Source organism: Sus scrofa, chromosome 7 (genome assembly GCF_000003025.6).
Source record: "Sus scrofa isolate TJ Tabasco breed Duroc chromosome 7, Sscrofa11.1, whole genome shotgun sequence".
NCBI classification, from domain to species: domain Eukaryota; kingdom Metazoa; phylum Chordata; class Mammalia; order Artiodactyla; family Suidae; genus Sus; species Sus scrofa.
This window is the reverse complement of record NC_010449.5, coordinates 63,658,603-63,802,781: the sequence shown is the minus strand read 5'-3', so window position 1 is coordinate 63,802,781 and position 144,179 is coordinate 63,658,603. Positions and strand designations below refer to the sequence as shown.

The following is a 144,179-nucleotide window of genomic DNA, read 5'->3' as shown; positions in this document are numbered from 1 at the left end:
TGTGAAGAAATTTTTTAGTTAGATTGTCTCTCTAATAGGTATGACTTGAAGTGCTGAAAGAAATTCCAGGTGGATGAATGAAGAACATCTTGGGCACTGTCTTTTGTTTCTAGTAGGGAAAACAGCTTCAAATATCTAGCCTTGCCTTTGACCTCAGGGCTTACTATTTCTGCAGAGCCTCTGCTGCCATCCCCCGCCCGGGTCCTTCTACCTCAGAGGTTCCCTGTAACGTGTCTCTCCTGAAGGCAAACAATATGCATAACTGTCTTGTTTTTGAGGACTTCATTTGCAGTGGATCCTTAGGGACAGATACAGTCTTATAAATCCCTTGGATATTCTAGGGATATTCTCAGTATTTTTTCCTAACACAGGGATAACCAGATTGGTTACAATGAGATTTTCACTATTGATGGTGATCTTGAAGGTTTTAAAGAGACTCCATAATCAATACTGGTAAACGTATGGTGAGATAGGCACTTTCACATCTGGCTTATATGGTGATATGACTTTTCCGGAAACCAGTTTGGCAATATATATTATTAAGAGGCTAAAAATTTCTATTCTTTGGCTTAATAATTTCACTTCCAGGAAGCTACCCTAAGGAAATCAGCAGTAATTTAGACAAAGATCTTTTTCAAAGACATTCCTCACAACCTTATTGGCAACAGTTGTGGTGGACATGGTAGGTTAAGGTTCCCTGTCCTCCCAACCTTGTTTTATCAGATAAAACCTTGTTTTATCTCTGCTCTAGAGAGTCTGGAAAGCTAAAACCAATGCAGCCCAATGTCCCTTACATAGAGGATCCATATGCAAATCAGGAAGATGAATTCACATGATATTTAGAGAGTGAGGTAGAGTTCATTTTCCTGTTGACCTGGGGTTTTGTTGCTGTTTGGCCTTTTTTTTTTTTTCTTTTTTCTGTTGGCAAACATGGTAGTGGTAACACTGGGTTTTCCTGAAGAAGCATTCCAGCGTCCATCACTTATTTGAGGAGTATCAAGAGAGTCTGTGGTGGTAGTGGCAGTGGTCCTGCTTCCTGGATCCCAGCCAGAGCAGTGTGATGTCAGCAATCCCAGCTGGGTCTCCTGATTTCCCCCGGCATCAGTTCTTCCACAGTGTTCTAGAAATCATTCCTGGGATCCAGCCTAGAGTCTTCTCTTTCAGACCTACAATTTTATAAGCTCATAGTTCCCTGTATCAAATGCCCTTTTGCCTTACAGAGGCTTCTGTATCCCAACTCTTGATTAGGATTGGGATTGTCTAAAATCTTCAGTAATAATGAAAGGTTAAATATCTTACAGTGAATGCCTTTGATAAAACATCTTTCAGATATTAAGAATAATGTTTTGAAAGGAAATGTAGCAATATGAATCTTTATCCCATTGGGGAAAAGAGACAAATGAAATTTAAAATGGCAAAAAAAAAAACCTGCTGATGAAACATGATCTCAAAGTCTGGGAGGAAATTGACTCCAAAATGTTAACATTGGTTACCTCTGGATAGTAGGAATATGAATGTTTTTTATTTTATTTGTTATACTTTCTTCTATTTTCCAAGTTTAAAAATAAACTTTATTACTTATGTTATAAGTAGGAAAGTAAAATGATAAATGCTAGGGACTTTTAAGACAAACTATTTGCTAACTCAGAATGATTAAAATTTTTAACATGTTGACTACAATTGTTGGTCATGCTTATTCAGAAGACATTGATTAAAATTTTTTGTACACTAGTTTTATAGAAACTACCATTTCTTTTCTATACTCATTTATTCCTTACATTTCGCAAAATGTGCTTATTAAGACCATGCTGCTATACGTTTTGTTGTTATAGGAAAATAATATCTGGTTGATGTACAAAAGGACTTCACATCAATGTATTCAAAAGCTTTCTCCTTTGCTTTACATCTTGTATAAAGAATAAAAAATAGAAGTAGTTGAAGTTCCCATTGTGGCTCAGTAGAAATGAACCCAACTAGTATCCATGAAGATGAAGGTTTGATCCCTGGCCTCGCTCAGTGGATTGAGAATCTGGCGTTGCTGTGAGCTGTGGTGTAGGTCACAGATACGGCTCAGATCTGGTGTTACTATGGCTATGGTGTAGGCTGGCAGCTGTAGCTCTGATTCACCCCCTAGCTGGGGAACTCGCATATGCCACACACCTGTGTCCCTAAAAAAAAAAAAAATAGAGGTACTAGGTAAACAGATAATAGAAAGTACTAGTGTTCAATTTAATAAAGATAGAATTGGTTGACAAGTTGATGCTCCCATTTATATCAAAGCTGTAACTTTGATATACAGATTAATTCCATTTGGGAGGGAAATAATTATGCTTTTATTCCTAATCTCAGCTTTAGAATTAATGTCGTAATCATGATATGTTGGACTAGATATTAAAGATCTGATTAGTCTGTCATCAGAGAATCATAGATTTTAATCTTAAAATTTTATCTTGCACATTACTCTGATCTATTTAAACTGTTTCTAGCAGATGAAAACTTACTCTGTTGAATACCAACAATGAAGAATGTTCTACCTTCTTGGGTAATTTATTTCTATTCCAGTTTTGAAAATTACTTCTTTAAGCTTGACTTTTATGCCACTGTTTTAGCTTATTTCTTTTTGATCTTGCTTTAATATGATGGGTAATAATGATTTAAGTGTACTTTTTTTTTCCCAGCTGCAACCCATGGCATGCAGAAGTTCCCAGGCCAGGAGTCAAACCTCATCACAGCACTGCTAGAGCCTTAACCCATTAGGCTACCAGGGAGCTCCTAAATGTTTTTAAAGATTTAAAATTTACTTTAAAATTACTCTTTGATCTTCCATACTCCAGACTAGGAAATCTCCCTTTCTCTCAGTCTTTTTGTTACTGACCTTCTTGGACCAGTGGACCCCAGCTGGGTCTTCCCCTTGTGCCATGCTGCTCATGCGAATTGAACAAGACCAGGTTTAGCAAAACAGAGGAGAAACTTTATTCATTGACCAAGGAATGGAGAAACGAGAGCTCCTGTTCTAAAGATACCTTCTCTCCAAAGGGAGGAAAGTGAGTTACTCTCAATGGTTAAGAGGCAGGTGACCATCAGAAATTGGGGCAAAAGACAGAGATTTCCAGGAACAGCTAGGGCATGCATAGTCCCTCAGCTCACTTGTACATGACACCAGTTGTATCCAATAAGGTGCAAGTTCCCCCTTTGGATGGACTTCTGGACCACTTCAGGGTTTCCTTTGCCAGGCGCTATTCTTGCAGTTAGGCTAGAACCAGTTCAGGGCAGTTGACTGTTGCATTTCCTTTGAGGTGTAACTGACAAACATCAAGTGTTTTGAAACAAGAATAAAAGGTTAAAGCAGAGATCTTTCAGCAACCTGGACTATGTATGGGTGACATTTTCACCTTTTTTCCCTATTTCTTTCATGTTCCATGGGGCATGCCTCTGTTGCATCCAGTCCTCAAGAGAAAAATACATGCAGGTATGAAGGACCAGGTTTCTTCCATCTGTTGGTGTTGTGTGAAGAGAGACAAAATACCTTTGAAAGCTCCATGGATCAGGAGAGGAGGAATAGGTACTGGGAGCCCTTTCTTTGTGTTCTTCCTTGGAGACCAAGTAGGACACATTAAGGGAGAAAGTAAGATTTCCAAGTAGACCAGAAAAGAACTATCTTGGAGAGGAGAGGAAAAGAAACTGAGTCTGCTCTGTAGATCCATGGTTATCATGCGTTCAGAAATGGTGCCTTTTCAGCATGCCCTTTACCACGCTTCTCTGTTCTCCAGAGTGGAGGCTTGACTCCAAGGATTTAAAATGATGGCATATTGTGAGATAGTTTTGATGAGAGTGGGGACCTCTATGTAGTCATCTTTCTTCCTGGCACTGATTCCTCACAGATTCTTCAACGTTGGTCTCTACTAAATGTGTGAACACTTTGCTAGAAGGTGCCAAGATAACCAAATGCAAAGGAGAGAGTGCACATTGCTTGGGATAATCAAGGGAGGTTTTGCTGAAAAGGAGGGTTGAGTTGGGCTCCAGGGTATGATTTGACTGTTGAATCCTGGGGAAGATGGATGGTGACTTGCCTGAGTGAATTAGTTATATTTTCCACACTGGCAAGGATCAGCTCACAATCAGCTAAAAAAGACAGAGGCAGATGCTAGGTCAGGTCTCCCTAATTATGTGTGTGAAGACCCCACCAGAGTTTGTCAGTGAAGGGTCTCAGTCATATCTTTAATAAGTTAATTAAATTGTCAACTTTTTAGTTTTTCTAGTATAATTTTTGGGAAATCTCATTTTGTTAATATTTATTATTATTTGAGAAAAACAAAATATATATATAATTTTAAATTTATATAATTTAAATATATATAATTATTTGAGAAAAGCTCTTTTTAAAAAAGTTTTAGATACTTTTAAAAATTCAAGTATAGTTGATTTATAATATGTTAGTTTCAGGTGTACAGCAAAGTGGTTCAGTTATATATATGTATTTTCAGATTATTTTTGATTATAGTTTATTATAAGACATCAAATAGTGTTCCCTGTGCTATACAGTAAATCCTTGCTGCTTGTCTGCTTTATATATAGTAGTGTGTATCTGTTAATCCTATATAGAAAAACGCTTTTTAACTGTGGAATCACAATGCTATAATTTTGTTTTATCTTTAAAATCCAACTTTTCTCCCTATACTCGTCTCAGAAAACAAGATAGTCTGTTGACTGTGTATAATGGAAATCCCATTAAATATTTTACAGTCATTAATTAAGGATGAGCAACCTGAGATGGTATGAAGGTGAAATCTCTCCCTTAAAGGAGAATAATAAGGCAAATGGAACAAATAGAGCTGAAGCTGGTGTTGAGAGTCAGCACAGGCTGCCACTGTTTATAGAGGAAAGTGTGAAATTGATGTCAGATAAAGACTGATCTATCAGTTTGGAAGAGGTGAAAAACCATAAGCTTAATTCAGAGCTCTAGGGTGGTCTGGATTATAAATACCACCTGCCAGAATTATTTGGTAACTAAAAACTCAGACTGGTTTTTCTTATGTAATCATTCACCCTCTTATTTCTGACAAGAGGTGGAGAAGCATGCCCTTCTGGAATTTCACTATTAATTCCAGAACAGATTTGTCAGAAGAGTCCAGAAATTGAGCTAGAAGGGAAATGGCATCTCTCCAAAGTGTTTTCTGAAATTCATGAACCTTAAGTTATCTGGACTGTGGTTTCTGTTTTTCAATGGAAGGTGTTTTCAATCTATTTGGCAACACTGGTGATTTGCAGTGACAGCTAAAAATACAGCTGAAGAAAGTAAATAGGAAAAGTACTTAATGTTTGTGGTAAATGGAATCTAAATCATCCTTTCAGCAAAATCAGCACAATTTCATGTTTTTGAAGGAACAGACACAATGCACTCTAAGCTCAGACAAATGAGTTTACCTAGGGAAAATCACAAGCAAGCAGTCAGAACCTGATATTGGTTATTTTTTGTAGACTGAGCAAACTGTTCTCTCAAAACAAGTTAAACTTGCCCTTAACAGGAACTTAGTTAGGGCACTTGGGGTCTATTCCTCACCTCCAGGGTCAACATCAGGTGTCCCTCCAAACATCACTTGGTGCCACTGTCAGAGTCAGTATTGGGGGCTGGATAGACTTTTGTTTCTGAACAGTCTCATGAGTCCTTATTTGAATGAGAGAAATCTATCAGGAGAATCTGGTTCACATTTAGAAGGGATATAATAGAAAAAAATAAAAATAAAATCATTTTAATGAAAGAAATTTGGTAAGGACAGAATGATAGCACACCCCTGTTGGAGTTCTGTCCTCTTCATTCCTGTTCAAGGATACTGTCAGCAGAATCCCACCTTGCTTCTGAAGTTGCAGGTGTGTATCTTCCATGTAGTACCAGGTATCCCTGTTCTCTTTCTTTTATTATTAGGGAGAAAGGATGAGAACCCACCAGAGAGTACCTGTTAATACAGCAGATCTCAATGTCAGCTTATTTCACTGGTGCAAATGCTTTCTTTTAAAGTAGCCTATTGGAGTTCCTGCTGAGGTACAATGGGTTAAGGACCTGAATGCAATGGGTTGGGTTCCTGCAGAGATGGGAGTTCAATCCCTGGCCCAGGACAGTGGGTTAAAGGATCCAGCATTGCTGCAGCTGTGGCGTAGATCGCAGCTGCAACTCAGATTCATTCCCTGGCCTGGGGACATCCATATGGCATGGGTGTGGCTGTACCTATCTACTTTTTTACTCAGCATTACCAGATGTCCACAAACTTCTCGTATAGAACTGAAGTTGCATTTAGGACATCAGCCACCTTCAAGACCAGTACCTTGTATATAAATGATGCTCAAAAACACTTATGGACTGATTGAATGAATGAATGAATCCTATTTGCAAGACACATGAGAAGTGGCCCTGAGGAGCAGAGAAACCTTCTGGGTTTCTATAGTTCATGTAATTCTGTTACTTTCTGGTGAGGACTGACAACCTCACATTTCTTAAACTAGCTTTACTACTTTGTGGGCAGCACACAATGAATTTGAAGAAGAATTTCATTTTGGGCAGTAAACACCAACTATTGATATAGCCCAGTGCAGAGCTCCCCCAAAACAGATTAACTAATGTTTTTAACCAGTCTACCATCTAAATGTTGGCCAGCCAGAGCACCATTTTTAGGTTTGGGTGCACTACCTATATTCTTTGGCAAGGAGGACTACCTTACATTTTGTCATCTTATCGTTGTTCATTATGGTTTGTAAGGCAGTAAATTTAAATTATAAATGATCAAAATAAGTGGAGTATGTAAACATGAATAACATTAGTGTGGTTCTCTAACTCCTGGTAAAATCTTAAATGCAGTGTCCAGGGCTCCGTAGTGCCCTGCTCCAGACCCGAAATGCTTATTCAGCCTGGGGTTAGGGCCCAGAAATCTGAATGAAAAATGCAAGTGCCAATGCAGAGAGTCCATGGATCTTACTTTAAGAATCATGGGGAGTTCCCGTCGTGGCGCAGTGGTTAACGAATCCAACTAGGAACCATGAGGTTGCAGGTTCGGTCCCTGCCCTTGCTCAGTGGGTTAATGATCCGGCGTTGCCGTGAGCTGTGGTGTAGGTTGCAGACGCGACTCGGATCCCGCGTTGCTGTGGCTCTGGTGTAGGCCGGTGGCTACAGCTCCGATTCGACCCCTAGCCTGGGAACCTCCATATGCCGCGGGAGCGGCCCAAGAAATAGCAAAAAGACAAAAAAAAAAAAAAAAAAGGAATCATGGACTTGGAGAATAGACTTGTGGTTGCCAAGGGGGAGGGGGAGGGAGTGGGATGGATGGGGTGCCTGGGGTTAATAGATGCAGACTATTGCCTTTGGAATGGATTAGCAATGAGATCCTGCTGTATAGCACTGGGAACTATGTCTGGTCACTTATGATGGAGCACGATAATGTGAGAAAAAAGAATGTATACGGAGTTCCCGTCGTGGCTCAGTGGTTAACGAATCTGACTAGGAACCATGAGGTTGCGGGTGGGTTCGATCCCTGGCCTTGCTCAGTGGTTTAAGGGTCTGGCGTTGCCGAGAGCTCTGGTGTAGGTCGCAGATGTGGCTCAGATCCTGCGTTGCTGTGGCTCTGGTATAGGCCGGTGGCTACAGCTCCGATTAGACCCTTAGCCTGGTAACCTCCATATGCCACAGGAAGTGGCCCTAGAAAAGGCAAAAAGACCAAAAAGAAAAAAAAAAAAAAAGAATATATACATGTATGTGTAACTGGGTCACTGTGCTGTACACAGGAAATTGACAGAACACTGTAAACCAGCTATAATGGAAAAAATAAAAATCATTATATAAAAAAATCGAGTTAAGTTGAAAATAGAAATTGAGTGATATATATGGATTTCTTAGTACAAATTATTTTCACTGTCATAAAATCCCATTAAAATTTTAAAATGAAAAAAGAAGCATTGAAGTCATGGACTTGGAGAATAGACTTGTGGTTGCCAAGAGGGAGGGGGAGGAGGCACTGGGAATTTGGGGTTAATAGATGCAAACTATAGCCTTTGGAATGGGTAAGCAATGAGATCCTGCTGTATAGCACTGGGAACTATGTCTGGTCCCTTGTGATGGAGCATGATAATGTGATAAAAAAGACTGTATACATGTATGTGTGACTGGGTCATCTTGCTGTGTAGCAGAAAATTGGCAGAACAGTGTAAATCAGCTCTAAGGGAAAAAATAAAAATCATTATTAAAAAAAGAAGCATTGGTGTGCATGAATCTTGTAAAGCATGTGCAAAAGGAAATTTTAAATTGCTAGTAACTTTGTGCAGGGGTAGCTGATAGTTAATTCCCCAGGTTCTGTGCCCTAGACTCATGATCTAGGGGCACAGATCATGCTAGATCTTGCTAGATGAGGAAACCGAGGCATTGAGAGGTGAGTAGATAGCAGAGCCAGGTCTCAGTACAAGGTGGTCTGACCCCAGTCCACTTTCTTGTCCTGCCTCTCTCATTACCACTCGGCTTTCAGTAGTCACACAGAAAGTGATACCTTGATGCTTCTGGGAATTCTACCTAGCACTGTCATCTCTGTTATTATTCAGGCTTAAATACAGTCATTGATGGAGGAGTATCCATCATGGCTGAGCAGAAATGGATCTGACTAGGATCCCTGAGAACACAGGTGTGATCTCTGGTCTCGCTTAGTGAGTTAAGGATCCAGCATTGCTGTGGCTGGGACATAGGCCAGCGGCTACAGCTCTTATTCGACCCCTAGCCTGGGAACCTCCATGTGCTGCAGGTGCGGCCCTAAAAGACAAAATAAATAAATACAGTCATAGATGGAAAGTCCTCAAAGAATGTGAAATGAAATTGGAATGTGAGATCCCTGGGCAGGGGGGAGCGGGGAGAGGCGCCAACTTAGCACATGCTCCCAGGTGTAGGCTGACCCCACCAGGCGGAAACATGGGTCTGATTCTGTCTGATACTTTTACATTTTTTGATTTATATGTTGATTCAAGCTTTAGCCAATTCAGGAGGAAAAAAAATCACTTGGACCTGGGCGCTGTTGTTCAAATTGTTTGGAATTAGATGGCTTTGAACATTAGTGCTGCTGAAGCAAATATAGATAAAACTTTGGTTGATTGACAGAATTCTGATGAAATTAATCAGACGTTTGAGCATTATGAAAAGTCCTTTTCCTTTAACAGTTCATCATTGCCTTTTAAATAATTAAACTAGTATGAAAGTAACAACTGAGACTTCACGAGAGGCTGTGATAGGTAACATAAATACATATGCTATAATGATACAGACAAAGAATGAGCGTTATTTATACACTAAAAAGTATTTTACCCATTTATTTGTAATTCACTGTTTACTATGTAAATTTTTAAAAAATTAAAGTATGTGGATTACTTAAGGGAATTTTCAGACTTCTCCCCTAATTTCTTGATGTGTGTGTGTTTTTTTTTTTTCCTCTTTCTTTCTCTGCTCTCTCTTTTCTTTCTCTGTAACTGCTGGCACTTTAATATAGAAAATAGGCTCATTCGTCTTATCTTCTAATGAGCTTTGATTGTACAGTGTAAGGAAACTTATAGTCTGGAGAGGGGTGTTAATATTGGATTCTAAGAGCCCCAGCATTCATACTTTTGACTCTATCATCTTTTATCATGTAACAAAAGACATAAAAACCAACAGAGCGCACTATCTATAGAAAATACCTATAACTGTTTTGTTAACCCAAGAGCTGACCCCTTTACGTGTAATTTCAGGTTTAAAATAAGATCAAAGGCCACAGTGTTGGTTATGTCTGCACTGTGACCTCTCCCGCCAAGTGAGCTCCCTCAGGAAAGCACCAGTTCTTTTCATTGCCATCTCCTCATGCCCGCAAGCTGCTGGCACAGGGTATTTGAGCATGAATTGTTTGTACTATGAGGAACTTGGGAGGTTGGGGCAGTAATGTCTCAGCCAGTGGAAATGGCACTTTGGTGCCTGTGATGTAGCATCTTTTTAGAGTCAGAGTGCTTTTTTGAAAGGATACTGAATGTCGGGAAGTAGGAGTTCTTTTGTTGCGTCTGGGATCTTTAAGAAGATCTCCTCAGCACTTTAGGCTCTGATTTCCTCACAGATAGAGTAAGCTACTTGGGCTGAATGGTTTTCTTTAGTCTCTTCTGACTTTAAAATGTATGTTTTGAAATGGAAGAAAATGTATCTACCATGATTTCTTTTTTTAAAATTTTTTTATTTTTAAATAATTTAAAATTTACAGAAAAGTTGCAAGAACATTACCAAATGACTCCTGTTTACCCTTCACTCAGATTCACCAATTGTTAACATTTTGTCTCATTTGCTTCACCATTCATACATATAAATGTATATATAATTTCACACACACATAAAATTTTTTTGAAACATTTGCGTTAGTTCAGAATTTCTTTCAGAAATACATTTCTTGGAGTTCCCTGGTGGCTCAGCAGGTTAAAGATCTGATGTTATCACAGCTGTGGCTTGGGTCACTGCTGGTGTTGGTTTGATCCTAGGCCTTGAAACTTCCACATGCTGTGAGCCAGGCCAAAAACAAACAAACAAACAAAAAACTTCCTAAGTATAATGATGTTTTCTTACATCATATAATGATATATTTATCAAATTCAAGAGAGTTAACATTTGTTCAATACTATGATCTAATAAGTGGCCCATATTTAAATTTTTCCAGTTGTCCAATAATATTTTCTATGTCAATTTTTTCCCTAGCTCCATGACTTAGTCCAGGATCACATTTAGTTGTCATGTCTTTTTAGTCTCTTTGAATCTGGAACAGTCCTTTCTTTGTCTTCTATGTCTCTGACATTTGTTAAAATGACAGCAAATTTTTTGGGGGGGAAGTCTCTTAATTTATTTTTTTCTGATGTTCCCATGATTACGTTGAGATTATCTCTTTAGCAGGAATCCTACATTCAATAATATTGTGTTCTTCTCAGTGCATCAGGAGGTACGTGATACTATGAAGTTCAAAACATTTTTAAGATGTGCATTTCATGGAGGGGGTTCGTTTTTCCACTCTCGTCGGTTTGGGGATCCATCTCCAAGGCTATAAACAAATAGAAATATTTACTAAATTACCCAGATACTGGAATTCTCTGGATTAAATAAGCTGGTTGCCTACAGAGATTTTATCAAAATAATTGTATTTGCATGGTAGAGAGCCTTAAAATAACTATTTTGATTCTCAACTAACGAAATCTCAGTAAGTTTGACAAGTATTTGGAGAGGGTTTTGAAGAAGATTCAGATGTCTTCATGTAGGAGCTCATATGATGGATTTTTTTTTTTTTTTTCTGAAAGAACGAAACCCTCAAGATCACTTCACTAATACAATGGCAGGCAAGACTGTGAAGGCTGACCAGAAAGTGAAGTCAAACAGGAGCAGAACGAGAACTTAGTTCTCCTGACCTTTACTCTGATACTTTTCACTACATTGTTGTTCTCACTAATCACTATTTATTTATTTATTTATTTATTTTGGTCTTTTTGCTATTTCTTTGGGCCGCTCCCGCGGCATATGGAGGTTCCCAGGCTAGGGGTCGAATCGGAGCTGTAGCCACCTGCCTACGCCAGAGCCACAGCAACGCAGGATCCGAGCCGCGTCTGCAACCTACACCACAGCTCACGGCAACGCCGGATCGTTAACCCACTGAGCAGGGGCAGGGACCGAACCCGCAACCTCATGGTTCCTAGTCAGATTTGTTAACCACTGCGCCACGACGGGAACTCCACTAATCACTATTTAGAAGCAAATCTGGTTTTAAAAAGAGCAAGCAAGCAGGAAGTTAGTCAATGACCATATAACATATTTCATAGTGAACTTAGAATAGCACCATGGACCAGTTCCATTCATGATGCCCCTAAGGAAAATTAAAATAACCATCTTGGATTCCTTGGGTTACCTTGGAGCACTGTAGTGTTACTGCCAAGCAGTAGATGGCACTGTTAATATACATTGATTTCATTATAAAATCTGGAAAAGGGAAGTAGTATTCCAGAGATTTACTATGTGGTTGTTCCAACTAAAGTTAGTGATACTTCATTTTATTTGGTAAAGTCCCAACAACTCCACAGTCTCTACAATGTTTATTTTATCCTCCGCTGACATGCTCTAGCTGTGGAGGTTCTGATGGGGCTTTTTGGTTTGTTTGTTTTGGGAGTTTTAGGGTTTCTTTGGCACCACAAATAATGCAATTTGTAAACTTTGCTCCAAGAGTTTGGTAGTCCATTTGACATTGGAAAGGCATTTATTATTTACCTTAAACTTGATACTGGTAACTTAGGAATATGTATGATCTCTCTAATAACCTTTATTTATTTCTTAGCTAAAGAAATATACTTTGGAGCATTTCATACCTTTGACCTGTTTATATGATATTTCCATTAAAATTAATTTATTAAATTTTTCTGGTATTCTCTTTGGTCTGAATATTTGATTTTTAGTTTAAGATAAATAAATAGTTGGTAGTTTTCATCTAGATAAAAATATCATGAAGATATAAATGTTTTATATTTCATGATACCATTTTTCAGGTTTTTTTTAAATGAGTGGGTAAGATAATTTATAAATCACACATAAGAAACCTCAAAAAAATCTGGAAATAGCATCATCTCCATAATCCTTGATGAATTCAGGCCTTGATTATTTGCATTGAATGCAAACTTTACTGGCTCATCATAACACCTTTTAAACACCTCACTTAAATTATGCAGATAGAAATTATATTCTGCCCCTTTATTTTAAAAAGGCTTAAAGAAATAATTAAAACTATGTTTAACCAAATGCTTCAGATGAGAAAAATCATAAATAATGAAATGGAATTCATCTTTGCCTCTTTACAAAAATAAAATGTTTTGGTTTTCCATCTCAGGGCAAGAGGAGTTTACACCTTGTAGAGCCATGACATCACATGAAATGTTGACATCTGTTATCAACCTAATTAACTATTTGCTGTTCAAATTGTGGTGAAAGTACATTGAGACCTCTTTTGTACTCTTATCACTTGTTTAATACCAAATTGCCTGGCATCTGTGTATCAAGGCTTTGATCTAATACTCTATCAGTTGTTGGCTCAGGCACAAGAGACTACAAAGTACACAAAGCTGTCGCTGCAGACTCCAGGGAAAAAAGGGGCTGTGGATATACAGCTCTGATTAGCTAAGTCAGTCAATATTTGCATGATGCAATGATAATGCCTTCTTTATGTTAGATTGTTATTTCACTGAAGCAAGTAGGAAACTTCCTTTTTAAGAACTTAGGGTTTTTTTTTTTTTAGAAATTCTCCACTCCCTCCTTCAGGTACATATATGGCATATTTTCTTTCATCTCTCTACATTTTCCTTCCTGCCTTCAACATTTGACCATATGCAAATGCAACATGAGACATGTTCTTGAGAAGTCCACGTTATTTTTCAAGATTTATGTGTAAAGGAATTTTGATGAAGTTGGGATTTTGCCTGCAATATATCAAAATCTTAGAATCAGATTTTTTATACCTTAAATACAGAAGCTGCTTATTGTATTCCTATTTTCTATTCTCTAATCTTCAGTAAGTTGACTTGTAAACTCAAAACATTGATGTCTTAATTCTACTTTCTAGTATAGACCTCAAACTCATACATCTTTAAACATTACACAGTGGATATGAAAAATCACATAATATTAATATTTGGATGAAGGCAAGAGACTCCTAGGTTGAGCTCCCAGCAAAGCTGAAAATTACCCTATCATTTCCTTTGTTTTACAGTATTTTAGTATTCTTGGCCTTTGCAGTGAGGATTTGATCTAAGTTTCTGTTTATACTCAGCAAATTTTTCCAATCACATTCTATTATTTGAGATGTTCTTTCTCTTTGCGTCTCTTTTCCCACTGATTTTTCTTTTTAACATATGAAAGGGAGTCAATGGTGATAAAACAACTAAACTGGAATTCCCTTTAAAGTTGTTCAATTAACAGTTATGAAGTAACCTGATGGGCCAAGCACTGTGCTATTTGCTGGAAGAGACAAAAACAAGACACTGTCTCTGCTCTTAAAGAATGTGCAGTCCAGAACATGAGTTGACCCATAACCTTGAGTAAGTAGCATGAAGGCATATAGGGATAATGGTAAATTTCTGTATAATGTATATGTAATGTACTATGGGCATTGAGGAAGAAGCAGTCAATTCTTCCTGGGCTGAATGGTCTGATGGGCTTGGCGGCAAAGAAAGCACAAGAAAGGCTTTATGAAGAAGAGCGTCCATGAATCACTTTGCTCTAACCTGAAAAATAACACAACATTGTAAATCAACTAAACTCCAATATAAAATTTTAAAAAATTTAAACTAACAAAACAAAACAACAAAAAAGAAGAGCACCCAGGCAAGGCAATTTGAGCAGAGGTAGAGAAGTAGAACAATAGGACATTAGAGACAACTTAAATATTAACATTTTATCATGAGTTGGAGTTGGGATGTAAGAAGGAAAGAAAATTGATATACAAGAGGCTGCATAAGTCACTAGGAGCCAGATTATAGAAGGCCTTGCAAATGAATTGTGTTTTATCTTAAGATGTTATTAGAACATCTATATAGCAGGGCCACAAATTGAACTTATACTTTGGAAAGACGTTATAGCAGCAAGATGGAGGATAGATCAGGAGGGTGAAGCTACAAGCAGAAAGAATAACTAGACTAAGCTAATTGTTCTGAACATTCCTGGGGCCTGAGAGCCCCATTTGGAATCATATATACCTACACTTACATACATTTTATATATAACATCAGTGGCTCACAGATCTCTTAAATCCATCCATAGTTTCATGTGAGTCCATGAATTCCATGTTAAGAACTTGAGTTCCCGTTGTGGCGCAACAGAACAAATCTGAGTAGAATCCATGAGGATGTGGGTTTGATCCCTGGCCTCGTTCAGTGGGTTGGGGATCCAGCATTGCTGTGAGCTGTGGTGTAGGTTGCAGACGTGGCTCAGAACCTGCTGTGGCTGTGGCTGTGGCATAGGCTGGCAGCTATAGCTCCAATTCAACCCCTAGCCTGGGAACTTCCATATGCTGTGGGTGTGGCCCTAAAAAGCAAAAGGAAAAAAAAAAGAACTTCTTAAATAGATAATAAAGGAATACGCTAACGTAGTAGCAATGAAGATCAAGAGAAACAGGTAGATAGGAGAGGTTTAACTACACATTTATAGCACTTTTTTGACAGACTGAATTTGAGAGTAAAGGATAGCGAAGTATCTCAGAAGCTGCACAGGATTCTAGCTATGGTGACTGAATGGATAGTAGAGAAGGAGATATGAGAAAGCAGATATAATAAGACTCCAGAGTTTAGTAATAGAGGTTAGACTAAAGATTGATTATTTTAGAATCTCAAATCTGTAAATAGAAATTCAACCATAGGTTGAACTCAGCCAAGGAGATCAGTAAGGAAGAGAAGGCCAGGCAACAGTCCTTGGGGAACACTGACTTTGAAGGATCAATCAAAGAAAGAAGGGTGACAAAGGAGATTGAGAGGTAGAGGGAAAAGCAGGAATGAAGAGTCTTAGAAGCCAACGGAAGAAATAGTATGAAGGAAAGAATGGGCCACAGCATGAACTATTTCAAAGACAAATATGACAAGTATTTAAAAGACATTATTGTAGATGCGAATTAGTTGCTTATGATTCCTGCCAGAAGAGTTCCAATGGAATTGGAGGTAAGTGAAAGTAATAATTCACACGACTGAAAGTCAGAGTGAAGGGGAGATGAAAAAGTGGCTGTAGACTAGTCCTCCAAGTCACTGACTGTGATGGTAAGATGAGTGACAGAGACTTTATAATATTGCTGGGTCAAAACATGTCTATTTTCAGTATGGAGAGACATAGCTGATTGCCTCCCTGCCAAAAGGTTTTATCATTCACCGCTACAGTTGTAAATGAGAGCAAAGCAATTTTCTATCCCTTCCCAACTGTATCTTAACGTGCTTTCTTTTGCTCATCTGGTGGCAAAAACTAACTTTTAATTTGCAATTTCCTATTTATTAATGAGGCTAAACATCTTCTAATATATAGAAACTGTTTGTATTTCTGCATTCTTATTTTGCTTGTTCATAATCTTTGTCCATTCTCCTATAGAGTTGTCACTTCATTAATTTGTAAAAATTCTTTAAAATTATTGATATTGATCCTTTTTCTGCTGTATTTGTTGAAAACACTTTCTTCCTGGCTGTGGTTTGTGTTTTAACTTTGCTTATGGTGCTTTTATGACAATCACATATGTCAGTCTTTACCTTTATAGAATTTAGAAATAATTCTCATCTGCTTTTTTTCCAGTATTTTAAGGATTCTGTTTATTACAAATGGATCTTTTTTTCCATCTGCAATTTATTTATATTTGTGATATCACATAGTGCACAAACGTTATTCTTGTAATGTGGATACTTTACTTTCCAGTATCAGTAGTAAATATTTTTTTCTTTTCCTGCTGGTTTGAAATGCCACCTTTATTATGTACTAGATTACGTATATACAAGAATCTGCAGATTTTCTGTTTGCTTCATTAGTATATTTGCCTAGTCCTGCACTAGGTTTTTTACTTTTAAATAATAAAACTTCATAGTATTCTAGATATCTGATAGACTAATATTCTCCATTTTTCCTCTTTTTTCAAAAAATTTGAAGGTCTGTCTTTGCTCACTTTCCTCCTCACATGAATTTTAGAATCAGGTGGTCAAGTTCCACTAAAGATCCTATTAGAATTTGAACTGATATTACATTAGCTCATAGATTAAAATCTTTAGCGTAGGAAATCTTCCCAATCAGAAATTGGTCCCTCCATTTTCTTGAAGCCTTTTAAAAAATAATTTTCTTCATATGAGTCTTGGAAATTTCTTGTACTTATTTCATATGTTAACAGTTTTTGCTTTTGCTGTGTATGAAATTCTTTTTTCCAGCCTTTTAAAAAATAATTTTCTTCATATGATTCTTGGAAATTTTTTGCACTTATTTCTAATGTTACAGTTTTGCTTTTCCTGTGTATAAAATTCTTTTTCCGTTGCACCGATTGTTATGAATGTACCAGTTAGGAATGTGTTTGGCCACAAACCACAGAAAACCCAACCGTTGCTTAAAGAAACAGGAGTTTATTTTACTCACATAACACAAGAGCTTAAGGTAAACAGTTAAGGAGTCTTGGTGTAGCAGCTTGAGAAGGGCAGGGGATGTGTCTTTTGCATCTTGTGCCCTGGTCTTCAAAAGATGCCCACGGCAGCACTAGCCCCCTGTCAGCATTTTGACAAGAAGGAGAAGAGAGGGGAGAGGAGTGCCTAAACCCCTCTAGAGACCAAGCCTGCTTCTCACTAGCTGCAACCTTTGTCACTCCATCATCTCCCGGTGGCAAGGAAGGAGCAGTGGTGGAGGGGGATAAGAATGAGAGTCAGGTCAGCCAGATGAGTCTGTTTCCTCCCCTGGTTTGTAGTACAACTGTTGGTTTGTGTGTGTTGATCTCATATCAGCTGCCATACTAAACATTCTTATTAATTTTAGGAACATTTTGATTGACTCCCTTGCATGGTCCAGAGAAATGACAGTCTGTCTCTTTGGTTCAGGAGCTGTACCTCATTTTATTTATTTTATTATATATTTTATTTTTTATTTTCTGTGGCATATGGAAGTTTCCAGGCTAGGGGGTGAATTGGAGCTGCAGCTGCAAGTCTACATTACAGCCATAGCAATGACAGATTGGAGCTGAGTCTGTGACCTACATTGCAGCTCATGGCAATGACAGATACTTAACCCGCCGATCAAGGCCAGGGATTGAAACTGCATCCTCATGGATACTAGCTGGGTTCCTTACCACTGAGCCATAACAGGAACTCCAAAGATGTGGACACTTTTTTTCTTTTTTTGGCCACCCCAAGGCATATGGAGTTCCCAGGCCAGGGATCAGATCTGAGCTATAGTCACCACCTAAGCCACAACTTCAGCAACACTGGATCCTTAAGCCACAGTACCAGGTCTGGGATCCAACCTACTTTCCAGCACTCCCAAGACATTATAGATCCCATTGCACCACAGCAGGAACTCCTCATTTTAAAAGGTATTTTTTGGGAGTTCCCATTGTGGTGCAACAGAAATGAATCCAACTAGGAAGCATGAGGTTGCGGGTTCGATCCCTGACCTTGCTCAGTGGGTTAAGGATCTGGCATTGCCATAAGCTGTGGTGTAGGTCGCAGACAAGGCTCGAATCTAGCGTTGTTGTGGCTGTGGCATAGGCTGGCGGCTACAGTTCCGATTAGACCCCAACCCGGGAACCTCCATGTGCCACGGGTGTGGCCCTAAAAAGACATAAAAATAAAATAAAAAGTATTTTTCTTTGTGGTCTAATTGCACTGGGTGGCATCCTGTTTTTGTCTTATGGATGCAGTCGCCTTTTAGATCTTTTCGAAGATGTTCATCGGAATAATTTGTTTTGTTTTCTTTCCGTCCCTTAATAATCTTGAATCCTCGAGGAAGTTCTTCATTGTTGTTTTGTTGTTAAAGGCTGTTAGTTTTCCCTCAGTATTTAGTAAACCTCAGTTGTTTATTTAACATGAATAGTCATGGAAAGACTAGGTTCATTAATAGAGGCGGCTAATACAGGTCTCCTCTTGATGCAGTATTTACCTGTTTCCTCTGCCCGAGGGGGCTGACCGGGACTGGTTGGCTTCCTTGAGATGCACAGGCAGGTAGCACATTTGCTTCCTGGGCAGAGGTCTTTCCCTATCACATCTTCCCTTTCTTCGTCTGTTCTAAAGGTCTGAAGTTACTCATACTCTACCTTCCTCCCTTTTAAAAGCTTTGTACGCACACAGGAAGCCCACGGGCAGGATATTTCTTAAGAGAGGTGTTCTGAGAGTTTAGCCAGGAGTTAAAAGCAGCTCCTGCCAGTAGCTCTGCATAAACCAAGAGAAAAGGGACACCTGCCAGCCTCTGCTGTTCCAAGGGGAGTTCTTTAGGGAACCCTCAAGTCCTCTCCAGAGCCTCCTCTTAAGACTGAGACTTCTCTGAATTTGTACTTCTCTCCTACTCCTGGTCTGGGCTGTTTCTTTCCCTCACATCCTGTTCTCAGTCAACACCACTCATTCCCTTTCTATCTTCTAGGATTCTTTAGACTTTCTTGTCAGCAGACAAAATTTCCTTTTATTTTTTAGTATGCAAATGAATTTATTTTGCTTAAACTGTCTGTCTTTTTAGAAACTTCAGGGGTGGTGGGGGGTGTAGATGCATGTGTTTGGGCTGCCATCTTGATTCACAGTTCCCCCCAGGGTGATCCTAACAAAATCATTTACATGTGGCCACTTCACAAGGCAAACAAAACACAGCTGGGTGGTGATTAATTGTTAAGTAACCATTCTGTACTCTGTAAATCTTTCAATAATAAAAACACTGTCAGTTTGATGTATAATGATGCATTTTTAAGCCTCATTTTGAAGAAATGAATGTTGATACTTTAAAGTACTGATTGACTGTTTCTCAAAGTGTTCCCTTCCCACCACCCTGCTAAATTGATGTTTGTCTGCATTTTGTGTACTTGTCTCACTCACCTTGGAGACAATTTCTTTAAAAAAATTTTTTGTAGCTAGATCTTTTCTGACAATACAAAATTTCCTGAATGGGATGCTTAGATAATATTGATGCCTAGGAATTATCAAAAGAAGTTCAAATTCTGTAGTTTGTTGTTATTCCTTCTTTTCTTTTGCCTGAGGGTCGAAGAATCTTTTCTGTTTTCTTCCGAAATGAAATGTTCCATTAAAGGGAGCTACTGTATTACCATAACAATATATTTTGTGTTCAGCTCACTTCCAGGGGTGACTTGCCTATCCAGCAGGAAAGCCCTGAAAGTTCATCTGATGACTAGACTGATAAAGTTCAGTGCAAAAGGAGGACTAACTTCCTTGCTAACCATGGAGTGTAGGATCAAGTCATTGTCACTATAAACCCATGACACTCTCTATAGTTATATGTGAAAATAAAAAGGAATAAAACATGCTTGTTTCAGTGGTGGGCTCTGTTTTCCCATCCTCAAAAACTTTATAGTATTAAAATGTTCCAAAAATTGTGCCACGTGAAACAAGCATCCAAAAACAAGACACCATGCCCTGAAATAGTAAAGTTAAATGGCATCTATAATTCAAAGCTTTTCTAATACAGTATTGCCCAAGATTCCACAAATGAGAACACCTTCTTAATTCTCTCTACTTATTTTATCTACTTATTTTATTTGGAAGGGACAGTAGTATTACACCCGTTGGTATAGATGAGCCTGAGTGAATAATCATGCTAGAAATTATTGAATAGCTCAGTACAGTAGACTTAAAAATAATAGCAAGTATCCCTTATCTGTTAGTTCTAGAACTTATTAGTTTACTATTACCAACTTGGAAATATATTTCTAGCACTTCGTTCAGAGAAAGGGATGTTATTAAATACATGACTGTAACTTAGTCTGCGTTGGCCTAGTTTGTAAGCCGGAGTTTGGAGGGAGAATACATTGAATTTTTTTGCTAAATGGGGTTTTAGGATTACTTTAGAGGAAATGATAATTCCACATATGGCTTTCATTCTGGTTAGTTTTCGATTATGGATTCTACGCTTGTTAGTAAGTGTTCCGCCTTCTTAGAACTGGGCATCTCAATGGCCAAGAGAGAATGTAAGAGTCTTTGGACAAACAGTCTTGTTGGACCAGAAATGTTGTCAGTATTTCCTCAAAAAAGCGATCTGAATGTTTGTCTTTATTCTAATTTAAATCACACGGTGATTTACTAAGGCTTTAAAAATGCAATTTAATCCTGTTCAGTTGTCAAAGAGGGGTGAACATACAATGAAATGAATTAACTAGGCCAATCATAATCAAACACTGAAGAAAACCAAGCAGACTCCATATGCCAAGGGTTTTGCAAACAGATCTCATCCTGCCTGGGAAGACTTGACTGTGTGACTGTGTGTGTGTGTGTGTGTGTGAGTTAACTGGGGGAGGTAAGACATCCTTAAGGAAGGAGCATTACTCCTTTCAGGAGATCTGTTCATGTGACTTTCAACAAAGCATCACTAAAGCCGTCAGTGTATTACCTGAGAAGCTAAATTCTTCTGGGATCTGAGGACAGAATTTGAAGCCACAATGAAGGCAGCCTCTTCTCATCTTACTTGACTAAAGGTGACACTCTTATTCTCTCTGAGGATAATTTGTTCATTTGCAAAAATAGCATTGTATCTGGAACAATCACTGAATATTCCCTAAACTCAAGCTGAGAAGTATTGCTGTGAAGGGGGGCAGCAGGATAGCATTAAGAAGAGAGGATCCAGGCTAAGACATTGTAGCCCTCCCTATAGGCTGGCTTTTCTACTGATTACTTATGTGACCCTGGGCTTACGGGAAGTTATGAGTGACCCAACTGCAGTGAGTTCTGGGTTCCCTCATCTGTAAAATGGAGATAATGACCTCATGATGTTGACCTTCAGATTAAGCGGTATAAATAAAATGCTTAGCACACTGCATGACACACTGTAAGTGCTCAATAAGCATTAACAATGATTAGTACTATTATTATTAAAGCAATGAAAAATAGGAAAACTTTGCTTTATGCAGTAAATACTTAATGAGCATTTACTATGTGTGAACCCTTGCTAGAGACTGGAGACCAGGACTCTGCAGCTCTTTTGGTTACAGAAGTTAATTTCTGCTTCCTGATTTTTGAAGGCAAAACTTTACAGTACAGCATTGCCACATTAAAAAATTTAAGACTCATGTATTTTAGTTACGTTAAATGAATGACTGCAGCAACAACAAATTCAAGTATACTTCAGCTGACTTCTGTCTCAAATGCAATATGGGTAGGAGAGTTGTATTCAGGATTGTAGATGAAAGAAAGGAGCCCGTATTACACACCTCTGGGATTCGTTTGCAAGGATTATGATTTTTATTTTTATTCCCCTCACTGTTTGAAATCTGATACCTGCTAAGATGTTCACATATGGAGCTACCACCTAAGATGTGGGTTTGTGTCTGTTTGAGCATGGAATCCCCTTGACAGTTATGTTTGCTTATGCATCTCTAACAGCTGGAGGAAGAATCACCTCAGGCTATGGTGTGTGATCTGTGTCCCACCCTATGCACCCGGCCCCCGCCCCCCGCAACCACAGTGAGTGCACTTTGAGGTCCACCTTCCTGGAGAAGGAGCTTTGGAGCATGGTGACTGGGGGCTGGGGACTTGTCTGGGCTTCTCATTAATCTCTGAAGATGGGAGGGTAATCCCTTTACAAATATGGGAATGGGGGCTGCTCCGAGGCTGGCAAGTAATAAGCAATGAGGATTTTTTTTTTTTGTCCTGGATTCCTCCATCCCTCCTCTCTGCAGTCCTCAGCCATAACTCAGCCCTTGTCTTCCTCTCTGAAGGATTTAAATGGAATGATCTTAATTCTCGCTTTGTTTGCACTCTATCTTTTAAGGAGCTGCCATGAAGACCAAGACAAACAGTAGATTAACAGTGGTACCTTTTATAAAGCTGATTAGTTCCTAAAATATGCCGAAAGGAAACAAAACCAAAAAGGAGAAAAAAAAAGAGAGTGGAATGGGGGCTGAGACAGAAGCCTTTGTCGCTGAAATAGCTCTGTTCTTTTCAGGGGTTGCAGATACTGACCTTCCAGTGAAATATTTCCTTTGTGTGTGAAGGCTTTGCTGGGATAGCATTTATAGTATTAAGCAGGTGCCTGTAAGTGTTGCTAAACAAATATTACTTCACTGCCTAATTTTGGTTTAAGGGAAGAGTTGTACTGGGGATGAATTCAGAAAACATTTGATTACGGCTCATCTGCCGCTCCTTGTGGCAGGGCCTATCAAGTGGCTGACAGTGTCAAAATCAGAATTCCAAAGATGCTGTTCCATGTCGAGTCATTAAGAGGAGCACAGCCCCCTAAAATCTCCTTCAGCTCCTCTGGATTTGAAGGAATTTACAGAGAAACTTCCCAGGCACCTCAGCTATATCCAAAGGAAAGCCAAAGCATTAGAGTGTGACAGAGCTGAAAGTGTGTCTCTGGAAAGAAAAAAAAAAAAAAACATACAAAGCTACACAGAAAGTATTTTGGGGCTAAGCTTCTGTTTCCTTCAAGGGATGGGAGAATGTTACTGAAATTGTTCAATCTAATTCAAAGGTAAGGAAAAATGTGAAAGGCTAGGGTGCATTAATAAGATGATCCATCTGCTTATAATAATAGGATAATTCACATCTTCATTGTCAGAGCAGAAAGCCTCCGATAAGGTCAATCATTAAACTCAATACGTTTCATTCTTTGGTGCCGTCTCACTTAGATTCTCAGTGCCACTTGTCTGCCCCTCTTTTCCACTATGCACCTATATTGCAAATTTAGTCCCATTAGGTAGGTGCTTGCACCATTATGAAGCCTGATTCCATCATTTTCAAAGTGCCAAGTCATTTAAATACGGTACAGTCTTTGGTCATATTTAATCCAAACATTTACACACATCCAGCTCCTTCTTATCTTTTTAAATAGAATGCGGGGCTTATTTTTAAATTACATCCTCATTCATGCTCTATGAAAGCATCAAGAGAAACCGTCCTTGGGATTTAAATTCTGGTCCACAGGTGCTGCTTCCAATTCCTGGCATGGCCATTAAATCCTGGCCCCAGCATAATTCTCGGCATGACTCTCTTGTGACAAGGCAGAAAAGATCCAATAGAAACAGCCGGGTTTTTGTTTTGTTTGGTTTTTCCCCCAGAAATTAGACTACAACCAAAGTGTACTATAGCTTTTGCTTTCTTTTCTATTTATACCTAATTTAAAGAGCATTTTAAAATCAGGACCCCCAGAAAAGAGATCTCAGTGGGAAGTTAGGATGCTTGAAATGAAGCGAGTGCATACCAAAAACTGAGGTGTGTATGATTTCTTTTACCACATGGAGTCAATGAGAGGAAACTCTCTCTTGGGAGGTTTCTGTTGTTACAATGAGTCGTTCCATAACTTGGGTGCTGCGACTAATACCAGCATGTCCAACAGGCCTGAATCATTCAGAAGTACCTTAAACCTCCAATGTTATCTTTCCCACAAATTTCCTCTCTTCTTGGTTTCTAGTATCTGCTCTTCAACAAACACAAACTTCCTGTGGGTGCAGTTGCTCTTGCTTTTTTCCCATCTCTTGTTCTGCAGATATTGGGTCAGGAAGACGTCTCCTTTGCCAATCTGGGAAAGCAGTTGGACCAAACTACGTTTTTGCTTCAACAAACAACTTGGTCTCAACCTACTTTACCTTGTTGTGTACCTAAAAAAACAAAACAAAACTCTAAGAATGCCCTGGAGGGTGCAGAGGCTGTCCGCGTGAGATCCCCAAATGATCAAAACATCATGATTGTCCTGGGTGCTCATCTTGGATAGGCTGCCATTCACTCTCACTCACCTAGAGAGCTTGTGGACAGCCGGAGGGGTTTGTGTGCTGTGTGTGCATTTTAACAAATTTTCAAGAGTTGCTATGGGGAGAGAATAGAAAGAGAGCCCTTCAAAAAGAAAATTATTTTCACAGCATCATCTCCAGAAAAAACAAAACAAAACAAAAAAAAACACCCCCTGCAATGGACATCTTTGAAGGTTGGCTGCAGTCTGAACTAATTGGGGACAAGAAGCGGGAGAGCTTTGAGATGTGCTCACCTTTTGTAATGGGTCTCAGAGAAGTGATCAGTAGCCAAACGCTTCCTGCAATGAGTGGTTTGGGCACTTTTCAAGCAAAGGAAAGGCTCCTCCAGCTTCTTCTTGTTCGTGTCACTGAGAGAGGTCACCACCTTCCTTCTTTTACTTGCCACTTCTGATTATTGGGTAGGTTCTGCACCAAAAGTCGTCTTTTGTTGTGAGGACATTAATCTTCTCCCCAGTGTTGAGATGCTCGGTAATAGGAAGGAGGGGTGGAAGCGGGAAAACTGATCTCTCGAAAGCCTCAAGATCACAGCCGAAGAGCATTATTTATAGACCTGTACTGAAAAATATCAACTTCAATCTGTGTGAATGCGCTGCATTAAACCAATAGCAGACAGCAAGCTTGTGAATATTTGGCACGGTGATGAAATCGGCCGCAGCCCTTGTGCCGTGGGAGGGAGCGAAGCACGGTCTGGGAAGGGCTGGTACTCCTTGGAGTGTGTCTGTTGTGATTGCTAGCTGGTTTCCACAGATCCTTGCTGAATATTATGCCATTAAACAGTATGAAAGAAAATCAAAATATATGTTTACAGGGTACTAAATAGTAAGTGCCCTTTCAAATGCTCTTTAATGGCTAGGCTTTAAAGTCCTCGTGGAGCACCCTCAGAAAGCAAGAGCAGCATGTTTTGCAGATTTCTGTGGCTGTAAAGCACCCTGAGATGCTGAATGAAAGTACACTGAGATTTATGAACACCCCACACTCTGTACCCTTAAAGGCATATTCACAAAGGGAAAACAGCCCTCTGCTACATCTATTCTCTTTTTGTTTTTTAGTTGAAGTGTATATAGTTGATTTACAATGCTGTGTTCATTTCAGGTGTACAGCAAAGTGACTCAGATATATATGTGTGTGTATTTTGTTTCAGATTCTTTTATCTTTAGGCTATCATGAATATTGAGCATAGTTCCCTGTGCTGCATAGTAGGTCTTGGTTGATTATCTGTTTTATATACAATTATGTGTTTGCCACATCCATTCTTGAATTTTAGTTTTAATTGAAAAACTGGTGATGTCTCAGCTGTGTTTTCCCAGTACTTGAATGACAGTCAGTGTCTGGTTCAACACCATAATGGATATACTCCCTGGGGTAGTCAAGGAAGAAATACGTGTTTCAATAGTGAGGCAGAGTGAGCAGTTTCCAAATACAAAATTGCATTTCGTGGTGTAAAAAAGACAGATGTAATTAAGAGCATTTATAGACTAAGTACAGTTCTTGTAGTATATTGTTGATGTGTTTACCTTAAACATACTAGGACTCCATGTATGAACAGACACACGGGCCAGGGTAACAGTAAAGGAAGTCCAGAAATAAACCAAAAGCATAATATACTTTAACACTGGTAAAAAGGAGCATCTCAAATTAGTGTCTGTGTGTGTTGGAGGGGGAAGAGAAGATTTATTATTTGTTATTCCACAACTGGATAACTGGATAACCATCTAAAAAAAACTAAAGTTGGATCTGTTCCTCATACCATGCTCAAGGATAAAGTTTAAATATTAATATTAAATGTAGAAAAAGGAAGAAGAGAAAAAAAGAAAAGAATCCAAATAAGTACTACAAAAATGCATGGAAGGATTTCTTTATAGCCTTGGAGGGAGTTCCCTTTGTGGCTCAGTGGTAACAAACTTGACTAGTATCCAAGAGGATGTGGGTTCGATCACTGGCCTTAATCAGTAGGTTGAGGATCTGGTGTTGCTGTAGCTGTGGCATAGGCCTAAAGTTACAGCTCCAATTTGACCCCTAGCCTGGGAACCCTTATATGTCCTGGGTGCAGCCCTAAAAAGACAGAAAAAAAAAAAAAGCCTTCAAATGGGGAAAGGCAAGAAATAGCAGAAGCCATAAAAGTTTTGTATAATTACATAAAAACTAGAACCTCTGTGTGGGGAAAAATTCCATACGCAAAGTCAAAAGGCAAATAACAAGTTAGGGAAAACATTTGCAACTCATAGAACAATACTGAATTAATTTCACAAATACATAAAGAGCTTCTAGAAATCAATAAGAAAAATATCAATACCCTAAAATAAATATGGGCAAAGTATCTCAAAAGAGGATTAACAGCAAAATAAATACAGTTGTCTTTGAAATGTATGAAGATATTTGACCTCACTAATGTAGAAATTTAAATTAAAACTGTAGAGAGGCACTATTTTTTTACCTATCAAATTGCCAGAATTTCAAGAGTTTAATATTACCCTTTGTTGAGAAGGTATGAGAAAACAGGTACTTTTGTACACTGTTGATGGGAGTGTAAATTGGAAAAACTCCTACAATATTCATCAAAGTTGCAAATACGCATATACTTTTTAACCGAGAAACATGACTTCTGAAAATGTATCTTTCACATATATTTGCATAAGTCAAATGAAAAGTATACAAGGTTATTCATTATAAAAGCAAAATATTGAGAAGAACCAAAATGTCCATCAATAGAGACTGGTCAAATGAGTGACAGAATACCCATGCAATGGAATACTATTCTATGTAAAAAGAAGAAAAAGAAGGAAGCAGATCTCTCTGAAGTTCTGATATGAAAAGACAGCCAGGTATCATGTTAAATGAAAAGTGCAGAACAGTGTGAATAGCTTGCTACCATTTATGTAAGCAAGAGGTACAATAAGAATCTCTGTCAGTATTTCCTACTATTGGCATAGAAAATTCTGGAAAACTATAAAAGAATCTAACAACAGTGGTCGTGGAGGATTAAGAGAGAATGAGATAGAGTTCGGGGTTGGGAGAGAAATGTGTCAGAGTCCGCTTTTATTCTTTTTAAGTTTTTAAATTATGTTTTGCCAAATATTATCTACTTAAAACTTTGTATCATTAAAAATTGAATCATTAACAAAAATTAAATTAGATCATTTCCAATAAATAAGACAAATGAAAAAGTTCGCAGTGGAAAAAATTGTGCCAGTACTAATGAAAGTAATTGCTGATAAAGGAAGGCGTATATGTACAATGCAATGATGAAAGAAGATCAAGAGCAGGTTTTTATAGGAACTATTATTAATTTTGTCCTTGTCTATGATACAACCCTTCATTCTGCATGTATCTATGTGATATCTCTCCATTTGCTGGTTTAAAAAATCTGGAAAATTAAAAATTAAATTGAGGAATGATTATATTTATTTTAGCTGGCTTCCAAAGCATTTTTTTTTACCCTTTGAATAAAAAGGTCTCCTTTGTAGTCAGCTCTAGTCTTTAAAAAAATCATTTCCATATTCCCACAATAAAAATTGACCCTAACACTATCTTAGGACCGAAAGAAAATTTGCCCAACTCTTCGTTCTGCTTCAGTCCTAACTTCCAACATTGCTATCTTTGGGTTAAACAGAATGTAAGGTTAAAGTAGCAGCGCCTTGATAATCAAAGAGTTGATGCTACAATTGTATAGTTAAAAACTATATTTACTCTAAATTGCAAAATGGTAGGTATTGTATGTGATGTTTAAGTTGCAGCAATTGTTCTAGTAATAAATGTAATATTCAGCAGCATTTTTCATAGATTACTCAGTTCATCATTAGTGCCATTTTGCCTCTTTATAATAATGTGCACTTTCCTTTAGAAAGAGCTTGGTTATTTCTTTGGTTGGGCCTATTTGCTCCTTTTTTATGCGAGATTTTTCAATACTATGAAATGATGCAGAGCAAAAAAGGTCCATCCACTTCACTTGTGTTGCCTCCTGCGTTACCTAAACCACAACAGAACAATGACAGACAACAGAGCCTTTCTCCTCGCTAACAATTCAGTCACCATGACAACCAGCAGAAGAACGTTGGGCCAGAAAAAAGCATTGAGCTTGAGGGACTAGACTAATCAAAAAATGGAATAACATGGCAACAATTACCCTGATGAGTGAGAGGGAAGCTACAGATGCATTCAGACACCTATGGCACCGCAGACTCAACGCATTCAGCATTTTGTGTTTAGTGTCTTGTGTTTTTGAGAGCAGGTAAATAGACAAGATCGAATTGTGTAACAGAATGTCAGTGCTCTAGTTAAATAGAAAATTCCTTTCCTTTGGCTGTGCTACTTCAAGCACATTGAAGAGGGTTTAGGGGAGATAAGGTTTTGAAGTGAAATGTGTAATAGATACAATATGAGTGCCACAAGGCAACGTTATTTAGCTTTAAAAAAGTAAACTTGGGTAGGTCCCCCCCCACCCCTTTTTTCAAATATATAGGCGTAAATAAGGGGAGAGTGCTGCTGGGGTGGTGGCCGACGCCGTCTGAAACCCAGCCTCATGTCGGGAACACACATGAGTCACCTCCCTTAACATGTTTCTGGGTTCTTCCTGTTGACAAAATCCAGCAGCATGGTTTTAGCAGTATCAGTTCTAATGTCTGGAGGAAGTTAAACTGAAAGGGGCAGGATGATTCTGTGAGCTAGATGAGAGGAGGAGAGGTCCACATCTCACCCATCTCCTGCCTTCGCACCTGCATCAGTTTACCTCCTATAGAGTTCCCTCCATCCCCGAGGAGCTTGGGATAATGTATACGTTTATTTCTTTTAAGTGGCATTTACATTGGCATCACTCCTTTTTTTGTTTGTTTATTTTTGTTATGGCTGCACCCACAGCATATGCAAGTTCCCGGGCCAGGGATTGAATCCAAGCCGCAGTTGCAACCTACATCATAGCAGCAGCAGCAGCACCCAATCCTTAACCCACTGCACCAGGTCAGGGACTGTACCTGTGCCTCCACAGCGATCTGAACTGCTGCAGTTGGATTCTTAACCCACTGTGCCACAGTGGGAACTCCAGCATCACTTCTTGATGGCAGATGTAATCGTTGGGTTATAAATCAGTTTTGTATTCGCTGACCTCTGCCTCAGTTTCTCTGGTTCAGGTTTCTCACAATGTATGTACTTCTTTCTGTGTTGGACTGAACTAATTGGGTGGATATTTTTAGTGAATCACAGTATCTGGTCTTGATTTATCAAAAGCAAGTTTTCCTTCTCTTCCCCTAGGCAGAAAGATTCCAATTAGGATTATTTTATTAAATCATAAACAGGAACATACAGCCTCCTAAAAAGGTTAAAGATATGAAATATTGTCATCTTCATAGAGAAAATCCTCATAAGGGAGGAATGAGACCTAACTTTTTAAGTTGCCTAGCCTATATTATTTGTGCTGGGGTAGGGCTGCAAGGCTCCAGGCTGCAGACTTCTAACTCATTCTGCTCCATAGATTTCATAGACTACAGCATCTCCAATTGATATGTGTTCTATAACCTAGTATATTTTCTTTTCTTTCCTTTTTTTGTCTTTTTGCCTTTTCTAGGGCCGCTTCTCCCAGCATATGGAGGTTCCTGGGCTAGGGGTCGAATCGGAGCTATAGCCGCTGGCCTACACCACAGCCACAGCAATGCAGAATCTGAGCCGAATCTGCAGCCTACACCACAGCTCACAGCCATGCTGGATCCTTAACCCACTGAGCAAGGCCAGGGATCGAACCTGCAACCTCATGGTTCCTAGTTGGATTTGTTAACCACTGAGTCACAACTCCAATAACCTAATATATTTTCTTCGATTATTTTGACTTCTGTGGCTCTTCATCTATGTAAAATGGACTTTTTTACTCTCTGCTAGTTTTTTTAAAAAAACAAAATGGTGGTAGGGGCAGAAAGAAGAGGAGGCAGTGTAATGGGTTTCCTTTGCGCCTATAAATAAATGTGTATTAATGATGACAATTTTTCTATATGAATGAATGTTTCCTCTTTATTTTGTTCTTCGTGAGCCCCAAAACTTCCAGGTAGACATTGCTCATTGGTTAGATGATTCTCAATTGTTTTTCTTGGGTTATTTTTCCTATTCTCAGATGAGAGGACCAGCATGGTTAGAATGATGACAGCCACTTTAAAAACATTCATTTATTCACAGTTCATCTACTTCTCGAAAAGAAACTGAAGCAAGTTACCCTGGAAATGGAGTTCTAATAAAACAGAAGGTAGCAGACAACAAACAAGTGAAGTTATAGTTGAAGAAAAATTTATGCCAAGAAATCCTGGGAAGGGGGGAGGGTACAACTTCCAGCTCTGAGCCTTCCAGCAGCCAAGCAAAGAGAGAAATCCTCTGACTTACACAGCCCTCCTTCGCTAATCACATTGTGTTGGTCCTTTAAGAGAAATGACCTTTTTCTGTCCCTGAACTCCCTCAGGTGGAATTTGTCCTGGGAAATGGTGTGTAGGAGGCAGCCGGTCAATTGTCACAAGAAGTGGGCTTTCAGCAGAATCGGGGACAGTCCTCTGCAGGAGCATTCGTCCTTCTGACTTTGGCTGATGTGCATTCTAAGTCAGGAGCAAAGGAGGCCCCTTCTTTTCTTCTCTGTGATCGGGGAGGGACCGTGGAAAGTGGAAGAAGAAAAGAATAAACTCTCCTGGGCAGAAAAAAAGAGAGACCTGCATTTCCTGAGAGCGGGGTACAATAGCTTGTGGGGAAACCAAGCAGAGGAGGACTTGAATTTGGCTAGAGTGGTAGCTGCTTTTACCAAAGACCTTGTTTTAAAGGCAAAGCAGCTGGTGACTGGATATCAAAAGGGGCCCAGGGGCCGGTGAGGCCCTCCTCCCTGAAGAAAGCCAGTTGAGCTGCTGCCAGATTTCATGCCAAATTCAAGGGGGAAAGGAGGGTTTTCTATGAGATTCTTGTGAAAAGGTGAGAAAAACAACTCAATCAGCTTTGTAGGAGATAAACAGTGAGTGATATCTTGAGTAGACCACACTTTCCGAAAGCCAGATCTTATTTTAGACAACGTAAGTGTAATGGTTCTTTCTTCTATAGTCTCTGATATTTTACTGTACTGCAAAGAAAATCTGCTTATCAATGTTAATACCCTTCCCTGAGTTGCCAGATAAAAGGCCACAGCCATCGGAAGAAATTTATCTTTAAAATGTTTCTATTACGCTTGGCAACAATGCTGTTTCCACTGAGGATTTCGCTAGTATGTATTTCTTTTTTTCTTTCCTATGGATGAAGCAAGAATCAAAAAGGACTTTTTCTCTGCCTCAGGAGAACAATACAGGCAAGCAAACACTGAGCCTGGTACTGCATTAAGCCCTGAAAATGCTTCAGGGAACGGGTGACACCGTGCATGTGCATCAAGGCAAGATTCTTTATATTCTAGGAAATTCATCCCAGTATGATAATTCATGCAGGGCTCCCAAAAGGAGTTTGCACCTGTAGTTCTCTCCCTGTCTCTTTTATTTCCTTCGGTGGCCTCACACATTTGAGAATCTGTCTTAAGAGAAGGAATTTACTGAGGTTTCAGACCAAGGGAGGAAGCAGCCCACTGGTTTAGTTCACCCTCCCCCAGCCCACTCCTTCACTGTAGGATATGGAGGCTGATACCTATGGGATGTTTACACTGTGCAGGCACCAAGAGAGTCCCTTCACTCACATCATTGCCACCTCTCACTGCAGCTCTACAAAAACAAGGGAGGGAAGGGGAGGGAGCAGGATGGACTAGGAGTTTGGGGTTAGTAGGTACAAACTATTACATTTAGGATGGATGGGCAATGAGGTCCTACTGTACAGCACCGGGAACCATAGTCAGTCTCTTGGGGTAGACCATGATGGAAGATAGTATAAAAAAAAGGAATGTGTATATGTGTGATTGGGTCACTTTGCTGTACAGCAGAAATTGGCACAACATTTTATATCAACTATAATTTTTAAAAAATGTAAAAAAAAAATGTGTTCTTGTCCTTCCTGAATTCCTGTATTAAGCTGGCATTCATTCAACACAGTTTTGGAGGCCCAGCTAATGTTGTGGTAGATATTGAAGTCCCAATGATAAATAAAATGTGGCTCCTTGTCCAGAAATGGGGAAACTAACCAAGAGAAAGGCTAAGGGATCTCTCCAAGGAAGGAGTAAAATTCGAATGTGAAGTCATTTTGAAACCATGCAACTGAGATGGGAATTGAACCCGGCCAAAACGCAGATTGGGACTTGAACCCATTGTCTCTTAGTTAAAAGGACTCATCTGGTGTCAGGACTTACTGAAGGTTAGGTTCTTTTTTTTTTTTTTTTTTTTTCTTTTTGTCTTTTTGTCTTTTTAGGGCCACACCCATGGCATATGGAGGTTCCCAGGCTAGGGGTCCAATTGGAGCTGTAGCTGCCGGCCTACACCACAACCACAGCAACACCAGATCCGAGCTGCTTCTGCAGCTACACCTCATGGTTCTTAGTCAGAATTGTTTACACTCCACCACGATGGGAACTCCCTCAGGTTCTTTATGACTCAGCACAGAAGGGATTCGGCAAGAGCCAAAGTGATGGAGAAGATTTATTTAGAGATACACATTCCATAGACACAGTGTGGTCCTTCTCAAGTAATAAGAAAGGCCCCGAAATATGGGGTGGTTAGTTTTTATGGGCTGGGTAAATTCATAGGCTAACGAGTGGGAGGATTATTCCAGCTATTTTCGAGGAGGGGGCAGAGATTTCTAGAAATTGAGCCACTGCCCACTTTTTGGCCTTTGGCCTTAGAACTGTCAAGGTGTCTGTGAGCGTGTCACTTAACATGCTAATATATATAATGAGTGCATAATGAGGCTCAGGGGAAATTGACCCTTTCACCATTTGACTAATCAGTTCTAACCAGTTTACGTTGTATCCACCATGGCTATGTCATTCTTTTAAAGCTTAAAAGTTGTGCCCTGCTTCCTTCCCTCTTGTTTCAATTTGTTTAATTTCGAAGCTCATGCCATTTCCTCTGCACAGTGATGCTTCTCTTGACTGGGCTCCCGGCTTTGGATTTGTGAGTTTCCTAAGGTTAAGAGCACTGATTTGGGGCTCAAGGCAAAGTTTGCCACATCTTAGCTAGATGGTCTTGGGAAAATTATTTAACCTCTCTAGCCTTAACAGTTTTATCTGAACAAGAATTCTAATATCAAGCCCATCCTTACATTCTGAGGCTTAAATAAGATAAAGCCTTTAGCACTGCACCCAGCACATAGTAAATGCACAGTAGCTATAAAATCTGCTTATCATCTTCTTCACTAGGACTTTCTTTTACACTGAGGGACCTCAGGGTCTATTTGCTTTCATCTGGAACTAAAATCTCTTCCCTTCCTACTCTGGCTGGCCTTGCCCCATGGCTTGTCAGAGTTTTTGCTCTGACCTAAGTTGATGACTTCGCTGTTCACACTAGGGGCCCACAGAAACAGAGATGGAGTAATGTCCTTGTGTTCAGGAGTACATGCATGATTTCAGAGAATGTTAGGGAGAAGAGAGGCCTTCAGAGAAGGACTCCGAAGCCTTGAATTTTAGCATCTCTGATTCCTGAGACTCAGAGGAGTCTGTCACCCTCTGTCCATATCTGTCTCTTTAGAGTACATCAAAGAAATAACAAAGTCTTACCCATGTTCATCACCTTAGTGTCTCTCATGCTTAGCATACAGTAAGTGCTCATTAAATTTTATGGGATGAATGAAAGTGACCCCCAAGTTTACATTCATTTGTTTGTTGCTTTGAAATGGATACATTTCTGTTTTTCAAAAAGACCAGAAAAACATCTGCCAAAATGTAACGTGGTTTTCTCTGGGTGTTGGGATTTGGAGGTAACATTTTTTCTTTGTGCTTTTTGAATTTTGTGGGTTAACAACATTAACAGTTGTTAATGGAAGAGCATGGTATTCCTCGACCAAAGAGTGACACAATGAGAACTGGAGCCCCTGGAAATTCGACACGGTGGCAGAGTGCGGCATGGCCCTTGTCCTACCCTCTCCAGATGCTAGCAGGCCACATTTAATGTGCCTTTGTAGTTCAAATCATGTCATTCTTTCATGGAGCTCTTAGCTTACTGAAGCCATTATTGCCTTCCACTTAGGGGGCTGGCATGACCAGTCTCATTGGACGGGGATCAGAAAGATTATGCCTTTGCCTCAAGTTTAAGGTCCCACACTCTGTTCTCCTATAACCTAACCTGCTACACCATCGCTCAGAGTAGTGACTTCTTTCCCCCACTCCCCACCTCTGATACCAATGCTTACTGATATGTGTAATCAGCAGGATTCAAGACTCGTAATTATGTTTCCATGACACATAATTTAATTCTTAATGGCTTGAGAATGGTTTCATTCTTTTTCCTTTCCTCTCTGGCAAGTGACTCTCCCACAACTGGTGCTTTCAGCAATGACCTACATACTCTTATCTCTTCTTCACATTTAGATGGGGCATGCAGGTGTATTTTGTAGACTCTGAGCTCAGTTGCTTCCAAACTGGACTGGTATATTGCTATAAAGGTTATGAGTCACTGAAGAACAAGTTCAGGCCAATCCTTCCCCCTTTGACCCCACAGGTTGTTTTGGAAACTGCCCGCTAAATCATCCTGCTGTCAGCTGGGTGTATGTGGGATGTCAGCTCTGCTTTCAAGTGCACGTTCAATGGTAGGCCAGTAGGTTATTTGGCTTCTTGGGGATCACAGGCATAGGCCCACCCCCTTGGGCCACCACAGGGCTCTTTCTCTGGCCAGAACTAATTGCTGCAGAGATAGCACCCTCAATTAGGAAGAAGTCAGTAAGACTTACATGCAGGAGGAATTTATAAACAAAGTGAGTCTTAACTAGAATTTATACCTCATTAAAAAAAGTATTAGTAATAGCATGTACTAGATTGTTCTAAACATACAGTTTATTATTTATTAGTAAGTTAGGCAATTTGGGGAGAGAAATTAATCAAATAATCTTCACTAATGCATTAGCCAACTAAGGTATCATTTTTCACAGGCACATGATTTTGCTTAGTTTTTGCCTGATTCTAAGGAGAGCCTAAAGGAGTGATGCTAATGGCAGGCTTCCAAGTCCCTAAAGATATCTTTGATTAGAAGGCACTCTGTGAGGCATCAAATCCTACCCTAGAAGGGACTTCCTGCGATAGCTCCTTACCTTACATCAGAAAATTACCGTTTCAATTAAGTCTTTCAGAAAGTCCAGAGTCAAGCTCTCTGTTACTTTAGATATTTTTTTTTTCTTTTCCATTATAGTTTATGACAGGATATTGAATAGAGTTCCTAGTGTTCTAAAGTAGGATCTCATTGTTTATCCATTCTATATGTAATAGTTTGCATCCACTAATCCCAAACTCCCAACCCATCTATCCCTCACCTCCCCTTAGCAACAAGTCTGTTCTCCATGTTGGTGAGTCTATTTCTATTTCATAAATAAGTTCATTTGTCTAATATTTTAGATTCCACATGTAAGTGACACCATATATTTTGTCTTTCTCTTTCTGATTTACTTCACTTAGTATGATAATCTCTAGTTGCATCTATGTTGCTGCAAATGACATTATTTCATTCTTTTTGATGGCTGAGTAGTATTCCATTGCATACATGTACCATACCTTCTTTTTTAAAAAATTCCGGATAGATCAAGCTATGTTGAAGAGTAGTGGTGAAAGCGGACATCCTTGTCTTGTTCCTGATCTCAGTGGGATTTCTTTCAGCTTTTCACCATTGAGAATGATGTTCGCTGTGGGTTTGTCATATATGGCCTTTATCATGTTGAGGTAGGTTCCCGCTATGCCCACTTTCTGAAGGGTTTTTATCAGAAATGGGTGTTGGATGTTGTCAAAGGCTTTGTCTGCATCTATCAAGAGGATCATATGGTTTTTATTCTTCAGTTTGTTAATGTGGTGTATCACACTGATTGATTTGTGGATATTGAAGAACTTGCATCCCTGGGATAAATCCCCCTTGATCATGATGTACAATCCTTTTAATGGATTGTTGGATTCGGTTTGCTAGTCTTTTGTAGAGGATTTTGGCATCAATGTTCCTCAGGGAAATTGGCCTGTAGTTTTCTTTGTTTTTTTTTGTGATATCTTTGTCTGGTTTTGGTATCAGGGTCACCTCATAGAATGAGTTTGGGAGTATCCCTTCCTCTGAAATTTTTTGAAATAGTTTCAGAAGGAGAGGTGTTAGCTCTTTTCTAAATATTTGTTAGAATTTGCCTGTGAAACCGTCTGGTCCTGGACTTTTGTTTGTTGGAAGTTTTTAAATCACAGTTTCAATTTCGGTTCTTGTGATGGGTCCATTCATCTTTTCTATTTCCTCTTGGTTTAGTCTTGGAAGATTGCACTTTTCTAAGAATTTGTCCATTTCTTCTAGGTTTTCTGTTTTAATGAGAGCCTTCAAATCTGAATGAGAGCCTTGCTGGGTAGAGGTTGGAGGTTTTTTCCTTTCATCACATTAAGTATATCATGCCACTCCCTTCTGGACTACAGAGTTTCTGCTGAAAAATATGCCAATAACCTTATCAGGGTTCCCTTGTATGTTATTTGTTTCTTTTCCCTAGCTGCTTTCAAGATTTTCTCTTTGTCTTTAATTTTGGTTGGTTTGATTAATATGTGTCTCGGTGTATTCCTCCTTGGGTTTATTTTATATGGTACTCGTTGTGTTTCCTGGATTTGAGGGAGTGGTTCCTTTCTCATACTACGAAAGTTTTCGGCTATTATGTCTTGGAATATTTTTTCTGTCCTCTTCTCACTTTCTCCTTCTGGCACCCCTATAATACGGATGTTGGTGCATTTAACGTTGTCCCAGAGTTCTGTGAGACTCTCTTCATTTCTTTTCCATCTTTTTTCTCTTTTCTGTTCTGCATTCGTAATTTCCACTAATCTGTCCTCCACCTTGGTTATTTGTTCTTCTATCTCCTATATTCTGCTGTTAGCTGCCTCTAGTGAATTGTTGTATTTTGCCTCTCTTCTTGTTTAAATTTTATATCTTGTATCTCTTTGCTCAGTATTTCCTGTAAATTATCCATCTTTGCCTCCAGTTTATTTCCAATGTCTTGCATCATCTTCAGCATCAACAGTCTCTAAAGTCTTTTTCCTGGAGGCTGAGAATCTCCTCCTTGCTTAGCTGTTTTTCTGTTGTTGTTGTTGTTTTTTTTTTTTTTCCTTTCTCCCTCATCTGAGTTATAATTCTCTGTCTTTTCATTTTTATAGGTTTTTGGCGTGGTGACCTTTTTACAGATAATAGAGTTATAGCCTCTCTTACTTTTGGTGTCTTCCCCCCTTGTGGCTGATGTCGGTATGGGGGTTTGCTGTAGGCTTCCTGATGGGAGGCGCTGATGCCTGCCCCCTGGTAGGTGGAGCTGATTCTAATCCCTCTGCTGGGTTGGGCTTAGTTTCTGGATGGGATTAGAGGCAGCTGTGTGCCTGGTGGGTCTTTAGGCAGCCTGTTTACTGAGGGGTGGGGCTGTGATCCCACCTGGATAGTTGTTTTCCCTGGGGCTTCTAGGTGCTGATGGGTGGGGCCAGATTTTCCCAAAATGGCCACCTCCAGAGAAAGGCACACTGCAGAATATTCCTGAGAGCTTTGCTTCCAGTGTCCTTCCCTCACAAGCCACATTCACCCCCTGTTTTCCCAGTATGTCCTCCAAGAACTGCAGTCAGGTTTCATCCAGATTCCTATGGAGACTTTGCTTTGCCCTGGGACCTAATGCATGTGAGATTCTGTGTGTGCCTTTTAAGAATGGGGTCTCCATTTCCCTCAGTCCCATGGAGCTCCTGCACACAAGCCCCACTGGCCTTCAACTCCAGATGCTCCAGGGGCTCTTTCTTTCTCTCAGTGCCATATCCCCACACGTGAGAGTTTGATGTGGGGCTCAGAACTCTCACTCCTGTGGTGAGTCTCTGAACCAGTTACTTTCCGGTCTGTGGGGCTTCCCACACAGGAGGTATGTGGTTGTTTATATCACATAATCGCCCTTCCTACCTCTTGATGTGGCCTCCTCTTTGTCTTCTGGAGTAGGATATCTTTTTTAAGGTTTCCTGTCCATTTTGTTGAAGATTGCTCAGCCTTTAGTTATGAATTTTGTTGTTTTTAGAAGGGAAGTTGAGCTCCAGTCCTTCTATTCCACCATCTTAATCCCATCTCTCAAGCTTTATTATCTTAGACCATAATTCCCTGTTGAACAAAGTAGGTTATACCATATCTTCCTTATGCATTCATCTGTCAGTGGGCATTTAGGTTGCTTCCATGTCTTGGCAGTTGTAAATAGTGCTGCTGTGAACACAGGAGTGCATATAGCTTTTCAAATTATAATTTTGTCTGGATAGATGCCCTAAATGGTTTTGCTAGATCATTAAGTTTAGATAATTTTAAAATACATTCTGGAAACCCTGATTTTTTTTCCTTTTAATATGAGAATAATTGAACTTTCCTACTTCATGGGCTCTTAGAAAGTTTTAGTGGTGAAAGGAGTTGAATGACAAACCCTCCCCTCAAAGGTTATGTCCACCCAGAACTTCAGAATGTGAACTTACTTGAAACAAACGTCTTTGCTGATGGAATTAAAGCACAGATCTCAAGAGGAGATCCTCCTGAATCATCTGGCGGGCCTTAAACCCAGTGACAAGTGTGCTTATGAAAATGGAAAAGGAGGAGACACAGAGACACAGAGGAGAAGATGTGTGAGGACAGAGACAGAGATTGGAGCAATGCTGCCATAAGCCAAGGGACACCTGGAGCCATAAGAAGCTGGAAGAGACAAGGGGAGATTCTCCCTTTGTTCCTTTAGGAGAAGCTCAGTCCTGCCCATAGCTTGATTTCAGACTTCTGGCCTCCACAGTTGTTGAGTGAATAAGTTTCTGTTGTTTTAAACCACGCAGTTTGTGGTCATTGGTTACAGCAGCCCTAGGAAATGTATGCAATCCCATTCTTTGAGGTTCATGACCTCATGCTTTAATGGGTGGTAGAATGATCTGGGAGTGTGTGTTCCTAGGTTTGTTTTCTGAGGGTCTGGATTTAGTTAGTTTGTTAGGATTATATCATGTACTATTGGCATCTGTTGAAGCATCAGTATGTTTTAACCCCAGAACCAGCACACAGCTGGAGGCTTGGGGTTAAGAAATAATTACGAATGCACTCATTTCTTTATGCATTTTTTGAATAAGTCAACAAATGGCTCCTGGCACTTTTTCCACTGGGAGTTCACCTTCTTGAAGAACCTGAGGCCTGGAGCACCAAAAGCATGGACAATAATTAACTCCTGATTGCAATGTACTGCCAGCAGGTCCTGTTTTGTTATCAGTTCTCTGAATCTCTAAGAGATCAAACATTTGATTAAACATATTTCAGCAGCAGAAACTACTGAAATGGCTTTTGAACTATTTTAGTCACGTAGCTGTATGTTTACCTTCCAAGCCGTGAAACAATATCCTGTACTCTGCTCATTTGTTTACGTGTTTGAAGGAGCTGGGCTTCATCTATTCATTCCACCCTTTCTTAAACAACAAGGTAGTGATCCAGTTCAAGAAACATTTGGCCAGTGCCTACTATGTGCCCTGGACATGGTTAGGACTGGGTGGGTTACAACTAATGTGAAAGGTGAACACTGCAAGTACTTCAGGGTTAATCAAGGAGGGAGAAGAGATGAGTCGTTCTTGTATCAAAGAAACCTGCAGTAGCCAAGAGAGACACCCTGAGAAACACGTGAGCAAGTGTCACTGTGCACTGCTCACTTCCCCCTTTTCTCTGGCTGCCTCTTCTTTGTTTATTTACCAGGTCTCTACCTCTTCTACCAGTTGTTAACTGCATGAGCCCCTCCAGGTTGAAGTTGAGGCCCTTTTTCTTCTTTTATCTCTTGACCTTGGAAAGAAAGTTCATACCCACTAACACTTCCATTGCTAACAAAATCCCCAAACATATCTCTTTTGCCCAGATCTTTTCTCTGAGCTCTGGATTACTGCATACAACCACTTTCTGTCTTTACAGTATCTCAGACACCACATGCACAAGCAAAAGTCAGGATCTTTGACCCCAAGCCTCTGATCTGGCCATCTTTCCATGATATCTATGCCCCAGAATGACCAAAACAGAAACCAAGGGGTCACTTTTGGAACTTCCCTCTCCCATGCCCTCATCTCCAAACCACCACAGAGTCCTATCCGTTTTGCCTTCTGAATTTTTCCCAAATTCTCTGTTTCTCTTTATTTCCACTGCCACCTCTCTAATATATATTACAAGTTAATCACAAGAGTGCCTTCCTCTTTTTTTTGCCATATTCTATTGGTTAGAAGCAAGTCATAGGTCCTACTCATACTGAAGGGGAGGAGCTTATAAAGGTACAACATCAGAGAGCCAAGGTCATGGGGCCATCTTTGAATTCTATCATTGATCTCAACTCTAACTCACTTACTCAGGAAAACTTTCTCTAAATCAAGAATTGGGTTTAATCCCATTCTTTCAGGCTCTCATAGCACTATACATCTCTTTGTCATAGAACTTATCACAGTTCTGACTTTAACTTAGTTATATAATGCTCAGATTAATCTCTTTCTCCCTCACTTGTCCATCTCATGAGGGGCTCTTTTGTTCACCATAACACCAAGCCTGGAACTTTGCAGCAGCTCAAAACTGTTTGTTGAATAAATGGACAGAAAAACTAGGGAAGCTGTTTATACTTTTTCATCCTGATCCTTCACACAGAAATCAGAGAAAGTCTTAATTCTGGGCTCCTTACTTAATGGATGGTCTTCCACCCTTTCTGCAGGAATGCTGTCCCCAACAAACTAATAGAAGTTTTATTGGAAAAAAATAGAAAGATAAAGAGAGAGGAGCTGAGCATTTATCCACCATCATGTAAACAGGCAAGTCATGGTTTGTCAAAGTCCTAACCACAGTAAGCATCCAAAATTGATAATAAATGTTAGAGTAAGTCAAAGATAGAGCAGTAACATGGAATTGCCAATAAAAGTCAATGTAACTGGGAGTTTGGGGTTAGTTTTTGCAAACTATCACATTTGGAGTAGATAAGCAATGAGATCCTATAGTATAACACAGGGAACTATATCTTGTCACTTGTGATGGAACGTGATGGGGAATAATGTGAGAAAAAGAATATGTGTGTTTATCTATATATATAGTGACTGGGTCACTTTGCTGTATAGCAGAAATTGACAACATTGTAAATCAACTGTAATAGAAAAAATAAAAATCTTTTTAAAAAAAGTCAATGTGGAGTTCCCGTTGTGGCTCAGTGGTTAACGAATCTGACTAGGAACCGTGAAGTTGCTGGTTCGATCCCTGACCTTGCTCAGTGGGTTAAAGATCCGGCATTGCTGTGAGCTGTGGTGTAGATTGCAGACGTGGCTTGGATCTGGCCGAGTTGCTGTAGCTATGGTGTAAGCAGGTGGCTACAGCTCCATTTAGACCCCTAGCCTGGGAACCTCCATATGCCATGGGAACAGACCTAGAAAATGCAAAAAGACAAAAAAAAAAAAAAAAAAAAGGAAAAAGAAAAAAAAGTCAACGTAACTGAATTAGTTTTATTTTGTTTTCTGAAAGTTCCAACTAACTTGTGTTCAGAGGATCTGTGCTAAACCATCAACAGATATAAGTTGATATGACTGGGTCTCATACAGAAATTATGGCCAGATTCATGTTTCAGTAATTTTAGAAAATAGACATTTGCTTGGTTACCTGTGAGGAACCTGGATGAGTTTTCTCTTTTCTGAGAATAGTGTTCCCATTGATGGCCCAGTATCATAGGATCTTCTTAACCTGCGTTGTGAAGTTGGTTATCATTACCACTTGCATAATCATCACTCGCAGTGCTGGAGCATTTAATTTGTGCCAAGCCTTCACCAAACACTTTAGGTGTGTTATTGTAGCTACTTATTACAATCCCTGTAAGTATGTAATGCCTACCTGGAAGATAAGTTCTCAAATGTTTATTAGCAGCAGAATCACCTGGAGGGCTACTCAAACAGAGATTGCTAGACCCTGCCCCCAGAGAATCTGATTCAATAAATTTGGTGTGGGGCCTGAGAACTCACAATTCTAAGTTCCCAGGTATAACTATGCTGCTGCTGGCTTGGGGTCCACACTTGAAGAACTACTGCTCCATGAGGTGAGTGTAATCATTTTCCATTTTACTCAAGAGGAAATTGAGGCTTAGAAAGATGAGTAAGGTCATGTGGCCAGTAAGTTGTGCAGCCAGAATTCAAGTCCAGGTTGGTTGGCCCCTAACTGACCAGGTAAGACTGCCAGGATTAAACATTCCTTTAGGCCCATAATTAAAGATAATCAAAGATAACTTCAAACACTCTTGATCACATTGGTTTGGTTTCAATAACTACTCATATAGTTGTGTTCTAAATGGCTATTAAGTTTCAGTATGTTAAAATCTAAAACTATTTCAGTTTATTAAAATGACAGTTTGAAAATCTTGACCAAGAAACATAAAGAAAAAAAATGAAGGAACCCCAAAAGAATGTGTCTAGGTTGAGTCCTGAAGGAAACCGTTGTGTTCACTTCTCATTGAAGACAAAAGTAGATTGGTTAAAATCAGATACAAGTCTACACAAGTCCTTTTCTTGATGTGTTGAGAAATGTCCAGCGAGCAGAAAGAAAAACTCCACATCACTGTTCATTCCTCTGGAAGTTTCACACTTTGAAGTAATAGAAGCTTGTGGTCAGAGGTAATTTTCAGATCTTGCTTAAATAAGCCTTGGCCTGTGCTCTCTGTATTCAGTGACTACAAGTGGAACCTTTCCATTCTCATCTCTATTTCTTTCCTCTGGACCTTGCCTATGCTGCTCACCTTATTCAAAGGCTGCCCACAGGTTTTACAGCCCTAGGCTTGCCTCCCTAATGATAACTAACAAAACTGCAAATTTTCTTTCTTCAAACAATGTTTTCACAAGATTCTCCCCACCTTGTGAGCTTACAGAGGCATATTCAAAAATCTTTTAAGACATACCCCTTTGTCTGTTTCTTGCCTTGCCAATGTCACTTTTTCATTATTCCTTAATGAAAACTTTTTTGCTCCAAGAAGCAAATCTGCTCTTCCTAAGCTTTTGAACATTTTACTTCTGCTTTCTTCTCTCTCCCTCACTCCATCTCTCTCTTTCTGCTTGCAAATTACCATAATTCCCTACCTTCAAACCCAATTCAAGATCCCCTTCCCCTAGGCTATCTTTCATGATTGATTTCATCTAACCCTGGTATTTTTCATTGGCCTTACAGAGCTAAGTTGGTACTAAATTAGTTTGTATATGTTGGAAAGAAAGTTATTCTGTACAAGTATTCCTCAGCCATTCAATAAGTGTTTTCTAATCCCCAAACAGACCATAAGTCCTTTGATAGTAGAAATTGTCTGTGTTTTTTTTAAGTGCCCAGTGGATCTCATTGATTCATTCATTCATTCTTCATATTTTCCTTAAGCACTTCACATATCCCAGACAGTGAGCCCACCTCTCTTGCTTTCAGCAGAAGCTGGGTTGCTTTCATAAGCCCTGTACTGCCCAGGAGCCTTCTAGACTTGGACTTGGATGTGGGTAGGTGTGAGTTTCTTCTGATGACTTTTTGGGAGGTCTGAAATAGAGGGCAGGAAAAGAGATAGAAAGAGGCTTGCTGGGAAGGCAGAGTGTTTCTGCTTCTGCAGTGGGGACTAGGTTGGAGATTGTGGTTTCAAGGGGGTCTTAGTGGGCCCAGCATGACATTTCCTATCCTTTTGGAAAATATCAAAGGAAAGGGTTCATTCTCAGTAGTTTTGCTTAAGATGGGGCAGATCCATTTTATTTTCAATAGGCAGAGGCTAAGAAAGAAATAGAAATCAAAGGGAGTGGGTTTTTTAATTTATCCAACTTGGGAGTTTTATGATTTCAAGTAGCGTCTCTGTTCCTTCTCTCTTATTAGGGGAGTTCCCATTGTGGCTCAGTGGTAATGACCCTGACTAATATCCATGAGGACACAGGTTTGATTCCTGGCCTCACTCAATGGGTTAAGGATCTGGGATTGCCATGAGCTGCAGCTTAGGTCGCAGATGCAGCTTGGATCCCACGTTACTGTGGCTGTGTTGTAGGCCGGCAGCTGCCGCTCTGATTCAGCCCCTAGCCTGGGAACTTCTATATGCTGCAAGTGTGGTCTAAAAAACAAACCAACAAACAAAAAAATAGAATTGGGACAGGAATGAATGTAAGCAATTCCTAAATGAAGAGTAAGTTCCTTGGACAATTATACCATTGTAAATTCAGACACTGACATTTTTTTTTCTTTTCTTTTTCTTTCTTTTTTTTTTTTTTTTTTTTTTTTGTCTTTTTAGGGCCCCACTTGTGGCATATGGAGGTTCCCAGGCTAGGGGTTGAATCAGAGCTGTAGCCTCTGGCCTGTGCCACAGCCACAGCAACACCAGATCCAAGCCTTGTCTGCGACCTACATCACAGGTCACAGCAATGCCAGATCCTTAGCCCACTGAGCGAGGACAGGGATCAAACCTGTGTCCTGTGTCCTCATGGATGCTAGTCAGATTCGTTTCCACTGAGCCATGACAGGAACTCTCTGACACTGACATTTTCTGAGCATGTCTCTATACATGGCATTGTCTATACACAGTGGTTACAAAGGCAAACAATTCAAAGCTGAGACTGGTTCTATACATCAGAACTGGTATATGTGATAAAACTAAGATGTAGAAAGTGGGAGTCTAGCAGAATTCTGTTTTTTTCTCAATCTAAGCAATTTTTCCTGCAACCTTATGGGCAAACCATCCCAGAATTAGAGTGCCCCACACCACCAGACAGTTTCTCTCCTTTGTTTATCTGACCTGTCCTGTGTCTCAGTCAGATTATCCTATGTCCCAAAGAACAGCAGGAGGAGCCAGAGTTCCCAGGCTTCTGTGGTTTGTCCTGCACAAAGGGGACTAACACAGAGATCATGGGGGAGCATCTTAAGAGTCAGAGGCGAGCAGTTAGCTGAATATCAGCTACCGTAAAATAACTTTATAAAGAAGGAACTAAGAGGTCTCCCCAAATATTTTCTTGGTGTTTGTCTTTTTCTTTCCCTTTTCTTTCTGCTCCTTTGTCCGTTGCCAACTTTGCCTGTCCTGAGCCCTGCCAAGTCACACACTCACCTCTCCTTCCCTCATTCCATCTCAGCCAGAGGAGATTTCTGGATGTTAACACTTCCCTTTCCTAGAATCTTTAGTTAACCCAACTAAGAGAGGCAGTTCTCCTTGGTTTTTCCTCGCCTTCTCTGCCAAGACCGAGGGAAGACAGCCAAAATCCTGCTGCTGACAGAGGTTCCATGGGGCACCCTAGGGAGGGATGGGTTAAGGGGTTTAACAGCTTCACTTTCCCCTTGTGGTCACCAAGCAACAGGGAAGTAACTATGGGAGGTCCCCAAACAACCTACACCACAAAGATCCAGAAGTCAATTATTTTCACAAATAAAGCCCATAGCCCAGAGGGAGGGACTGGGAGTTTGGGATTGGCACATGCACGCTATTGTATTTGGAATGGGTGGTCAAAGGGTACCTGCTACACTGCACAGGAACTCTACCCAGTATTCTGTGATAATTATATGGCAAAGAATCTGAAAAAGAATGGATGTGTGCATATATATAAAACTGAATCACTTTGCTGTACAGCAGAAATTGACACAATATCGTAAATCAACTACACTTCAGTAAAATTTTTAAAAATGAAAAAAAAAAAGTCTATAGGCATGGTACAGTATGGAGGACATTATATTTTATTTAGTAGATAATCTTGCAAAGAGAATGACATTAACCACTAAGCTAACCTTTTTCTTCCTTGGCAAACACCACCCAAAATGCCAAGTAACTTAAGTCTCCATTTTTATAAATTCCAAGCATGTCCCATTATATATGTTGTAAATATTTTAGTTACTTTATTATTAAAAGAATATATTGCTATTAAAATTACATTGAATTTTTTTAAAAAACTTCATGTTGAAAACTAATCTTTGGGGACTGGGCAGAGGTTAACAAGGAAGGAGCATGAAGAAATTTTCTGCAGGAAGGGTCAGTATTTTATATCTGAATAGGTGTTTGGGTTACACGGGTGTCTGCATTTGTCAAAATTCAGTGTATGTACATTTAAGATTTGTACATTTCATTGTGTATAAATTTTACCTCAAAAGAAAAAAACATAAATATTGAACTTCAGTTAATGATATGCATGCTGAAGTACTTAGAGGCAATTTACTTTGAAATGCTTCAAAAAAATAAAATGGATTGAGAAAGAGGAAATAAATTGATGTGTGATAAGGAAAGTATAGAAGTATGTTGATAAAATCTGGATGGTGGGTAAATGGGTGTTCATTGTCAAAACTTTCAAACTTTATGTTTGAAAATTTTATTAATGAAGTATTTTAAAAATTGTTGAGGTAAATTGATACCCTCTATTAGTCATTTTTGGAATATCCCACTTATTCTGGTAAAAGAATTAAAATTATACAGTTCATTCATGTTTTATCTAAGAAACAGTTTTATGTTTACTTAAGAAACATCACCTGGCTCTCGGTAGCCTCTAGATGAAATAATTCTTTATGGAAATGATGCCTTTCTTCCATTGTACACACGTTAGTTGAAAACACTAGTTTTGAGGTAGGTGGAAGCAACATTTAATCACCCACAGTATTAGCTTTTATTTTCCTACAATCACTTCTACATCAATCATATATTAATTTTATCTGTTTAAGATATTTCTGTTAATTTTCTGTTATATAATATGAAAAAATTCAAAGAAGGTGACTTTTGAATGACATTCCAAAAGATGAATAGAAATTCACCCAGCATCAAAAGGAAGGAAGGAAGTAGAATGGCCAGTTTCATTTATATATCTCTCATAGTATGTGGTAGAGTAAGTGCTAAATGAATGTTTAGTCCAAGTCGCAAAAGTTCAAAGGTTAAGTTCCTAAGCCAATTGAAGATGAACCAAACCAATCTGATTAGAAATAAACTGCCATTTACTTGATAATCAACCTTGGAGATTTTTCCAAGATATATGACCTTCCTTAGAGAAAAATACCCTTTACCAGGAAATCAAATGTTGTATTTTGCTTGATTTTCTTCCCTTTCTTTCTTTCTTTTGTTCTTTCTTTTACTTTTTAGGGATGCAGGTACAGCATATGGAAGTTCCCAGGCTAGGGGCCAGCTGATGCCACAGCAATGCCAGATCCAACCCACATCTGCAACCCACAGTGCAGCTCACAGTAATGACAAATCCTTTACCAACTGAGTGAGGCCGGGGATTGAACCCGTGTCCTCATGGATACCAGTCAGGTTAGCTACTGCTAAACTATCCTGGGAACTCCCTGATTGATTTTATTACAATAAGTATTCCAGACTTACCCCTGCCAAATAAAGTGTCCCTGGAGTCATGGGTGCTGAAAATCTCAGCAAACTTTTGGAATCCACTTCTTGGAATGGTACTCATTGCCTACAGCATTTTCTTTTGAATATCTTCAGAGAAATTAAGTTTTACTCATTAGAGGCCAGTCAAGTTGAAAAAGACTAGCTTTGGTAAGGGCTGCAGTGGTAAACTGATCCTGATTTTCTTGATACAAATTTGTTCTCCAAATTACCAAAGAATTTGAAAAATATGCTTAGCATCATCAGAATACATGTATAGTTTTCTGCAGTAACTGCTTTGAAGTGTGACGCTTAGGTGAGAATATACAGTCACATCTAGAAGCATAAAAAGCATAGACACACCTTCCCCCTAGCCAGTGTGGGCTCAGAGAGGAGCAGTGGTGACAATACCCACAACCCCACTATCTCCTGAGAAGTGAGCTTCTGAGGCCTTTTGCAGCAGGCTCCATGCCTTCCTCAATGTTTGTTTCTAAAACAGCAGTTCCTGAAATGTGGTTATTTAACCTTTTACCTTGCGGAAATGCACTGAGGGGAGGCAAGCTGAGCCCTGTGGGAACATTAGAAATGCCCCAGAATTTAGCAAGAAAGAGAAAGCAATGGTTCACTCTGTGGCCCTGGTGTTCACTCAGAGCCAGCTGCTACGGAAGAGCAGGCAGGCAGTGGTCCTCAGGTGGTGAAAGATAAATGTGGAAGATGGAAGCAGCCTGATTCGTGTGTGCCAGACTGAACCCTGAAGTAGTGGCAAGAGTGTATTGTGCAGGGAAGCTTGAGAGCAAAATGAGGTGTAGGATGAGTCACGGCCAGCACATTGAAAATACAAGAGGGTGTGAGAGTGTGGGTGGGGAGACATGAAACTCGTGTTCTGTGGGGAAGAAGTTGGGCAACAAAAGAGTAGGAGGAGATCAGGGCCTTGAGCCTGGGTGAATTCTCCCCTGCTATCTAAGACACTCCATTGTTATGAAATAGCATTTTTCAGGGTCTAATTGCCTTGTGTTTGGGCACTCACATTTCTTCTGACTTCTGGTTTAACCAGGTTTATTCTTCTTTTGTGACTCTTTCCTATCTGACTCCTAGACATAGCAATTTACTCAGTGTCTCATGTTTAAGGGACATTCTATCACCTTCTATTTTCTAGACAAACATCATCATGGCATCCTAGGTACCTTAAATACCACCACCACTTCTGATTTACCACCATACCCTCTTGTAACCAAAAATTTGCAAAAAAGAAAAGAAAATACTCTCATACTCATTTTTTTTTCTCGGCAGGGTCAACATTTCAGGTCATTTTATGTAAAAAACCAAAATTTTAGTTGATGAACTCCAAAATAATTTGCCATATTCTTGTCTCCTTTTCCTAGGGAACTCTCCTCTCTTCCCCCTTTCTTTAAAGATGGTATTCCTTACACAGAAGCTGGAGGACAGTAGGTGCTTAAGTATGTCATGAATGGACAAATGAATGAATTGTCACTTGATAACACAAATCTTTCCAAGGTAGTTTAACCACCATGCTTTCTGGAGGCATGTAGATAGATGACTTTTCCGAAGTTCCTCTAGTTGCTAGGCTTTGAACATTTAAAGAAATTCCTTCAGAGAACTTTCAAAAAAGTGGTACTGTAATTCACTGTTAGCAGCATGGGAAGTGAGTTGGGGGAAGCAGGATGAGGGGTGTGTGTGTGTGTGTGTGTGTGTGTGTGTGTGCTGTGCATTCCACCACATACACACACATAAATCTATGCATTCCTCATATTACTGTGACATTTCACATAAATTCTTTAATAATCAATACTCATTACATAGCTCTAAACCTTCCACATTGCGTGGAGAATTGAATGCTTTTTCATTTGAAAGCATAATTGCAACTCACAGACAAGATGAAATCACAGATTGTTTTGTATAGGAAGTACAGTAGTCTGTAGTAGGGCCTAGAGTTATGGATAAGGAAACTCAGGCCTAGACAAGTCCCATAGACCCCCAGATCCACACAGGAGGCTTATGGCAAAGGAGAGGCCAGCCTCCCAGGCTCCTGCCTCCCAGTCCAGCCATCTTTGAGCAGCCAATCCTTTATGGGAAATTGTCACTGTGCTGAGGCTGGGGCTGTCTTGGGATGAGCTCCAAGAAACAAACACTTTATGGACAATTTCCTTTCCACACAAGAAGCTTAGTGACTGACTTAAAGGGTTGAGAAAAAAATTAATAAAGTGGTAAACACGAGTGTCAGAAATATTCTTTCTTTTTAATTATGAATGAAGAACATTTGCCAAGAGCCATGTCTGTGAAGGCGAAACATATCTAAACAGTTCCTTGGGTTTTGCTCTGCTTTTTAGATTAATTGGGTATACACTGGGGTTAATTAAGAGTTCCCTTTTAATGTTAAATAATCTTGGGAAATGTCCCTCAGTCATTACCTCACACAAGGAACAAGGACATAGATTTAATAAACACTGGAATTTGGAATGTAACTTGCAAAGGAAAATAAGTTTTAAAAAATATATTCATCAGCATGAAAGAAAAGCAAGTGATTTCACAACTATAGGTTTCAAAGAATCACTTACTTTTAAAACCCTGCTCCTATTTTTATGTGTAATTACCTTTTAATAAATTCTCCAATTGGAAAACGATAATATTTTCATTTCTATTGCTGTAATAAAATATTATGGCTGACCAGTTGGTGGAGCAATTACATTTCCATAGCTCTTAATGGCTATTTTGCTTAGGTACTAGTCACTTAATTAGAATCAAGAAAAAGGCTATTAATGTTTAAGGACTAACTAAACTGATCACAAACCTTCCAGAGACTCAACAGACAAAATCACTTTAACAACATCTGGCCCATTGAAGACAACCTGTAATTCCACTCATGACAGCTGATCAGACTCCGCTTAAGTCACCTTCAAGAGGCAGACTCCATCCCTGCAAAGTCATAGTTATAGGTAAATATGGGTAAGGAACGGAAAACCATCAGCCTTAGCACTCCAACTCCTGGAAACATGAAGTTAATGCAATTACGATACTTAATGGGAAACCAGGTACCCTTTTACAAGACCATCCAGGGTAGATTTCAATGTAATTATTTGGCTTAAGCAGCTCTTCTAGAGAGAGAGTCTCTGGGAAAGCACTTTGCTCAGTATAGATTTCCTCCAAAAGAATGGTTAACTGAGGAGTTTTCGCTGTGGTGAAGCAGGTTAAGGATCTGGCGTTTTGGCGTAAGTTGCGGCTGCCGCTTGGATTTGATCCTGGCCCGGGAACTTCTGCGTGCTACAGGTGTGGCAGAAGACAAAACAAAATTTTAAAAAATGGTTAACTGAATATTTGCCAGTCTAGAGTTTAAGTCTCTCAAAATTGTTGTAGTTACTTACAGTACTTAGGAAATGTAAACTTGGACCTGTGATATATTCAAGTGAAAAATGTAGGAATTGGTATGATTATGTGAAAAAAAATGTCCTTTGAGCAGACAAAGACTATAGGAAATAAAAGATGTTCATAATGATTGTACTTGCATAGCAAGACTGAGTGATTTTTTTTGTTGTATTTTCTTTGATTTTCAAAATTTTCTAAAATAAGTGTTTATTAGTTTATCTTTCAAAAATACTTTAATGTGTTATTCAAAAAGTAGGAAATTATTGCCAGAGAACTTAAAGGAATGATATTTTATACACACACACACACATACACATATAAAACTATAAACAAAATAATGCTGTCTTAAAGTTATCTAAGTACATTCCTGTGACAGTACAGTACAGAGGCTGGACACCTGCTTGTGGCTTAAATTAAACCTGCACATTTTAAATAGGTTATGTTGCCTGGCAAGCTGAAGAAAAAGGGAACTGATTGACACAGATTAGGGTGAGATAGGAGGTTTTATTTTCTAAAATCCAAGTTTATTCCAGACATGTGTTTTTATTTATTTATTTTTTTATTTTCCTGCTCTACACCAAGGGGATCAAGTTATATACATTACATTTTTTTTCCCACCCTTTGTTCTGTTGCAACATGAGTACCTAGACATAGTTCTCAATGCTACTCAGCAGGATCTCCTTGTAAATCTATTCTAGGTTGTGTCTGATAAGCCCAAGCTCCCGATCCTTCCCACAGGCAGCCACAAGTCTCTTCTCCAAGTCCATGATTTTCTTTTCTGAAGAGATGTTCATTTGTGCTGGATATTAGATTCCAGTTATAAGTGATATCATATGGTATTTGTCTTTGTCTTTCTGGCTCATTTCACTCAGTATGAGATTCTCTAGTTCCATCCATGTTGCTGCAAATGGCATGATGTCATCCTTTTTTATGGCTGAGTAATATTCCATTGTGTATATATACCACATCTTCCGAATCCAGTCATCTGTCGATGGACATTTGGGTTGTTTCCATGTCCTGGCTATTGTGAATAGTGCTGCAATGAACATGCGGGTGCATGTGTCTCAAAATTTTAAGTAGAGTTTTGTCCGGATAGATGCCCAAGAGTGGGATTGCGGGGTCATATGGAAGTTCTCTGTATAGATTTCTAAGGTATCTCCAAACTGTTCTCCACAGTGGCTGTACCAGTTTACATTCCCACCAACAGTGCAGGAGGGTTCCCTTTTCTCCACAACCCCTCCAGTACTTGTTCTTTGTGGATTTATTAATGATGGCCATTCTGACTGGTGTGAGGTGGTATCTCATGGTAGTTTTGATTTGCATTTCTCTTATAATCAGCAATGTTGAGCATTTTCTCATGCGTTTGCTGGCCATCTGTATATCTTCCTTGGAGAACAGTCTATTCAGGTCTTTTGCCCATTTTTCCATTGATTGATTGGTTTTTGGCTGTTGAGTTGCATAAATTGCTTATATATTCTAGAGATTAAGCCCTTGTCCATTGCATCATTTGAAACTATTTTCTCTCATTCTGTAAGTTGTCTTTTTGTTTTCTTTTGGGTTTCCTTTGCTGTGCAAAAGCTTTTCAGTTTGATGAGGTCCCATGGGTTTATTTTTGCTCTAATTTCTATTGCTTTGGGAGACTGACCTGAGAAAATATTCATGATGTTGATGTCAGAGAGTGTTTTGCCTATGTTTTCTTCTAGGAGTTTGATGGTGTCCTGTCTTATATTTAGGCAAACAAAAGAAATAAAAGGCATCCATATAGGAAGAGAAGAGGTAAAGCTGTCACTGTATGCAGATGACATGATACTATACCTAGAAAACCCTAAGGACTCAACCTAAAAACTACTTGAATTGATTAATAAATTCAGCAAAGTAGCAGGATATAAGATTAACATTCAGAAGTCAGTCGCATTTCTGTATACCAGCAATGAAATATTAGAAAAGGAATACAAAAATACAATACCTTTTAAAATTGCACCTCACAAAATCAAATACCTCGGAATACACCTGACCAAAGAGGTAAAGGACCTGTATGCCGAGAACTATAAAACTTTAATCAAAGAAATCAAAGAAGATGTAAAGAAATGGAAAGATATTCCATGTTCCTGGAATGGGAAAATCAATATTGTAAAAATGGCCATACTACTCAAAGCAATCTACAGATTCAATGCAATCCCTATCAGATTACCCATGACATTTTTCACAGAACTAGAACAAACAATCCAAACATTTATATGGAACCACAAAAGACCCAGAATCGCCAAAGCAATCCTGAGAAACAAAAACCAAGCAGGAGGCATAACTCTCCCAGACTTCAAGAAATATTACAAAGCCACAGTCATCAAAACAGTGTGGTACTGGTATCAAAAGAGACAGACAGACCAATGGAACAGAATAGAGAACCTGGAAATAAACCCTGACACCTATGGTCAATTAATCTTTGACAAGGGAGGCAAGAACATAAAATGGGAAAAAGACAGTCTATTCAGCAAGCATTGCTGGGCAACCTGGACAGCTGCATGCAAAGCAATGAAACTAGAACACACCCTCACACCATGCACAAAAATAAACTCAAAATGGCTGAAAGACAGACATGTGTTTTTAAAGCCAGTTTTAAAACAGATATTTATTAAGTACCCTGTGGTATTTACATAGGACTGTTTAGACAGTATAGTTAAGGCAGTTAACGAAAGAGATCCTTGCTCTCCTGGAGCTTACATTTCAGATTGTAGAGACTGAAAATAAACACATAAAATTGTAATAGTTTAGATGGTGTCAAGAGCAACAAAGAAAAATAAAGAAAAGAAAGATAAAGGATACCTGGAAAGGAAAGAGAAAGGTCACATCTAATAAAATGGCCAGGGAAAGCCTCACTGATAAGGTGATATAGGTAAAGAACTGAAATAACCATGATGATATCTGGGGCCAGAGTTCCAGGCAGAGGAAACAGCAAAATTTCAAGCATGCCTGGGGTGTCCCAGGATCATCCAGGAGGCAGGTGTGGCTGGAACACAGTGTGGAAAGGGGGAGCTGGGAAATGAAGTTAGTAGTGTAATGAAGTAGCAGACCATGCAGACCAAAGAATTTTGACTTTTACTGAGAAAGATGGAAAACTATTGAAAGGTTTGGGACAGAAGGGTGACTTGATAGGATTTTTAAAGGATCACTTGAACTGTTTCATTGAGAATAGATTTTGGAGGGAGAAAGTGAGGGCAGAGGCAGGGAGATTAGGTATGAGGCTATGGAAATAGTCAAGACAAAAAATACTGGTGGCTTGGACTGCAGAGGCAGCAATGGAGGTAGTGAAAACTGACAGGATTCTGAATATATCCTGAAGGTAGAGCCAACATGGTTGCTAACAGATTGACTGTGATACAAGAGAAAGAGAGGAGTCAAGGATGATGCCAAATTTTTGAAGGACAGAGTTGGCATTCTCTGAAATGGGGAAAACTAGGTGAGGGTAAGGGGAGAGATCTAGAATTTTGTTTTAAACATATATGTTAAATGTGAGTTGCTTATTAGTTATCCAGATGGATGTATCAGGTAAGCAATTGGATATACAAGTTTCAAGCTGAGGGGAGAAGTCTAGGCTGGAGACACAAGTTGAGAAGTTGTCAGTATACAGATGGTACTTAAAGCCATTAAAGTGGAGGTCACTAACTTAAATTCCTAGCAACCTAAATGCCCATCAATAGATGATTGGATTAAAAATATATGGTACACACACACACACACACACACAGAGACACTGGAATATTACTCATCCATGAAAAAGAATAAAATAATGCCATTTGTAGCAATATGGATGGACCTAGAGATTATCATACTAAGTGAAGTAAGAGAAAGACAAACATCATATGACATCGCTTATATGTGGTATCTTGAAAATGATACAAATGAACTTACATACAAAACAGAAATAGACCAACAGACATAGAAAACAAACTTATGGTTAACAAAGGGAAAGGGGGGAGGTATAAATCAGGAGTTTGGGATTAACATATACACACTACTGCATATAAAGTAGATAACCAACAAGGAGCTACTGTATAGCACAGGGAAACTATACTCAATATTTTGTGATAACCTATAAGGAAAAAGAATCTTAAAAAAATAGATATATATGAAAAAATTGTATATTCTTCCTAAAGACATTCTAAAAAGTGGATATCACTAATATAGTAAGTGTGGATAGAGAAGGAATCCAAGGACTGAGCCCCCTCACTCTGGTGTGTTTAGAGGTTGGAGAGATGAAGAGTAATCACCAGAGGAGACAGGAGTTGACAATGAAGTAGAAGAAAAAATACCATATTGAATAACAAAGCCCAGGAGAATGTGAATAAAGCAAAAGCTGGAGATTTATTTCTTCCAGACCCTTAAGGAAACCTCTAACCAGTCATTGGCTTGACCATTAAGCAACTGAGCAGAGACTTTAGTGGCCATACATGACAAAGGACATAGACTTTCCAAAATTACTTCAGCAAAATTACTAAAAAAGTTATGTACCTGAGCCAAAGATAGCCTCTGTATATTGACCCAGAGGCTGTTTATTTCAGAATTTTGACCTGTTAGCTCAAAAGCCTGCTGTCACCAAACTCGGATTTTTACAATCCTTATTTTATTTTTTGTTTTTTAATTGAAGTATAGTAAATATGTAAGTTACTGGCATACAATATAGTGATTCAGAAATTTTTAAAGGTTACATGCCATTTATTATTATAAAATATTAGCCATATTCCCCATGCTATACATTACATCCTTGTAGCTTATTTTATACCTAATAGTTTGTACCTATTAGTTCCCTACCCCGATATTGCCCCTCCACACTGACAACCACTTATCTGTTCTCCATATATGTGTCTGCTTCTTTTTTGTTACATTCACTAGTTTTTTGTATTTCTTAGATTCTACATTTAAGTGATTATATACAGTATTTTTCTTTTTCTGTCTGACTTATTTCACTTAGCCTAAAGCCCTCCAATTATTTTAAAGATAGTTCAAACAAGCAAAAATTTAACCATTTAGAACCTGCCTGATTTGCATACCCTGCAAACCTTACCTGACACTTGTTACCCATTGGTAAGATGAAGGCCCCACCATGCTATGGCCCTTTGGAGCTCTTTAACCCAGGGACTCCTTGCTATGCTGCTGGGCAATGTCTAGACTTGATTCATCCTTTTGGAAAAGAGTGCTTGAAAATTAACCACAACTGACAAAGCATGAATCAAAAATAGCTTAAAAACTGTATATAACGTAGATAACCAACAAGGACCTACTGTGTAGCACAGGGAACTATACTCAATATTTTGTGATAACCTATATGGGAAAAGAATCTGGGAGAATTGTACCATGAATGGACTAACAGTAAATACCTGAACCAATTAAACAGTTAAGTTTAAATGATCCATGAAAATGTGATTCTGGAAATGAATAAAATACATAAGATTTTTGGAAAGAGAAATACTTCAAAAAACAATTTCTATCATAAATTTGGGCCTAAAGCCACAGAAAGTACTAATAGCTAAAGAATATATCATGCCGATAATGTGACAAATACCACATTTTAATTATATGCTGCTTAAAAGATGTGTATGTAAAACAAAATAAGTGACCCTACATTAGAGAATGGATTCACATATAAGTATCCAAACAAATATCCTGACTAAAATCCCAGCAAATCAAAGCCAGCAGTATATTTAAGAATTGTTTAATCTGGTACTATTTATTTTAAGAATACATGAATGGTCTAACATTAGGAAATTGATCAGTACTGTTTGTCACATGTGCAGGTTAAAGAAGAAAATAATATGATTGTGTCAAAAAAGAAACTGATAAAATTATTATTCCAAAATTACTGAAATTATTAAAAACATAGAAATTGAAAATTTTGTATTTAGCATGATTAAAGAATGTCTCTGCCACACTAAGGGACCTGACAATTCTAGAAGTATTTTCATAAAAGATAGGAGTCAGAAAGATGTTTATTATTAACACTGTCCACCATTTTATTTTTATCTTTCTAGGGCCACACACATGGCATATGGAGATTCCCAGGCTAGGTGTTTAATCAGAGCTGTAGCCTCTGGCCTACACCAAAGCCACAGCTACGTGGGATCTGAGCCACATCTGCGACCTACACCACAGCTCACAGCAACACTGGATCCTTAACCCACTGAGTGAGGCCAGGGATTGAACCCGCATCCTCATGGATACTAGTCAGATTCATTTCTGCTGAGCTATAATGGGGACTCCAACACCGTCCATCATTTTTTATGGTTTTCAATATGTCCACAGATTCATTGAGAGTCATCCTGAAAGCAGATTCTTCAGTCCAGACAAGCCTTCAGATGACTTGTAGCCCCAATAATAATTCATGAAATGAGCTATGATGTGGAAGTGAAGACATAAACAGTAATTAAAAAACAATAATTTGGAGTATTATATGAAATGGTTGATAAGTTGAATTTTTTAAGGAAGCCAAAAACTAGAAAAAGATATATAAGTATTTCATTGATCTTGGAATTGGTAAAATAAACAATCAAAACAAAAACATTGAAAATGTAAAAGCAGGAGGTCCAGCTGTGGTGCAATGGGTTAAGGATTGGGTGTTGCAGCAACTGTGGTGTGGGCTGCAGCTGTGGCTCAGATTTGATCCCTGGTCTGGGAACTTCCATATGCCTCGGGTACGGCCATAAAAAAAAAAAAATGTAAAAGCGAATGGAAATCACTATAAAGATAACATGACATTTATTAAGTGCATAAGTGCCTACATATTCTGGACATTATGTCAAGCACTGTAATTCTATAACTCATTTTATCTTTAGAACAATCTCATGAAGATGAGGAAATTGAGGTTCAGAGGAGTTAGTTTGCTCCAGTCTATAGCTAATTTATTGGGTTTACACTTATCTAAATGCAAAGCCTCTGCTCATGAGCATTTTTAGAGTTCAAAAATCTTAAAAAAATGGAAACAGTTGGCAAACTATAGAAAAAGGGTTTTAACAAATGTAACAGAGGGTTAATGTTATTTATAAACAAAAGTATCCAACAGTAGAGCAAGGGTGCAATGAATTATACAAAGTCATAGAATTGAATGTTTTGCAACTATTAAGTAATTGTGTTTTCAACTCCACTAAGAAAATGAACCAGACAGAGATACCACCAAAAAAGAAAACTATCGCCCAATATCATTGATGAATATAGATGCAAAAATTCTCAACAAAATCTTAGCCAACCGAATCCAACAACATATCAAAAAAATTATACACCATGACCAGGTTGGGTTCATCCCAGGTTCACAAGGATGGTTCAATATACGCAAATCAATCAGCATCATACACCACATTAACAAAAAAAAGGTCAAAAATCATATGATCATCTCAATAGACGCAGAAAAAGCATTTGACAAAGTTCAACATCCATTCATGATCAAGACCCTCGCCAAAGTGGGTATAGAGGGAAAATTCCTGAATATAATCAAAGCCATTTATGATAAACCCACAGCAAATATAATACTCAATGGGGAAAAACTAAAAGCCTTCTCACTCAAATCTGGAACAAGACAGGGATGCCCACTCTCACCACTGCTCTTCAACATCGTTTTGGAAGTCCTAGCCACAGCAATTAGACAAACAAAAGAAATAAAAGGCATCCATATAGGAAGAGAAGAGGTAAAGCTGTCACTGTATGCAGATGACATGATACTATACATAGAAAACCATAAGGACTCAACCCCAAAACTCCTTGAATGATTAATAAATTCAGCAAAGTGGCAGGATATAAGATTAACATTCAGAAGTCAGTTGCATTTCTGTATACCAGCAATGAAACATTAGAAAAGGAATACAAAAATACAGTACCTTTTAAAATTGCACCTCACAAAATCAAATACCTCAGAATACACCTGACCAAAGAGGTAAAGGACCTGTATGCCGAGAACTATAAAACTTTAATTAAAGAAATCAAAGAAGATGTAAAGAAATGGAAAGATATTCCATGTTCCTGGAATGGGAAAATCAATATTGTAAAAATGGCCATACTACTCGAAGCAATCTACAGATTCAATGCAATCCCTATCAGATTACCCATGACATTTTTCACAGAACTAGAACAAACAATCCAAACATTTATATGGAACCACAAAAGACCCAGAATCGCCAAAGCAATCCTGAGAAACAAAAACCAAGCAGGAGGCATAACTCTCCCAGACTTCAAGAAATATTACAAAGCCACAGTCATCAAAACAGTGTGGTACTGGTATCAAAAGAGACAGACAGACCAATGGAACAGAACAGAGAATCCGGAAATAAACCCTGACACCTATGGTCAATTAATCTTTGACAAGGGAGGCAAGAACATAAAATGGGAAAAAGACAGTCTATTCAGCAAGCATTGCTGGGCAACCTGGACAGCTGCATGCAAAGCAATGAAACTAGAACACACCCTCACACCATGCACAAAAATAAACTCAAAATGGCTGAAAGACTTAAATATAAGACAAGACACCATCAAACTTCTAGAAGAGAACACAGGCAAAACACTCTCTGACATCAACCTCATGAATATTTTCTCAGGTCAGTCTCCCAAGGCAATAGAAATAAGAGCAAAAATAAACCCATGGGACCTCATCAAACTGACAAGCTTTTACACAGCAAAGGAAACCAGAAAGAAAACAAAAAGACAATTTACAGAATGGGAGAAAATAGTTTGAAATGATGCAATGGACAAGGACTTAATCTCTAGAACATATAAGCAACTTGTACAACTCAGCAGCAAAAAAGCCAATCACCCAATGGAAAAATGGGCAAACAACCTGAATAGACTGTTCTCCAAGGTAGATATACAGATGGCCAACAAGCACATGAAAAAATGCTCAACATCGCTGATTATAAGAGAAATGCAAATCAAAACTACCATGAGATACCACCTCACACCAGTCAGAATGGCCATCATTAATAAATCCACAAAGAACAAGTACTGGAGGGGTTGTGGAGAAAAGGGAACCCTCCTGCACTGTTGGTGGGAATGTAAACTGGTACAGCCACTATGGAGAACAGTTTGGAGATACCTTAGAAATCTATACAGAGAACTTCCATATGACCCCGCAATCCCACTCTTGGGCATCTATCCGGACAAAACTCTACTTAAAATTTTGAGACACATGCACCCGCATGTTCATTGCAGCACTATTCACAATAGCCAGGACATGGAAACAACCCAAATGTCCATCGACAGATGACTGGATTCGGAAGATGTGGTATATATACACAATGGAATATTACTCAGCCATAAAAAAGGATGACATCATGCCATTTGCAGCAACATGGATGGAACTAGAGAATCTCATACTGAGTGAAATGAGCCAGAAAGACAAAGACAAATACCATATGATATCACTTATAACTGGAATCTAATATCCAGCACAAATGAACATCTCTTCAGAAAAGAAAATCATGGACTTGGAGAAGAGACTTGTGGTTGCCTGATGGGAGGGGAGGGAGTGGGAGGGATCGGGAGCTTGGGCTTATCAGACACAACCTAGAATAGATTTACAAGGAGATCCTGCTGAATAGCATTGAGAACTATGTCTAGATACTCATGTCGCAACAGAAGAAAGGGTGGGGGAAAAGATTGTAACTGCAATGTATACATCTAAGGGTAACCTGACCCCCTTGCTGTACAGTGGGAAAAAAAAAAAAAAAAATGAAGCCAGACACCAGAAAAAAAATTCACAAAATGCATGTTTGACAAAAGACTGATGACTAAGACATACAAAGAACTCCTACTAAATTTCACAATAAAAAGATAAACAATACAATTAAAAATGGGCAAAAGATTTTAGAAGACACTTCACAAAAAGAATAATATGAGTGGCCAAGAAGCTTATGAAAAAAGTGCTCATTATCCTAAGTGATCAGAGCAATGCAAATTAAAATTAAAATCATGAGGAAATACCACCCTTTACTTACCAGTATGTCTATAATTAAAAAAAAAAGAAAAGACTACAATATTAAATGCTGACAAGGGTGTAGAACAATTGGAACTCTTATATGTTGCTATTAGGAATGTAAAATGGTAACCAGTTGGGACAAAGTTTGACAGTTTCTTATAAGCTGAATACATCCCCATTCTATATTAAGAACTTCCACTCTTAGGTATTTACTCAAGAGAAATAAAAATTTATATTCACAAAATAACTTGCATAACAATGGTTATAGCAGATTTATTCATAGTAGTCAAAAACTGAACTCAGCCCAGGTATTCATCAATAGGAAAATGGATGAAATGGTGGTCTCTGTTTTTCTGTCTGTATTTATTGATTCATTTTTGTAGACAAAGAAACTGAAGTTCAGAAAAATTAGGTGGAAGAGTTAGAATGTGTGATACCAGTGCTGCTGGGGGAGCCTGGATGAGATCTGCATTTCCTGAGCATTGCTCAAACACATTCCCACTCAAATATAAAAATCCGGAGTTCCCGTCGTGGCGCAGTGGTTAACGAATCCGACTAGGAACCATAAGGTTGCAGGTTCAGTCCCTGCCCTTGCTCAGTGGGTTAACGATCCGGCGTTGCCGTGAGCTGTGGTGTAGGTTGCAGACGTGGCTCAGATCCTGCGTTGCTGTGGCTCTGGCGTAGACTGGTGGCTAAGGCTCTGATTAGACCCCTAACCTGGGAACCTCCATATGCCGCAGGAGCGGCCCAAGAAATAGCAAAAAAAAAAAAAAAAAAAAAAAAAAATCCTCCGGATTTACTCGCAGATGTAAGAAACAAACCAAAAGAGTAGTAATTAGCACCTTGAACTTATTTAAAGCTTAACATTTGTCTGGATGCTGTAAATGCTGCCCTGAGCATTCTGAAAGCTTTTTGCTGTGAGGGCAAGACCACATGCATCCAAGATGATGCATTAGATGTTCTGTTTTTCCTTAATGACGGTGGAGAACTGGAAGGAAAGAGCTTTGGCTTTTGCACTTTTGATTGATGCTCTGTTTAAATGGGGCCTTTTTTTTCTTTCTTTCTTTTTTTTTTTTTTTTTTTTTGGTCTGAGACACTCCGGCTTCCTGTCCTATTCATAAAGAGGGGCAATTACACCCAAGATTGGCCAAGCAAGAGAGTTTAGAGTGAGTGTGCAAATGCATTACCCCAAACCAAATAACAACATGATAACTAATATAACATTTTGGGCAACATTTCCCTAGTGAAAAACCAGAATGGGAGGCCACAGCATATTTCAGGAGGCCAAAATCTGTACATTGAAAAGAGATTCTACACCAAAGTTTGTGGAACCTTCAACAAAATCTTTAAAAGCCGGGACTAGCAAACAAAACTTTTTCCAATTCATACCTTCAATGTTGAAATAAGAAAAATGAGTTGCAATGAGAAAAAGAAAGCATCCGAGAGCCCTCTCCCGTTACCACTAAGCCTGCCTGTATTTTCCATGAGGAAAGGACCGTGTTTGTCTTGTTTACCTTTATATGTTCAGTATGAAGGATGATTTTCAAAGTGTGCCACAGCTGGAATGGCACAGCAAGTCCCTGCCGGTCAGAGCCCAGGATCGTCAGGAAGTTGTACCAGTAGGTTCCAGCTGACGATCTGTCTTGCCCGAAGCCAAGAACAGTGCATGTTGGAGGCTAAATTCTCTATCAGCAATTTTCTAACGAATAAGTGAATATAGTGCATTTTTCATATCTAAACAAGAAAAAAGCCCAATATAGAATACTTCTGTGTTTAAGTTTTCTTAAGTGGCATTCAATCCTGTCTTTACTGAGCCAAGCATCCGTTATGTTTCAGTGTTTGAACTAAGAGGTCAAACCCACTGCCTGTTCTTCGGTCAACAGTGATTTAAGTACTAACTGTTTTCCCCAGCCTTTTTTTTTTTTTTTTTTTTTTTTTTTGCTATTTCCGACTATTTCCTAGTCGGATTCGTTAACCACTGCGCCACAACGGGAACTCCTTCCCCAGCCTTTTATGCCACAGCCTTCACTAAGCACTGCCAAGAAAAACCTCCATGGGGGCATTGTCATCCCATTTTTTTCAAATATGGAAGCCCATCGAGTCACCCTCAAATATGCATTTCCAGATTGTCTTGAAAACTCTGCATGCAACTCTTGGCTGACTTCAGGTAGGGCCCCGGGCTGACAGCAGAGGTGACTGGGCAGAGAACTGCCTGCTCCAGAATCTCAGGGCGCTCAGAAGCCACCCTGCCTCTGTGCATTCACTTGCCCTAAATAGTCCTCCAACTCTAGCGCTGCCTGAAATTGTTCAATTAGAGGTTGATTCCGTGAACTTGGCTCCTGTTAAAATGCAATACCCCTGGGGGAGTTAATAGCAACTTCCAACTCAGTGTGAAGATGTTTATCAGATTCCCTTATAAAGCAGGTTGTGATGGAGCAGAACAACCCTTGTGGCCCCTCCAGGGAAGCAGGAAAGCACCAAGGAGGGAAAAAAATTTCTGAAAGGGGAGGCTAGGAATACAGTCACCCTTGGATTACACCATTTTTTCTGGCTGGCCTTCATCTTAAGTGTTAAAATACTCTCCATTCGTATCATGAAATCTGACCTACTTATCCAATAAACTATTCCAATCCAAAACCACATCAAATTTGTGTGTGCCCAAGTTTTCTCTATCTTGACCAAATACAGGAAATGAATCACTTTGCAAAGCACACAGAGACCAGCCAAAGCAATCTGCAAATTGTGTAACTCTGTCCCAGCTCTCAGCTCTATGTATTCAGCAAGAACTTGAGGAGAAATCTCATTCCTGGTCACCCTCTCAAAAGCACACGCCCGGATTTTTTTCGTAGACTTGTGGGCTTTGATTTTGCAACCTCTGGTTTGGGGAACAAGCAGAAAATAGTAACTGTAAACTCCATCTGTTTTGCGCTTTTGTGTTGTTTTGTCCTCTCTTGTGATACACTGGAATAGTCTTTTCACTAGGAAAATATAAAGGGAACCTCCTTTCCTTATGTACACGCACACACGTATATAAAAACTGCATGACCATGAATTGGTGACCCATGTAATTCTCTTTTTAGCAAAGGATGAAAAAAAAAAAAAAACCTTGAAGAACAGAGGAGAGAGCTGCTTTTCCTGAATCACTGAGCCAAGCTATTGGCAAACTTGGAACTAGACTCTGGTTTCAGATATTCCGTTTTATTCTTATTTACTGAGTTGTACCAACTGTGGAGACTCACCATACTTTCTATTTCTGAAGCGGTTTTAAAAGCCACCAAAGTAAGCAGGTATATTATCTTTGCTCAGAGATGGTGTGATGTTCTATCTATACTTATCACTGAATTCAAGTACAGGATCTTTATAAAGTCTCGGTGCCATTATTAAACTTTTAACTTCAAAAGCACATGAGGTAGACATGATAGTAAACTGTAAATGGAATTTAAAAGCAAATTCAATTTTCTCCTTAGAGCTGTCATGAACTTCAACTCTGCTGGCCATATTTCATTTGTCACAGGATCTGAAATGAGGACATATTGGGTGCAATTGTGTAATATAGTTGTCCTAAACTTTAATACATTTACTTTTGAGTACCGTTTACAGATTGTTTCTTTAACACGCACAACATGAGTTATTAAAGTTTAAAAGTGCACAAGGCCCTTCTGAAGACCCTGTTTATAGCTCAAGTACAGAGCACAGGAATTCTGGCTAAATTACCTCTTTTTGCTGCCAGCCCGTTCTTCATTTCAGACAGGCTACAATATCCAGAGAACCGTATGTCCCTTTTCAATGAAAAGGAGATGTTCTTCACTTCTAGTATTTAGTGAATAACTGGTGCTAAAGAGTTTCATTTTTAAAGTGCTTTTTTCTTAGACTACATAGATAATGTCAAGATCTAACATAGGAAGACTAGGTATTGACCAAGGAAGACAAGCAAGAACAATAAATAAGAGAATTAGAAAGCTGACCATCTGTAGATGTATGCCATTCAGGAGCTACCAACTCAGGGTCTACCATTTCTTCAAGGTCCATGCAAGTGCATATCAAATTTCCTAAACACTCCTAGTTCACAAGGATGTAGCCCTTCTCTGCATTCCTAAAGCATCTTTAAAGTGAGCCTGAACTCAGTGGGATCTCAAGTTCATGGTAGAATCAGACCTAGAACCTACAGCTGTTCTCTTTCCTCCTGATCCTGCCTTCGTCCTGGGGTAAGGAGTGGTCAAATTTGTAGTTTGGATGGAAAACCAGATCTGGGGTGTGAAAAAGGAAGATTCATAGGTGTCCAAGGCTTTGAACTTGGGTAGCTTAGAAAATATGGTGCACTCACATTGAAGAAAAGGTAATGGGTTTCATTTTAAACAAGTTGAATTTGAAATGATGGCAGAATATCAAATCCATTTGTTCTGATTGGGTCAGGATTCTTAGAATAATAAAGCCCAGAATCTTAGTGTAAAGGCTGGGAATCTCTGTAGAATGATGAACGAAAGTTGTAACCTTGGTAATGAAGAGAACTTCAAAGTTAATTCAGTGGCCTAGGCAGGTTTGAATGACATTCCAAAGCCCTGTTAGAGGGATGGACAGGGCAATTCCAATGACTGTTTCTTTAGTAGCAACTGTGGCCTTTTTATTTGGAGCAGGTCTTCGATGGCCAGCCTTGTTCTATATGTCAGGTCAAAGGTCCACAGACTACAGCCACTCTTGGCCCACTGCTTGTTTTTGTATGGCCTGTTAACTAAGAATTTTTTTTTTAATTTTTAAATAGTTGAAAAAAAATCAAGAGTCATATTCTGTGACAAGTGGAAATTACATGAAATTCAAATTTCAGTGTTCATTGAAATAGAGCCACATCCATTCATTTACATATTTACATATTGTTTATGGTTGCTTTCATGCTACAACAGCAGAGTTCAGTGATTGCAACAGAGACCATATGAAAAATAAAGCCTAAAATGCTTACTCTGTGACTCAGGAAATTTTTGCTGACCCCTGTCCTAGGTCTTTAAGAGTTCAGGCATCTAAATCCTTAGCATTCCCACCTGTCCGTCCATCCATCCATCCATCTATCCATCCATCCATCCATCCATCCATCCACCTGTCCATTGATATATACATACAGTCAGCCAGCCTGCCTGCCATCTAATGTTAGTCAAGTATACACTCTATGAAGTTCTACAGAATCCCAGGACCTCATACTTGCTGTCAATACCAACGCTTTATAGCAGCGCCACCTCCTGTTTAAAGACTTGGGCATCCAGTTGGAGCGTGATACGTCACAGGATAGTTGAGGTCTGAGTTTTCCGTATCCTCAGGTTCCTCCTCCCTAGAGTCTCTTCTCAAGGCCCAGCCCTTCCTGTGGCTGGAAGACGAATTAGTCTTTAAAATAGGAGTGGGGCTGACATTGCAACTGTCAACCCAGGAAAGAGGAGAATTCCTGAGGTCGGGAGCCAGGCCAGGCAGCTTTTGCCAGGCTGACCAGGGCTTGTTTCTCCAGCTCTGCTATGACTGTCACAGGCCTTATACACTTTCACTTTTGTGAGCAGCTTCCTTCATTAAAAATAAAAAAAAAATAGCATTCGGAATTCCCTGGTGGCCTAGCAGTTAAGGATTCAGTATTATCACTGCTGCGGCTCAGGTTTGATTCCTTGCCCAGGAACTTTTGCATACTGGCCAAAAAAAAAAAAAATTTTTTTTAAATGTTATAACTGCATGGGTACAAATATGAATGCAGACCCACTTGGGTTTATTACTATATTTAGCTATTTTTTCTAATTAAAAAAAATGAACATTTTTGCAGCCTTGAAGTATTGTAGGCCCAAGGCACTGTGCCTACTATGCTAACTGGCTACATCAGCCTCACTGGAAGCTATAAAATCTTCTGGTAGCAAAGGACTCCTGCCAGCCAAAGGAAGGCTCAGAAGCCTGGATCCAGTGTTTGGGGGCTCAACCGAAATCCCTCCCAAGAAGCTTCAATTTATAAGGAGAACTAGACTGAGCATCCAAAGAATCCAGCTTCAGCTCCTCCAGTGGCCTCCAGGACTGGTGAATCACATTCATATCTCCAGCTGTTAGGTATCATGTCTGGCTTGGTTCCTCAATAGACTTTTTAAAATTAGAATTTTATAATTTTATTTAAAAAAATCTTTCTTTGTTTAATAGGAATCATTGGTGGAGTTTGTATTGGAATTTCTCATGGATAAAGATGATTCTAGGCATATAATATAAAGTGAAATGCTCATATAATTTGGGAGGTATTACTATTATGCATTATACTATAGCATCATACATGCTCACTTTCTACCAGTTTCACGTATGAACAGCAATCTGGTTTTCGCTGATATAACCTCCTTGAACCATACACCTTGTCCCTTCTCACTCTATAATTTTGGCATTTACTTTGAAGAGCTGAAGTCTGAGGTAACTCTTAATTTTTTCTTCTCTGTAGAATATCCTATATTTTTAATTTGAGGGAGCAGAGGATGGAAAGGGTGTTTTGGATATCATTTTTCATTCAATGTAGTGACTCCATTTTGGCCATGATACACTTAACTTGGGATCTTTCACCACCCTCTAGCCTGACTTGCCGATACTTCAGACCTGTGAAACCTTGAGACATCCACACTCTGTGGTAAGTTCTGATACCCTCCCTTTCCCAGACCTGCCCCAGCCTAGACTGCTTAGTGGTAGGGAGTGTCCTTGCCAGGACCCTTGGTACCACTGCTCATCCTTTTCAACACCCTCATTTTGTTTCTTTCTTATTAGCTTCTTGCAAAGACACTATCTAAATGTGAATAGTTGAGGAGATACAGGGTCAATGAGGATAGTATTTTGGCTTCTCCCAAACACATTCCACTTTCAGGAAAATGTATATTTTCTTAGGGTGTTAGCAGGAGTACAAAATATTACAGTGGTTTTGGAAGACCATTTCAAAATTACATTAAAAGCATAAAAATGTAACTGTTCTCCTTTGACCCCAGTAATTCTACTTTTAGGGATATACCTTAAGAAAATAATCTTGGGAGTTCCCATTGTGGCTCAGTGAGTTAAGAACCCAACTAGTATCCATGAGGATATGGGTTTGATCCCCAGACTCATTCAGTGGGTTAAGGATCAGGCATTGCCATGAGCTGTGGTGTAGGTTGCAGATGCAGCTTGGATATGGCATTGCTGTGGCTGTGGCATAGGCCAGCAGCTGCATCTCCAATTTGACCCCTAGCCTGGAAACTTTCATATGCCACAGGTGTGGACCTAAAAAAAAAAAAGAAGAAAAAGAAAAAGAAAATAATCTTGTATACATGCAGATAATTTTGTTTTGAGCTGGTGTCTGTTCATAATTAGTTTTGGAAATAGTCCACATGACTAAAGGTAGTATACTGATTAAATAATGTTAATATCCCTAGATAGTGAAATATCATATAGCCATTAAAATAAAGTAATAGACAAATATTTAAATAAATAGGAATTATTAATTAGGTATAGAAAAAGATATCAAACCTACTCATATAGCATTATCCCCAACTTACTTAAAATTAAAAAAAAGGATATATGTGTATTTATGCAGAAAGGAAAATATATTTTTGTCTCAAGAAATTATACATAATTATTTGTATATATTCTCTTTGTTGAGACATATTGTATATATGTAATACATATATAGTCAAATGCCAAAAGCTATTTTTAATATCTAAAATTTTTTGAATAAATTTTGATATCACCATCCAATGAAACTCTTGATGACCAAATATATATCCATGCAGATAGATTTTTGTTAGCACAGAAATACTTTCAACATATATTAAAAAAAAAATACAGTTGCATGGATTAGATTCCAGTGATTCCATATGGTGAAGTAACCTGCGTACATATTTGTGTTTAGTTTACACCTCTAATTTCATAGTGACAAGCTTCTAATTTTTAACAGTAAAAGAGGAAGTAACTATAGTAAAATATTAATTATAATTATCTCTAGGTAGTGAGATTTTGGGTGATTTCTTCTTTCCTTTGTGTATTTCTAGACATTATATATTTTCTATGGTACATATTACTTTTGTGATCAGAGAAATAAAAATTGTTTAGTTTAAAAAGCAGCATCTGTACAGTGGTGGAAAGCTGCCCAGTTACATCCTTGTTCCAAGCTAGAAAGGAAAGAGCCCGTGAGAACACAAGATACTTCCCCACCATTTTCTGTGTGCTGTTTGTGTTAGGCATGCTTTCAGCTACAAGTAACAGAAAATCTAACAGCTAAATAGACTATAATAACATTTATTTAACCATTACGTTTGGAAGGAGGCAATTTCAGGATTGTCCTGGCAGTTCAACAGTTAGCAACTATTTAACTTTCTGCTCTGCCATTTTTTACAGTGTTGGCTTTTTTTATCCACAAGCATGTCCCCCCCATGGTCCTAAGACAGCAGCTCTCTCACTTTCACATTCTAGGCACAAGGCAGGAGGAGGGGCTGCATTGTCTGTCTGGAAACAAGGGAGGAGAAACAGGGGACATGGGAGAAAGAATTTTGGAAATACAGCTGTATAAATCAGTCAGAAATGTTAGCCATAGGTAGGAAGGGGCTGTTCTCTTTGTTGAGGCCTGTCATATGCTGATGATTTTTTTTACTATAACTTTCTTGATCACTTATAATTAATAAAAAATTCCTCCAAGATGCTGGCAATGAGTTGTTAGTTTTTTAGTCAGCGTAAGTTTTTCTTTATCATTGGAGTGTACCATGCAGAAAACAGCGGAAATGGAGTTTCTTGAGTTTTCAAATTTTTACATCCTTTATTTCATATAAGCATGGGAGGTAAGTAAGCATATGTGGTTAAAAAGTAAGTAGGAAACTATTCTGCAAATTTTGCATATGATGGTATGCAAAGAGAGCTAGAGGCTAAATAATAAGAAAAGACAGACGGTCCTAAGTCAGATGCTCAAGGATATGAGCTAAACATAGCACAGCAGGACCTTAGTCCAGGTCAGTCACAATTCATTTTTATCCAGTTTGATTCCACTATGTAGTCAAATGGTAAAAGAGCATTTCTGAAATAAAAGACGTATCACCCAGAACACATTTGGGGAATCAAAGGATATTGTTCATCTCACTGTCACTGTAACCACCTCAACTCTGACCTTTCTCTGGAGTGAATATTGCCTTGAGTTAGGCAATTGTGTCTTATTCGCCTGTCTGTAAAGTGGGAATTATTTTACATGGTACCTGCTTTGCTAAACGTTATTTAAATTAATTTGCTAATGTGCATAAATGATTTTTTAAGGTGAAAAGTACTAGGACTCAATATTAGTTCTTCTAAAGCTGAATTTAGTGTACAATGTTTAAATCTCAAAAAAAAAACCCACCCAAAACCCTGATAAAAGGTTGAAATTCTCTGAATTCAGTGGCATTTGGCTGCTGATGTTGCTAGCTAAATGGCTGAGTCTATTTTAGTATTATCCCAAATGAAATGAATCCAGAAAATAAAAATTAAATGAGTTTCACTTAGAGGTGAATTTAATGATAGGGTTTAATTGACCTGCAGGCTTTGAATATTCAAGCAGCAAGATTTTGTGCTGCGTCAGTATCACTTTTGTCATGTTATTTAATTCAGTCTAGCTTAAAAATTCTTGTTACTCTTTTTCCATCATTTCCTACAGGTAACCATTGTTGAACAAGTGCATTGTGCTCCATCACATGCATTGCTTGAATTTTTCAACTAAATGCTTCCTCAGCATCTATGAACAGCCTCTCTGCACAATATAAACTCCTTGTATTCTGTGTTGAAATTTTCCCCAGTGGTTTTGTATATGCGTATGTTTCTTCCCTTGCTACGAGAAAGAAGCTACCTCCTTTACTTTCTATGGAAATCTTAATGAAAATGTTATTAATACAACAAAAAAACCTTTATGTTTATGTTTACATAATACTAGCATCATTTTCAAAGCATTTTTCATAACTATTAGTTCATTTGATTTATTTTTTAATTATTATTATTATTTTTGCTTTTTAGGGCTGCACTTGTGACATGTGGAGGTTCCCAGTCTAGGAGTCCAATTGGAACTACAGCTGCTGGCCTACGCCACAGCCACAGTAATGCCAGATCCCAGCCATGTTTGTGACTTGCACCACAGCTCATGGCAATACCAGATCCTTAACCCACTGAGCAAGGCCAGGGATGGAACCCGCAACCTCAGGGTTCTTAGTTGGATTCGTTCCACGATGGGAACTCCTCCTATTTGATCTTTATGTGTGTGTGTGTGTGTGTGTGTGTGTGTGTGTGTGTCTGTGATTTTTCCTATTAAAAATATCTGCCTCATATATATTTATACAATTTTTTCCTTGCCAAATGGACAAAGTAATCCTAGAATTAATTCATGATTTATGAAGTCTTTAGAAAAACATAAAATTAATATTTTTGTCATATCACTCTAATTTTTCTGCATGCTCAAAACTTCAAGATAGGATTAGGAGAATTCAGGCCAGAGAGTTTAAAGGAGAGGCCCAATTATATGCCATTTGGTCAATGGTGTGAGACCACAACTGGGAAATTCACTGTATATTGGTGGAGATAGTTTGAAGTGGACATTCTTCTTCAGTAGCAAAGAAGCGAGGAGGAGCTAGGTGGTCTTTAAAAATCACTTTTTAAGCAAAAGGGATCATCCTATCAGCAACTATTTAGCACGTCCCAAGCCAAACACTCTTCTATAAAAATAACCAAGCCCCACTTCCTACCCTCAAGCTACTCCTGCAAATCCATGGAGACCATCCTTTGAGAAACCAGATCCAGCCACACTTCCCTGTGTCCGGCTCAGCCTGGAGGATGGCAGAAGCTGGGGGAAAGGAGATGGTGGGAAGAGTAAGGAACACTTTCCATTAGTGTAAATCATTGTCAGGGAATGGAGGTAAAGATACCAATCACTTTACATAAAACTGATTAGCACTCATTTCACAATAATTTACATGCGTGTTTATCATTGCTACTAAACTCTGAGCTCCTCATTGCCATAGACCATTTTGTGACAGGAACTGCTAGTTGAACAGTAAAGTTCATTCTCGCCTTCTTCCTTAGCATCAGAATCCTGACTATTAAAGAACAAAATTCAACTGAGTAAATTTTAAAGGTCTTAATGGCTTTATTCAGCAATTCACACCTTGGGCAGCATCCAGTCCAACTGGTAAAGGAGTTCCATGGAGCTATACAAGATGAAAGGCTTTTATAAGCAGAAGGGAGCAGAAGGGAAGTCAAAGGAGGCAAATGCAGATGAGTGATTGCAAGGCTGCTTACCTTACATGGGGCAAAGGGAAGTCTTGGAGCTGGGTCAGGTGACTTGTGCTGAGAGGTGAGCACTGATTGACTTAAATCTTCCTTTTCTTAGAAAGCTGAGCAAAGAAACTTGGTTGTTGTCAGCTGATGTGGAGCTTAGCATAAGTGATTCCATCTGGGGCCTAATCCAGTTACTTTAACATAACTTTCATTTTTTAATGAAATAAAAATTAGGACTAAGTCATTGGCTCAAAGTAAAGTCTACATTTCCCAGCCTCCATGAAGCTTGGTATGTGACTAGATTCTGGCAAAAAGATGTGAAGAGGATTGTTAAGTGGGAGTTCTTGGAAGACGCCTTAAGGGGAAGATGTCTTTGCTTCCATTTTTTATCCTGATGCCTGACATAACGAACAATGTAGTAGCTGGTGTTTCAGCAACTATCTTGTACCACAAGGTGACATTGAGGGTGAAAATCAAAAAAGGAGAAAAAGAAAAATTATGAGGAGTTCTCTGATGACTGAATAGGTTAAGGATCTGGCATTGTCAATCCTATGAGTCTAGTTATTGCTGTGGCAAGGGTTTGATCCCTGGCCCAGGAACTTCCACATGCTGTGGGGGATGGGGGCAGGAAGGAAGGAAGAGAGAGCTAGAGAGAAAGAGAGAAAGAGAAAAAGAAAGAAAGAAAGGAAGGAAGGAAGGAAGGAAGGAAGAAAGAAAAGGAGTTCTCATTGTGGCTCAGTGGAAACAAATCTGACCAGTAACCATGAGGTTCTGGGTTGATCCCTGACCTCGCTCATTGGCATGAGCTGTGGTGTAGGTCATAGACTGGCTCGGATCCCGAGTTGCTGTAGCTATGGCGTAGGCCAGAAGCTATAGCTTCCATTAGACCCCTAGCCTGGGAACCTCCATATTCTGCATGTGTGGCCCTGAAAAAAGAGAAAACAAACAAACAAAAAGGCCAGATCCAAATTCAAAAGGATAATGAAGATTTAATCCATATCAAAGCAGAGAAGGGTTGAGTTGCATACCTGATGAATAACATTTGAGACAATGAAGTGGACAAGCAAAATTATGATAAAAATAAGGTTGATCAGAGAACCATGTGCTAAAGTGCTAGTAACTGATTTATTTAACAATCACTGATTTAGCATTTCTTCTGTGCCAGCCACTGTTCTAATCATTTTACAATTATTGGTTCATTAAATCCATATAACAACCTTATGAGATGGTTACAGACATACGTCAGCTTTTCAGATGGGAAATCTGAAACCGGAGAGTTCATGCATCTTGCCCAAGATCACATAGTAAGTGGAGGAGCAAGATATTACCCAGGGACCAACATTTTTCAGAGGAAATTTGGTGGGCATTGTGACTAGTTCTTCTTAAACATACTTTAGTGTAGTGACATGTAGACCAGCCCTTTGATCCCTTTAAATCTTGTTCACATTTTGAAATTGTGGAAGAAAGGAAGAAAGTTTGGATACAGGGCAGAGACAGGTTAAAAGGAAGAGTCATAGGATAGAAAACTGGAGGAAAAAACAAAGATGTTGAATGCATTTAACTTAGAGAGGATAACCAGTGAACTTTCCAACCTCTAGTGAATGCTGTCAGATGAAAGAAAAAAAGAACTAGTGGGTTGTGGTTAGCTGTAAAGAAAGGTGTTGGAGGAGCTCCCGTCATGGCTCAGTGGTTAATGAACCTGACTAGGATCCGTGAGCATGCGGATTCGATCTCTGGCCTCGCTCAGTGGGTTAAGGATCTGGCATTGCCGTGAGCTGTGGTGTAGGTCACAGATGTGGCTCAGATCTGGTGTTGCTGTGGCTGTGGCATAGGCCAGCAGCTACTGTTCCTATTCGAACCCTAGCCTGGGAACCTCCATATGCTGTGGATGTGGCCCTAAAAATACAAAAAAAAAAAAAAAAAAACCGAGAAAAGAACGAAAGGTGTTGGAATCTCTAATCTTGATAATTCTCAAACTCAGGACAGCCAGTGTAAAATATAAAGATTAATTATGAAATTTTATGACACTTGTATCACTCCTTCCATAAATACTCTTCTGAACTAAACCTTATAATTTGTGTAAGGTCATATAAATTCTGAATGCCTTTCCTTCCTTCCCTTCTCCCTTGCCTATCTAGAAATTCTTCCTCATCTTCCAAGATTCTGCTTCAGTGTCACTCCCCGCTGAAGCTCCCAGACCCTCACTCTGCCCCTTTCTGAAGCCAGCTGACTGAAGAGAGTTTCAAAATTCATAGCTCTTGTTGCTATTTCCATTCGAGCTCTCTTCCAATGCATCTGCAATGATTCATTCACAAGCACACATCCCTCAAACAGGCAGTGAGCTTCCTAGCTCAAGAACCACCCCTTAATTGCCATTAGAACCTTGGCACGCCACACAGTGGTGGGTACATGCTGGGCACTGAAAAGAACTTGAATGAAAAAATTAATGACCTATTGAAAAACCGTATGATCCCTTGGTATTCCTGTGAGGATTTGTGTCTTCTAGAGACGGTCATATGGTTTTGCAAATACTTCTGGAAATTTGACAGTGATGTGAAGATGCAGATTCCACAGTCCAGGAACAAGATCAGAAATAGAAGGGCACGCCAAGAAAACAGATGGGGTGTTACCACTAATTTTTTCTTTAGAGAAGTCACCTGCTGACTCTGACTCCATCTAATGACCAGGAGACATCATTGTTATTCTCTGACCTTTGCCCCTTAAAGAGGTAAACATCCCTAGCACAGAACTCAAAACAATAAGAAGACAAAAAGAAGGGGGGAATCTGACCCTGCTCCTTGAAGTTTCCTTGAGAATTTTTAGTAGTTTTATTGTGCCACCTTAGAGCTTTGGCTATGACCTCTGTATAGTCCAAGGTCAGGTCAGCTTTGCTCATAGCTTATGGATTAAACTCTTCGAACCATCCTAGAGCCTGAGCTTTATCTGGTCTCAAGGACATGCAACCACACCTGCATAGTCTTTTCTTTGGCTTCTTTTTTCCTTTGCTTTACAGGGGATAGGGTTCCTTTTTAAACCTAAGTTTCAAAAGACAGTAGCGAGAATTTATGCTGAAGTGGAGTAACAGGCTTTGGAGCTGAGCAGTGTCCTAATACAGGTGAAAAGCATGTATTGATTACTTAAAGAAAGTTAAAATAAAAGCAATTTTTCTCCCCATTTCGGCACATTGCAGCTTTTGGCTTATCCACTCATAGCTAAAAAAGCATTCTTTCCTGATAATCAAGCTTCAGCTGTCTGAATTTCAGGCCGAGCCTCTCCTCCTGAGCTCTGCTGAAGAGCTGCTTTAATTAACCATTATACCACAGATGTTATTGATTTTTTTTTTTTTTCAAATCTGGTTGAAACATCATTGTGCTGGATCATGGCCAAAACGAAGGCCTGAATTTGTGTGTGTGTGCTGCTTTTACTCCTTCTGCATACCTTATTAGTCTCCATGTCTGTTAAGTGCAATCCTTAGTATTAACTCAGAAAATATAGAATTGATTTTTAGCCTAGTGGCCGTGATCTAAGGACTCCTAATTTGAAATCTGAAAACCTCAGTGGCTGAGGAAGTCTTTCTGCTGTTACTCTACACTTCCTCGAAGTAAGCTTTTTATTCTTTAATTTAAAAAAGAAATCTCCCTTGGCCTTTTCCTTCTCTCTCTCTCTTTCACACGCACAATTGGAGGTTTCACAGGAACAGGACCCATTCTTTGCATTTTGAACATGTTCGTTTGTGGAAGGTTAGAATGTGTGACCCGCGATGGGGATGGTAGGAAAATTTGAAACTGAACTGTCTCAACCCTTTCTATATTTTGAGAGCAATGTGGAAGAACTTGAGTCATATGCACTTGGAGCAAATGGCAGGATATTAGAAACAACGGGACATCTGCGTTCCTTTTACAACCTGCCTTCCAGTGATGATAAACTCAAGGACCAAACAATCACAGTGGGTTCCCAAATTCTGATAAGGTTTCTGTGAGTTTAGTGATACGTTCTTTAAACATAATTTGAAGCTTTTAAAATACTGTAATGGCAGCTCTTGACCTTTAAAAAAAAATCACATGGAGCAAGAGGTGGTGAAAAATGTTTATTTACTCTGCATTAGTGGCTAAACTCCCATTCCTTTCTAGAACCGGTAGTTCTTTTATACTTGGCAACTCACGCATGTCACCCCCATTCTTCCACCGTGAACCAGACAGGCCCACTTGAGCTGGAGAAACAATGGCCTGCAGTGGGTCCTATGCCTCAGTGAGAAACAACAATGCGGGCCTCTTGACAAATTCTGGCGTCGGAGTGGAATCTTGCAGTTCAACCTGTCTGCTGAACAGAAGTTGGAAAAAGAAAAGATCATCTTGTAAACAATTAATTAATGTTTGTCATGAATTATCATTTTTACTTCCTTCTCAAGAGGCTCAAAGGGAATAAAAAGGCATTTTTGCAGGTGGTGGCATTCAAAGTAAGGGCAATCAAAGGTTTGAGAGCTGAGGCACAGCACTCTGAGGCTCGAAGGGTGAATGGTGCTAGGATTAGAGCACAGCGGGGGGTTGAGGGCTTCAGGTGTGAAGCTTAATGTTTGTGATCAGCAAAAAAAGTCTTGAATTTATCTAAACTGCTCTTCTGCTAACAGTACTTCTAGCACATAAATGTTCTGAAACTGACAAGTGTTCTCATTGCTCTTCTAATGCAAACATGATCTGCATTTGAAAGATGCATCCCTTTTGCCTAATTTAGAATGTGCATCACAAAGAGCGTTAGATGATGACCCCACAAAGAGACAACACACACACACACACACACACACACACACACACACTCCACACGTACATGGTGCATGCATATACGCACATGCAAACTGCATCTGTCTTCCTTGCCTGGATCTTCTCTGGAGCTCCCAGCAAGGATCCTGCAGGACCGTTTTTCCTTAGAATACTAAACCAGAGGTTGAAAACTAGGAGACTCAATAGCCATCTGACCATCTGACCCATGAGTTCCTCTGAACACTCTACATGAATAATTCCTTTGAATTTTGTTTGGATAATTGCCTAGAATGTATCATGCTGCATTTTAATTTGCAGTCCTTCTCTTGCCTGCCCCTCCACTTTTTCTATCAGTAGCAAGACACAGAAGGGTATCAGTACATGCAAATTTAAAACACACATATCCACACAACCAGTGATATTAAAATTCACTAAAGAATTATAAATAACGTTTGCTACCCCTAGAACCAATGACCAAGGCGGGTACTCTTGATGGTAAGAAGGCTGCTAAAGTCCATACAAATGTATCCAATCCTTTAACGAATCCTCTCCACAATCTAGTCCTAAACTCAAAATATTCAATTTCTTTCTATATCGATAGGGCTACTATACTGAGCTCCAAAATGAAATACTAAGTGAAAGGTTGATAAAACAAGATTGGGTGAAAATCAGTCAAAGGCAAAACTTAGAAGAACCAAGATGAATCTAAGATTCTTGATTTAATGTTCAATCTAACCTTCCAAAATTCTCCACTATCCCATGGTACCCACCCATTTTCTTCTCTGCATTCATAGCTTGTATTCCCATTTAGTATTCCTTTACTATAATCTAATACATACAGTTTCTTGGGAGAGCATACCTCCTCTTTTCCACTGGAGGCTGAGAGGCTAAGATGACAAAGGGAAATGTAGGCTCACATGTGCCTTCTTTTGCCTTGGCTCCTCTAGAGCTAACAGAGCTGAGCAGGGCTCCCCTGAGCTCTGTGGTCACCATCCTTGACCACGACTAATGGGGTTTTCCCTGAACCCAAGTTTGGAATACAAGCCTGTGGGCTTAAATTTAAGGCTCCCAGAAACCAGAGAAGAGCTTGGGTAGAAAGGGCCAAATTGGAATATCACTGGGTAAGGGGCATGAAAGTAGCTTTAGAAGGTTTAGAAAAGAAAGGGACCTTGAAGTAAAGAAAACCAGCACAACCTCTGAGACAGAGTGGAGATTAAGGAGCCACTTTCCTGAAATTTCTAGAAACTCTAAGTTAACTTTGAGGAGTGGGGTAAAAATGGCTCACCAGAAAAACTAAATTAATCTCTTCTAATTATCAAAGTTCCTCAAATCCAGAGGTTTACCAAAGTATTCAGCATGGTTCCCCACTTTTTGTAAAGGTATTTAAATCCCATTCAAAGCCTAATGCCAACTGCTTTAGAATCACATATGACAACAAAAATAAACTGGTAGTGGTTGTGATGAAACTGAAGAGTTTCTGACATCCAGGACCCTATACAGAAAGCATTTTAGACCAGTGTCAGGTACATTAGGGTTGCTTCTAGGTCCCAGGATCCCGGACCTTTGTCCGAGTCTGTGGCTCTGTCTGGTGGCTTGCCCCCTGCCCACTGTCTCTCTGAACCTACCTAATGTCCCCTCAGTCCCTTGCCGACCCATGTTCTCCATGTGGTGTTGTTTCCAGGATAGATCATCTGTTTGGGGAAGAGGAAGCCCACCTCATCCCACGCCTGGCTTTGATTGGTATTGGTTCAACTGATCTAGCTCTAACTGGAAAATGTTTTACCAGGGGATGAGTTCTTGTTTCATTTAGCTTCAAAATAAATAACATTGGCTAATCCGACCACTTAAAAAAAATGTACAAAAAATATCAGCCTCATGCCCTCTCCCTATCAGGAGTAACCAAGATTGAAAAATAGATGGCAATGATTTTTCATATTATTTTTTCCCCAATGTAAACAAATACATTTCCCCCAATATTTAGCTACAAGTTACATTAACCCAAAGCCACAAAGAATAGTTTTAAGGAGTATTACTAGGAATAATATCTACTTCATCCTTTAGCAGAAAAACTGTTTTTGAAACAAAGTCCTCTTATAAATTACTAAGAAATGCCCCTGCAAACCACCCAAGAACGAGTTGATGATGAAAGAATTAAAAATTATTACCACTTGTATGGCTCTCCTGGCTTGGATCTGTCTTTCCTGAAGGGATTGACCTTTCTAGGACTTTGGTCTGCATGCGTGGCCCCACCCACCCTGTTACTATTTTAAGGAAATCTGTGAAAGTCTCCTTCTTTGGCTTCTCGTCCCCCACCCCCACCCCATTATGCCACCACTGTGTGCTAGTGCTTGAAATTAATCAAGGGCTCCTTCTGGGAAAGGGATTCCTCTTTGAGAGAAACGGAACCGGACACTTCTCTGCCTTCCCACGTCCCCTCACCCTGCCAGGATCTGCTCCCCCAAGTTCCCCAGACAAAGCCCCAGGACTCTGGGGGAAGCTGCTAGGAGCCGCAGACCTGTCTTTGCCAGACAGCTGCTGTTTGAACCCAGCTCTGACCGTAAAATCAAAAGTGGGTCCGAGGGAAGCGGTAAACACTGTGCAATGAGCCTTTTGAAGGCAGCTGATGCCTCATTTGGGGTGACATGTTGTGGCTGATGAGTGTGGATGATGTGGGGTTTTCGATAAGTGCCTCATCAGTATCCTCATCATGCTCGTGTTGCTCCGCCGCGGCGTGTGCCCTGACTTGATTGTAATTGCCCGAATCTGCTCCCGCTGCTCAGGCGCGCACAGTAATATGCAATAAAACAGCAAGAAGTGAATGTTAACCATCTGAGTTCTGACACGGCAGCTCTGCAGTTCAAGATCTCCATTAAGGACCAAGGGGAAAAAAAAAAAAAAAAGCCTGTAAGAAAAGAAGGCATATTTCCCAGGGTCTGCATCTGTGCTTCTGTGATCAAAGGGAAAGTCCAGAAATGAAGGTACCATTTAGCCTTCCTGGGTCCTCACAGGTAGAGACTAACAGGTAGTTGGCTGCCATTTATTTATTTATCATTTAATTTTTACATCCCAGGTGTCCCTGCTTTTGCTCATTAGCTCTAATAGCTGTGCTGATGTTGCTTTTTCCCAGGTGTGGATGGCGGTCCACTTTCTGCAGGGTAAGGGAGCCTCCAGTCGGTCAGTGCCCTGGCTCTGCTGCGGCTTGTTTCAGAGACTGAATTTCTAAGATCCAGTTTTCAGCAACTCAGAGAGGCAGACACCAACCTGAAGCAGGCTTAATGGAATCACAAACAGCTGCCTGGCTGGGTTGTCAACTTCACTAACACGCAGACTAACAGAAGTTATCTCTTCTGTTCTTTTTACCATCTCCACACACCTATGGAAGCCTCATGCCATACTTTGAAATTAAGCCTGATAGTATCGGGGACACCTGGAAACCAACTTCTGGGAGTGAGATGGCCCCAGGACTGGGTATTTAGTCTTCAGTTGTGAGAAAGCCTCTGACTGAGCAAGGAGACCTCGGTCAAGTATGCGTGGAGTGAGCGCCTTTCCTTTCTCAGGTGAAATATTCTGGACGATGGGGGCGAGGGGAGGGATTGTAGTTTATTGTTAAATAATTTTATTAAGTTTGGATTTTTACAACCATATCATTTTCAGCCTGAATTTCAGTATAGCTCTAGTAGTAAATATACACACTTGAAAAGCTAATTTCATAAACCTACATTTCTTTACATTACTCTCCTACCTGGAATGAACCATACATAATTGCTTATCATTTGGAGCTAAAAGCTACTACCCAAACTATTGTCTTCTTAGCAGTATTTTTTAAAGCATCTCAAAGAAAATGCCATATTCTTTGCCATTTCCTGTCATTTGAGTCCTTTGGGAGCCAGTGGCAATGGTAACTTCAGATGGAGATTTTAATTACATATGGAAACCTTTACCATTGATTTTCATTTTAAAGTAGGGGTTGCTCCATAAGCATTTATTCTTTTTTTCCCCTCCCCATTTCCAGTAGCAATATCTTCTCAGAACTTTACAAATGCTGTTTAGACTGTGGGTTTTTTCTTGGCTTCTTTTTTTTTTTTTTTTTCTTTTTTTAAGAAAGCCTCATATCTGAAACTAATGAATTCAGCCTGCACTCCCACTTGGAAGTCCCTATACAGAGGGAGTTTCACTAACTGTTTGAATATCTGTATTAGTTACTACTCAAGAGAAACAATTCCTGCCCACATGGATAGTTGATTAGAGCACTTCACCAGGGAAGACCATCTTACTGCAACTACCTGGCCCTTGCTTGGCACACCTGTCGAGTTTCACTCTTCCTGCAGCAGCCAGAAAACACTTCTTCCTACTGGGATGACTGACCACTTCCCCATAACTGCTGCAGCCGACCGGGTCTTGGCTTCAATCCTGTAGGTTCAGCCTGGGTCTGCCTAGAAGAGAATGAAAGTACCCTGTGGCTAGGGCCCTCAATAATGCTAGATGAGGCCGCCTTTCCACCACAAAGACCTGCCCTGGTGTTTGGCAGAACCTCTCTTTGATAATAATCCATCTTTTATTACAAGGCAAGATGTACCCCTGAGTTTTGGTTCAGATTCCCATGAGGGATCATTATACTCCAGCTTTTAAAATATCGCCTTCCCCCACCACCACTGCCAATGCAGGTAGACAGTCTCTGCATTTCCTGCCTGCCTTAACCAGGTGTGCAGTTTTAGCAGGGCTATGCTTTCTCACAGCTGTTGCTTTTTAGCCAAGAAGTGGCTGACTTTCAGAGGTGGGTGATCCCAGGGTAGAGTTCTGGCTCTTTTAGTTAACTTGGCTTCTACTGCGGCTGATAAGAGATGTTTCCATAACAGGTGATATACGAATGAAGGAATAGTAGGATTTTTTTTTAATCTCTTAAACACAGCCGTATTAAAGGACTACAATTTTAAAACAGGATTTTTAGAAAGTTAAGGGTAATTGTTTCAGAGAAACAAAAAATGGGTCGAGTAAATATACAATTTCCAGTAAAAATGAGAATATACTAAATCAGATGCTGCAGGAGCACACTCTGTGAAAGACAGTAAACCAGGAAATAGTATCACATATTAGCTGACCGCTAGCAAATTTCTTCTTAGAAACTCATGTTTTTATCATTTCTTTTCAAAAACTGATAATAAAAAATTTGCAAATAGGCAAATAAACAATTTGTAAAAATATATTGTTGCAAAAGAAGTTTTAAAGATTCTGTCCTTAACTAATAGCAATCCAGTTAATATGATAGCTCAGAGAAGTAGTACCTTGAAAAGAAGTTACACAAAACTTGCTAGATGTAGAATATGTACAAGCTTTTAAATGCATATTCTTTGAAGTATCATGTACACACACATTGCATGCTTACTGTGTGTGTATTCACTTAAATTTAAAGGAAGGGTTTGCAAGAATTTCCTCTCAGAAGTAACTACTATATTCTGCTATAGCAATTAAGAGAAAATAGTGAAAGGAGGAAAATGAATTCTGAAATGCACAAGGCTTTTGTTAAATGGCAGGTTTAATCAGAATGCATAAGTCAGCTTTTAGATGGTGTATCTTAGCGAACCTGATTGGATCCAGGCTGGTAAGTTCCGACTGTGAATTCGGCACAAGTTGAAGGATGTGCAAAAACTGCAGCATCAACAGTTCATTTCAAAAAAAGGTTTCTGGAAAAAAAAAAAAAAAAACTCTGCCCTAACATTTCAGCATTAATAGATGGGGTTGCCATGGGTACCAGAGTGACGCTTGGGAAAGGACCTCTGCCTGAGGTTCCTTGAGGGGGATGGGTGGAAGCAGGAGGCCTACTGCTAGAGACCTGGCATCATCAGCTTAAGGGTAAGCGTCTCCATTCTATGGGGCCTCAGCAAATGTCGTGTAGCGTTGGTCAGGGGAAGAGGTGGGGTCTATACACTTAGGACAAGCTTGTGAAGTGAGAACTGATATCCTAGTATTTATAGGGAGAGAAACTGAAGTTCCTTGCCCAGGTCATATGACATAAGGTTAGAGAAACTTGGTGACTTTGATGCAGTTGTTATGCGGTTGTCCAGGTGCTGGTCCTGCTTCTATGTGCTGTAGTTGAGGCAAGTGACTGGCCAGGTATCCTTCTGGATTGCTGCTTAGCTCAGGTCAAAATTAACCCCATGCTGCTGCTATGAGTATTTGGTATGCTCATGTGGCCTTGGTCTAAAGTCAACCGTAAGCATCAAGGAAGAATTTAGTTCCTTCCAGAGTCAAATATAGAATTTGAGTTTATTCAAGGAGTTTAGGGTTGCCCAAGAAATCGCCCCTTCTGATGGAGGTCCCAGCCTGCTGCAATCACCTAGACAGATCCCACAGGGCCAGAAAAGGGTTGAAAAGAATAATTCAATTCATTATATTCCATTCCATGAAGATATAGAAGGAACTTTGTTTATTAATAGTAGATTTGCAGTATAGAGTCTTAGTTATTAGCATCATAAGGAGAAAAAAATGAATATCCAAACACTGATGATTAAGACATTCCCAGCTTTTCTAAACTTGGGACCAAAGAGACAGACAAGGATCTGATTTTTATTCTTTGAGCCAGTAAGGAGAACTTTGAAAGCAAAAGAAACCCGTGGAATAAACTAGAAATGTGCCTCAAGACAGACAAAGGGAATGCAAAATTAAATTCTTCACGTGAAAGGGAAGGCACAATGAAGGCTTCTAGATGAGATACCTTTGGAGAAAATTTCAATCTCCCTGTTTCTTTTCTTGCTTGCTTGCCTTATTTTTTTTTTTTTTCCCCTCACAGATAGGCTCTGTGGAACGCCTGAAAGCCTTTTTATTATTTCTTATTTTCTGTCTCTTTTTCCTATGTGGTCTACATTCATTTTTTTATCTTCCTTCCGATGATGTTGAAGCAGTTCCCATATTTCTAGTTTTGTTTCTGACACCTAGCTGTGCTCAACAATACTTCCATTGAATCCGCTCTTTCATGTGCACTGTTTCTCTTATTTCCTTCATCTCTCCTGTCCCTTTACCTCCTCCTTACCTCTTGTTAACCCTTGCAGTGCCAGGGATATTGCAACTCTCATAAAGATACTTCTTTTTTTTTTTTCTTTCCAAGCCTAACCTATTTTCCTACATGAATTCTGTTTCTAGCCATGATTCTCTGTAACACCTGTGGACTCGGTCTTTATAGCAAACAGTGAACTCATTAATTTATTATGTCCTATAATTTTGTCTGCATTTTGAGGTATTTGTAAGATGCTGTTTCCCTTGGGAGAATAAAGGTCCAATAAAGATCCAAGCCATGTCTGCTGCCTACACCACAGGTCACAGCAATGCTGGATCCTTAACCCACTGTGTGAGGCCAGGGATTGAACTCAAAACCTTGTGGTTCCTAGTGGGATTCGTTTCCACTGCACCACGACAGGAACTCCCTACTCAGGGATTTTTTTAAACTCACACCTTGACTATATATTCTGAGTTTATACCACACAAGAGTCTCTGTAAGTCAAGGAACTTACTGGAAAATCAATAAATGTGACAATATTTTTTGCCTAAATTAATGAAAATTTTTAAATCAACTTGGAAATTTCTTTGTGGTCTTTGCTACTTTGCAAATGAGGCTTAAGGAAAGCACTTTTATTTTTCTCCATTTGAAGGAAAAGTTCTTTTTTAATGCAACAGAGAAATAAATCTTTATCCTTTATAAAATATTTCTAGAAGTAAAACCTTTAGTGAATGGAAACTTTGAAAAACTTAAAAGACTTTTTGGCTGTACCTCAGTGGCAAAGGAGTGTTATTTTTGTGACAATGCATTCATGGATTCCATCCAGCCTACTTTAGGTCATTAGGTAGAGCAAATTTAAAATAAATGAAATAAATCATCTTGAAAATTTAATCCGAATTAAACTGAAATGTGAAATATTTAGGAAATCTTGGAAACCTTTAAAGTAATTCTTGAGAAAATTTTTGTAAATGTCTGTTTTCCAAATTCAGAAAATGCATTAACACTACCGGTTCATGTACCATTAAAATTTATGCAATACAGAACTGATCTTCACCATGCTATCCTAAAGTAGCCACAAAACGGAAAACAGTATCATGTACCCAAAATACTCTTGCAACACCGAGGATTTCTTGATATAAGTAGTCATAGTTAAAGGTTGATATGCATATTTCAAAAAACTCATTAGATTTACGGCGAGAGGTTTTTCTGTCTTAGGAGCACGTTCTCCTCCTCTCTTCTCTTAGTTGTCTTTGGATTATAAACTTTGATTTTGCATCAGTTGGACTTAATATTTTTATTTCCACTGTGTTCTAGGAGGAATTTTTGATAAAAATGAATTGCAAAGCCTGTGAATTTGGGGCATGACTTTTCTTTTATTCATGAATTTGGTAGTATTGTTCCAGTAAAATATGCTTTCAGGATTGCTGAGGATATCATATTCTTTTAATAGGCAACCGTAATTTTCTCCAACTACATTATGCCTCTGTGCCAGTCTAATAATTATATGCTATCAGTTTTTGTCATTTCCTCGGGGATTCCCTGTCTGCTCTGCACCACTTTTGACTGTTTCACTTCATTCAACATACTCTCTAATTGCCATATCAAAGGTTTACTTAAACTCATTTTTAAGTAGAATGCATTTGACCGTAAAATAAAGCATTTGCAGTTGAGTACGCATTTACATCAAACTTATAGCTTTAAATTTCATTTAGGATAAAAGCCTCATATTTTGAGGCAGGCTTGAATGCAGATTTACTATCAAATAAGTGAATAATAATGCCAGGTTATTTTGGAAAGTGTTCTTTTATGCAATCACTGCATTTAATACAGTCCCAAAATGGCTGCCCAACAGGTGGTCTTTTCAGCGTGTTAAGCCACAACAATCAGAACAAAAAGGACACCAGAATCTAATGTTCTTCAGAATTTAAAAAGCTGTTCACTTTCTTTTGTGAATTTTCAGATTTAGCCCATGTTCATTATAGTTGAGTCCCAAATGCAGGACATTCTTTTTTGACATTTTGCCCTAAATAGACACTGACCGAGGCTGACTCTCCAACTAGCTGTTTTGTCATACACAAGCGGAAACTAGTCATGAACAATGAGTAGGCATTCTTGGTCCTTAAATGGCTAAGGAAAAGACCAGTTGTGACACGCTGCAAATCTGGCAAAGTCTGGGTTAACAAAAGTGTGTTTGACAAAAGATGAAGTTTCTTTTCCTATATGTCCCCGAAAAGTAAGTATTTAATTATGTCCTAACATTTTCTTCTGTGCCTGGAGGATTATATGCCCTAGTGACAGGCTCATTCATTCTCTGAGGTTATCATGTGGAATTATGGACCGTACCATTCAAAAGCTTTCTTAGCAAGAAACTATTCTTAAACCAATAATTATTCACTTGAGGGAGAAGGGTTACAAAACTATATAATTTCATTGCAGCATTATCTTCACACCATATTAGTAGCATTTCGTAAGAGAAAGTTATTTAAGAAACTTTTCAGAAAGTTGACAACTATGGCAATGTCTTAGCAAAAGATCAGTCTACGCTAATACAAGAAAGAAAATAGTTCAAAGGATTTGAGTTTATAAATGCTCAAGTGAATAAGAGAAGGATATAAAGAAAATAACCTTTATACTTAATTGCAAGACTTTAAATACACTGTAGAGTTAATTTGTCAAATATCTTATCCTTCACTGTAAAATCTGGGGCCTTTTAAATTGAAGTTCAAAATATTAATGTGTACAAAGCGTGGCATTGTTTACATTTCCATAACAGCTAAATAATCCTCCACTTAGAGGCTAGTGATAGGTGTTTGTGAGAACATAAATGTAGACCTTCTGATATGAATACATTTATGTATAATAAATTTCCACTAATTTTCAATACATAAATAGGGAGATTAAAATAACCAAAGTGTTTTTGTCTGAATAGTGTCAAAGAAAAAAAGACCCAATAAACATATTTTACGTTTCAGGGTTTATTTAAAAATACAACCTAGAAATGTTCTGGCTGCTCCATATCCAGCCAAGTCACCCTTACCTTCGGCATCAACCATACTGTTCAAAGAACAGTGATGTTCAGAAAGGTGAACTTGAAGTATTGGCAATTCTGACTTGTCTGCATGAACATCAAAAAAATTTCTTTATATCTGGTAGTTTTTTAAAGCCTCTTTGTATTTTATCTTAACCCCTGGCACTCAGTACTGTGTGTTTTCCAAATGAAACTTTCGGTTTTGGAGACACACAGTCTTTTAAAAGTTTGTTGTAAGGCCCATAGCTTTTATTAGACTGGGCCTAAACAACTTTCATTCTTCAAGGATTCCTTCCCCAGCTTTTTGGCCTAGGGAATTTCAGTTTAAAATTCTATCTGGTTTTTGAGTTCCTGTCGTGGCTCAGCAGAAACGAATCCGACTAGGAACCATGATGTTGCAGGTTTGATCCCTGGCCTCTGCTCAGTGGATTAAGAACCCTGTGTTGCTGTGGTGCAGGCCAGCAGCTGTAGCTCCGATTCAACCCCTAGCTTGGGGACCTCCATATGCCGTGGGTGTGGCCCTAAAAAGAAAAGAAAGAAAAAAAAGTTTTTTTGTTTTTTTTGCTTTTTATCTGCTTTTTCAAGGAGACCTAAATTTTCCCATGTAAATTTGGACTGATCTCAAAGAAAATCTGGTAAGAAGAGACCAGGAGGTTATGGCCAGGCTAGGAAATGGCAAATGTCTTATACCACATTCCATTGGCCAGAATTTAGTTGCATGGTCCCTATCTAGCTGTGAACAGTCTGGCAAGTATAGTCCAGAGAAAGAAAATGGTGTTGGTGAATCTCTAATAGATATCAGCCACAGTGATCTATACCGCAGGTTAGAGATCATTTACTTTTCCTTCCAATCACTTAGGTATCCACATGTCCAACTTTGGCCTTCCTGTGTGCACATCTGAAGTGTCTTGATCGCTCTGGTCTGCATCATCAACTGAATTAATCATTAGCATTTAGGAGCAAAATGAAAACACACTTCTAGTGCTTCCAGAGCATTTTTGACTGACCTGGATTTTAGAGAAACAGCTTTAATTAGCCTCTGGTAGTATAAAGGAAAAAAGTGTCTTGCTATTTACCTAATAAATCCTTGCCCTTTAACTTGTTTAGATTTATCCAAATGCCAAATCTAAACACAGATTTTATGTGTATATATATATGTAAATTTGCATAAATTTCCAAACAAGAAAACTGAAACGTTCTGAAAAGATATTGTGGTATTTCCATGGTACTAATTATAATTCAAAGCAAGACTAGAGTTGTGAAGTTCAACATAGATTTTTTTTTTTCCACTTTAGTAATGTACTATTCATTGAAAAAAATTAGAATCAGTGCTATCCATGAACTATTTGAGTGGACCATGGCTCTCTGGATTGTCAAACATATATTTACTTATTTTTAACAGATGATTATAATTTTTTTATTCTCTGACTCAGAAGTGTGAGAAGTCTAAGTCTTGACTGTGAAATTTAGCATCAAGTAGCACTGGAGATGATGGTCCTTTTATTATGCTCTTAGAGAGTTTGCAGTATATTATGAAACTAGAGAACTGTGCCATAATTAATTTGGATAGCTAGTCCAGCCACATGGACAGGAGCAATTGACTTGCACTTGTGAAACTGATTGGTAGGAAGACTCTATTTTACTGCCTAGACCAAATAGATTTTTCATGATATTGTTATGCTAAGTTGAACATCACACCTTTTATGTTCTCTCCATTTGGCCTTGAATAAACATCAGTACAATAATAATCTAAATGGTTTGCAAGTGGTCATGAGCAGTTGCCCATCTGCTTTGGACAGAATTATACAAATCAATTACATGGACATAAAAGCCAAACAAATGTGAGTGAATCAACAACAGAAATGAAATGTATGAACTCTTAAATTTTGTTCACCATATATAACCCCTTTAGTAACCAAAGATGGGTAAATTACACTCATTAACCTTGAAAAATTAGATGATTTGTGCATAATAGATTTGAAACAATACCTTGCTCTTCTAGGTTGTGATGAGTATTTTGTCCAGCACAGGCATAGTTTAATTGAAGGGCTACAAAGGGGATTGTTTTGATATAGTTTGTTCCTTCCTAGAGAGATTATTCCAGAAAATTAGCTTGTATGTGTTTTTCACTCTAAAACTCAAACTCAAAAACCCAGTTGCTCTGTTATGTTGAGGTAAAAGTGAGCATTGACTCTCCTAGGAGTAAAGGAAGTATGTATTTAAAGAAATCAGTATTGAACCTGTTGTGGGCAGGGACTTCAAGAAAGACCAAAGGAAACACTGTTTAAGCTTTCTAATGGGAATTTGTCAAGAGAATCTTAAACTAGTCATCAGTGCCATGAAAAACCTATCAATGAAGAAAACTTGCATGTTGGGATAAAGTTTAGCAAAATCTGAAACATGTAGTTTTTCTGAAGCTGTTCTTCCCTCATAAGTGGAAGAGTCATTGAGAATGCTTTTCCAGCCCTGAGAGATGGGTATCAGGTTCTGGTACTCTTTCTTGTAAAATAAGACACTTCAATATCACTACAAGTTGGCTGTCCCCTCCCCTGTCAGGGATGCCTCCTGTTTACAGGATCTGGGTTGAAAATCTCAGTGGTACCCTCTCAGAATGGCTTTGGAGGAAGCCACGGACCACAGGTTCTTCAAACAGAAAAGCCTATGCACAAATAAATAGGCTTGTATTACAGAAAAAGAGCATTATGTTGGCATAGGAAGGATGATTTGATTGCTTGATGGATTAAAATAAAATGGGCTATATACGTGGAGAGTTATACTATGATGGTTAATTAATTTCATGTGTCAACTTAATTGGGCTAAAAGTTGCCCAGATAACTGGTAAAACGTTGCTTCTCGGTGTATTTGTCAGGATGTTTCTGAAACAGATTAGCTTTTGAATCACTGGACTGAGTAAAGACCACTGCAGGTGGATGGTCATTTGATCTGTTGAGGGCCTGAGTAGGACAAAAATGTGTAGGTAAGGGCTGAACTGGGACATCCATCTTCTCCTGCTCTTGGATATGGGCACTCCTGGTTCTTAATCATTTGGGTTTGGACTGAAATGACACCATCATTTTCTGAGGCCTCTAACTGGCAGATCACTGGTGTTCACAATTCATAATCACGTGAGCCAAACTTTCATAATATTTATCTGCCTACCTATCCTATTGGCTCTCTGGAGAACCCTGACTTATACAGACACCTCAACATACACCTAAGATATCTCATCAGATGTTAACATTCTGGACAAAAGATACCATGAACCCTTTTTCTGTGCTGCAAATATTTTTAAAATGATCACAAAAATTATTTTCTTTCCGTCTTTTGTCAATGTTTTATTTCGTGCTCTTTTTTGAGGTCTCTGTGCCAGGCCCTCTGCTAAAAGTTTGACATCTTTCATATTCTTCTTACCTCCCTCCCTTCCACAGCTTCTTCTAAAGTGTGATATAAACCTAACATATTCAAAGCCTTAGATTTTTAGGTTGTTCTGACACTATGTCTGGGCTATCTTTCTAATTTGCATTTGCCATCTTTCTATGTATTTTTTTTTTTAACCAGCACCTGCGCACATCTTGATTTCTTAATCACTCTGTGTTGTTGCTTACCATTGTTATGTATTCAAAGCTCTTCGTGCATTAGGATTAATCCAGAGAATTTAAGCTTGGCGCTGGGGGAGTTAAAACACTTAAGGGGTAGTGTACGTTCTTAATTAATACAGAAAGAAGAATCACATAATTTACTAAAAAAATAACCAATGCTGATCCAAATAACATTTTGGAGTAAATGCGTACATAGCGAACAGTCTTCTATGGTTCCTCATTCACTGATTCTTCCTGCTGGTGTGAGGGCTGTTCAAAATAGCACTTCACTTTTTGGTTTATTTATTAAGATCCTGCACTCAACTATGAGAAATTAGCCTCCTAGAGATGAATCACTTTGTACACTGCAAAGAAGAAATCTCCTATAGCAAAGAAGAAAACCCTGCCTACATTCCTGAGGCAGACAATGAAGAAAAGATCAAATAGGTTTGCTGCCTACCCTATTCCCCATGTGAAATGGGGCAGCTGAATGTTTAAGTAATGCAGACTGTACTGTCGGAAAGAGTGATTGCCTTACTACCCATTAGACAATGGGGGAGGCCTGAGAAGGGAACATGATGGTTTTGGGGGTGAACTTTTAAACTCAAAGCTCTTTAGTGATTGAAAAATGGAATACTTCGAAGAAAAGTGTTTCCCCTGCTAATAGCATAACTGCCCAGGAAAAGACATTTAGAGAGCTCAAGTCAAGCCCTGTGCCAGGTATGTTAAAATCGCCCTGCTGCAAGTCACAGCTTTGCTTTGATTACCTGCAAAATGCTTTGGCAGTGGGAACCTTTCTCTTCCCTCCTTCTGTTCTCATCTAGTGTCCTGGCAGCTGGTTTTCCTGTATCGGAATGTTCAAAGACTCCCCCCTACCCTTCTATGTTCATGGAGCTAATGCCAGTTAGACTTGAAAGTGTCTCAGCAAAAATAAATTCCTCAGTAAAGGCTGGGTCAGGGGCACAGGTGTACTGATTTACGGTTGACCTGCCTGCCGAAGTGATGCTGTCTACATGCCCCAAGAGGCCAGACAAGGTGAAGAGAATTACGAAGTGTGACCTTACCTCTCTCCTCGTCCTTTCATCTTTTTCTTTGTTAACAATAAGCAGAAAGGCACAAAGACATCCATCCTGTTTAGAAGGGAGAAGCTCACATGTGGCTCATAATATGCCCCGTGGAGAGGATGTGTGTGTGTGTATACACAAAGGATATAAATATATACACACATATATGTATAATATAATATACATATATGTATTTTATATGTGTATACATGTATATGTATACATGTATGTATATATGATATATGTATACATATATATGTATTCACTTTGCTCAGCTAAGCAGTTTTTTGCCTGTTCAGATATAGTGGAGAACTTATTGAATAAGCATTGGTTTGGAACCTAATTCCTAATCCTTATTTTTCATAATGTCTCAACAATTCTTCTGGAAAGATTCAGCAGTGACCGTGGCTACCATACTCCATGGTCTGTTGGATATCCAGTCCCTGGAATCTTTACCTAAATCAATTCACCTTCTTCCTGGCAAGCTGGTCTTCACTCTGAGGCAGGTTACCTGGGGCCAAGATTGTTTCCTCACACAGCCTTACTGTTGAAGCTCACCAGATCTGTGTTCCATTACTTAGTTTTTGGTGGCTGGCTGGCCATTTAAAGAGGTGAGTGAGTCATGACATAACCATGCATATTAATCCAAGATCTCTACCAGGTACTAGGGAGGCTCATTTCGAGATGGAGGTATTTCCTGTGCTCCTCAAATCTCAGTAGGTGTATGAGCATTGGCTGCCCACTGGCCCTGGATTAGCCTGTGTCTTTGAAAGGGTGTGAAGTGATTCTTCAGAGTGACTGGATCTCCCACCAAAGAGACTGTATTCAAGAATTGTTGCCACGAATATGAATGAAAGCTCCTTTTGGAAAATGGAGACCCACTGTTCCCTGTAGCAGGGAATGTCACCTTGCCAGGCAGCCAGATACACTAAAGCAGCTGGCACTGCAAGAATCTAAATGCTGATGGAACCTCCTTGGCTAATGACAAATACTAGGCTACGTGAGAAGGGTTGTGTTAAATGATTTAGTAAGTAGATTTCTTGTTCTAGCATTTTATCTTTAATATCAGTACCTCAGCCAGAAGACCATCTCTGGAATTCTGTAGTTCTAGAGAAACCATGTTTATGATTGTACTTGTCATAGTCCAAAAAATTCAAAGTTAATATTCATGGCTCCCTCCATATGTCTTCATTTGAGTTGAAAATTTGCCCTTTTTTTTAGTTCTTATCAAAAGGATAATTCCTCATAATTTTACTTTCCCAGTTAAAATTTTGCCTTTTCTCTAGCTGACCATTTTCTCCCTCTTATCCCGCTGTTATTCCAGGTTATCTCAGTCTTTCTCATACCCATCTGCTGCCTAACTTCACTGTACTACAAATGTATTGGCACTTTTTTGTAGAGAAAAGAATAGGGGCTTAGAGAAGGCGAGGGCAGGTGAACCAACCAAAGACTTGTCTTTCTGAATCTCAAATCCATTATCTGCAAATGAGGATAATAATACAGTAACCTCTCAGCTGATTGTAAGGATTAAATGAGATAATGCATGAGGTCCTTGTCCTTTGGTTTCAATAAATCCTCCCAATAGTTAGCTCATGACAGCTCTTTCTTCCTTTTCTCCATTTTAAACTCTTCTCCATTAGTAGAAATTGACAGAATTGAATACAGTTGCAGATGTTGACTATTTATGTAATAACTTAAATATTGAAACAAATCTGTGGTTTCCTCAAAGGGGCCCTTTTCTGAAATTTTCACTTGGAAGCCCAGAAGTGAAAATTAAGACCCTGTTTATAATAACTTCTTAATCAAGCACAATGTATCTAACCATAGTAATCTCTTCTCCACACTGTAGCCAGAAGCCAGAGTAATCTTCCTAAGGAGTAAATCTGACAGGGCCAATCCCCTGCTCCTCCCACTGGCTCCTTAAGTTGACTTACCGGCCCTTTTGGATTTGGGTTCTTCTTCCTTCTCAACGGTTTCTCTCCCACTCTCCCCTCCTCACTACCTACCCCAGTGCTCCATACACAGCAGCTAAATAATCACAGTGGGTTGAAGGAATAGGTACATGAAGGAATCAACAAAGAACAAGGTGACAGCTTTCATTAAACTACAGAAATCAACAGATGGCTTCCTGGCTGCTGCAGAAAAAAAGTTCATTAATTAATTTTAAATCTATAGATCTGTATTTGGCTGCTATCACAGTGTTTGGATTTTTGAAGATACTTTTTCCCCCAATGGGAATCTTCTATTTTGTTAATTATGTCTTTGGTATATGTTTTGGAAGACAAACCTCTTTCCTATAGTTTACAGCAAAGGGTTAGCTTTGCATATATGTATATAGGAAGTTCTCATGGTGGCTCAGTGGTTAACCATCCTGACTAGTATCCATGAAGACGCAGGTTCGATCCCTGGACTCTTTCAGTGGGTTAAGGATCTAGCATTGCCAAGAACTATAGTGTAGGTTGCAGACATGGCTTGGATCTGACATTGCTATTCCTATGGCATAGGCCAGCAGCTGTAGCTCCAATTTGATCCCTAGCCTGGGAGCTTCCATATGCCACAGGTCCAGCCCTAAAAAGACAAAATATATATATTATAAATATATATATATATATGTATATCTTAAACTGTATCCTTTATTTTTATTTTTAACTGTTTCCATTCTCTGTGTATTAATAAAGATAACAACTTAATAGAATTGTTTTAAAAGCTTTGTATACACTATTAAATATGGGTAATCTGAAAATAATTACAGAAACCAATGGTCTTCATTACCCAGGGGAAAAGCAAAGTTGAATTGCTTACTTGACAATATCTTCCCTAACTTTTTAAATTAGTTTCTTTGGGACACACACAGATATTTAATTATCACTGTATGACTGCACAGATAAAAGGTCAAAGGAGAACTTCAAACAAATGTTAATTTTCTCCAGTGATTAAAAGAATATTTCATTCTGTATTTTTGATTTATAAAATAATAAATTGTGCAGTAACTCATTTTCATTCAGAATTTAACAGCATGTATGTTCATTATAATTTAAACTCTAGGTAACAAAAAATGTAGCTTCCTATGCTATACCGTACCATTTCTCTATAGCCTCCTAACTGAAATTGGCTTAAGTCTTATGATCTTATAAAAGTAAAATATGCATAACCCTGAAACTATATCAGTTTTTCCTTAAGTTGCAGAATGTATACTAATGCAATACTGTTGATGCTTTTATTTTTGTGTTTTTTATTAACACAATACTACTTGTGTTTTTTATTATTTTTTACTAACACAATACTAAGAGTACTTTTATTAATGTTTTGTTTTAATTATTTAATATTGGAATATAGTTGCTTGACAAGGTTGTGTTGGTTTCAGGTATACAGCAAAGTGATTCAGTTATATATGTATATATTCATTCTTCTTCAGATTCTTTTCCCATATAGGTTATTACAGAACATTGATGGAGTTCCCTGTGCTGTTCAGTAGGTTATTTTTAGTTATCTATTTTATATACAGTAGTGTGTATATATAAAGTGATATCCTATGATATCTGTCTTTGACTTGCTTCACTTTGTATCATGATCTCTAGGTCCATCCATGTTGCTGCAAATGGCATTATTTCATTCTTTTTTATGGCTGAGTAATATTCTATTTTATATATATACCACATCATCTTTATCGATTCCTTTGTTGATGGACATTTAGGTTGTTTGCATGTCTTGGCTATTGTGAATAGAGCTGCTGTGAATATTGGAGTGCATGTGACTTTTCAAATTATGGTTTTCCCTGGATATATGCCCAGAAGTGGGATTGCTGGATCATATGATGGTTCTATTTTTAATTTTTAAGGAAGCTTCATATTGTTCTCCATAGTGGTTGCACTAATTTTCATTCCCACCAACAGTGAAGGAGAGTTCCCTTTCTCTACACCCTCTCCAGCATTTATTGTTTATAGATTTTTGATGAACCACTGATACTGAGCATTATTTCATGTGCTTGTTGGCCACCTTTATGTCTGCTTTGGAGAACTGTCTATTTAGATCTTTTGCCCTTTTTTTGAATGGGTTATTTGGTTTTTGATATGGAGCTGCATGAGCTATTTGTATATTTTGGAGATTAATCCCTCTTGTTTGATTTGGAAATATCTTCCTGAATTCTGTGGGTTGTCTTTTTGTTTTGTTGATGGTTTCCCTTGTTGTGCAAAAACTTTTAAGTTTAACTAGGTCCCACTTCTTTACTTTTTATTTTATTTTCATTACTTTAGGAGGTGGATTCAAAAAGATACTGCTGTGATTAATGTCAAACGGTGTTTTGCCTATGTTTTCCTCTAAGATTTTTATAGCATCTGGTCTCATGTTTAGGTCTTCACTCCATTTTGAATTTATTATTGTGTATGGTATTAAGAGTGTTCTCATTTCCTTTGTTTCCATGTAGCTGTCCAGTTTTCCCAACACCACTTATTGAAGGGACTATCCTTTCTCCAGTGTATATTCTTGCATCCTTTTTAATAGATTAACTGACCATAGGTGTGTGGGTTTATTTCTGGGCTTTCTATTCTGTACCACTGATCTATTTTGCTGTTTTTGTATCATACTTTTTTCATTATAGTAGCTTTGTAGTGTAGTCTGAAGTCAGGGAGTCTGAGTCCTCCAGCTCTGTTTTTCTTTCTCAAGATTGCTTTCGCTATTCAGGGTCTTTTGTGTTTGCATACAAAGTTAAAAATTTTTCATTCTAGGTCTATGAAAAATGCCATTGGGAATCTAATAGAAATTGCATTGGATCCACAGATTGCCTTGGGTAGTATAGTCATTTTGACAATATTGATTCTTCCAATTCAGGAGTATGGCATGTTTTTCCATCTGTTTGTGTCATCTTTGATTTCCTTCATCAATACTTATAGTTTTCAGAGTGCAGGTCTTTTGCCTCTTTGGGTAGGTTTATTCCTAGGTATATTATTTTCTTTGATGCAGTAGTAAATGGGATTGTTTCCTTAATTTTTTTTGTCTAATCTTTCATTGTTACTGTGTAGGAATGCAAGAGGTTTCTATGTATTAATTTTATATCCTGCAACTTTACTGAATTCATTGAGCTCTAGGAATTTTCTGGTAGCATCTTTCAGATTTTATATAGCCTCATGTCATCTGCAAACAGTGACAGCATTACTTCTTCTTTTCCAATTTGGATTCCTTTTATTTCTTTTTCTTCTCTTATTGCCTTGGCTAGGAGTTCCAAAGCTATGTTGAATAAAAATGGTGAGAGTGGACATCATTGTCTTATTCCTGATCTTAGAGGAAATCCTTTTAGTGTTTCAACATTGAGAATGATGTTAGCTCTGGGTTTGTCATATATGGTCTTTATTATGTTGAGGTAAGTTCCCTCTAGGTCCACTTTCTGGAGACTTTTAATTATAAATGGGTGTTGAGTTTTGTCAAAAGCTTTTCTGCCTCTGTTAACAGGATCATGTAGTTTTTATTCTTCAATTTGTTAATGTGGTATATCACATTAATTGATTCATGGATATTGAAAAATCCTTGCATCCTTGGGATAAATCCCACTTGATCATGGTGTATGCTCCTTTTAAAGTATTGTGGGATTTAGTTTGCCAGTATTTTGTTGAGGACTTTTGCATCTGTCTTCATCAGTGATATTGGCCTGTAATTTTTTTTTTTTTTTGGTGGTATCTTTAGTTTTGTTATCAGGGTGATGGTGGCCCTATAGAATGAATTTGGTAATGTTCCTTCCCCTGCAGTTTTTTTGGAATACTTTCAGAAGGATGGGTGTTAACTCTTCACTAAATATTTGATAGAATTTCCTTGTGAAGCCATCTGGTCTCAGATTTTTATTTGCAGAAATTTTTAAATCATGGTTTCAATTTCATTACTTGTGATTGGTCTCTTATTTTCTATTTTTTTTCCCAGTTCAGTCTTAGAAGATTATATTTCTAATAATTTGTCCATTTTATTGTCACAAAGTTGCTTGTAGTAGTTTTTTCTTTATATTTCTGTGGTGTCAGTTTTAACTTCTCCTTTTTCATTTCTAATTTTATTGGTTTGAATCTTTTCCCTTTTTTCTGGATGAGCCTGGCTAATGGTTTATTAACTTTATCTTTTCAAAGAACTAGTTTTAAATTTCATTGATCTTTTCTATTGTTTTCTTCATCTCTGTTTGACTTATTTCTACTCTGAGCTTTATGATTTTTTTCCTTCTACTCACTTTGAGTTTTGTTTGTTCTTCTTTCTCTAGTTGCTTGAAGTGTAAGGTTAGGTTGTTTGAGATTTTTGTTGTTTCCTTAGTTAAGATTGTATTCCTATAAACTTCCCTCTTAGAGCTGCTTTTGCTGTATCCCCAAGTTTTTGGATCATTGTGTTTTCATTGTCATTTGTCTGTGAGTATTGTCTGATTTCCTCTTTGATGTCTTCAGTGATCCATTGGTTGTTCTGTAGCATATTATTTAGTCTCCACATACTTGTGTTTGTGGTTTTTGCAGCTTTTTTCTTGTAATTAACTTCTAGTCTCATAGTGTTGTGGTTGGAAAAGATGCCTGATATAATTTCAATTTTATTACATTTTACAAATGCTTGATTTGCAGCCCAGCATGTGATCTATCCTGGAGAATGTTCTGTGTTCACTTCAGAAAAATGTGTATTCTGCTGCTTTCAGATGGAATGTTCTATGACTATCAAGTCCACCTGGTGTAATGTGTCATTTAAGGCCTGTGTTTGCTATTGATTTTCTGTTCAGATGATTTGTCCATTGATGAAAGTGGGGTATTAAAGTCGCCCATTATGATTGTGCTACTGTCAGTTTCTCCTTTAATGGCTGTTTGCCTTTGCCTTATATATTCAGGTGCTCCAATGCTGGATGCATATATATTTATAATTGTTATATCTTCTTCTTGGATTGATCCTTTGATCATTATGTAGTGTCATTCTTTGTCTCTTATAACTGTCTTTATTTTAAAGTCTATTTTGTCTGATGTGAGTATTGCTACTCCAGCTTTCTTTTGATTTCCATTTGCATGGAATAACTTCTTCCCCCTCATTTTCAGTCTGTATGTGTCCCTAGATCTGAAGTGGGTCTCTTGTAGGCAGCATATATATGGGTCTTATTTTTGTATCATTTAGCCAGTCTATGTCTTTTGGTTGAAGAATTTAACTCATTTCCATTTGAAGTAATTATCAAGATGTATGTTCTTATTGCCATTTTGTTAACTGTTTTGTATTTGTTTCTGTGGGCCTTTTTTTCTTCCCTTCCTCTTTTGTTCTCTTGTGATTTGACAACTATTGTAGTGTTGTGTTTGGATTGCTTTTTCTTGTGTGTGTGTGGATCTATTGCAGTTTTTTGTTTTGCAGTTCCCATGAGGTTTTGATATAGCAGTTTTAAGCTGATGGTCTTTTGGTTTCAAATGGGTTTCCAATACACTAGATTTGTAGTCTCATCTTTCCATGATTGCTGGTTTTGATATCATATTTGTGTGTGGATGATATCCTACTTTGTGTTTGCCTTTACCAGTGAGCTTTCCCATTCATAATTTTCTTGTTTCTAGTTGTGGCCTTTTCTTTTCTAGAGAAGCTCCTTTAGCATTTGTTGTAATGCTGGTTTGGTGATCCTGAATTCTCTTAGCTTTTGCTTGACTGTAAAACTTTGGATTTCTCCATTGTATCTATATGAGAACCTTGCTTGGTTGAATATTCTTGACTGTAGGTTTTCTCTTTATATCCCTTTAAATATATTGTGCCACTCCCTTCTGTCCTCCCTTCTTCCAACCGATAACCTTATGGCAGTTCCCTTATATATTATTTGTTGATTTTCCCTTGTTGCTTTTAATATTTTTTTCTTTGTCTTTAATTTTTGCCAGCTTAATTAATACATGTTTCTGCATGGTCTTCCTTGGGTTTATCCTCTGTGCTTGGGACTCTCTGTGATTCCCGGACTTGAGTGAATGCTTCCTTTCTTATGCTAGAGATTTTGGGGTATAATCTCTTCAAATACTTTCTCAGGCCCTTTCTGTCTCCTCTTTCTGGGAGCCCTATAATGCAAATGTTGGTGCATTTAATGTTGTCCCAGAGATTTCTTAGACAGTCTTCATTTCTTTTCAGTCTTTTTTCTTTATGCTGTTCCATGGAAGTGATTTCCACCACTCTGTCTTCCAATGCACTTATTTGTCCTTCTTTTTTTTTTATTTATTTTTTTCCCACTGTACAGCAAGGGGATCAACTTATCCTTACATGTATACATTTTCCCCCCACCCTTTGTTCTGTTGCAGTATGGGTATCTAGACATAGTTCTCAATGCTACTCAGCAGGATCTCCTTGTAAATCTATTCTAAGTTGTGTCTGATAACCCCAAGCTTATTTGTCCTTCTGTCTCATTAATCTGCTCTTGATTCTTTATAGTTTTTCATTTCAGTTATTATATTGCCCATCTCTGTTTTTTCTTTAAATCTTCTAGCTCTTTGTTAAACATTTCTTGTATCTTCTCAGTCTGTGCCTCCATTGCCCCCCACCCCAAGATCTTGGATCATCTTTTACTACCATTTCTCTTGGGTAGATTGCCTGTTTTCATGCCACTTAATAGTTCTTGTGTGTTTTTATTTTGTTCCTTTGTCTGGAACTTATTTCTCTGCTGTCCCCTTTTATTTAACTTTCTGTGTGTGTGGTCTCCTTTCCACAGGCTGCAGGGTTGTAGCCACTCTTACTACTTGTGTCTGTCCCCTGATGGGTCGGGTTGGTCCAGGGGCTTGCATAGGCTTCCTGGTGGGAGGCACTGGTGCCTGCCCACTGGTGGGTGGAGTTGGGTTTTGTTCTTCTGCTGGGCATGGCTGTGTCAAGGGGTCTGTTTAGAGGCGGCTGTGTGCCCAGGAGAACTTTATGAAGACTCTCTGCTGATAGATGTAGCTGTATTCCCACCCAATTGGTTTTTTGGCCTGAGGTGTTCCAGTACTGCAGCCTGCAGGCTGATGTGTAGGACAAGGTCTTGTTGCCAAAATGCAACCTGTGGGAGAGCTCATGCCAATCAGTAGTCTCTGGGGAATCTGCCACTAGTGTCTCTGGCCTCCAATAAGCCTTAGCTGACCCCTACCTCCTCCAGGAGACCCTCTTAGACCCTCAGGTAGGTCTATCCCAGGATCCTCTGGAGTTATTGCTTTGCTCTGGTATCCAGTATACCTGAAACCCTATGTGCATTGTCTAAGAAATGAGTCTTTTCTTCCAGTCCTGTGGAACTCCTACACTCAAGCCTCACTGGCCTTCAAAGCCAGATGCTCTGGAGGTTTCACCTTCCTATGCAAGACCCTCAGGTTGAGGAGCATGACAAAGGGCTTAGAACTTTCACTCCTGTGGGAGAACCTCTGGGATATAATTATGTTTCAGTTTTTGGGGTGCCAACCTACTGGGTATGGGATTTGATTATATCATGAAAGCATCCCTCCTGTCATCTTCTTGTGGCTTCTTCTTTTTCTTTGAATGTAAAATATCTTTTTTGGAGGCTCCAGTCTCTTTTGTCAATAGTTGTTCAACAGTTAGTTGATATTTTGGTGTTTTTGTGAGAGAGGTGAGCTTAAGTCTTTCTCTTCCACCATCTTGTCTGTAATTGAGGGGCTGCTTTTATTTTGGACGCTTGGCTGCTTCTTTCCTCCACATACGCTGCCCTTGATATGGGGTATGCAGGTATGACAGCCCATGGGCACACTTGGAATGGTGGGGGCAGCACTTGATACCTGCTTGTAGGTTTTTTAGGGGTGGCTGCAGGTCATGCACTCCCAGAACAGCAGGCACAGGGCTTGGTGCCTGCTACCAGGTCCCATAGGAGTGGCTGGAGCCTGCACACTCCAGGGACGGGGGGGACAGCGCCTGGTGCCTGCTCATGAGTCTCTTAGTGGCCTCCAGCCTCTGGAGCCCATGATGGATGTTGCAGCTCATGTCTGCCCCTTGAGTTCCTGCAGGTAATATCCTATTGCCTGATAGCTCTCATAGGGTAAGAAGCTCTATGGCAGTCCTGCCCTTCTCCTCACATGCCCCCAACAAAGGCACCTTGCCTCTCTGGCAGGCCCAGGCTTGTTCTGAGTACATCTTCATTTGTTACAATGCAGTCTCTTCAGTTTGTCTATGTGCAGCTAACCGGGTCCTTACCCTTGGTTTGATGTTTAAAGCCAGAGCTTCAGCACCCAGCCTCTGTCCACACAGGTGGGTGAACATCTCAGGCTGGGGAGCACAGGATGGCAATGCTGACCTCCTGTGCAGGTTTTGCCTTCCATAAACTAGTTGCTGAACTCTTCTCCTAGGCTTCTAAGCTCTCCCTCCATCCAGGCCAATCTCCTCACTAAAGAGAGGGCTTCCAAGGGCTCAGGAACCTATTCTCCACAGCACCCTTCCTGGGGTGCAGGCCCTGTCCAGATTCCTTTCTCTCTCTTTTTCTTTGTTCTACCCAGGTTCCTGGAGATTTTCTTTCCCATTCAGGTGTCTGAGATCTGCCAGCATTCAGCAGATGTTCTGTGTGAATCATTCCACTTATAGATGTATTGTTAATATTCTTGTGGGAGGAGGTGAGCTCCACAACCTTCTCCTCCACCATCATGAGCCCGTCCCCCAGGAAAGGGTTAGCATTAAGTGGAAATCAATTATATTAACATATTTGCATATGTATTAAATGTGTAAAAATAGTAGGGATGAAAAGATAGCAGTGCCTGTGTTTTCCCAAGTGTTTTCCAAAAAAACTCTCAATTCCTCAAAACAGTGGAAAAAATATGCTGAAATGTAAAATTCTTCAATCACAAATTAAATTTGCTTTTATGCTAGAACTGCTCACATGGAGATGATTCTCCAGAGGAGGGAGAAGACAATAAGTGTGATATTTAAGTAAATTATGTAGAAACTGAGTGTTAGGAGGGGAAAAAAAATAGGGCAAGTGAGAAGAATCTGGAATGTGGGGATAGAGGGAAAGCAGGATGTACGTGGGTCAGGGTAGAACCCATTCTAGAGTTGCCAGATTTAGAAGAAATCAAAAACAAAAGAATGCCCAGTTAAATGTTAATTTCAGATAAACACTGAATAATATTTATGGTATCCATGTGTTCCATGCAGTACTTGAGACATAAGATGCTATTTATTGCTTACCTGGAGTTAAAATTTAACTGGTGGCTGGTGTTTTTTCTGGCACAACTATGTTATTGAGAGTATGGTTGGAGCAAAGAGGTGAAGGGCATGTGAGAGAGTAATCTTAAAAGTGTTCCGGGGGAGAGGTGGGGTTATGGTGAGACAGCAAGGAAGCCAGTCTGTCTGGGGCTCAGGAGCAAAGAGGAAAGCATCAGAGAAGGAAGGGGGCAGACAGGCATGTCCTGTGGGGCCCTGTAGGCCTCCGGAAACATTAATTTTAGCTCTCTCGCATGACCCAAGAATCCACTGTAGGACTCTCAGCAAAGAAGTGATGTGAACTGACTTATAATTTTAAGGAATCACCCTGGCTACTGTGTTGAAAGCAGAGATGGAGAGGCAGAGACCGGGCTGGAGGCAGGGAATTTGGTACTTCCCAGGGGATCAGTGTGATGGTGCCTTAGAGTGAGGTGGTGGCAGTGCAGGGAAGAGAAGGGGTTGGATCTTGAATGCCACAGAATTTTCTAGTAAGTTCCAAGTATCAAAGGAGTATCCAAAAAGAGATAGGCGTTAAAGGTACTTTTTGATCTGAGGGTCTGGAAAGAAGGGAGCGGCCATTGCTGAGATGGGAACTAGAAACCTGTCAGAGGAGAAGATCAGGACTCTAGGGTCATAAGTGCTGAGTTTGATAGGACTTGGGACAACTAAGCCATGATTTGAGTGTGCCACAGGATAGAGGAATCTGGTCTGGGTAGGAGATGTTGATTTTGTGCTTGATCATCTTCACTTAGTTCAGGGTTTCCAAGGAGAAATGGCTTAACACAATTCTCCTAAGGCAAGTTTCACTTCTTCCTTCTAATTGAAGTTAGGAAACAAAACACAGCAATAGGTTCAAAGATTTCCTATCACCTCTCCCTCACTTTTGGAAAAAGTAGTGAAATGTGACAGATTTGAAACACTCCTTCCCTTTTTACCCTCCTGAAATCCAGGAAAATGAGAAGAATCATTTTCCCTGCACAGTGCCCTTTCTAGTGAGTTTTTCTCAAATTTGTCTCTGAGGTCCCCATCCTAGATAGTCTTGTTCTTTTTTAATTTGCCTTTTGGCTCTTTCTAAATCAAATGTGAATAGGATTTAAATTTACACAAGTGTACAGGCCAAGGCTTACTGTATTCTCAATTTATATGGAATATGGAGCAGGTTCTAATAAGGGGAAAGTATAGCAATGTTTGAAAAAGAAACATTTTGAACCTAATCAATTTAAAAATCCCTCAATTTCAAGGATCTAAAAGCTGGGGCTAGATTGAAGAGGATAAGACTAAAAGAAGACATTCCATTTGAATCTGATTCAAAAGAGAGATTCTGAATTTTTTATTACAGTTTTTGGAAAGGTTTTTAGTGACAAATAATTTTAAATTACCTGAAACTTTGTTAAATTGCTCAGAATAGTTTGGATTAGGTAGTAATTAGATATTAATCCTGATTCTGTGACTATTTAGCCATGAAGCCTTTGAGCATGTCTTTTAACTTTTGACTCATTCCAGTTCTCACATCTATAAGATGAGGAATCAATGCAGAAGGTTACCTCTTCCTAGAGTCAGAATGTGGTACAACTCAAATTATGGTATAAGAAGTCACTTTGAAAACATAAATTCAAAGGATTACTTCCCTATTGTCAGCAGTATTATTTAATACAAGAAGAATTCCTTCTATTCTAAGTGTTGACATCAAACATGAAATTTGGCTTGCTGGCACACTATAAAACAGTCAGGGACATAGTGTTATTTCTTGAGGGAAGAAAATGTCCTTTTAGTAATGGTATTTTCATTGATGACATGAACAAGAGTTTAGCTATTGAGCGATGCCTAATTTCTAATTCTGTTACATTTCCCATTTGATGTTAAGATTTGTAGTTATTTTGCTGTGAGCAAGAAATTATCAGAAAGACTCAGTGGGGAAATAGACACCTCCCAACGCTGATCTTCTCTCCCTGTTGTGTATCATGGTCACATAGAAACATTAAAAACAAATTGGTTGATCAATTTATTTAATATAGGGATTTAAATTTCCCATTTATTTCACTGTATATTCCTGGGCTTCACGTAATACTTGTCCTTTATGTGGTGTTCATTTATTTATTTGGAGAAAAGTAGAGAACATTAGTCATGTGAGTGCTCAATATTTTTTATTTTTTGTCTTTATAGGGCCACACCCACAGCATATGGAAGTTCCCGGCCTAGGGGTTGAATCGAAGCTGTAGCCTCAGGCCTACTCCACAGCCACAGCAAGGCCAGATCTGAGCTGCGTCTTCGACCTACACCACAGCTCATGGCAACGCCAGCTCCTTCACCCATTCAGCGAGGCCAGGGATTGAACCTGCGTCCTCATGGATGCTAGTCAGATTCATTTTCGCTAGCCATGACGGGAACTCCTCAATATTTTTTTAATTAAAAGAATTTTGTAAGAGTGTAGTTGATTTGCAATGTTGTGTTAGTTTCAGGTGTACAGAAAATTGATTCAGTTATACATATACATATATTCATTCTTCAAATTCTTTTCCCATGTATGTTTTTATAGAACATTGAGTATAGTTCCCTGTGCTATACAGCAGGTCCTTGTTGGTTGTCTATTTTATATATAGTAGTATGTGTATGTTAATTCCAAAACTCCTTCCACGTTTCCCCTTTGGTAACCATAAGTGTGCATTCTATGTCTGTGAGTCTGTTTCTGTTTTGTAAATAAGTTCAGTTGTATCATTTTTAATTATATTCCACTTATATAAATGATATCGTATGACATTTGTCTTTGACTTGCTTCACTTAGTATGATGATCTCTAGGTCCATCCATGTTGCTGCAAATGGCATCATGTCATTCTTTTCTATGGTGGAGTAATATTCTACTGTATATACATACTACATCTTTTTAATCATTCCTTTATTGATGGACATTTAGGTTGCTTCCATGTCTTGGCTATTGTGAGTAGTGCTGCAGTGAACAATGGGGTGCATGTTTTCAAATTATGGTTTTCTCTGGATATATGCCCAGGAGTGGGATTGCTGGATCATATGATAGTTCTACTGCTGTCATACTGTTCTCCATAGTAGTAATACTAATTTACATTCTAACGACAATGTAGGAGGGTTCCCTTTTCTCTACACACTTTCCATCATTTATTGTTTGCAGACTTTTTGATGATGAGCATTCTGACTGGTGTGGGGTGATACCTCATTGTATAGTTTCGATTTGCAATTCTATAAAAATTAATTTCAACTGAGCATTTTTCCATGGGCTTTTTGGCCATCTGTACATCTTCCTTGGAGAAATATCTATAAAGATCTTCTGCCCAATTTTTGATTGGGTTGTTTGTTTTTTTTTGATGGCATGAGCCATTTTTATATTTTGGAGATTTATCCCTTTTCAGTTGCTTTGTTTACAAATATTTTCCCCCATTCTGTGGGTTGTCTTTTCATTTTGTTTATGGTTTCCTTAGACTAATTCAGTTCAATATTTTAAACTGAACTGAATTAGTCTAAGCCAGTCATGGAAATGTAATTCTTCCTGCTAGTGACTGGTTTAGGAATGTGCATGTGATGTAGTTCTGGCGAATGAAATGTAAGAGGAAGTCTCATTAAAAAAGAGACACTTATTAATGATGGCCATTCTGACTGGTGTGAGGTGGTATCTCATGGTAGTTTTGATTTGCATTTCTCTTATAATCAGCGATGTTGAGCATTTTTTCATGTTTGTTGGCCATCTGTATATCTTCTTTGGAGAAATGTCTATTCAGGTCTTTTGCCCATTTTTCCATTGATTGATTGGTTTTTTTGCTGTTGAGTTGTATAAGTTGCTTATATATTCTAGAGAGTAAGCCCTTCTCAGTTGCATCATTTGAAACTATTTTCACCCATTCTGTAAGTTGTCTTTTTGTTTTCTTTTGGGTTTCCTTTGCTGTGCAAAAGCTTTTCAGTTTGATGAGGTCCCATGGGTTTATTTTTTCTCTAATTTCTATTGCTTTGGGAGATAAATCCACAAATAACAAGTGCTGGAGGGGCTGTGGAGAAAAGGGAACCCTCCTGCACTGCTGGTGGGAATGTAAACTGGTACAGCCACTATGGAGAACAGTTTGGAGATACCTTAGAAATCTATACAGAGAACTTCCCTATGACCCCGCAATCCCACTCTTGGGCATCTATCCGGACAAAGCTCTACTTAAAAGAGACACATGCACCCGCATGTTCATTGCAGCACTGTTCACAATAGCCAGGACATGGAAACAACCCAAATGTCCATCGACAGATGATTGGATTCGGAAGATGTGGTATATATACACAATGGAATACTACTCAGACATAAAAAAGAATGACATAATGCCATTTGCAGCAACATGGATGGAACTAGAGAATCTCATACTGAGTGAAATGAGCCAGAAAGACAAAGACAAATACCATATGATATCACTTATAACTGGAATCTAATATCCAGCACAAATGAACATCTCCTCAGAAAAGAAAATCATGGACTTGGAGAAGAGACTTGTGGCTGCCTGATGGGAGGGGGAGGGAGTGAGAGGGATCGGGAGCTTGGGCTTACCAGACACAACTTAGAATAGATTTACAAGGAGATCCTGCTGAATAGCATTGAGAACTATGTCTAGATACTCATGTTGCAACAGAAGAAAGGGTGGGGGAAAAAATGTAATTGCAATGTATACATCTAAGGGTAACCTGACCCCCTTGCTGTACAGTGGGAAAATAAAAAAAAAAAAAAAAGAGAGACACTTGAGAAGAAATACTGCTTCTTCTGCTGTCCTAGATTGTTTTATTTGGTTGTAATGTCTGGGAGTATGGTAGGCATCTTGCCACCATGAAGGCTTATAGGTGACAGAGCAGAAAGATGGGAAGAGCCTGGGTCCTTAGTAATGACGTTATTAAACTAGTGGATTCACCAATCTTGGACTTCTATTTATGTGTAATAATAAACCTTCTCATTGTTTAAGCCAGTTGAGTAAGAGTTTTCTGTAATTTGTATACAAAAGCAGCATAATAGAAATGCAAACCCTAATGGTTAGCTTCTACTTATTTTCATTTATGCATTCTCTAATTGTGTTAGTTATGCTTCCTGGGCATTTCTAGAGCCCACTAAGTTTTCTTAAAAAGAAGTAACTTCAGCTGTTCTCATTCCTCTGAATAAGGACATACACTGCTTAAGGCTTCCTTTTTTTTTTTTTTTTTTTTTTTTTTTCTTTTTAGGGCTGCATCTGCAGCATATGGAAGTTCCCAGGCTAGGGATTGAATAGGAACTGCAGCTGCCAGCCGGGGCCACAGCCACTGCAATGCCAGATCCGAGCCACCTCTGAGACCTACACCACAGCTCATGGCAATGCTGGATCCTCAACCCCCACTGAGTGAGGCCAGGGATCAAACCCGCATCCTCATGAATACTAGTTGGGTTTGTAACCTGCTGAGCCACAACAGGAACTCTGATTAAGGCTCTGAGGGCAGCAATTCCATCTGTTTTGTGTATCAGTGTATACCCAGCATAGAGCTTGTTGTTTAATATGTGTTGAAAGAATAAACAAATTTTTCATAATTTCATTTTTATCATAATAGTAAATTAGGCTGATAGCCTCAGGCAACAGACTAAGGTTAACAGAATGTTTTTCCAATTCCTTTTTTCCCAGTTTTGTTTATAAAGGCAAACAAAGGTCAGAGCCCATGAATTTTCAAGCATCCGTCATTTTTTTTTTCTCCAGATTTGTTAATTGGCATGAGAGTTCATCTATGCTTGTCTTTCTGTTGACACAGAAAAATGAGATCATGATTCCAAGAACAAGGGGGAAAAAAGGTGATGAATAGCAGTTATTTAAAAGGTTGCCACATGAAGGCTGAAGTTCTTTAGCAACAGTGAATTAAAAGCATACTTCCCATGCTACTAAGCCTAAATGTTTAAATCAACTGAGACAATAAAGAAAGAAACCAAATTTTCAGAATTAAAGGTTGAGCATACATTTTGTGCTTGGTTAAACTTTTCTATCTACCACTTGAAATATTTGGTTCTATCTGTATTAAATAACTGATTAATTTGCATCCCTCTTTTAAAATTACACTCCAGCGAATCTCTAGGATAGCTTGTTTTCCAAGGTTGGAAGCTATGCGCTTAGAAATCTACCCATTTCAGAGGCCACCACACATAGTTCAGGGTACCAGCCAAGAAGTTAAACAAGTGGAAACAACATAGATGCCCCTCATTTGGGAAATGAACAGATAAACTCTAGCTTATTCATATGTTTGAAATATTAAATAATAGCTAAAATAGGTAAAGTATAAATCATTGTGGTTGAAACTCAAAAATTATGTTCAGTGAAAAGTAGCAAGTTTAAGTATGATACAATTAAAAACACATTACAAATAAAACAATACTTTAAAAAATGCTTGAAAATGATGCATACCAACTTCAGGATTGTGGTTCCCTTTGAGAGAGACAAAGGGAGGGATTAATTGATTTTTACTGTATCTCTATTTGGCCTTTGTCTTTAAAAGTAAAAACTTGAGGTTAATATGGCAAATGTTGAGACTTATTAATGCTTGGTGATGAGAAATGGTTGTTTGGTAGATTATTTTTTATTTTAATTAATTTATTTAATAATTTTTATTTTTTCCATTATAGCTGGTTTACAGTGTTTACAGTGTTCTGTCAATTTTCTACTGTATAGAAAGGTGACCCAGTTACACATACATGTGTACATTCCTTTTTCTCACATTAGCATGCTCTATCATATGTGACCAGATATAGTTCCCAGTGCTATACAGCAGGATCTCATTGCTTATCCATTCCAAAGGCAATAGTTTGCATCAATTAACCCCAAATTCCTAGTCCATCCCACTCTCTCCCCCTCCCACTTGGCAACCACAAGTCTGTTCTCCAAATCCATGATTTTCCTTTCTGTGGAAATGTTCATTTGTGCCATATATTATTTTCCAGATATAAGTGGTATCATATGGTATTTGTCTTTTTCTTTCTGACTTACTTCACTCAGTATGAGAGTCTCTAGTTCCATCCATGTTGATGCAAATGGCATTATTTTTTTTATGGCTGAGTAGTATTCTATTGTGTATATATACACTACTTCTTCTTAATCCAATCATCTGTTGATGGACGTTTGGGTTGTTTCCATGTCTTGGCTATTGTGAATAGTGCTGCACTGAACATGCATGTGCATGTGTCTTTTTCAAGGAAAGTTTTGTCTAGATATATGCCCAAGAGTAGGATTGCTGGGTCATATGGCAGTTCTATATATAGTTTTCTAAGGTACCCCCATACTGTTTTCCATAGTGGTTGTACCAACTTACATTCCCACCAACAGTGTAGGAGGGTTCCCTTTTCTTCACACCCTCTCTGGCATTTGTTATTTGTGGACTTATTAATGATGGCCATTCTGACTGGTGTGAGGTGGTATCTCATGGTAGTTTTGATTTGCTTTTCTTTAATAATCAGTGATACTGAGCATTTTTTCATGAGCTTGTTGGCCATCTCTATGGTTGTTTGATAGATTATTGACTGTCCTTTTCTATATGTTTGAAATAGTTCATCGTTTTTAAAAAGGTTGCTAATTTCACAATTCTGGAATGGAAAAGATCTATTAGTAACACTTTCTTTTTGATAGTCTAAACTTATCAATATTCAAACTTTTAATTTTAAGATAATCTGGAGAAATTTTCTATTTCCTTAGTGATTTATAGTAGTGTAGATAAAGGTCATCTCAGAAAACCCATTTAAAGATGAGAAAATAGTACTTATAATGAATTTCTCAGACAGTTTTGTGCTTACCAAGAGCTACAAGTTATAAAAAATAATATTTGAAGCATTTTATCCTATAAGGATGGGTAGTTTTTGAAAGTATCCCAACATTTTACATAGAGAAAGTGGTTTGCCAGCTACTTAAATGTTTACCTTTTTAAAAAGCAGAAGCATGTGAATATTTTTCAATTCAAGGATTTTCTCACAGTTTTATTCATTCCTCTTGACTAAAGCTTCCAAGAAAAAGTACGTAGGGAAGTAATCTCATGTCTTTAAATATCTTGGAACCATTTTTTTAAAATAATGAAAATGATTTTTATTTTGCCTAAATATATGATAATTTTTTCCATTGGTACTAGTATAAAATTAATATTAGACATATGAATTTTAAAAAGCTCTTCATATTTTAGAAATATATTTTAACTTTCAACATACTAGGAAAAATACCATCTGGTCCAATTTTAAAATTAAAAAAAATATTTTGTCATTTTTTGAATAATTTACGGAAGTATAAAGGGATAGCCTAATTAGAAACTTTAAGAAGAGTTTAAGCAGGGAGTTCCTTGGTGGTCAAGTGGTTAGGATATGGGCTTTCACCACTGCAGCCCAGGTTTAATCTCTGGTCTGGGAACTGAGATCTCACATCAAGCCACTGCACTCCACAGCCAAAAAAATAAAAGTAGTAAACACAACCTTTATTTCATATATTTTTTTGCTTTGAAGTTGTATGTGGGCAATGTCAGTTGAGTGTAACTGCTCATTACCAGCCATGCATGCATGAGCCTGGAATATATTCATCTTGTAAAATCATGACTCCAGATTTCAAATAAATTTCTATCAGGTTCTGGCTTTCATTACTTTGTTTTTTCTTGCATTGCCAAAATGCAATAATTTTAACAACTTTAATGACATAATTTTTAAAAGAAGGATGGCAATTATCGGGAAACATTTAATTTTTAGATTTATAAGTATGAGTTAGAATAAGGCCAGTAACTTTTTGATTTCTATATCATTTATTTACTTTCAATTGCCTTTGTGCACACACCTGTCTTTAGCATTTTTAAAGTGAGGAACTATGTCAAGTAAATTGTGGCGGTTAAATACCATAAAAGATCAAAGAATACTACCACACCATCTACTTAGCAAAATTAGATGGTCCAAGTCCTCATCATAAAATATTTCATGATGAAGCCCTTCTTGCTGAGTAAGTGGATGAGAATACCATAGTTCCTTACTGTCCTTAGAAATATAGGGTTCAGGAGTTCCTGTCGTGGCGCAGTGGTTAACGAATCCGACTAGGAACCATGAGGTTGCGGGTTCGGTCCCTGCCCTTGCTCAGTGGGTTAACAATCCGCCATTGCCGTGAGCTGTGGTGTAGGTTGCAGACGCGGCTCGGATCCCGCGTTGCTGTGGCTCTGGTGTAGGCTGGTGGCTACAGCTCCGATTCAACCCCTAGCCTGGGAACCTCCATATGCCGCGGGAGCGGCCCAAGAAATAGCAACAACAACAACAAAAAAAAGACAAAAGACAAAAAAAAAAAAAAAAAAAAAAAAAGGAATATAGGGTTCACTCATCCATTCTTTTTTAAAATTTAATTTTATTGGACTATAGTTGATTTACAATGTTATATTAGTTTCAGGTATACAGTAAAGTGAATCAGTCATAGATATTATTATTTTTATTTTATTTGTATTTTGCTTTTTAGGGCTGCACCTGTGGCATATGGAGGTTCCCAGGATAGGAGTCCAATCAGAGCTACAGCTGCCGGCCTACTCCACAGCCACACCAACACCAGATCCAAGCTGCGTCTGCGACCTACACCACAGCTCGTGGTAATGCTGGATCCTTAACCCACTGAGTGAGGCCAGGGATCACACCCACAAACTCATCTTGCTCAAGATGTTGGGCTCCATGGAGTTACTAGCTCTGATCTAGCCCTTTGGCTCCACTGTCCTGTGTTTGTTTGTAAACCTGGTGACATAGAAGTAAGAGGTGGCAAAATAGTTCCTAGTCAGACTTGTTTCTGCTGTGCCATGACAGGAAATCCAATACATAGTAATATATCCATTCTTTTGTCTCATATAGGTTATTACAAACTATTGAGTATATCTTCCTGTGCTATACAGTAGGCTCTTGTTAATCATCTGTTTTATACAGTAGTGTGTATATGTTATTCCCACACTCCCAATTCTTCCCTCTCCCCAACAGTTTTACCTATGGTAACCATAAGATTGGTTTTGAAATCTGTGAGTTTGATTCTGTTTTTTAAAATAAGTTCTTTATTATCATTTTTATTAGATTCCACATATAAGTCAACCATTCTTGAGATTTTGTTTTTGTTTTGTGGCTGCACCTGCAGCATGTGGCAGTTCCCTGGCCGGGGATCAAACCTGTGCCACAGGTGCGGCAACACTAGATCTTTAACCTGCTGGGCCCCTTGGGAACTTCTCATTTTTGAGTTTGAGAAAATTTAGAATATGCACCTGAAAACTCACCGTCTGAGCTTTCACCTACATGATCAGTTTCATCATCATCATTAGGATCTAGAGTGTCGTCCTGTCTTTTTGCATTCACCTTCTGAGTCTCTTAATAACTGTGAATTTTCCTGTTAATTTTCTCCTTCTTGGCATTATAGTCAAAATGAAAAATTCTAAACTCAGTTCTACTCATTGAAAACCTTAAAAAAAAAAAAAGACTCAAAAGATGGTGCCTTTCCAGAATTTTATAACCTCTTGAATGATTATGTAATACCGAGGGCAATGCAATATGAAAACTAAGGATGATGTAATAGTGATCATTCATTGTAAAATAACTACATGGGAATGATTGATTAATCATGACTAAATAACTCCTGAGATAATGAAATAGTAAAATATTTCAAAAGATGTAGGAAAAATTAAATAAAATTAAATCATTGAGATCCCATGATGTATCTTAGAGCTATAAAAGGGTCCAGTGCACTCACATGGGAATGAAAAGATATAATGACTTTTATTCTATTTTTTAAAAGTAAATTTTTTCTTTAACCCTGGGAGAATATTAAGAAAAAAGAAAAACTAAAAGTCATGAAACATCATTCCTTACAGTTAGAATTGCTAATAACAACAAAAAACCACTAAAATTTTGTCCAGTGGACCCAGATGTTATTTCTAAGGTGAACAGTCATAAAACATTTTTAGTTAAAGTTACAGAGAGAGAAAGTATTTCTTAAAGAACTAAAAATGTTATAAAGGCCGAGTGTTGATCAGTCTAGGTCACAGGGGCAGAGTTCCCAGCCCATGCTTTCTTTGTTGAAAGACATGCCCCTTACTCCCCACAGGGCCAGGCAAATGTGGCTACTTTTATTCTCAGAGATCCTACCACTCAAGTTACAGTTAATTTGTCCAGAGGTGGGCAGCGGACCAAGCTGAGAATACGAATTCCTCTTTTTCCAAACATTCACCTTTCCAGACATTCCTCTTTTTCTTTCCTGTCTCTCCGAAGTTTGGTTTTGCTCAAGATGTTGGGCTCCATGGAGCTACTATCTCTGATCTAGCCCTTCGGCTCCAGTGTCCTGTGTTTGTTTGGAAACCTGGTGACATAGAGGTAAGTGGTGGCAAAATAGCTAAACTGCCTAAAATCTCTCGAGCCCAAACCACATGTCACTAAAGCCAGGGCTTTCGATTGAAAAGTTAGCAAATGCTGAAGTACAGGAATGTGTTCATTCACTGTGGACATAATTAAAATTCAGTGGCAAAGAGTTTTCAGTACCAGGTGGTCTGGCTAAAAACAGGGAAAAGCAGGAAATTACATAGCTGTTTCATAAGGGGGATTCTTTTCTGCTGAGATTGTTGCAGATAAGTTTCAGATATTACTCACGAATTTGGAAAAGCTCAAGGCTCAGGAGCCAAGCAATTGAAAGGACAATAGCCAGCAATAGCTAGAATGGTTTGGGAAGCATGGCCTTTTTCCACATAATCAACATGCCTATCACCCCTACCCCCACCCCTCCCTGTTCTCACCCCTAGTAAAACAGTCCCTGGATTGGAATGTAACCTATGTGTGTGTTGGTGGGGGTGGGGGGCAGGGAATCTTAAGGGTGGACTAGGGAAGAAGTGCTTCCTGTCCTCTTTCCAGCCACTTTTCCTGCTTTATTCTTTTGAAGATGGAGCCATTAAGAATAATGGGGTCTAAGAAGAGCTGGATGACCTGGTGATTAAGGGAGCAAGGTTATCCCCACAGAAATTCCTGGCATCACCTTTCAGTCAACGATGCACTCAAGATAGTGACTGAAAGCCCACTAAAATTCTGGGTTGTTATCACCAGAAGAACCTTAGTCTTAAGCAACTATACCAACTCATACCAACTTGGTGTTGAGTCCTCTTCTCAAGCTCCAGCTCAAGTAGAAAAGGATGCTGGCACCAGACAATACTTACTAGAGGGAGGACTCTATGTCTGTAAGAAGGGCACATCTGAAGGGCAGTGGGAAAAGGAAATCCTCCTAATGGCAAGATCCTGTCAGACACGACTTAAGAACTTATTCTAAGAGTCAAGAAACAGCTTCATGGCATTTATTTAGGGGCAGACTAGGGCCCAGTGCATGATTTTGTTTTCTAGGTTTCTTCACCACCTCTTAGTCATCCTCCTTTTCTAACTGATCACTTTTGTTGAGGTTTTTCCTACTGTACTGTGGATGTGATGGTAGTAAAATGTGCCAGTAAGCCCAGAGGAGGCCAAAGTGACAGGACGGTTATAACAAGGACCAGATAGAGATGGAACAACAGGCATTTGCTGCTGTACCTGTAATAACTGGATCACAGTAGGCAAGATTATCTTGAAGGATGAGTTTGCAGAGAAGAAATGTACAAGTAGGCCATTAATGGAATTAGCTTAGTCCACATGTAGTTCTTGGGAATGATTCCAAACCATTTTTACCAGGTGACCCCATTTTCAAGGCTTTCCACAAATGGCTGCACAAGACTGTGTTTACACTGCCTTTTCCCATGAAGAGGTCCTGCCTTATCATCTTGGCCACGACTGAATGGGACCCCTGATCACACTGTGATTCAGTCACTGACGACTTGAACTAAGAGACAAAGAGACAGGTATGCAACAGTCAATGGAGTTGTGAGGTTCTACAGAGCTAGGCTGAGTGTGCACCAGGGAAGCTCAAAGGCATGAACAAAGCAGGGTGGACGCAGAGCTAACATGTCATCTGTGTTGGGGAGCAGAAAGAAGAGGCCTTTGGAGAAACCAGTTCAGAGAGAGAATAATGATGTGTAAGACAAAAGGAATGAGGAAGACGTTGGAAAGAGAGGGAGACAGAGGGAAAGCAGAAAACAGGGAGGGTAGGGGACAGAGACATAACTAGACAGAACCAGAGGCAGCTAGAGACACAGAGAAAGAGATGAACTGTTGGTGACCTTCTGGATGCCAAACTGTCCCGCTATACTTCCTGCAATCAAATTTTAGATTTCTGATGGTTTTGAACAACTCTGCTATACAAGCATTTTGGGTAGATTTCTGATTTTTTTTTTTTTTTTTTTTTTTGTCTTTTTGCTATTTCTTTGGGCCGCTCCCGTGGCATATGGAGGTTCCCAGGCTAGGGGTCGAATCGGAGCTGTAGCCACCAGCCTACGCCAGAACCACAGCAACACGGGATCCAAGCCGCGTCTGCAACCTACACCACAGCTCACAGCAATGGCGAATTGTTAACCCACTGAGCAAGGGCAGGGACCGAACCCGCAACCTCATGGTTCCTAGTCGGATTCGTTAACCACTGCGCCACAACGGGAACTCCAGATTTCTGATTCTTGCAGCCAAATAGTTCTTGAGCTAAACATCTGCTCCTTGACCATAGCTGCTTAAATTTTTCATTAAATCTTAGTGGATTTACAATATTGTTTCAGGTGTACAGCATGGCGATTCAATATTTTTACAGATTATATTCCATTGTAGGACACCACATGATAATAGAGTAGTCCCTGTGCTATTTTATACAGAGCACTTCGTATGTTACCCCATATCCCTAAATTTGTCCCTTTTCCTTTCCCGCTCACCTTTGGTCACACATTTGTTTTGTTTGTGAGTCTGGTTTTGTTTACACATTCACTTGTATTATTTTTTAGATCCCACAGGTAGGCAAGGTCATATTGTATGTCTTTCCTCCACCTAACTTATTTCACTAAGCATATTTTCTAGGTCCATCCATATGCTACAGATAGCAGTTGTTTTACTTTTTAGAGCTAAGTACTACTCCATCACATATATACCTAATTTAAACCAGGCCTCTGTTGATGGGCACTAGGGTTGCTTCCATGTCTTGACTATTGTCAATAGTGCTGCTGTGAACAGTAGAGTGCATGTTATCTTTTAAAGTTACATGCACTTTTAAAGTGTTTTCATTTTTCCTGAATATATACCCAGGAGTGGAATTGCTGTGTCATATGGCACAGTGACAAACTAGTTAACATAAATGTTTCAAATATAGTTTTCTTAAATATCACTATTCAAAATAAATAAATCTTTCTGTGATATGTTAAGGAATCTTCACAGTGCTGTACCAATTTACATTTCTACCAACAGTGTACTGAGGTCCCCTTCTCTCTACATCCTCTCCAACATTTGTTATTTGTATTCTTTTTGACGATGGCCATTCTGAAAGATGTGCAATATATCATTGTGGTTCTGATTTGCGTTTCTCTAATAATGAGTAGAGTTGAGCATCTTTTTTTGACTGGATTGAGTTGTATGAGCCATTTGTATATTTTGAGTATTAGCTCCTTGTCTTGCACATCATTTGCAAATATTTTCTTCCACTCCTAGGATGTCTTTTCAGTTTTACTGATGGTTTCCTTTGCTATGCAAAAGCTTTTGACTTTAATTAACCCCATTTATTTTTGCTTTTATTTTACCGTGGGAGACTGATCCAAGAAAATATTGCTACAATTTAGTGTTTTGCTATATTCTCAGTTTTATGGTTTCTTATTGTACATTTAGGTCTTTTAACCATTTTATTTTTGTATGTGGTGTAAGGCAATGTTTTAATTGTTTTATATGTGGCTGTCCAGTTTTTCTCAGGACACTTGCTGCTTCTCCACTGTATATTCTTGCCTCCCATGTTGTAGATTAACTGATCACAGGTGTGTGGGTAGTAGCTGCATATTTTAAATGTTCAGTTTGCAACTATGAAAATATATGTACAGCCTAATATAACTGAGGCACTGTAAAAAGGCTCTCAAGGTTGAGGGACTATTATAAGTTGTAATATCTCAACTACTTTCCAAAGATGAACTTGGCTTTAGATAATAATAATAATAGCTAACATTTACTAAGTACTTCCCTTAGGCCAGATAATTTCAAAAGCTATACATGCAGGATCTTGACCTATTCTTCCTGACAACTGAAGGATATATTATCATTCCTATTTTATAGTTAAGAAAACTAAGGCATGAAGAGGTTAAGTAACTTGCCGAAGGCCACATAATCAATCATAAAGGGATAAAGGTAGGATCTACTATTTATTTAGATTAAATTGACAACTGAAAAAAGTATATGCATTTAAAATTCATTTCAATCAATACATTTTATTGAATGTCTATTATATACAAAATACTGACTTTAAAACTGGTTAACATAAATGTTACAAATATGTTTTCTTCAGTATCACTGTTCAAAACAAATCTTCCTTTTTGTGCTAAACACACACACAAAGATGTACTTTCGAATCGTTTTCCAATTTCCAAAATACCTCCTTTAGCTTTTTTTTTTTTTTTTTTTTTTAATTTTTTTAGGGCCTCACCAGTGGCATATGGAGGTTCCCAGGCAAGGGCCCAATCAGAGCTGTAGCTGCAGGCCTATGCCACAGCCACAGCAACATGGGATTCAAGCCACGTCTGCAACCTACACCACAGCTCACGGCAATGCCGGATCGTTAACCCACTGAGCAAGGCCAGGGATTGAACCCGCAACCTCATGGTTCCCAGTTGGATTCATTTCTGCTGCGCCACGACGGGAACTCCCCAAAATACCTCCTTTAAAACAGAAGGGAATAAATTCCAACGATGCCATTTTTAGTATGCATTAACTATTTCAAAGTACACTGGAATATTTGAAGATTGCTTGCTTTAAAGCAGATGTTGACTTCACATGAAAATAAATTCTGACTATAGAGGGAAGTCTACATTAATAAATGCATACCCATTTAACTAATTGCAGTATAAGCTACACATGTATCTAAAAAGTAAAATGACAAAGAGGAGTTTTTTTCAGGGAAGGTGATGAGTTGCCATGGGTTCTGCTTCTCTTGATTTTCTGAGCAGAGCTTGTTTGAGGGCACTAATTTTCTCATCAAGTTCAGCCAGTGAATAGTTCTGCTGTAAACAATAATACAAATTGCTGAATAAGACTCTGAAGTATCTTAATGCAGATAAAGTGCTAAATGTACTATAAATATATAAAAAAATCCAAAAGCATGTAAATTATCTTTTTATCATGAGAATAATTTTTAAACTGAACTATATGGCACAGTAATATAACGAGGCTTAAATATTTCTTCCGCTTTTTGAATGGCAACATCTCCTGGACGTTTTATACTTTGAAAGGATTATGAAAACATTTTTTTGACTATTCCTATAATCAATAGCAACAGTAAATTTTAGGCTTAGTTTAACTGACTAAAATAACTGGAAAAATATTTTGATAGATTAACTGCAACCATCTCCTGGAAAAAAAAATGGATGCTCTCAAATTTTGCTCAAAATCTTACAATTAAATAAGTAGAAGGGGGATCAAGATGGCAGAGTAAAAGGATGTGGAGCTCACCTGCTCACAGCAAAGACTATATGCTTGGAACAATTCTCACAGGAAACTAACTGAAAACTGGCAGAAGAACTAACTATACACACAACCAAAGCTGCAAGAAAGATCCATGAAACCAGGTAGGATGGGTAAAAAAAAGCATTGGGTTGGGACCTGTAACTCCAGGAGGGACCTATAAGAAGGTCCACATGGGAGAAGCTTAGCACTGGGGAGTAAGCAGGTAGGGGCGCAATCTGGGAATTTCTAGTCCTGGAATCCTGCACAGAGAAGACAAGTCCCCTTGCCTTCTGGGAAATCCACTAGGACAGAGAGAGGTTTGGAGAAGCCTAGCCTCTATTCAGGAAGAGAGCATGTGTGCTGGCTTACCCATATTCAGGATGGAGAGAGCCTTGTGCTGGCAGATTCTGCCTTACCTATACTTCCCAATCCAAAGAAGAGAATACCTTGGCCCCACTCACTCTACAACACACAGCCTGTAAGATCTGAGCCAACTGAACAATGGGTAAAGCCTCAGTCTAGCTATGCAGAGACAAAATGGGGTGCCTGGAGTGTGATCTGAGTGGGAAAAGGGTGGCCATTGTCAGAGCACTCAGAACACAGTGGTTTGTCTCTCAAAGAGAGTGCCCCAGCACGCCCACTCCAGCAGCTTACTGCTAGATCTGGGGCAGATGAATATGCAGAGGAAGGGTTGCAGCCTTGGGCTGCTTCTGTGTGGAATCACACATATGTAACACAGGCAGTGCATAAGTTCTCTGACCACATGGGCTTCACTTGTTGCAGCAATCACCTCCTTTGGGGCAGGATACACACTCAAGGGCAAAGGAGCCTGATTTTACTCTACTCTCAGGGCTTCTACTCAAACAACCTTCTGAGAACAGATCCTGCCCTCAACAAGGCAGAGAGGAAACTCTGTCTCACACGCTACACAGGTTTTAGATCCTCCAACACCAATCACACCCCCTAGGAAGGGAATAACAGCCAGCACACCCAGAGGAAAAATGTGGCGATTATTCATAACAAAACCAGCTGTTGCACCCATGACAGTGGAAACACAGTCTACACAGGGATATTCCCACACAGAAATGCCCCTTCCAGACCACAGTATATAACAATATCTCCTAAATTCATAGAGACAGAAAACTAAGTAAAATAAATAAAAAAATGTTAACAGACATAAAGCAGAAAACTGACAGTAATAGACTTTTAATAGTCCACTCACATCAATAGTCAGCTCATCCAGACAGAAAATCAATAAAGCAACAGAGATGCTAAATGACACAATAGACCAGCAGGACTTAACTGATGTCCACAAGACACTACTACCAAAAAAACCACAATATATATTCTTTGCAAGTATGGATAGAATAATCTCTACAATAGGCTACATACTAGGTCACGAAACAAGCCTCAACAAAGAGGACAGAATTTATTTCTAGCATCTTTTCTGCCCACAATGATATGAAACTAGAAATCAACCACAGAAAGAAAAATGGGAAAAGAGAAATCTACTGCCTATAGACATCTATTGCATTTCTTTACATTAATAAATATGAGGAAGAGAAAATTTGAAAACTCGTTTAAAATTGTGTGTTCGCCCCACTGGCAAAAAAAAAAAAAAAAATACCTAGGAATAAACAAGGATGTGAAAGACCTATATGCTGAAAACTATATTAAAAAAAAACTGATATAGGAAATGCATGATGATTCAAAAAAATGGGAAAAGTATCCCATGCTCTTGGATTCAAAGAATTACTGTTATAATGGCCACACTGCCCAAAGTTAATTTCAGATTTAACATAGTATCTATCAAAATATCCATTTTTTTTTTTTTTGGCTGAACCTGTGGCACATGGCAGTTCCTGGGCCAGGAATCAAATCTGAGCCACAGGTGCAGCAACGCCAGATCCTTAACCCACTGTGCTGGACCAGGGATTAAACCTGTGCCTGAGCAGCAACCCAAGCCACTGAAGAGATGCTGCCAGATTTAACCCACTGCACCACAGCAGGAACTCCCTCAAGACATTTTTCACGAACCTAAAATAAATAATCCTAAAAGTTATATTGAAACACGAACTGCCAAAGTAATCCTAAAGATAATAAAGCTGGAGGTATAACCCTTCCAGACTGCAAACTGTACTAATAAAGCTACAGTAATCAAAACAGCAAGGTACTGGCATAAAAACAGACATATAGATCCATGGAACAGAACAGAGAACCCAGAAATAAACCCATGAACCTACAGTCAATTAATACATGAAAAAGGAGGCAAAAATATAAAATGGAGTAAAGACCATCTCTCCAACAAGTGGTGTTGGGAAAGCTGGACACCTGCATGTAAATCAAATCACTCCCTCACACTATATAAAAAATAAACTCAAAATGATTTAAAGAACTAAATATAGGACACGACACCATAAAACTCCTAGAAGAAAACAAAGGCAAAACATTTTGGGACACAGATCTTTGCAATTTCTTAGATCAGTCTACCAAGACAAAAATAAAAGCAGAAATAAATGAAACATAATCAAACTTAAAAAGCTTTTGCAGAGCAAAGGGAACATTAACAAAATGAAAAGACAACCTAAAGAATGGGAGAAAATGTCTGTAAACAATGAGATGGACAAGGAGTTAATATCCAAAAAATACAAACAGCTCATATAACCCAATATTAAAAAAAAAACCCAATCCAATCAAAAAATGGGCAAAAGATTAGTAAACAGACATTTTAAAATGAAGAAGACATACAGATGGCTAACAGGTACATGAAAAGATGCTTGACATCACTAATTAATAGGGAAACGCACATCAAAGCCACAACAAGGTATCACCTCATAGCAGTCTGAATGTCTGTCATCAAAAAGTCTACAAATAATAAAAGGTGAAGAGGGTGTTGAGAAAAGGGAACCCTCCTACACTGTTGGAAAGGATATAAATTGATGCAACACTATGAAAAACAATATGGAGGTTCCTAAAAAACTAAAAATAAAACTAGCATATGATCCAGCAATCCCACTCCTGGATATATACCCAGAAAAAAATGGAAACTCTAATTCAAAGAGATGCATGAACCTCAATGCTCACAGCAGCACTATTTATAATTTATAATAGTGAAGACATGGAAATAATCCAAGTGCATATCAGAGAAAATGTGTGATGTATTAAGATACAAAAATCCTGAACAAAATGTTGGCAAACCAAATTCAACAATCATATACATACATGGTCAAGTGGGATTTACTCCAGGAATGCAAGAATTTTTCCAATATCCACAAATTGATCAATGTGATACACCACATTTAAAAACTGAATAAAAACCATATGATCACCTCAACAGATGTTTTTGACAAAATTCAAATTCCATTTATGATAAAAACTCTCCAGAAAGTGAGCAGAGAGGGAACATACCTCAACATAATAAAAGCTATATATGACAAACCCAAAACTAGCACCTTACTCAATGGTGAAAAGTTGAAAGTATTTCCTCTAAAATCAGGCACAAGACACGGATGTCCATTCTTTCCCCCTTTTATTCAAAGTAGTATTGGAAGTCCTAAACATAGCAATCAGACAAGCAAAAGAAATAAAATGAATCCAAATGGGAAAGGAAGAAGCAAACCTATCACTGTTTACAGATGATATGACACTATACATAGAAAATCTTAGGTACCTCCAGAACACTACTAGAGCTAATCAATGAATTTGGTAAAGTTGCAGGGCACAAAATTAATATGTAGAAATCTATTTAATTCTATATATTAACAAAGAACAATCACGAAGAAAAATTAAAGAAACAATTCCAACAAAAAGAATAAAATATCTAGGAATAAACTCCCCTAAGCAGATAAAAGACAACTATAAGACTCTGATAAAAGAAAATGAAGACAACACAAACAGATGGAAAGATAGGCCATGTTCATGAATTGAAAGAATACTGTTAAAATGAGCGTATTATCCAAGGCAATCTACAGATCCAATGTAATTCCTATCAAAATACTAGCGGAATTTTTCACAGAACTAGAAAAAAAAAAAAAATTTTTAAATTTGTATGGAACCACAAATGACCCTAGAGAGCCAAAATAATCTTGAGAAAGAACAAGAGAGGTGGAGGAATCACACTCCCTGCCTTTAGACTGTACTACAAAGCTACAGTAATCAAAACAGCCTGGTACCAGCACAAAAACAGACAGATCAATGGAACAGAATAGAGCCCAAAAATAAACCTACACATGTATGGTCAACTAATCTATGGCAAAGGAAACAAGAATATACAATGAAGAAAAGACACTCCCTTCAATAAGCAGTGTCGGGAAAACATGTAAAAGAATGAAATTAGGACATTCTCTAATACTGTATACAACAATAAACTCAAAATGGATTAAAAACCTAAATACAAGACCAGAACCATAAAACTCTGAGAAGGAAACACAAGTAGAACATGCTGACATAAACCACAGCAGTATTTTTTTTTTGGACCTGTCTCTAAAAGCAAAAATTAATGGGACCTTATTAAACTGCATTTGCATACCAAAAGAAGCCATGGACAAAAAAGATCAATTAAATGGGAGAAAAATATTTGCAAACGATGACCGATAAAGGGTTAATATTAAAAATATATAAACAGTTCTTACAACTAAACAGCAAAATCCAAAAAACAACCAAATAAAAAAATGGGCAGAAGACCTAAACAGATGTTTCTCCAAAGACAAAAGGCACATGAAAAGATAATGAACATCATTAATCATCAGAAATGCAAAATTTAAACCACAATGAGGTATATCACCTCATACCTGTCAGAAAAACTATCATCAAAAAGTCTACAAGTAACAAATGTTGGTCCTCACCATATGGAGAAAAGGGAACTGTAAAATGCTGCAGCCGCTGTGGAAAACTAAAAATTAAACGACCATATTACCTAGCAATTCCGCTCTCAGGTATATACCCAGAAAAAAATGAAAACTCTAATTCAAAAAGATACATGTACCCCAATGTTCAGAGCAGCATTATTTACAATTACCAAGATATAGAAGCAACTGAAATGTCCATCAACAGATGAATGGATAAATAACATGCTGTAGGTATATACAGTGCAATACTACTCAGCCATAAAACAAGAATTCAAACTGTGCCATTTTCAATAACATATATGGACTTGGAGAGTATTATGCTAAGTGAAATAAGTCAGAGAAAGACAACTACTGTATATCACTTACATGCAGAATCTAAAAAATTGAACAAGCTAGTGAATCTAACAAAAAAGAAACAGATTTATGGATATAGAAAACAAACTACTAGTACAGAGGGAGGAGTTGCAGGACAGGAGTAGGGGATTAACAGGTACAGTCTTAAATGTATAAAATAAATAGGCTTCAAGGATATATTGTACAACACAGGGAATATAACCAATACTTTATAAGAATTATAAGTGGAGTATAACGTTTAAAAAACAAGTTATTACATGTCACAGTTATGATATTTTGAGTATACTGGACAAATAGAAAATGTAAAAAGATTCAACTAATTAATATAGTCATATTGTGAACAGGGGTGGACTAAAAGTCAACCTCTGTCAAACACCCTTTGTGAATTAGATGCTAATTAGTGGTGTCTGAAGAATGGGAGTGGACATTTAAATTAAGCATTTAATATATTTCAGCATAATGTAACTGATCCTTTATTCTACAGTTATTGTCTAGATACATTGTGAATATTTATTGGGCCCATCTGAGTCATTCCATGCCCTTGAAATAAAATTCTCTAATACATCAATTTATATTCTCCCGTCTTTTTTCAGTCCTAAATCCCAGGTTATGACCTAAAAGCAACATAGCAGAATTTTTATTAATAAGAAAATTATAACATTTCAGAAACCAAAATAAAAATGTAACTTACTTGAGGTGGTTGAACTTTTCTTCTTTTCCCAGAAAAGTTCTAGATTAAAAGTAAAAAACTAGTAAGTAATCAATACATAGAAAGTCCAAAAAAATTTCCTTCATAGAACAGTGAACAAAATAAGGAGAATCCTGACAGATACAAAGCTCATGGACTCACCTAGCACTTTTGGTAACTACTACCTGTCTTCTTCCCCTTTGGAAGTTACCCTCCAAAGACGATATTAAAAGTATATAGTGGTTACATCACAGCAACATGCTCATCCTGCTAGACACACTTTCCCATTAATTCCCAGCGTCTAATGAGGCTAATGGTGGTAAGAGGTGCTCTGGGGATTTTCTACTCAAGTTTCCTTTCTTAGAATATTTCTTTTTTCTTTTTTTTTTTTTGCTATTTCTTTGGGCCGCTCCCACGGCATATGGAGGTTCCCAGGCTAAGGGTCAAATCAGAGCTGTAGCCACTGGCCCACGCCAGAGCCACAGCAACACGGGATCCGAGCCGAGTCTGCAACCTACACCACAGCTCACGGCAATGCCAGATCGTTAACCCACTGAGCAAGGGCAGGGACCGAACCCGCAACCTCATGGTTCCTAGTCGGATTCGTTAACCACTGCGCCACGACGGGAACTCCTCTTAGAATATTTCTATCCCAGGATACTGAACAAGTGAAGCAGCAATAGCCATGGAAAAACCAAACCTGGAACAGGGTTGAAGAGTGCGCGTGCACACACACGCACACACACACACACACACACACACACACACACACAAACACCCCTTGACTAACTATAATGGATGCTGTGGATGCTGAGTCAGCAGCTATCTACTGCTCTTCTATGTGACTCAGGGGCACACTGATCCCAACCCCTGGGTCTTTGTCAGTGGCTAAAACGGGCACCAGCCAATTCTGGCCAATGATTAAGAAGAAGTCTGCTGGGGAGAAAGGGGAGAGCTTCTGGAAAAAAACCTTCCTCACTTTTAAGAGAAAGCCCTCAAAGGATGCAGTTCTGGACACTGCTGTTATCTGGACAGGAAACCTGTCTTGCCATCTGCCCAGGGAAAAAAGCCAACCCCAGGCAGAGTTGAGGGGGAAAAGAGCTCAGTTCTTTAACAGTCATGATTTAGCCCAATAAATCAATTTACCCTAAAGACTGCATTACTGTTGAACTTCCCATAAGATTATTTCCATACTGTTTATACCAGTTTGAGTTTAAATTTCTGTTACTTGAAGCTGGTAACTAATCATAACAGCACAAAGTTTTTTAAACCCTGACCTAATGAATTATTTCCAGACTTTGTTCTTAGTTTCACAGAACCACAAGCTCTTGAATGGCAAATTAGTATACTGGTACATGTGATGAAGGAACTGTCAACATAGGTGGCAAAATTTTCTTGTGGACATTTCTGACAACTGAGATTCAGAAGAGAAAGTAAAAATTCTCATTTCCTTTGTGTCAAAAGCTCTTTTCAAAGAATACTGACATAATAATGCCTCTTATCAGTGGTTTATAGTAAGTGGGAAATCACTAAGTTTTGGAATTATTAAATATGGGAGGGAAAGTACTTATATAAACAGGCTCCTTCCTTTGTCAAACTGAGCTGGATCCCTGTGGTGGTAAGAGCTTAATGTTTAATTTGGTCACAGCTCAGTCTCCTACCTTCCCCAGAGGTAGGCTTTTACACATCTGATAAAGATACACTTACCTTTGTTTTTTCTAACAGCTTAATCTGTAAAATATGGACAGTTCCCATGTCTTTGAACAGTCAGATCATTACTATATCATGAAACCAAAGTGAGAAGTATCAGAACAGGGACATCAGTGGTTCAATTACTTAAAAACAGTAAAACGTGGTCTGAGGGGCTAATTTTAGGTCTGAGCAGACTATATCGACAAGCAGAACACTTAGACATATCTGTTATGGATACTCTAGACCAGTTTTAGCATTTATTCCTTTATGTACAAGGAAATGTCACTGTAAAAAGTGGAAATTTTAGCAACTTGTGGTACCTGAGAGAAAAATGTGTGAACACAGCACACTAAATAAACAGCTGGACAGAGATAATTAAAATTGTCCCTACTCTCCCATTATTTTACCTTAGCAGGTAATTTATAGTTACTTTTATAATGCCTGTGTCCCAAAGAAAAGTTGATTAAACACACAGAGGTCCAGGGAACCCATGCTCTATGGAAATTCAGTGGTAAGGAGGCCTCTTCCATGACCAGCACCCTTCCTTGTGAACTTCTAATCAATTGTAAAAGATTACTAACTGTAAAGGGTTACAGGTGCAGTGCCATAAATTTTTCTTCCCTTCTAGTCCCACTGCCCTGATGGATCTTCATTTCTCCCTCATGCGGACCATGTGCCCTCAACTGCTTTCCCGGACTCCAAGCTCTCTCCAACTCACAACTTCACAATGCTGCCAGATAGGAACCTAAATTTCAGGTTTCTCTTTCTCAAAAATGTAACCATGCTCCAACAATGAACTGCAGATGAGCTAGTGTGTCCTTCAAGGCCCTCCAAAATGTGTTTGCAATTTAATTTTCCATCTGGATCCACTTGTTCACCTCATGCTACAGGCCCACCATGACTTTCACATGTATACGGCCTGTGTGCATGAAGCTGATGTGGCCTTCAGTGCGCCCTTCTCCCCACACTTCCCTTTAGAACCAGGACTTACCACTAGATTAAAGACTGCATCTAGTCAGTGCTTTGGAACCAAGTTCACTTATCTTTACAAATCCAAAAATGAACTATCAGCCAGGTCCTATCCATTCATTCACACATTTATTCAATGCCAACTATACTCTGTGTTCAAAGATAGTAAGACACAGTTCCTTCCCTTCAGAGGCTGAAAATACAGTGTGAAAAACAGATGTGTAAACATATAATTATAAGCAATAAATGCCATAAAAAGAACAAAGTGCTGTGAAAATATACATGTGAAGAATGTTATACTTACTGTTTTCAAGGGTCGTAACTTAAAATCAGTAATTCTCTGGAAATGCTCCTAAAGATTCTATCTTTATGGTCTATTAAGCAGTATCCTTAAAAACTTTAAAACATTACTACATTCATATGTTTTCATGTTGAATGTGAAGGGTAAAGATCTTTAGAACTATTACATTAAAAAGTGCAAATACCAATCTTTGTTGTAACTCCTCCTGCTTTATATACAGTAACTCTTTTAAGTTTAAATGTCTGTTTCATAAATGCAAAGAACTTTACACAATCTAGTTTTATGAACAGAATATAATTTATATCTTCCTGTTAATGTTTCCCTTTTCGTATGCTGTGCTTCAAAGTTACCCATGATAATCAATTTCTATTCAACAACTGTGTTGAGAATTCAACTTCATATGAACCTGGATTAATTCATTTCAGTTAAAAATGTTTCCTAAATTCAATTCCTAACAAAAGTTCAATCCTTAGACAATTTAATGGGCTCAATTTTCCTACTTTCTAACTTTAGATTCTAGAAGACTATGCTACATATCTAGTCTTTCCTGTACACTTGTGAGGACTAGATATGTAAAACCATGCAACTGCCGTATGTGTATTCCCAGCACAAGGATGGGAAGAGTGATGAATGCTATGTCTCCTGCAGGGTGTGTGTTTAACTCCTCTCACCGGCATGGGCAAGCCTTTGGAGTGCAGCTTCCAAAGATGGCACATTATTTCTGTTACAGAAGGGTGGGTGTGATATCTTCTTTCCCTCTGTATCATATATATTCATAGGCCTTGAGGACAGAGTTGATCTGAGTGTTTAAACCTTTTTAGCATTGTGTTCATGGCTCACTATTAATTTGGATGTCATTTCTAACACTAATTCAGAAGTGATCCTTTTAATCAAATATACTGTTTAATAGATTTTGAAATTTTTTTTAAAGCTCAGTTTTATTACAGGTATGACAACCCAACACGTCCAGGCCAATCTTCTGTTTACATTTATAATACTTCTTACCCCTGAAGTTAGTTCCCAGCCTCAGGCCTCTGACAATCTCAATGTCTCTACCTGTTCTAACTATCACTTCTACACTCTCTCTCCAATTATCTCAAGTGTTAAATCCTTCATCTTGAAAAGCTCACCTGATATTTCTATCTGCATATCTTACTATGACTTTGAGTTCACATTTTCCCCCCAAATCCCTCCCTCTCCAGTTTTTCTTTTTTTCTTTAAAGGGCTGCACACATGGCATATGGAAGTTCCCACGCTAGGGGTCGAATCAGAGCTGCAGGTGCCAGCCTACGCCACAGCCACAGCAACATGGGATCCAAGGCACGTCTGCGACCTACACCACAGCTCGTGGCAATGCCGGGTCCTTAACCCACTGAGCAGGGCCAGGGATTGAACCCGCATCCTCATGAATGCTAGTCAGATTTGTTTCCGCTGAGCCACGATAGGAACTCCCCAGATTTTATTTCTATCAATGATAATGGCATCATTTTCCCAGACAGAAACACGACTCACTCTTGCTCTACATCTCTTTCCACCTTCAGTCAATTATCAATATTTGCCAACTTTTCTTTCCTACTGTCTCAGGCACTTAATCTTTACTACTCTCAATCTTATGTCCTTATTGCAGGATCTCACTTCACATCTAAGCTAGTACAATACCGTGTCTTTAATTTCAGTCTTCTCCTTTTAACATATTTCCCAGAACAGTGTTATTTAAGTCTTCTAAATATCACGTGCACAAACCACCTCCCTGCTGAAATGATTTTAAGAGCATTTAAACTTTAAATTCCTTAAACTTTTGGGGAAAGCATTTAAGGTCCTCTATAATCTATTTCTACCTCCTGAACCAAACATTCTATCCTGTATAAAAAGGATCCCCCAAAATAAGATGATTTGAAAAGCGGGCTCTTTTTTTAACTAAATTAATAGGTGTTTATGTTAAGCTTTTAAAATCAGAATCAGAGAGAAAGAACAGATGGGGTGAGGCCTCACTGGAGGCATCTAAAGCTACAATACTCTCTTCTAAGATTAGTTTTATTATTATTAAGAATTGCATTAACAAGGTATGAAACTGAACTAGGAAAAAACAACCTGCACAGGGATTTCTTAAGGCAGTTTGAATGGGAAAAACTTATGGTAGATTGTTGTAGGAAAAGGGATACAATCTTTATGAAGTTTTCTAGGAAGATACATCCAAAGAAAAATCCTAAAAGCGGAAAGACTTTTGTAATTATGTAGAGCAACCAACAAATCTTCTAAAATTAAAGAAGGCCAGAGGAACCATATGACACATTCATGTTTATACAGCTACTTCATAGATGGTTTCTGAAACTAAGTAAATGCTAGCTATCATTTACTGAGGTTTAACCACATGCTACATTACACAGTGTGCTAGGTGCTTGACTGGTATTATCTCATTTAATCCTTGCTTCAGCCCTTAGCACGTTAATAAACCTCATTTACAATTGAGGGAAGTAAATCACTAAAACTCTCTAAATTTTTGATCTTTAAGATTCACTGCTCACTTTTGTTATGTAACTTGCCTTCTTCATCTGGAAATATTCCTTTTGTGTACCTCACTCTAACATGGGTTTAAGAATTTGGAAAGACTGCTATTATTCCTAAAATAATTCTAATTTCACCAGTGACTTATAAGAATCCTGTTAATTGAGCTATCTTACATAATATTTTAAAGACAAGAGTTTTAGTAAATTTTAAAATTTTGTTCACTTTTACATTAAGTATGGAAGTGCTTTAAAACAATCAATCACTGAGCCCCTGAATAAGCAGGTGCTATGTACATATCACCCCAGAAGACTGAGGAAAATTATACAATGAACTCAGGATTGCTTGTCTGAAACAGGCTGATATGACAAACACAAAATGTTCTTCAATGTCCTTGGAAAAAGGGATAAGAATGAATAAATAAATGCTACAGTTGAGGAATTATACAAATACAGACTAGTCTTTCAAAAAGTCTAATGATTAGGATAAAGAAAAAGGGTGGCAGATTGAGGTGTGTGTTTGTTTAATATGGGGGAGAAACGCAAATGTGTCCAAGCTGAGGGAAGGAGTCTGTGGAGAGTGGGGGGACTGAGACAGAAGGGACTGAGATAGAAGGGACTGAGACTGACAGAGCAAGGTCCGAGAGGAACCCTTTGTTTTACAAGGTAGCAAGTTCACAGTGACAGGACTCACCACTACTCAGGTTGATTTATTATGCCATAAAAAAGCTGAAGTTTGAGAATTTCGGCAATGTACAATAAAAGCACCTCTTTTTTAAAAGATTATGAATCTACAATATTCAGAATAAAAATCTTTAAAGATATAGGTAACTCCTTACAAGGAACTATGTTCCTTCATCACTGAAACATTAAAAATGTTTGTACACAGCAGATCAATGAGTGAACTGTTATGTGATAAGGAATTCTAAAATAACACTTCTTAAAGACACTTATACTTACCACAGATTGAAAATATTCAGGAGAGATGCCTTCCAATTCAAGGATTTTATCCTCAAGTTTTTTAATTCTCTGATAAATGTCTCTTGGCACTGGACCACCTAAATACAATTTTTAAAAATTGTGAGATACTATTGGATAATTCTTTCTTCTTAGAACTTTTATTCTTAAGATACAATGCAAAGATACTTATGCAAAAGAATGGGAACTATTGAAACTTAAGAAAATAAATTAACAAAAGTAAAACAGAATGAAATCTTTAGCTCACATTTTCACATTATATACTGTGGGATATAATATATGTATGTACTTCTCCCCAAGCCCCATTTAAGTTTCCTATATTGCTAGGCATTTCGTTTTATGTTAAATTCACTTTATAAGACACTGAATAGCTCCTAATATAGAACTTGTGTTTCTGATAGACTTTGATAGTTACTTAGGAGGAAAAAAAATACACAGTGATAACTGACAATTGATTTCAGTAGCTGTAGTAAGTTATACAATTTTCCTCAATTTATATTTATCCTTACATGACATATTTTCTCTTTTAACCTAGAAGAATATTTAAAAGGAGCTTTACCATAATTCTTAACAATCTTTCTAAGAAAGGGGATGGTAAAATTAAGGTTAATCAAATTTCAAGGTTATGATTATATCCCAAATTCTTTAATTTCTTGGCACCTCCAAACATTTTCATCTAGACCAGCACCACCCCTTCCTGGATTATCACAAACTCCAAACTGGTGTTGCTACTTTGCACCTATAAAGCCTGTTTCTAACACAGGTGCCAGTGATACTTTAAAAATGTAATTCAAATATTATTTCTCTGCTCAATACCTTCCAACATCTTCACATCTCACTCAGATGAAAACCAAAGCCTTTACAATAGCCTACAAGGTTCTACACAATTTGGACATTTCTCTCCACATTCATATCATTCCAGCCATTTGATTCCTTTTTTTCTGTTATTCAACTAGGTGAAGTATTCTAACTACTTCAGCACTTGTGGTTCCCCTCTACCTCCATAATTCATAAGGCTTGCTCTCACCAACTGCAGGTCTTGGCTCAAAAGCTACCTTATCAGTAAGGCCTTCTCTGACCACTATTTTAAAAATGCCAGTGCTACCATCTCCCCCTACCAGCACTCCCTATCCTCTCTTTCCCTTATTTTTCTGCAAATCATTATTACCCCTTGACATTCTGTACATTTGCTTATTTATTGCCTGTTTCCCCACTCTAACACAAGCTCCGAGAGGGCAGAATTTTATGTTTTGTTCACTGGGTACGGCTGTGCAGCTTGTGTACTGCACAAACGTAGCAAGCATCAGTGTATAGACTACACAGGTGCTTAATATTTACTGAATGAATAAATAACACGATTAAATAATCATTATGCAATTAAAGAATACGGGCACATTTTCATATCAAAACTATCAACTTGTTAAATATAAAAACTCTAGATATAGGTTTCTTTTTGGAGGGAGAATTTTTAAATTTTAGCAACTTGGTTGTTCTTGCTCTCAAAGTAAAAAACGAGTTACTCATTTGATATTGCTCTTGCTGCTCCCTTTACCTAGAATGTCATCTGCCTCACCTATGTACCTTCCAAGAACTAGTTCAACTTCACTGAGCCAACAAAGCACTGCCTCAATCTCTTCACATGGAGATTCCTTGTGCCCCTACCCTACCCTTCCTTTATAGCCCCTTTAACATTCCCCTTCACCATTAATCTTCTCCCAAACAGATGATAAAGTCTTTGAAACCACCAAATGTGACTACATCATCTCAGTATCCCTCCTATCTAAAACAGTGCTTGGCCTATAGTAGGCATTCAATGGATACTTTTCAAAATTACCATCTTGATTCTATTAGATTTAATAAAGCAGTCAATCCTGTTAAACAGTTGTATTTTAAATTCATCTAGTTTTGGGAGAGGGGATTAATTTTAAAGCTCATTCTAACTATCCTCAAAGATGTACTCATTCTCTTCTACCTCCATTCACAAATACACCAGCCAGACTGGACTCTAGAAATTCCCTGAACCATCATACTTTGTGCCTCTGTGCTTTTTGCAGATATTCAGAAGATAGAATCAACAAAATCTGGTGACTAAATGGGGAGGGAGAATCAGGCTCTGCAGTCAGGTAAGATAGAGGTTTGATTTCTAGTTGCCATTTACTCCTTAGGCATGTTGCTGAGCTCTCTGAACTGCAATTTCTTTATCTGACAATGATAACAGCAGCAAGATCTCACAGTGGTACTGGTTAAATATCAAGTGAGTTGACACATGTATAGTATTTTCAGAGTGACTGGCACTTATTCAATAAATGTCAGTCACTTCCCTTATGGCATTTATTTATTTATATGCTTATCCCCACTGGGAGACCTTAAAGGATGAGGATTACACTATTAATACTTTGTACATAGCACAGTGGGTGCTAAGAATGAGAGATGGTCATGGTTAAGTTATGAAACTGATGACAGGAAAAAGACTATATTAGTTTTCGGCCATGACTTTAATAAACTGAGAGTGTCAGGATCTATTTGGAATTTGTTCCCATTATACTACCACTCTCAAATTGTTGAGAAGTGTTAAGAGAAGGAAGAACATACACACATGAAACTGTTAACTACTTGAGAGCAGGGACTATGTTTCCTTCCTTTCTGTACTAACCAGTATGATGTTTTGTATATGACAGGGGCTCAACGAAAATCTGTTACTAAATGAATCAGAATTTCTTTAACCATCTGCAAAGGTACATTATAGGACACTGCCCAGCACTCTGCTTACCTGTCTGCAACCGCAAGTGAGCCTCAATATTTTGCAGTCGTTCTTCCACAGCCTGATTACCACAATCCCGGAGCATGCTGTTAGGTTTATGACCTGATCCTTGAATTCCTTCAGGTCTAGTCTGTGGTCCATATGTATTCACAACTCTAGAAACTAAGTTAAGAAATTTTTGAGCCTATTAAACTTACATTTCAAAAATCAGAAATTCTAACGGTACGTTGTGTTCTTTTTATAACCACAAACCAAGTATGAAGAAAGGCAAGATTTTTTGCTTTGTTTTAAAATAAATAAAATTTAGATAGGAAAGTGATTTTTATTCCATTTTGCTTATAATCTAGAATAAGCTTTGTCAGTGATGAAGATATTACACAGTAAATACTTACCTTTTACATGACTTTTAAATCCAGGGTAAGGAGTAAAAACGGCATCAGTTCTCGCACAACTATTTTCTAGGAGAATTTAGATGAATGTAAAGTTAAAATATATTCTTAAAAATGTGTGAGATTTTGATAACCCTCCAATAATGCATATTAACATATTACTCATAATCAAAGAATATAATTTTAAATAATAGTAATTAAATTACTATCAATTTAGTTATCTTTACCTTCTAAAATTTGTAATATATAATCTCATCTAATTTCCAGATTTATATACAGAAAAATCCTCAATATTTGGTGGCATAATTCAATATAATTTTTAATCAATACCAATCTCCCTAAAAACCACCTGGACATTTGGAGAAAACAATTTATATACTACAGAGAGTTAAAATAAGCCAGAGACATTATTCATGTTATTTCAACATAGAAATAAACAAAACTCATTATCGTTACTGAAATGTCTTTTTCAAAAATAGAGCATTTTTGTTATTACTTACTGATCAAACTAATGAACATCTAATAAAATGGATTACATATTCAACACATCTTCATTTCAGAATACTATGAAAAAACATACCTTTACACTATCTAGATTTCCAATGCCCATTTTAAAAATCCCTAATCACAAAAGCTATTTATCACTTTTCAGCCTGCCCCTTTCAAAAAATGCAATTTTAAGAAAGATAATATGTGAAAATTTGTTCCAAATTTTTCCTAGGTTGAAAAGCATAGCTTCTTTCATATTGGGTATCGACATATAAATCACAAACCAAGAGACAAAGCTGGAGTGATGTTAACATAATATATAAACATTTCATATATAAAATAATCTTCAAAATGATGTTAAGTAAAAGCATGCATTGTAGCAAATTTTCTGAAAAAATTCTCCTTGATTATTTTATACTAAAAAATGGATGGTAAAAAGAGATACTGAAAGAAAATTTTTTCTTTATAGAATTTGATTTTCTAAAAAATTGTTTACATATACACCAACTGAGAAGTATTAAAAGGAGCACACTAGCACATAACATCTCAATTTTTTCAGTCTAAGTTTCCTAAGACAGTTCTGCTGACACATCAAATTGTGTGAATAAAATTCCAAATTCACTTATCTTTTATATATAGATACTAGACAGAGTCATTTTCTTTTTTTTTTTTTTGAGATACCACAAAATATGTTTAAAGGGCCATCACCTCTCCATTCTCTTCCTGCCATTTCATGGGGCTAAGGGTTAAAAAAAGAAGCTATCATCCATTCCAGAGCTATATTCCAAATATATAGATTAACTGACCCATTAGAGAGAAATTCAGCATGGTGTGAAGATAGTGAATGTATGAGTGCTAGTCACTCTCCACAGCAATTCTTCCTAGCACTGTTTGGAGCCAGCAAGGGATTGAATGGGCCAAGGAATCCTGCTGAGCATTTCAATTCTTGTCAATTTCTATCCCCTGGTGGTTTATAATAATAGAGTTAGCAGGGAGAACAGAGGAATAACATTAGTGACACATGCGCTTGCTTCTTCAACAAACCCTTTCTCATGGGCTGCTTGCAGTTGGATTGCAGTACCTGGGATTTTGCCACTGCTGCACCTGTTCTGAAAAGCTAACAGTAAAATATACCAAATCTAGTGATATGCATGTATAATGTTAACAGTAGAAAAAGCTAAATTTAGGACCCATCCTGAGCCTGTATTATTCCATTATGAGGAGAATCAGTCTACGAACGTGATACACTGTCAATTCTAGGTTCATCTGACAATTCTGTGTTCATAATAATTAGCCAAGAAATATTAGAGGCAACAAGAAAATTGTTCATTCCAATTAGAACTCTTCTCCATAATTTTTCTAAGAACTACTTGTTCTGATTATTACTATGATGCCTGAATATGATCTATGCTACCAGTGCTTTGCAATTTTGCATTCTGCAGCATACCTGCGGACCTGTAAATATAGTATAGCATCACGTTGAGAGGAAAGGAAAATCTGATGAAAAACAGCAAACGTATGTGCTATGAGAGAAAGGAAAAAGCCATAAGACACTATAGTCCTCATGACAGACTGGTTTTATCGTGACATAAAACATTTCAAACAGCTAAGGAGTAGTAAGAAAATTGCTCCCTCTTGAGGAGTATTAACTTTACTAAGTTTACTTCATGTATTAACATCATAATTTCCTAAAACCTTTACAGACTTGAAATTAATACAGCTTAGGTCCTTGCTACTAGTGAGACTGACTAGCCTTGCCACCCACACTTCATTTCTGGAAGGAACTTTAAAACAATTTTTTCACCTGTGGTAAATACGAGCCTTTTAATGTTAGCATTTATTTGACTTTTGCATAACCAAGAGGAAAACCATTTTGCAACAAAGTCTGCAATATAGTCTATTATTAAACAGAAGGAAATTCTGCTGCTTTAGTTTCCAAATAAACCTGTGAAATAAATTAAACCGTGTCCTTAATATTATTCATTGAGAACAAATGAAAGATCATTAAAATCCTGCGAAAATTAACTTCTAGATAGTTACCTTGATTACAATCAATAACATTGCAAAATTCCCTGACGTTGTTTTCATTGATTTCAGCTTGCTTTCTTTCAATAAACGCAGATATTCGTCTGTCAATCTACAAACAATAAGTATGCATGTCTTAATTCAAACATAATGAGTTAAAAAAAAAAACCTCCCCCCACCCCCTCCCCCAAACCCAACTTCTTACTTCTGCTTTTCCAGCTTTTATTTGAACGACTTCTGGATCAAAATGGATCTGTGTCTTTTTCATATCTCCTAAATCACAATCTTTTTGCTTTTCTTCCTCTTGTAGGTCACCAATGGGAAATTTGGCATTTACTTCATTCTTGTTCCCTGTTTCTGTTTTTCCTATCTCTTCAACAACAGCTGTATTCTCCTCTTTAATTAGAGGCTGAAGTTTTGCTAAAAAAGGCTGAGAAGAACACAATTCCATCTGCTGAGGTTCAAACTGATCAAAATTAATTATACATTTACCATATTTATATAAATTTCTGCAAGTAAAGGCAATATTTAATTTCAATTAACTAAATATAAAAGGTTGGCATATCATACATAGATCTGACCGCATATAAGTGCCGTTGTTCTCTACTGTGACCAGTATCATTTGCTATAAATCTGTTTTTTTAAAAAAGGAAAGAAAAGAAAGAAAACTGAGGATATTTAAAATTTTCTTTGAAAGAATCATTCTGTCACTCATCTTTTATTTTGTGCCAAATCAAAGCCTCAGCCTGTGGCACCAATGCCACTTAATTAACATGTCATTCAAATGCCTCCTCAGAACACTAAGGCTTAGTATTTTTCCTCCTTAACATGAGAGCCAGTGCTCTCACTCAGCAAAGCCCTGCATTATCACTATATCACTGGAGATTCTCCACTTGAAACTGCAGTTGGCCAAAGTGAATGAGAGAGCATAGACATGAAATATATAGGTGTTATGCTGAGTGAACACTCAGGCTTTTCCTGACATGGCAAGATATCTTCTTAGGTCATGAAATTAAATTTTTGAAAAAAATGAACATAGCTAAAAAGAGGTAGATGCCTATTACTACACTGGGGGGAGGGGGGAGGGAACCCTGTTGTATAACATGAATTATTTCCCCCCAACAATTAGGCCTCAGTTGAGTTCTATAGCTCATTGTTTCCACCTTTTAAAACTAGGGTTAACTATTACTTTTAATATGAAACAGTTAAGATTTCCCATAAAACCCTTGAACAGAGGACTGAAAATTAATGTCTATTCCGTTAATCAAAACACACCAACACTTGTCAATGTTCCAATTATTTTTTCATAGCTACAATTTTGCTTCCCCTGTTTGCTATACCAAATACTCTTCTGAAACTTTATAACATTTCAATAGCAAAAAAATGACCAATCCAAACCTGACACTTCATATTTTATACGTTGATTAGAGATAAACTGCAAACCTACATCAATCATAACTGCAGAGATGTTCAATTGGAAACTAGTTAGCTCATAATACTGCTCAATTATTGAACTGAAATATTAAAAAATATAGCAATACTACTATAAATTAACAATACAGTGTTGACTTTTAACATAAAGGATGAATTATTTCAAATTCTTAAGAAAAAGAGAAGATAAAATACTGACTGGCTACTCACTAATATGAGACATTAATGTCACAGAAATTACTTTCTTTTTAAAAACTATGCTGAAACTGTTTAATTGCAATAGACACTCCAGGATGTGTCATGCTGGGATAATGCCACTTCTTCAACCACTGAAAGCACTCCATGAGCCTCCAAACTCACCCAAGGCATGGAATCATTATCATAGCATGACACACACCTGCCGTGTCTTATTGCTTAATTATAACCCACCATAGATGCAACTGTATTGAATTTTCAGCAAGTCTAGAATTGAATAGAATTGCATTCACTCAGTCTTCATACCCACATCAGTCTACTGGGCTGTATTCCTCTAACTGTCCTATCACGATGTAAATTAAGAGACTTGGATCCAATCTGGCTGAAGTAACCTTTTATTAGTTACACTATCAATATAGTGTTAAGATAGAACTGACAAATACTCCAGCTTATAATTTAACTACAATTAATTTCTAGCCTCAATATCGAGTTAACATTTTTAACAAGAAATTTACCTGTAAATATAAAACGTGTTGCTCAAGTGCACTAAAGAGCAAAGCAGGCTGGAATGCCGAGAGGCTCTGGAGCTTGTTCCAATCGATTGTAATTTTCACCACATCATCTCTGAGGTTAAGCTTCAAAGGGGCAAACCAGCAACATCACAAAAATTACACGATTAAGGTATACATAAGGGACTGTCAGAGAAAAACAAGATTTCTACAGACTAACAAACCTATTCAGCTCAAAGTTCTTAAGTTTTTAATGATACATTAAAATGCTCTATCTAGTTACCACTTTAAAAAGCCAAAAAAAGTACAATTTTCCAAAAAATCAGATTGACATCTCACTCCGATTCTATTCGTGGGTCTGTGTAATGTGACCATCTTACAGGTAAAACAATTTGTGAAAGATGAAAAGATGAGGCTTTTTGATACTTCAATATCTCAAAGCCTTTGGACAGGGGCCAAGATAGGCTGCCCCTTTTCAGAATCCTCCTGCTTCCAGCCAGAGCATTAAACAGGGGGCAGGTACGTTTCTGAAAGTTCTGATATGCACATTTGTTATTGTTAACTATGCACATAAATACATAACTGAAATACATCATTACTCTGATTATCTTCTGAATCGCACTTTGTTTTCAATTTTAACAAATTTTTAAAATAATTTAAAAATCAAGTTTTTTCTCATACATATTATAAAGTCTAGGGATAAGTGACAAAGTGTTTATCTACTTCAAATAAAAATTAAACTACTACTAAGCAGTGGAAATCTGAAACTGAAAAACTAATAGTTATCCATAATAATGAAATAAATGGCCAGAGACTGGATGGAAAGGCCTGACTTACTGCTAACTTGTACAGTGTGAGGGCTTATTACACGAAAATTTCTTATAAATTGGCTATGTCTGTGAGAATAAAATTATATACAGAAAACTACCAAGAATCTGAATATAAAATTAATATCAAAATGGGTGAAAAATTTAGAGGGAAAGCCTTCCAAGTGTATATAAGAGAACTACCATAAACTTTTCTAGGGACATGTGTTTACAGCATTTTGTAAAGATATACTGTATCACAGAATCAAGTTAACTATCCTATTTTTCCAGAAATCATTTATTTAAAATTAGTCATCTTTGCTAAAAATAAAGATATATTACTTTAGTTCAAATATAGATCTTATGAATTGTGATTACAATATAGCAAAAAGATGAATGAATCACTGTACAAAAAACTGAAAAGATATGAAGTTCCCACAAAGGCACTATATTGAATGCTATATGAAAGAAATTTCCACCCTTTGACCAGGAATATTTAAAGTCCATATCAGACAAGCATAAGGAACTAAGTTTTGTGTAGGCTGCACTAGCAGATGAGTTTATATTAATTTAACTAAAGTTTTACATTAAGATTGCTACATTAATCTTAATTAATTTAATGCCTATAAAGATTTTGTTAGACAACAACTTATGTATGAAAGTAAACTATACTTTCACAGTTCCAAAGAGATCTATAGTTGGTTATAACAAATTTATATATACATTTTGGGATAATGCAAATCCTCAACCAAGACAAAGCAACAAATTTACCAAATAGTAACTTATAGAAATTAATTTATGTTTGGATCATAGTCTCATTTCAATACAGCAGAATTATGTAAGCTTTCAAGTGAAATTCAAGATACTTGGTCTTTTAAGAAAACCATATAACAACATTAAAAATTAACTTTAAAACTATCCCAATACATTCAATTATTATTCAACAAATTCCCTATTAGTAATATGAATTCTATGCATTTTTAGGCTATAGAACTTGTAACTCTAAAACATTCACTCGAAAATGTATAAGTCAGCCATTAATATGGACCATTTAAAATATGCATTTCAGTAAAAACTTTATAAATATGAAAATCCAAGCTAATAATAAATAACTCTTCAGCTTGTAAAATGGACAATCCAGAGGCAAGTAATAAAGTTAAAATTAGTAAACTGGAAATCTAGGATAGAAAATACTGTTTAAACATTCAATTTTATGTTTCCTATTGAGGAGAGCTAATAATACAATGATACTATATAGAATGAACTAGGCATTTTACAACATACAGTTAAAGAAATTCCTTAAACCAGTTTCAAAAAAAAAATAATGATTCCCACTAGGGGCAATTTTATAAGTATAGTACTCTGGCTTTCATCCTTATCTTTATACATCTCAAAATATAGAGTATTATCAAAATGGCTAGCAGTTAATTGATGAGATGATTTTTTTTCCCCAACACTTGTATAAATGGTTCCTTCACTGTCAATAAAACTCACCAAATATTTAAACATTTTTGAGGTGACATAAATAATTTGTAATCATACTTTTCCTACAGAATAGTTGAATGTTTAAAATGTTAAAATAAGTTTTAAAAATTCAGTATGCCAACTGTTTCAAAAATGTTTAAATTATTTCTTAATGTTATTTAAAAAAATCTCATCAGTGGGGGGAAGTCTGTAAACTACAGGTGAGCATTAACCTTTCATCTTGACATTAGGATATAAAAAAAAAAAAACCTTAAAGTTCCAAAGTCACATCATAGAAAGTTCTCAAACTTTTAAACCATTTAGAGGTTTTAAGTCTTGACACTGAAATATTAATGTCCCTGTCTCAAAAAAATATTTAAGTCCTTGAAAAACAACTCTTTTAGCCGATTCTATTGATAATTATTCGCTTACACCAAATTGTGTATTTAATTTTGAGTAATACTCTTTTTAAGTCAGAATATATTAGAATTTTTAAAAATACTGAAATAACCTTTTAAAAAACTGATTATCCATCCACCGAAGGCTTTTAAAAGTAATTTTCACAAATCAAACGCTCTATTTTCATAAAGGATGTTACCATTATCTTCCACACAAATACCTAATCCTATCTAAGATTTAAAAAAAGATTTCCTTTTAAAAGCAGACAAACGGTATTTTCAAGTTCGCATTTTAAATTTCCTTTACATCTTACATCATGAAACGAAATAGTGACTTCACTGGAACAGAGTAAAGAGCACTTTTATTTGTTCGATTCTATAATGATATTTCTACAAAAGCTATTTATCAGCCAGTTAAGCTAGTTAATATTTAATAACTTGTCAACAGTTGTGATGCAAACAGTATAAACCAGGGATAACTTATCCAACTTAACACTAGAAGTGGTTGAATTAATTCCTTTTCTCTTCCTTCCCGTTTTGAAAGGGGAAGAGATGCAAGCAACAGCCAGAAAGAAAGAAGAAATAAACAAACCCAACTGACTCCTAACGGTAAATCACCCAAAAAAGGCGGAGAGGGAGCTTTTCCAGAAATCTCAGGCCGTAGACTAACCTATCAATTTCTATAATGAATGAATTGGAGGAAAAGGGATCCACAGCGCTAGGCGCCTCCCAAACCCTCACAGCTTTTCCGCACGCATTCTCTTCGAGCTTGTTTCTCTCCTAGCGGGGTTTCACTTACACTATCCTCATTCGCTCTTGGGGAGAAGAGTTGCAAAGAAATCTAGCCTGCAACCGGTCTTGAACTAACCCACGCGCGGCCAGCCTCACTTAGACCACAGGCGGCCGGGCCCGAGCTCCTCCCCCAGCCTCGGCTATTCTGGGCCGGGTCCCACACCCCGCAGGCCTCCGCCGCCCCCGCCTCCGCCGGAGAAAGGAGAGGGGGAGGGGCCGGACGGTTCCCAGATCCCTACTCCCAAAGCCCACCACTCACTTGTCCAGCAAGGGTATGCAAGGAGCGAAAGACTTCGCAGACCACCTCTTGGGAGAGGTTGGGGCTGCAGCTCCGCTCCATGCTCCTGTCACCGAGGGTCGCGCGACTAAGCTCAGCGGCGGCAGCCATGACACTTTCGTAGGCCACCCCCACCAGCACCAAGGTGTGCTCACAACACACCCCTCCCTCTCCTGCCTTCGTCGCTCCCCGATGATGTAAACACACTGCGTCTCATTTAGAGCGAGACTGTAAGACCCCACCTTCCCTACATGACTGACAAGCATGTGCACCAATAAGGTGCAACTACAGCATTCCTTCAAGGACCGTGAGCAAGAGATTGCCAACCTGGGCTTGGCTTGCTGCAATATTTGAGATGGTGATTTGGAGTCGTTATCTAATGAGAGTTAGCTTCTTGAAGCTTAGCTTGACGCTTAGATGTTGATTATGAGTGTTGCTAAGAGAAAACTTGTAGTTAAATGTTAGAGTTTTAGTACCAAATTAAAGTTGAGATTTTACCACGGCACTTTAGAAAGATCGCTGGTCAGGGACGCAGTGGATCCACACATATTTCTAAACACTGAAAACACACAGAATTGTCATAATTGGGTAGAACATTTTCGTCTATACACAATTTAACATCACTTTTTTTTCATGAGAGAAAGAGGAGGATATAACCACCTCCCCCCCAAAATACCCCTCTTTTATGCCTCATTTACTATCAAGGGAATACTACTTTAAATCTGCAAAATAATTCTGTCAAGTTTTAAAACTTGCATAGTTGCTGTTCTCTGAGTGATATGGTATACACACTCATCTAAAACTGTTTCAAAGAAA

General features: G+C 38.3%; 1 protein-coding gene and 2 long non-coding RNA genes across 4 annotated transcripts; 1 reads left to right on the top strand and 2 right to left on the bottom strand.

Moving 5' to 3' along the window:
* Window positions 42,417–134,589, top strand: LOC110261570. Its single transcript, XR_002345855.1, has 7 exons — window positions 42,417–42,584; window positions 66,956–67,230; window positions 67,733–67,786; window positions 80,290–80,719; window positions 118,112–118,183; window positions 133,882–133,950; window positions 134,506–134,589. It is a non-coding gene; the product is annotated as an uncharacterized LOC110261570 (long non-coding RNA).
* LOC110261571 lies at window positions 76,480–80,283 on the bottom strand. Its single transcript, XR_002345856.1, has 2 exons — window positions 79,328–80,283; window positions 76,480–76,722 (listed from the first exon to the last, which is right to left on the bottom strand). It is a non-coding gene; the product is annotated as an uncharacterized LOC110261571 (long non-coding RNA).
* MBIP (MAP3K12 binding inhibitory protein 1) lies at window positions 118,237–143,559 on the bottom strand. 2 transcript variants are annotated; one of them, XM_003128514.6, is made up of 9 exons: window positions 143,346–143,559; window positions 139,633–139,752; window positions 137,697–137,921; window positions 137,507–137,603; window positions 134,981–135,046; window positions 134,598–134,750; window positions 131,810–131,907; window positions 125,387–125,425; window positions 118,237–119,052 (listed from the first exon to the last, which is right to left on the bottom strand). In XM_003128514.6, exons 1-9 carry the CDS (start codon window positions 143,472–143,474, stop codon window positions 118,945–118,947), a joined length of 1,035 nt encoding a protein of 344 aa, XP_003128562.3. In that variant the 5' UTR covers window positions 143,475–143,559; the 3' UTR covers window positions 118,237–118,944. The 2 variants fall into 2 exon arrangements, with proteins under 2 accessions (XP_003128562.3, XP_005666261.1); XM_005666204.3 differs by having other exon boundaries at window positions 118,237–119,049.

What these genes read in the sequence shown, in the direction of transcription:
- MBIP (XM_003128514.6), bottom strand. Translation starts at nt 143,474, where the DNA reads ATGGCTGCCGCCGCTGAGCTTAGTCGCGCGACCCTCGGTGACAGGAGC. An exon ending in AACACGTTTTATATTTACAG is followed by an intron (nt 137,922 to 139,632) that starts GTAAATTTCTTG and finishes TGTTCTTCTCAG; the next exon opens with CCTTTTTTAGCAAAACTTCA. An exon ending in TAAAAGCTGGAAAAGCAGAA is followed by an intron (nt 137,604 to 137,696) that starts GTAAGAAGTTGG and finishes TATTGTTTGTAG; the next exon opens with ATTGACAGACGAATATCTGC.